General features: G+C 37.4%; 1 protein-coding gene across 6 annotated transcripts; it reads left to right on the top strand.

The window, feature by feature from the left end:
* The first annotated feature begins 1678 nt into the window (after window positions 1–1678).
* On the top strand, window positions 1679–86918 carry AHI1 (Abelson helper integration site 1). Of its 6 annotated transcripts, XM_038132537.1 has the most exons (26): window positions 2102–2486; window positions 4113–4148; window positions 5748–5819; window positions 6650–6771; window positions 12653–13263; window positions 13834–13994; window positions 14286–14499; window positions 15399–15588; window positions 17075–17170; window positions 18646–18831; window positions 19789–19929; window positions 20904–21036; window positions 22031–22154; window positions 24326–24555; window positions 25573–25676; window positions 26501–26619; window positions 29608–29738; window positions 31042–31182; window positions 33059–33261; window positions 40745–40862; window positions 62294–62352; window positions 67721–67786; window positions 70087–70249; window positions 71661–71761; window positions 82075–82154; window positions 85757–86918. In XM_038132537.1, the coding sequence occupies exons 3-26, from the start codon at window positions 5810–5812 to the stop codon at window positions 85992–85994; spliced, it is 3741 nt and encodes a 1246-aa protein (XP_037988465.1). In that variant the 5' UTR covers window positions 2102–2486; window positions 4113–4148; window positions 5748–5809; the 3' UTR covers window positions 85995–86918. The 6 variants fall into 6 exon arrangements, with proteins under 6 accessions (XP_037988461.1, XP_037988467.1, XP_037988465.1 ...); XM_038132533.1 differs by lacking the exons at window positions 2102–2486; window positions 4113–4148 and adding an exon at window positions 1679–1755; XM_038132534.1 differs by lacking the exon at window positions 4113–4148.
* Window positions 86919–107145: the final 20227 nt, after the last annotated feature.

Below are 107145 nucleotides of genomic sequence, written 5' to 3'. Positions count from 1 at the left end.
GCTTTCTGTCTGGAACATTCCTAACTCCAGAACAGTGATTTTTAACTAGTCCAAGATGAAAGGAACAAATTTAACATAGATTTATCTATTATTTATGAGTAAGAACTGCAGTATTGCCATCTGTCTCTACCCCCCAAAAACCCAACTAAACAAGACAGCTAAAGAGGTCAGATTTATTCTTCCCTGACATGGAAAATGGCCTTGACCACTACTTGCTTATAGATCTCAGATGGCACGAATACCTCATGTCTGTCAAAGATGTAATGGCCACAGAAATCTTAAAGACATTCTTTTGAAACAAGTGCTCCTGGAAACTTGGCACAAGTTTTTGGTAGTAATAGAAAATCTGTTGATGTCTCGTGCCAGGCTTATTTAGAAGGCTTTATAGCCCATCACTGCTGGTCAAATAAGACCAAATTAATTAGGTCAAATTATCAAATCTGCTTTCCATGTCAATGATTAAAAATGACTGGTCTTGAGTTTGTCATAACTGAGCCTCTCAGCTGCCAGAAAGTTAAGTTAGGAAGGAATATCTGGATTTCTGGTCCAATCTCTTGTTCAATGCAAGGCCAACCTGAAAGTGAGACCAGGCTGTTCAAGGCCATTATTTCATGGACTTTGGGGTACTACTAAGGACAGAGAGATAAAAGAATGGAGAGACACTAAGGGTAAAGGGAAGCACACAAATGCTGACGAGTTGGTTTTTGTTTGTGTTATGCCAAGGCAACCCAGGACACCTGCCTAACGCAACCAGAAACATCCCTACCTATCAGTTGAGTGCATGCAAGCATTTGAGAAAGCAGAGGACAGGTAAGTGCAAAAACAGATAGTAGTGACTGTCACTAACAACACATGAGGAACAGGGAAGCCAGGTTTCAGAAGGTACATTCTTTTGGGAGCCACTGACAGAATTTGAGGGATGCAATGCTTGGGAACGATGCCACAAATTCAGGATCACAAGCATTTGCTCACCTCTAGCTTCTGCAAATCCCTGTCAACTGAAGGCTAATTCTACCCAACTTTACATCTAAAACACACTAACCACGTTCATCGAAAACCTTGCACTGATTTCTGAAACCTTCTAGCATATGATAGACCTTTGGCATCTACAGTTTGACCAAATTTTACACAGAAGAAATGCATTTACAAGTTTTCAATGACAAATATGCTGAAGTTTATTAGGTAATTATCCCTAAGAGGAGAAAAAAAAAAAAAATCCCCCAAAACACTGCTTCAATCAACTACTTAAATCAGGCAACAAATAAAAGTTTCTCCAGTATCTGCATAGCTCGAGGTCATCCATTTGTGCTATTTGCAGAAAGCTTGTGTGCATTCCAAGCACTTGTCACTTGCCCACCCGAGCCCAGCAGAGCCCATTACCCAGGGATATGTTCTTCCTCACGCAACTTTTGTCAGTCTGAACTCTGAGCGCTAATATGTACTTTCGACACTTTTTTTCCCCAATGGACCATAAAGTACTGGTGGGAGGGCTCCCGTTTCTAATGCTTTTCACCGCATTTTTGTTTGTCTGTTGGCTCGTTTTTCTTTAGTTCCGTGCTTCTTTCCCTTTCCCCGCGCTTCCCCGCGCCCACCGTTTCCCTGGGAGCCGGGATTGTTTTGGGCGGAACCACCCGCGCGGCGCCGCGGAGGGGGGAGCGGGGCCAAGGAAGAGCCCACTGGCGGAGGGAAGGGGGGGAGGCGGGGCGGCCGCAGCCGGGCCACGTCGCGGCCGCCACGGGAGCGGACGGGCCCGGGGTGAGTGATGGCCGGGCTGAGCGCTGCCCTCGGCGGGGAGCGGGGCCGCGCCCCGAGCCGGGCCCCTCCGGCCGTGTGCCGCCGCTCGTCGCAGTGCGCGGCCCCGGGGGCGGGTAGGGCTGGTAAACGCCTCCCCGCCGCTGTTCCCTCCCCCGGCTGCGCTTCCCGCCCCGAGACGGGGGGCGCCGCCTGGGGCTGGGCAGGGCCGCCGCCGCTCGGGGGCCGCGCCGGGACCGCCGCCGTTGGCGCGCGCGGGCGGGGAGCGGGAGCGGGGCTGGTCTCGGGAGCGGGAGCAGGGGCGGGAGCAGGGGCGGGAGCGTGCTCCCGCACGGAGCGGCGGGCAGCGCGGGCCGGGGGGCGCGGGCGGGCTCGGCGCGCTCCGGCGGGGAGCGGGAGCGGCTGGCGCGCCTGGCGAGCGTGGCCGCAGCAGCCCCGCAGGGACTCTGCCGGGCAGGCGGGACCGGCGGGGCGGCCCGGGCCGACCTGCGCGCTGCCGCTGTCTGGTCCCGGCGCGGTGGCACGGGGCAGTGCCGCGGGAAGCCCTAATCCCCAGATTGTTTCGCCCCCCCTCCGCCGCTTTTCACGAGCCGTGTAGTTCACTGGGGTGACGTGCGTGGGCGGCTGCAGTGAGCGCACAGTGCTTCTCCATGCCTGGCACCTTGGGCTCCAAAGCGGGGAAGCCTCCCTCGCACGCGGAATGCCCATTGCATCCTCGTGGGATAATTCCCCCGGTTAGTCCAGTTGTGGGAATGTCCCTTTATATACTTTAAGTCTGCCACTATTCCTCCAGGCACAGCAGAATGTCACACTGGAAATTAAAATACTTAGGTTGGTCTCTTGCTGAGAGCACTTTTTCATGATTAGCATCTAAGATAAAGCAGAAACTTAAAGCTTAATAAACAATAAAAGTCTTCTATATTTCTACATAAAACTGAAGTCAGTAATTTTGCCATCAGAGTCTATTCACAACTTTCTCTTGACTAAAGGTGCCAAATTTCTGGGGTAAAAACCCCAACCTGACAGTTCCTATGAAGCAAAAACTTTCTGATACATTACTACCAGAAAACAGAGGGTTACACCAGCTTTTTAAAACACTTCTTAAAACTTTTGTGAGTATAAAGTTTTTACAGGCACATCTAAACTGGTGGAAAACTACTGTACTTCTATTAGTTTTTCCATAGGTGTTTACCTCATCTGCCAGTTTTCTGGACTTAAATACTGAATGTTCATTAATAAAACTAGGTTGTTTTTTGATGTCAGATTTGTCAGTAGTGAAGAGGAACAGATTCATTTCCGTGTAATTTCGCTGTATAATTCTGAGCTGAAGCTCTTTCACGTCTCAGAGTAATGATCCCTACATGTAGCTAAATTAGAAGCCTACTAGTAAAACCCAAGAGTTCCCTCTGTGATCTGAAAGATGAGAAATAAACAAGCCTGATCTTCTACTGGTTTTCAGCCACTGAAGCTTATGCTCACTTATTGCAATGAAAGAAAAATGAGGAGTTTAGTTCAGGAAAATCCTAAGTGTGCAATTATATTTTTTCAGCTCAGTTTCCTAAATGGTTATAATTAGGTAGGAAATTTTTCACTTCCCATTGCATAGTACAAATTCTGTATGCTTTGCTCTTTGCAGTGTGGGTTTGATTTATATCTTTCATTAGTAGTCAGTAAAAGTAGGTTTTGTTTATAGTGACCCTTGTGGCAGGTTTAGCATAAAATCCCTGTATTACACATACAGAATATAGCAACTCCATGAATATTGTAAAATACTGTGAAAAGAGCAAGAGTTTAATGTAGAATCACTTTATAAATGCAAATATAATATTGGAGAAGAGTCAACTAGGTTATTTTCAGGAATGTATGGTAATTGGAAGTGTAGGCTTTATGAATTTGTTTTGCTGTTTATTCCTGGTGGCTGGACTGTGTCACTGTTCCAGGTATGTGTTTTTGTCAGTCTTGGATTGTCTTATATTTACTAACATGGAAGAGATCCAATCTGATCAGGCAAAAATGCGTTTGATGATATTAATGATAACTGAGCTTACTCAGACTGCGGCATGGTGGTTGCTGAACTTTGATACACAATTAAATCTCTCCTATTCTAAGGTGAGATTACACTAAGTAAACAGCCTTGTTCTTATCCTTGTTGATTAATGATCTATATTTACACATCCTGATAGTTGCTTTGATGCAGCATGTCAAAGACCATGAAGCTCTAAATTGGAAATGCCTATTAAACAATAGCACTGTCATTAGAGGACTTCATCTCTTAATTTTATTGCCACAACAGGGTAGACAGTGAGTAAATAAACAGTGATGCACTCACTGGTGAATTTTGCTAATTCTTCATTTTACAGAGAGTGCTTGTAGACGCAAGGTGACCCTAGTCTTTGGTAAGGTGTTTGTTCCATTATTATCAAAAGCTATCTGTAAAATTAATATTTTAATCAACCTATAGGTTGGTTGGTTTTTTTGATGGACTGATTTATTTAACCTTTGACTAGAAACTTATTTCTGTACTTAGAATAGGTATGCACGTATTTCATTTTGCTTTTGTGTACTATATTGTCTCTCATATTTTTTGCTTTAATTTTATGAGCCCTTCATTATTTCATTTCTGGTTTCTAATTGGTTTTTGAGAGCTTGTTGAAATAATTCAGCTAACTATAAGATACTTTTCCATGTTTCTGTGGTCCTCAGTCAATGATTAAAGTGATAGAATGTGCTGTATTTTTTGAATTTACTTAGTTTTCTACTCTTATAAATTATGCGTTTTCTAGCCAATTGTGAATTGACTGCTTGAAAAGCAGCACTTAGTAACTGTAGTACTTTTAAAATGCCCATCAGGTTTAACCAGGTATAAATTGCAAAAGCAATTTTATTTTTTAATGGTGCTTCCTCTTTTATTTTATTGTGATGTGTTATTTTTAACAGTTATTGGTTTAGTTGTGACAGTAAAGATTTGCTGTAGAAGTCAGAACATATTTTAGATAGTGAAAATATTGCGGCCTCATCAGTGTCATTTCAGGCATAGTTTGGGTAGGCGTTAGGTGGCTTGGACCAAGTAGAGAATAATGCAGCCACACATCCTGGCAGTGTTTAATGCTATGTCATAATTTGTTAGGGTCAGTGTAGTCTGGGTGTGCAGTGAATGTTGAGTTACTGATAACAGGAGGTGTTACTGAGAGAGAACTTGGAGCTGTTACCTGGTGGGCTGTGAGGGACATAGGCACCAAAGTTCCTTGCATGGAAGGCTAAGGGGAGCATCACACCTTCATAGAAACTTATGTTTCATTAGTTCTGCTGTTTACAAAACAGCTCTTTGTATTAAACTTTTTTGTAAAGCAGTCTGAATTTTCTTGATGAAAAGATAAACCTGTGTGATATTTTTATTTACCTTCAAGCTTTGTTTGGATTGCGCTTGCAGGCTTTTTTCCACAACCAGGAGGGCCTAACAATTTTTTTTCTTTAGAGAAATGAGTTTCATGTAGCTGCTTGTCTGCTTTATAAAAATACAAATGCTTATATAAACATAAATATTTAGAGATTTGTAATAAAGTTAGGTTTGCTGGCAGATACTAACCTTTGTGTTGAAAACTATTCAGCCAGCTTCCTCAATGATGCTGTCAGGAGAGGAGTCTGATTAGAATGGCTTCAACATAAATGGTTTCATGGGTTATTATTATTTAAATGAACTGTTGGATTTTTTTAGAAGACTGGAGGACAACAGTCCTGAATTATTTGGCTACCACCCAGAAATAGCCAAATAGCTAATTAAATGAATGTAATGTTGTTTTTTCTTTGCCCTCAAATAATAGGTATCAGAACTGGGATTTGATAGCAGAACATTTCTAATAATTTAGGCAAATAGGGAAATACTTATTTCTAAATAAGAAGTAGTCATCCCTAATACTAATTAGCACAGATTTAATTACTAACTTGAAGTCTATGGACCACTAACGCTAATGACCGCTGTTAAATATTTTGAATAGAATGGTGAATTCTGAGGAAGAAGCAGCTGTTGTTTTGAGCCACTTCTAACTGAGGACTGAAAATGCGAGCAGGTAAGGATACTTTGTGTTTGATTTCTTGTACAGATTTTGTAGTTAGAACTAGGTGTAGATGATAGAAGTTACTTCTGTCCTATATAAATCCTTAATGCTCTGTTGTCACCTTTTTGAGTTTGTGATTATAGCTGGTTTTCAAAGTGGTGTTATTTTTTAATTTTAAATTCAGTGGCTTTTACAAAAAGTTGTAATGACAGTGGTAAATATACTGTAGCTGAAGATTCAACAGCCTTTGTCAGTGGTGTTCCAGGCTGCGTTTTGAATTCTTAGTTACAAATTAAGCATTACCTGAGGGGAACTAGAACACCTACTGCTTCAAGGGTTGAAAAGCTGCTGATGGCAGTATGATTCATAGAAAGGCAAGAGTGCCAGCTCCTGGCTCTTGCAGGTCTGTCTCATGATGGTGCTGCTCTGGCTTCCAGACCCAGAGAGAGAGCTGCTGCATCTCCTGGAAGACAGTGTGTCACCTCTGCTCATAAACAGGGAGGGCAGTAATCTGTCCTCTGCTTTGGCTAGCCCAAGTTTTGTGCTGATCCTGATGTGCGTGCTCTTCAGAATGTGCTTTCTTCAGGAGACAGGATAGATGGTGCTGATTTCAGCAACAAGTGAAAGACTGGTGTGTGTGTGTCTGTGCAAAGCTGCTGAGTTATCCTTGTATGGGTTATGTTGCCAGTGGAAATTCTTGACTTAATACAAAGTGAATTTCTTGGTAAACTTTCCTTGATAAATAATTCTCATCCTTTGCAATTTTAGAGCATGATTATTCACTTTCTTTAGCAATGGTGATTAATGAGATAGCAAATCATATTCTCAATTTCTTTTTGCAGTTGAAAGTGAGGCAAAGGCAAAAACCAAAGTCCGCTTTGAGGAAATCTTCAGACGCCATGCTGCCCTAGCAGACACAAAGAAACCAAAGAAAAAGAAGTTTGACTCTCAGGAGAGTATTGTGGTGAGTTACAACACATGCAGGCTTTGTTTGGTTGCCTTCCTTAAAGGAAAAAAAGATCAGGAAAATATATTGCAGAAAGGAGATGTAAGCATTAAATCAAAAATGAAGTGTAAAGTATGTCTCTGCATTTACCCATTGGTTTTGGTGTGGCTTTTGTTTTCTTCTTTGTGTACCAGCAAAGCATCCTTGTAACTTGGAGGTATGCCAAAATGATGCAGACTGTAATAGTGGTGAAGAGTGTCACATGCAAGCATGCAGTTGTTTAATGTCCACCAGTACTTACTTTTCCATGCCCCTTTTTCACAAAATTTTTCAAATTCAGTGCTTATTTTACTGGGAGTTAATTAGATATTTGAGGGCTAGTAGAATTACATCTGTGAAAGTATTTAATTCTGAGAGTACTACATCTGTGTAATACAGGCATATCTGTCTACTACAGCTGTGAATTGAGAACTGATGAGAAAATATAATAATATTAGAGATAATAATTAATGATTCAATTTCCTACTTTTTTTAATCTCAGTACTGAATTTCTGCATGGGCTGAGCTTTGTGTCTTGAGTGGTTCCTTGTTCACATGTCAACGTTTTTTAAAGATTTTGACCTTAGCTTGTTACTTGCATCTTAGGGAGAATTCTATCTCCCCGACTTTATAGTTAGATGACATTTTTGTTTGTGGCATATCTGTCATGAAAGGAGCCTCAGAAATCCCTCTGAGTTCAGGAAAATATGATTCATATTTTCCTGAAGAGGAGAATAAAAGTTCAATATGAACTTTTTCTATATACACCTTATTATTGACTTAAAAGATTTGAAATTTGGAAAAAATGTAAATTGTTTAGAAGACAAATGTTCTGGTTTTTTATTTTCCTCCTGATAGGTTTTATATTTTTAGTCTTTTTTCTTAGAATTGTGTTCATATTAGATTCTGGAAATGAACATTCCTTCATTAATACTCATTTAAGACAAATGGGTGGAATTTCATGTAATATCTGTCATAAATGTTACATGAAGTTATATATATTAAGTATATTCAAAATAGATACATTAAACTTAGTATTGCTAAATATTTTGTCTTAGGGACAATTTGAAGTTGGATTTTGTATAGACTTCTAAAAAATTTATATTCCTTGATGTGTATGCTGTTTAGTCAATAGCCTATACAAAGAATCAACTTGATGTCTAAAAATAGTACAGAGAGTCAGAAGGTGGGGTTTTTTTTCCTTATTTACTGTCATATATGTTCATAAAAGACTAAGTTCTTTCTCAATTAAGTTTACTTTCTATGAAATGCAATTTTTAATTCTGTAACATATAAGTATTTGTGAACACATAATTGTGTGTTCATATGCAACTACATATTACTTGTAAATATTTTAAACTTGCTTTGGTTTTAGAATTGGTTTCCATTTCAGAAGTCTCTGATGTGAAACACTAGTGTTTTGGAGTCATGTAGAAACACTTCTAATCACAGTGACCAGCATCAAAACTCAGTGGTATGCTAGCGAATTAAGAAGCATTTTTAGGTTCAGTGTGGAAGTTCAAATTTCTGGCTTTGTTGAAGATATAAATATTACAAATTAAACCACTTAAAAATTAAGGACTTGAGGAGAGCTTGTATTGAAACATACTACTGATCATTTGGAGAATTTCCTTAAAGTGTGACAAAGTTGCAGGAGCTCAGGTTGGTTGCATTCCAAGTAGAAATTTTCCGTGCTGGTTGCATTCAAGTAGAAATTTCTGTAAAAGCTTCAGCAAATAAACAGTCATTTCTCTGTAAAAAATAAATGTGTGTGGGAGTGGAAGAGTAGGTAGAGGGAGGAGGTTGGCTGGTTTTGTTCCCGTTTTCTTCAGTTCATATGATTTAACTGTACAGAGTTTCACGTATCTTGAAATAATGTGAAATTTGTCAGTGATGGTTGGCTTCATGTCATGCACTTGCCATAAATGGTCTCCCAGCTTTGATCAAAAACAGGTCATGGTTCAGAGCCTATTTCCACTTGAAGTGTTCCAGTCTGTTTCCTTCCTTTGTCTTTGCTCTAGCCTTTTTTAAAGATTAATAAGACTTTTTCCCTTATAGTCCACTGTTTCTTTGAAACCCGAGTTCTGGAGCTGCAGGGGGTTGCTCTGGTTTTAAATGACAGAAGTGAGGATAAGGAGAGTGCCTGCCTGCTTGCCTGCTCTGTTTTGTGTGCCTATTGCCTGGAGAGCCTGCCTGGACAGCAGGGAAGAAGCAGTCTTCTTGGAAGAGGAAAGGTTGATGTCTGTAGGGCAGGATGAGCTTGAAGCCAGAGCTGATAGGAATGAAGAGCTTGTAAAGGAGATAGAAATACACATCAGCTGTGGCCAGTGAAAATTCTGCTTTGCTGTTCAGTAAATAGCTACTGGTGCAGTGGGTGTGATACCTAAAGGCATTGTGGAAAAAACAAGCAATTGAGACACAGTCAGAAAGTGAATTTGCTAATGTTCCTTCTAGGGCAGCCACTGTATTTATTTTTTACCAATTGTGGCTCCTGTTACAACTTGTTAGAATGAGGCAAGCCACAGATCAGGCAATGTCTAGGTACCTTACTCTGTCTAAAGTCCTCATGAAAATGAATGAATTTATTTCATTCAATTTAAATTCTGCAGTTGAAAAGGGGATGTTTAAAAACTTTTTACCACATGAAAATGTTAGTTCACTCTATGGAGGCAAAAATGTCTTTCTTAGACTGTAATCTGATCAGATTACAATATTGGGATGGACAGGCATTGGTAACTTGGGTTTTGTGTTCAAGGCAGGGCTGCAGCAGATTTATCTGGTTTGTAGGCTGAAAGGCACTGAACAATTGTTGAGATTTTCACTGGATTTTACCCCTTTGTATCTTGTATATAAAATAGGAGAACTGATAATAGTTTATTATATAAGTGATCGACACATTTTCTCAGTGTTTTTTGTTAGAATTTGGTGGGAAAATTCCAAACCCATCATCTTATCTGTGAATTAAACTTCTAGCTTGGAGTGTCTATATTTTATAGCCTTACACAAGCAACGGCAGTAAAACTGGTTTCCTGGTACATTCAGATTTTCTCAAACATCCCACTCAACAAGCCCTCATCACAAGTACATTCAGAAACAATTCAGCTGTAGGTTAATGGTCTTTTACAACCAGTACATATCAGCGCTTCAGTGGGCTGGCAGTGTCCATCCCCAATTTCTCAAGGTGTGCCTGTGTTACTATGGGCAGAAATTCAGGTACCTCTGTAAATCAGGTTACACAAGTTCCAAACACCCATGACAAACTCACTCTCTACGGTGCCAGCTTCCACTCATGCATGTTTGAGAAGTCCTTTTGAAAAGGTGTAAGATTCGTAGGCGTTGTCCCTGCTGACAGCTCTGGACCACGAATGGCAGTGATGTGACGTGTGGTTGACTAATTGTGGTGTGAGCCCTGAGTGTCAGCCCATGTATGTGCACCTTGGCTGGTGCCCATCCCCTGCTCCTCTCAAGCCAGTAGTGCAAGCAAGGCTATTTCTAGGGGGGAGTGCTTCCTCTGCCCTGGTGTAATGTGGCCACAGAGCTGTTGTCAAACAAAGCCTTCTTATTTGTTCCACATTTTAAGCTGAGAAAGCCAGGTTCAGGTCAGCAGCCCTCTGGAGTTAATCCAGAGACAGGCCTATCTTACTGAGTTGCTTTTCCAGCCTAACTCCTTTCTCTAATTCAGTTCAGTTTTTATGTATTTATTGATGATTGCTCTTAGTTGATATCTCTGAGTCCTGTGTTTCAGAGAATCTATACCAGTATTCCCACCTCTGCCAGAATCCTAATCTGAAGGTTTTTATGAACCTCTTGGCTTTTACTTCATTGTTTTGTAACTTCTTTGCATTCTCTCCTCTCTTTTTAATTATGTCATGTAATTGTAATTACAGCATATGGGAAAGGTGGCCTGAATTGAGATCATACAGGCTATTTATCTGAGGGATTTGTTTGAATTGCTAAGGCAGCTGCTGCCTGCAGTATCTGTTAATGTTCCTGAAATTTGCTGTAGTTGGAGATTGTGGTGTGTTTTCATTATAGGGAAATGGCCTCAAGTTGCACCAGAAGAGGTTTAGATATTAGGAAAAATTTTTCCATTGAAAGGATAGTCAGACATTGGCTGCCTAAGGAAATGGTGGGGGTACCATCCCTAGAGCTGGCCAAAAGGCATGTGGATGTGGCACTTGGAGATATGGTTTAGTGGTGCCGGGTTAATGGTTGGACTTGATGATTTTAGAAGTCTTTTCCAATCTGACTGATTCTATGAATCTATGATTTTTTGTTTGTAGGCAATAATAAATAACAAGTTCTAAGTAAGTATTTCAGTCCAGCTTTTGCATCAGGTAGATTCCTTTAGGGAGATTATTCTTGAGTATCAGAGTTATTTTAGGAACTCTTGACCAGGTCATAGATGAGGGCTATTTGCTTAGGATTTCTCAAATAATACTTGCTCTTAGTGGGTTGACGTTTTATCAAATACAAAAATCAGCAAGACCTTAGATATTGGCCCCTGTTGGGTTTTAATTGTCAGTGTGTTTTAATCTTCATTTCTCATACTCTGCAGTTAAAGTTATTCACAGAAATAAAGATAAGGAAGTGAACAATCTGTTAGGAACATTATTCCGTTCTGGTATTTTTATTAGTTTATACAAAGCTTGCTCTTTAATTCTTTCATTTTCCTTACTCTGTTCTGTATTTCAAGTTATTTCTATGAAATTTTCCCCATCCTCTTGAATAATTGACTTACAAATAAATATGATGTTAGTGGTTTCTTTAAGTGCATATAAGATGAAGATGAAAGGACAATTTTTTCATACTTACTATACATATTATCCCTTTTTACAAATGTTTGAGACAAACATGATTCTGTGACTGGGAGTTGTATCCTGACTAGAAGGGAACAATGTCTGTTTTTATTGAGGAAGAAGGTCTTGGCAGATAAAACTTTGTAGGCAGATATGTGTATTTTCTCCAAACTTTTAAATTTGCTTTTGTTGTGTTTTAAAGCCCTTTCTAATGTTTCGTGTTGAAGCTCTAAGAGAGTTTTCTGTAAGACAGCAGCGTAAATGAACCTCATTGACTTTATAGTTACATCAAAGAACAGAGATCTCTGTGTTGACCTGACCGAATTAGACCTCAGTTACTTGCTGTGTTCTTTGGGATTATCATAGTATCATAGTTTGGATTGAAAGGAACTTTAAAGGTGATCTAACCCAAGTGCCCTGCCATGATCGGGAACATCTTGAACTAGATCAGGATGCTCAGAGCCCCTTCCAAACTGACCTTGAACATATCCAGGGAGGCTGGGAAGTGGCACCATAACCTTTAGTAACCAGAAATAGAAATTGAAGAAGAGAGGAAAGTTTACAATGTGTTTTTTATTAAACCAGCAAGAAGTGCTTATACAAATGCATTAGCTGAAATTTAGTTCTGACAAGTGGCTTTCAGTATCAGAGACTGCAAACAACTGAGCCTGAAATCTGTCTCTAACTTGGCTTTTCAGTGGATGAAAGTATTTGTTTTTGTGGTGCATGAAGTCTTCTCACCCTCCACAGTGTAAAACACTGGCATCTGTTTATGGAGTAGACTTGCTGATTTCTTTTTTTTACTGGATATGTGTAAAAGTCATATAAAAACGTAGTGTAACATTGAGGATGAGGTGCCCAAATACCAAATTTTTTTTTTCAGTATGAATTTTCTGTTGACTTTCAATCTGTTGCTTGTCAAATTGAAACAACGAAATAACTAGATCTTTGATTTAATTTTACTTTGAGTAATGTTGCTGAAGGAATAACATGAAGTGCAGTGTTTATTCTTGGAACATGATTTTTAGTAAAAATATGTTTTATGTTCTTTTCATTTATAGCTTGATACTTTTAGAAATAATATTGATCTGTCTAAGGAAAGTGTGAATGATGAAGCAATTATAAACAACACATATAATCCTGAAGAAGAGAGCCCAAGATTTACAAAAAATAAATTAAGAGAGAAAGCGTCAATCACAAAGAAAATAAACAATGATGTTGTTAGTGGAGAAGAGAACAAGCAGCCAAAGTCGAACAGAAAGAAAAAGAAATCACTGTTACAAGAAAAATTTAATGAGGAGGAGGATTTATATGAAGCTAAATTGGGGAGTTTTGAAGAAAAGACTAATGATTTTCCAAAGAAGAAAACAAAAAGTAAATCACAAACAGATGTACCTGATCAAGAAGGTGATAGAAGGATCAAAAATTCCTTGACTGAAGTGAGAAATGTAACTGAACTAGAAGAGGAAGAGCAGCTAATTCAAGCCTATCAGCTGCATGTGGCTGAGGAAGAGGCAAATGCAATTAAAACAAAAATGAGAAAGAAACTTAAAGAACAGATGTCTGAATCTACCTCCACTGTTCAAAGGCATGAAGTTGCATTGAATAATGAAGTTGGGAAAAAGAAGAAAAAGAAGAAAGAACGAGCAGTTTTAAGTGAAGCTGAAACAAGGTAACATGACAAACTGTACACAGTGTGTCTGTGAATCTTACACAAGATGTTTCATAGGCAGCAGCTTTCTGATAAATTGTTCATATTTTCTAAGTGATTAACTGGATGATTCTGTTATGAAAAAATAGTACTAAATCCTTTCTCAAAAGGCTGTCATGATTAATATTTAGCTCATGAATTAATTTTAACTTCTTTTTAAAATACTCTTCATTGCTATTTGATGTTTGTTTGCTGTGGAATTCACTCTTAACTAACATAAGATAGTTTTGTGCATGATTTTTTTTAGTGATAAATGATGGCTGTGATCGAGAAAAAAGGTATTTGTTTAACTCTTCGCATAAATGGTTCTGCAATTGTCTGGAAATTAGGGGGAAAGGAAGAGGGGAGAGCGCTGAAAAAGACAAGACAGTAATGGGGCTGGGGGCTGTTAGGTTTTCAACATACACAGATGATGAATTGGAGAATTTCAAATTAATTAATAATGGCAATGAGTAATTGAATCAATAACAGTAACATGTATCAATACATGCAGTGGACTGCAGCTGCTGACAGTGATCCATTACTTTGCAGTGCAATGTCCCTTTCTGAGCTGCAGCATCATCACCCAGAAGCAGGTGGCAATGAAAGTCAGTCACCTGAAAGATTATTTACATCAGAAGGACAGAAACTGGAGGGAAGCATGGATAAGCAGAAACCTAAAGCCAAGAAGGTTAAGAAGAAAAGCAGAAAAGGTCTGCCAACAAAATGTTATAATTCTGTACCTACTTAGCTGTGCTTTCTTTTGTGCTGCTAGAGAAATACTTTTCCATAGTAGTAGCACTGAAGTGATTGAGCTGTTTGAGTTACTTATATTTCTTAAGTTATTCAATTGTACCTCTGTTCTTCCAATTCTGAGGCTCATTTGTGAGGATGTTTATTTTTCTAAAATCTTGAAAATTCATTTACTGTAAGTAGTTTTGAGTTGAGACAGAAGTTACTATGTTCCACCAGTGACAGTTTGTTTACTTTGCTCCACTTTCTAGAAGAAACCACGGAAGTTGCTGCAGAAAATGATGAGGAAATGAAGAATTCAGAAATTTCAACTCAGTCTAAATTAGGTTTTGGCGATGATCTTGTTTTGGGAGTTTATATCCATCGATCGGATCAACTTAAAATTGATCACTTGGTATCTCATCCTGTGGTCAAAATCCATATTGTTGATCAGAGAAGTGGCTCATATGTGAAGAAGGATTATAGGTGACATTTAATAAACTGTTTCTATTATCGCTGATTACAGTAAATAGATAGACTCTTCCCTAAAAAATTAAAAATGAAAATGAAAACAAGGGGGTATTTTAAGCTTGTGTAGTTGTTCATTAATTTCTACATCTATGATAATGTATACATACCATAAATGAGGGTGAAATTTTTCATTTCCTTTTGGCACTTCAAAATGCTCTGTACTGCCGTATTGCTCTTGAGGCTCCCCGGGGCAGTGGTCACAGCACCAAGCCTGACAGAGTTCAAGAAGGTTTGGACAGTGCTCTCAGGCACATGGTGTGACTCTTGGGGATGGTGCTGTGCAGGGCAAGGAGTTGGACTTGATGATCCTTGTGGGTCCCGTCCAACTCAGCACGTTCTGTGAATCTGTGATATTTCCAACATAGCTCATTCTGTATTCTTCCCAGAGGCAAAATTTCTTAAGTGTCAGAAATATGTAAAAACCAAGAACATGTAAGCAAAATTCTTGTAGTATAAATAGCATCTGCCTTTTATATTAAGAACTTTTGAAATCTTTAAATGAAGTCTAGTTCTTTTTATTTTTAATTACTTCAATTGCTTGTTTCCACTGTCATTATTCATAATTTTCCTGAAACCAAGTTGTAATGGGGCTTAAGCAGTAGACTCCACCATGATGATCATGCATTAATTTGCTAACAGTAACGTAATTGTTAGGATTTTCTACTTCAGCCTGTAGTTTTTCTATACGCCTTGCAAATTTTCTTAAATTTTCTGTGGGTTTAGAAAATTTTTTCTAGAACCAGACAAATATTATCTTATGTTTCTTAGCTTTCAGTAATTGAAAATATTGTTTTGTTCAAAGTTGTTTTTTAAAATGCTCTAACAATTGTAATTCTTTGGAAATCTTCAAACAGCAAGAAGGAAGATTCATCCTATGAAAAAGGAGAAGAAGAGCACATTCTTCCTATAATGACACAACCATGTGACTTTAGAAAGTCTAAATCAACAATTCCAGAGTGGGAAGAGCAAATAATATTTAATGAGCGTTTTACTTATTTTATTCAAAACACTGAGGAAAACCCTCAGGTTATCCTGTTTTTTGAGGTAAGATGAAATATTTTGCATCTGATTTATGCACATTCTGCTTTTTGGTTTGTTTCTTCAGCAGTATCTATTTGACTGAATCGACTGGCTTATTTCAGTTAAATTGGGTTAATAGCATAGCTTTACGGTACAAGTGGAGATACCAAAAGTGGGGTTTTTTATAGGAAAGGAGCCTGTTTTAATAGTAACAAGGAGAACAAAGCTTTCTTACAAAATCAGCTCTCAAACTTCTGGAGAAGGCTGGTAAGATATGGTGGATATCACTCTTTTCACATTCTTGAAATATGAAAAGAGGTTTAAGTACAAGAAACTCAAAGGTAGAATTTGTCTGCATGTAGCAGCACCTCATTGTACCAATGAGCAAACCATTGCATTGTTTCCATTAACATTTTACACATCCACCTCTCCTGTCCCAGTTTTCATAAAGTAATTATTTATTTGTCCTCCAATACAGTTATGTTTTAAAGGAGAAATTTTAGGTCATATATTCAACATAATTTTAGCTTAGGCATTTCAATATTTGTACAGAGAGATTCTGTAGAATTAACATAAAAATGGGAACCTAATACAATAAATATTTTTTGTTCCTTGTTTTTTTTTCCTATTTCAAATAGATTGACTAAAATTTATTGCCATATGTTTCTTAATGTTTTGTAATGCTTGCAAATGAACATATTTATAGAATTAAGAATCCTTAATTGCTTAACACAAAACTAATTGCATTTGTACGTAAAGGTTCTTCATGGAAATAATGTTGGAACCAAAAGTATGATTCCACTGAAAAAGTCTGTTTGACTTCAGTGTGGTTTATGAAATACAAGTTTGAAAAAGGTATTATTCTAAGGGTTTTTTGTATACCACGTAAACTTCCAGGAGTAATGAAATATGGGAAAATTCAGGTCCCTGACAGAAAAATGAAGACTTATAGGCATTCCTGTAAGTGTTCAAGGCCAGGTTGAAATTGGCTTTGAGCAGCCTCATCTAATGAAAGATGCCCAAGCCCATGGCTCAGAACTCTGATCTTTGAAGGCTCCTTCCAACCCAAATTGTTCTATGACTGATTCAATGACAAAACTGATAAAGCTAAGAAAGAAAAACTTAACTTTTTGACTGCCACTTCCCATCTAGATTAATATGCAGCTGGTTTTAGCTGTCAGATTTGTGATCTAAGTGATTTCTGAATTATGAAGAAAATTACACATTATTGGTTTTTTATTTTATTGAGATGTAAGGGGAGCAAGAATAATTTTTTTTAAGACTAGACTTCTTTTTTAATGGAGGTTGTAAATAGTCATCAGGTAAATGCATAAGGACCTGTTATTTCTAATTTCATACTTGTGTGGAAGAAACACTGGTTTTGTAATTTCTTAAAATTTAAGTCTGTTTAATTTAATGAATTGGCCAAGCATATTTTCAGCAGTTTATTATTATTTACCATGAAGTATATTCATTAGAGATACATTGATATTCCTGCTGATACTTCTAGGTCCTTGATTCTCCAAGTATGCATGAAGTGAGAGCCAGCTCTGATGTAAAAATTCAGGAAGGTCGTTACCGAAAAATTTGTTGGGCATTTCTAAAGGTACTGTAAATATTTAAATGAAGAAAAAAAATTATAATTTTTAAAATCTGAAAATCTCTAACTGTACTAAGGAGGAAAGTGTTTTAAAATATTTTCAGCAACAGAGATGGAAGAAAAAAATCCTTGTTTGCTTGGCTGTTCTCCCCTTTTCCTCTTCCACTAATGAAAAACAGTAACAGGCTTGACATTAAAGTATGTGTCTTTTTCAAAGAAGTGTAGAATGTGTAAGATTTTTTTGTTTGTTCATAGACTATAGAAGGTTGTTTTCTTTTAGGGTTTTCTTTGCGTTTATGTGAATGTGAAGAAAATTACAAATCCGCTAATTTCTGTACCTCAGCTGTTCTGTATTCTAGTGGCGTTTTCAGTTGTCCAGTGTTTGAAAAGACTCCCTAACTTAGTTATAGAATGCTTTTAATTTTCAGTTGCAGAGTTTGAAATGCTGTGGCAATTGAGATGCAAATGTGCCAAATGTGAGATATGGGTAATTTAGCCAGTACATGTGTACCTTTCTACTCTTTTAAGAGAAGCTTGAATGTATCAATTAGTTCTTTGAGAGCTAGCAAACTTCAATTTCCCTGAGGATGGTTTATTTACACCTACCCCTGTGTGTGATAGTCATTGATAATCATTTAGGAGTCCACAACATAGAGGAAATGTGAGAAATACAGGAGAAGATAATGGACTGCAAGTATAGGTGAAGGGATGGGGGCCTCCATAGCAATTCAACACAGAGATTCCTCTGAGCTCTGCCCAAGACAAACTACTGGAATCAGGAGTCTGCTAGCAGAGCTGGTAGGAGCTGTGCATCCAGGCATTCAGTACAGCCCACTCCTGAACAGAGGGAACAACAAATTTTCAGCTCATAATTATGAATAAAATTGTTGCCTGTTCTTTGTTCTTACTGCATCTGCCTGCATTATTCTTTTATCTGTATCAGTCAGAGTAGAAATGTCTCAATTCAAGACTGACCAGTGTCAATGGCAGTAGGTACCTCTGTTATTCTTCAGTTCAGTAGAGATGACTCTGTCTCCTCTGAAGTTGGAGAGGTTACTGCACTGCTGTATCTTCTGCTCTGAACCAAAGCCTTACCCAATGCCCTTCGCTGCAGCATTTAAAGAGGACAGATTTCAAAGAAGCTGTTTGTGGATTGGCAGTCCTTTGAGATTTGGTTGATTTTAGCAAGTAGTAGTTTAAAAAAAAAAAGAAAATAAGTACTGCAGAGGTCTTCCCACTTTCAAGATATTACTGCTGTGAAGCATCTTTTGAAACTAGGCTGCCATCTAAGATTTAATATTCATTATTTGATCCTGGGGGGATTAAATACATGCTTAGTTCATTATCACTTTTAGAGTTAGTATATTTCTGCAATGGGAAGTGATTTCAGGAGTTTATACTGTTAGGTTAGATATTAGAAATTATTAATTACATTTGTGTTCATCTTTCTTCCTCTTACCTCTTTTTAATCACCCTTCCAGCTTGTAGGTGCAAATGGAGTTCTAAACATTGGTGGAAAACTTCGTCTGCAATTGTATTACCCACCTTCAAGGACCAAGTCACATTCAAATGTTGTTGAGGTTTATGACTGGTGGGCAAAATGTCCTAGAAATCGTTACCCATCAACTTTATACATAACTGTAAAAGGCCTGAAACTGCCAGATCATGTAAGTTAAATAAATAATATATAAATATATTTGCAAATATGCAGACTTTTCTGTAGGAGATAATACCTAGGTAGAGCATGTGAGTCTATGTTTGTATGTACATAAAAGCTGTGCTTGCATGCAGTATATAAAATATGTAATAAGAATGTTACATCTCAAGATAGGTGTTTCAAACTCAGCCCTTCATAGTATCTTTGAAAAATAGGCATACTTTTCTACCTACAACTTTGAATATTTTGCCAGTGGCAGTCTGAAAACTTTCAGAGTACTTTCTTGAAGATTAGTGTTTCTTCTTAGCAGAAATGCCATTCTTAAGTCACTGAACTCACGCAGGTGTAAAAATTCTTTGAGAAAAGATGCAAGTTACTTATCTTTGCTTCCCTGCACCCTCTAGCTGTAATGAGCTGTATTTTTTTTCTCAAATGAAAGCTACTTTAAAAATAGGCTTACACTGGTATGTGCTGAGATGGGCATTCAAGGTAAATATGGCGTTTTCTCTGATGCAAGTACAATATTGTTCTGTTATATAGTTTCCCATTTGTATTTAGAGCTGTAATAATACCTTCTTCTGCTCACTTTTGTACTGTGAAGGGTGGTCTGTGGAAGCCTGGTGAAATGTGCACCTTCTCAGTAGTACAATACAATACAGTAGTGGAGTAATTCTAATTTTCACTGACCTTGATAGTTACTAAAAATTGGAGATAATTGAGTATTTGAAAAAATTGTGATACCATTGGATTGACACAGCTTTGGAAGCTTTGATTACTTTCTGACTCCTAGTTTCTTTAAATGACATTTTGCAATGCAGTTTTCATGTATTAATCTTTTCCAATCTCTGTGTTCCAGATATAAAACTGCAAGACATTTAAATTAAAAGTACCTTTTAACCTTTTTAGAAATCGCATTGTTCACTTTAAAAATATTTTTTCCCTGATACTTAATTTTGTTTGCCTTAAGGTTAGTCCTTCTTTTCACTGTATGGCAGCTGTTCAACAGGAGCAAAGTAATACAGCACTGTCTGAGCTCCAGAGAGAAGGATGTGAACCTTCTTTAGAGGAGAAAAAAGAGGCATTCAAATGGTCAAGATTGCCTGGACAGGTGAAGCATTTTTCTGAATTTTAAATGAAAATAATTTAAATGTTTTAATAAGTATTATGAAGCAAGTAATTAATTTAAATAATTAACAAAGATATTAAACAAAACATAAAAAACTCTCATAGATAGTAGAGGAGGCTTAACCTTAGCAAATATGGTTGATTTAACCATTTTTTTACCAGAACTGTCAGGTATTTCTATCTGCAGAATTCGCTAAGACTTTAAAAGAGTAAGACAGGAAGCCAGTTCTCAGACTTCAGCTTGATTAGAAATATGTTTTCTTGACTTTTCTTTTTGTTTGTTGGAGACATTTTTTAAACTATGAAAAAAGAAAGAGGTTACATTGAAGAACAATGTAGTTACTGTGGGTATTGCCCTTCACCTTAAATTTTAAATTTAGTTTTGGAGAAAAAGCCATTGGGTCAAAAAGAGGTAATGTTTTGGGAGAAAGGAAAGGGATCTAAAATACCAATTCAGTTTTTTGAGGTGTTTCATCTCTGGTTCTGTCTTTTAAAGTCAGATATTTAAATACAGATGAGGATTGTTAAAATTATTTGGTAGAAGACCAAAGGTTTGAGTGCCTGTGGTTGGGTTTCTGAGTTCACACTGCAGTCATTAGGTTACTAAAAGGTGTGCTTAGGCTCCTTAACCTTAACTTACAGTCTAACTCCACAGCTTACATCACTGATGGTAGACATTGTTAAGCATTTCTTAAGATTGAAGAATTTATTTCAGTTTTATTTTTTTAGGTTTTTTAAACATGCTAGTTGTTTGCAGTAATGGGGCAGAAAGAGATACACATTCATGGGGCCTAGGTTGTGCTGCAAAACTGTCTCTGTTTACAATACATTGAATTTTACATTGGAATACCATTAAGATGTTACTAGCCTTTTAGAGCTTCTGCATGTCAGGAGCTAAGAGTGTGTTCCCTGCATTGAATAGTTAATGTTCCTCCCAACTGTTCCCTGAAAAGCCAGGCTTGCCGCATACCCAACAAGCACCTGCTTTCCCTACGAGGTGGAGATATGGGCTGCTTCTGTATCCGCTTCTCTCATGACGGGAGAACGCTGGCAGCAGCATGTGCTGGAAGGAATGGCTATCCCATTGCTTGTAAGTTTAAATACATTTTGGCTTTTTGCTTATAATCCATGTATTTGGAAATTAAAGATTAAAGGAAGTTAATTTTTAAGTTGTGCTTTTTTAGTGTTTCTGGTTTGTAGTTGTGATTAGACGATTGTTCTGTGCATTAAAGAGCATTGAGGAAAATGCTCCTTCTGTGTTGATATGGGTGGAACTGGCTTTTCCTACATGGTTACATATACACAGCTCAGTGGTGTGAAATTACGCCATTTCTGCCCAGAGGCCTAATGGAAATACTAAATCCGTTTGCAGAAGCAACAGTGTGTCTGATTATAATGTTTTAAGGGAAATAACATTTAAGCCTCCACCTCACACACTTTTCATGTAAGTTTTTCTCCTAACCTGTCTTTGAAAGTTAGATACTGGAATGTTACCATCTCCAGACAGACTACTGGAAGCTGCTGTATTCCATGGTCCAGTTCAGTTGAAGTACAACTATTCCTTGTAACTCAAATTTTTGACTGCTTCATCACGGTAGCTTCAACTGCATAGTTCTTAAACCTTGCATGAAAGTTTTGAGGTTTAGAGAGAGCAGTATTTTAAGTGTACACAAATAAGTGTTTAAATGCAAAGAACAGTAAATCTAGATTCCTTTATTACACAGCCCCATAAAATTATCTCAGTGTTAAAATATTTTAAGATTGGTCAATTCATTGTCAAAATTTAGAGAAAAACAACATAATCCTAATCTGGTTCTAATAATTTAATGCAAATAAGGTGTTTCTTAAGGGGTAAGACATTTGTGACACCCGTGAACCACTAGGTGGAAGTAGATGCTTGCTGTCTGTTCATATCTAGCAATTATTTCATCCTGTTGCCTCAAAATGAGAAGATAAAGAAAGTGAGTTGATTTATGCTAGCAGAAAATCAGCCTACGATTGGATTAAAATTTGGCTCTAGTAGGTACATCTGTTTGTCTGCAAGTTCTTACAAAACTTTTATTTTTCTGTTTCTACTTCCCTAGTATATGAAATTCCTTCTGGACAGCTCCTGAGAGAATTTTATGGTCATCTTAACATAGTATATGATCTTTGTTGGTCAAAAGACAATCAGTACCTTCTTACTGCTTCCTCTGATGGCACTGTCAGGTCAGTATGAAGAGATGTTCTGGCAGATACCATCAGAAGTTGAAAAGAAAGTGGTCCAATTCAGTGTTTTACTACAAACTGTGCTATAATGTTTTAATTAAAGATTTGGTTACTGTGTGACTAAAATAATATAAAAATTGTGATTGGGTTAATCACTTACACTGTATTTACTATTTCTAGTGTATTTGTATTTGAAACCAAATCTTTTCCAAAAACCCTGGTGTCTAAATCTACAGTGCAGTAAAAAACTAAAAGAGCTTTTATTTCAAGAAGACACTGAGACTGGAGAAATTGCCATACTATGAATGCAGTATTAAGTTTGCAAATTTGAACACTAGGCAGGAAATTGAAAGTTTAAGATTCAAGTTACGTGTGTAAATTTACCACACTGCATATATGCATGTTGGTGGTGTTCTTTTGTTTTTTTACACTTAGTAAAGTAATTCAGCTTAAATTGCTGTAAATTAATTTTGATACTGTTGTTTCTTCAATCGAATCCTCTACAATTACAGTGTACTTTCCTACAATATTAATGTTAAAATATTGATCTGCTCAGATTTAGAAACCAAAACACTCAAAGCTGTAGATACACATGGAAATGTCACTGGGACACCATACAATTTTATTATGGGCAACTTCATTTGTTTTCATAGAGCTTTTTGGGGTTTTTTAGCCCTTCAGATCCCTATCTGTTATTTCTGTTATGCAGCTCAGTAATGGTACAGGTAGTTGCATAAATGAAATGCCAGAAGAATTGTTAAATGATATGTTGTATGTGTGGAACTGTTTTAGGAACTGTTTTTTTGCTGCTTGTATGTGGGCATAAATGAGTGTGTTGAGAGTTCAGCACTTTTTTTTTTATTTGGGAGTGGATTAAGTAAGAATTTTCATCTTGAGGTAAATATCAGTTTCAGTCATTTATGTTGGCTATAAGAAGGCTGAGCTGTTCCTCAGTTCTTGAATTTGTAGCAGAAAGTTGCAGCTGTAGTGGTCTGCCTCCTTTTCTGTGTAGTATGTACAGTCACTGTATGAGTTATTAGTTCCTGTATTTGTTGTGAGTTGCCTTCAGCTCTTTAAAAAGTCTCAGCTCCCCACTGCTTTAAAGTCATTATCAGTTGATTATTTGGATTATCTCATACTGAGTTCTAAGGTAAAATGAAGGTAAACTCATGAACTTCTGTGAATTCTTCTTTATATAGTGTTCTGTGTTATCCTGAAGCCTTCCCAAGGTTTAGTCCCACATTATTTGTGGGCAATAAATTAATTTTTATTTTGTTAGATTAAAACCATTCTAAAAGATAGGTAAACTCCTTGTGGCCTTTCTGCATCAAATTGTGGATTAATTGCTGTACTCTAAAGGGTTGCAATTTTGTAATTAAGTCACCTCTGAGTAAGCTTAGAATTCTTCAACAGCCACCAGATGTGGTTGCCTCACCAGAAGTGGGTGCCAGGAAAACAATTCAATAATATTTTGTAACTGAATACTATGTGTAATGTGCTGCTCACCTGTATTTAGTGATCCAGGTACTGTTTTATTCTTTGTGGACTCATCTTTGGGGAAGGCTCACTAATATAATGCATACCATCAAATAGAAAACACTAAGAAAAATGTGATCTTACAGCTATGGTTGACAAAGGATAGGAAATATATGAATAGTAAGAAGTGAATTTAGGTGATGTAAACATCCTTGAGATCATGATCCCTGTGTGGCTGGTAATCGTTATTCTAAAATTTTCTGGGATTTTATTTATATTTATTGGCCCTAAATGTTCCTTTATGACTGTTCTTGTTCTAATATTGTTTTAAATGAATGATACACCAGAAGAGCTTAATTTATTTATAACTCCTGAAAGAAAGAAACCAATTCATTTCTTGGAATTCTTTATGAGTATTTTAAAATGAGAAATATATCCATTAAGTGAATAAGTAGTAATTAATTTGCTTTGAAGACCAAATACTGTGTAAAGTAGTAAATTTTTCTTAATTCTTGTTAGAAAGTACCATAATAAAGGATTAAAAAGAGGTGGAACAAATTGGCAGGATAAACAGGTATTGTTAAGTGTTCGCAAGCATTTGCCTCTAGAACCAATACCCCAAAATATGGGCATCGGTTATACCTGTGTGTGTGACTACTTTATACAGTAGAAATTCTAACTTTGTTTCCTTTTAGAATGTGGAAAATAGAAATGAAGGCAGCATCTGCAGTGAGAGTTTTCCCTCATCCTTCATTTGTCTACACTGCCAAGTACCACCCAGTTGCTGACTCGTTGGTTGTGACAGGATGTTACGACTCAGTGATTAGAATCTGGAATGCAAATGTGAAAGAAATCCATGGGCAACTGCTGCAGGAGCTTGATGGCCATAAAAGTTTCATCAACACACTTTGTTTTGATGCAGAAGGTATGTAGTTAATATTGCTTTTACAAATAGTTGTCTTTCCAATCGAAGGCCATCTTGAGTGTTACTAGTTTTTTTACTTCATGGAGGTAGTGTATTCTTCTTAGGAAGAAATTATTTACTGGGAGAATGCTGAGATACTGGGACAGGTTGCCCAGAGAAATTGTGGATGTCCTATCCCTGAAGGTGTTCAAGACCATGTTGGTCTGGGCTTTGTTCTAGTAGAGGGTGTCCCTCCCTATTTCAGGGAGGTCAGAACTAGATGATATTTAAGGTCCTTTTCAACTCAAATCAATTGATAAAGGAAACGAGGTGGTAGTAATAAGATTGTGAGAATTTTAGCACTAGACTGAAGAAGTGGGAAGGTGATGAACTTTTCAGTGTTGACGGAGAATGGGAATAATGGAGAGAAAATAACAGAGGTTTGACCATTGTGAGTCATGTTAACTGGTAGGTTGACAGCTGAAAGTGAATGTTGTACTGAACTAGTGGAGGAAGAGTTGAAGATGGGTGAAAGTTAAGGCTTGACTTTTTCTAGTATTAGTGATGTCATTAATAGTTAGGTGGTTCATTTTAGTCACTGGAGTAGGTACTACAAAGAGGAAGGCTGTATTTTTATAAAGAATAAATATTTGTGCTTAAAGAACAAGTGTTGGGAAACACTATTTGTTCAACTTCAAGGTTCTCTTAATGAATGTATAAGTAAGCATTGAGTTATCGTGAAGCTTGTTGAGCTGTAAATGCTCACTTTTTGCTGCTTTTAGAATATGAATAAAAATGAAAAAAAACTAAAAATATGTTCTACACCTCAGTTATTTTAGTATATGCTACATCCAGATTTATGGTATCAGGTTATGTCATGCAGTATGAGCAAAATGGATTTGCAATGAGTATATTGTAGCAAAAGAGATAGAAGAATTGGTATTTGCCTATTCACAAAAATGAGAGAACAAAAGCTTGTTTATTTTCTGTATTATTGGTTTTTGGGTGATATTTTACTCATAAGATGTTATTTCTCAGGACACCACATGTTCTCAGGAGATAGTTCAGGACTAATAATCGTTTGGGATACGCCTGTCAAAGGAAGTTCTCCACACCTTTTTCAACACTGGACGGTCAATAAGGTAAACAGGTTTCTTAACTAGCATTGTAATTTTTATGTGAACTGTTGCAAATCTAGTAATCTGATTTTAATTGAATTTTTTTAATACATTAGCTTTTGTTTAACTGCAGAGGTGTATTTTCTTTAAAAATTAGTATAGAAGAGCTAATACACTGTGCAATAATTCACTGACTTAATTTTTTAAAATTGTTTTGCAACTTAATTGGGTTGGGCGCTGGAACAGGCTCCCCAGGCAAGTGATCACACCACCAAGCCTGAGAAAATTCAAAAAGTATTTGGACTCTCAAGGTACATGGTGTGATTCTTGGGGCTGTCCTGTGTAGGACCAGGAGTTCGTCTTTGATGTTCATAGTGGGGCCCTTACAACTAAGGATATTCTAGGATTCTGTGATTCTGTTGGTTTTTTTTATTTTTAATATATGTAAAACATGAAAATACTTGAGGTTTGATAGCACTGTTTTAACAGGTAAATACTTTGTTCTCTGGAGACAAAAATAAAATAGACCACAGGCTTTAAAAAACACATTTTTTCATACCTTAGAGCCCTGATGTTCAGTCAGCATTTCTGTCATGAGCTCAGTGTTTTTAGAAATTCAGAAATTAGAAATTTGAAAATTCAATCACAACAGAATCTGCCTCTTGGTTGTAAAAAGTTGATGTCTGGGATGTAATGTCTTAATATAGGAACAAACTTTTTCCTTAACCGAATAAAATGAATTGAGCAGAAAAATAGTACTTCAAGAGAAAAATGAGCAATAATGTGTAAAAACATGAGTTTTGAACCACAAAGTTATATAATTTTCTTTATTTTCTATCCTTCTGTAGGAAATAAAAGAAAATGATATTAAAGGAACACCAGTAAATCACTTGGAAATGCATCCGAATGGAAGGCGCTTATTAATCCATGCCAAAGACAGTACCCTGAGAATTATGGATCTCAGAATGTTGGTATTTTTGGTGACAAATGTGTATTTCCTTTATGTTTTAAAATACTCATGGGGAAATAAAATACTGCAAAGGTATTAGTTGTGTAGCTGGGGAGAAAAACTATGTCCTAATAATCAAGGATAGAAATGTTAGGGTTAGGAAATTATTTCAAAACAGTGCTGTGTTACAGACCTTTTGGGTGATACTGAGTGTCTTTTAGAATAGAATATCTAAAATATCCTCGTTTACTTGGGAGCCTAAAGTGGCATGAAGGATAGATACAATGTTAGTTTTCTAAAGGTTGAAATCCCTTTTAAAATACAATCTGGGCATGAAGAGAACTCAGAAGTGGTAATATTTGTGTGTTAGTTTTGCCTTTTTAAGACTCTGGGAAGGATATTTTGATGATGAAATGAAAATGATTATCATAGTAAATGCTAAAAAATGCAGTGATGTACCTATTATGGTTTATTAAGCAGGCTGTGAGATAGTTTTGCAGTTTCTGATGATTTTCTCATTCTTAATTGCATGTCATGTATTAGCATGATTTTTTAATGACAAACAAAAATAACAAGCAAGGAGATTATAGACTCAATTGAGGTTGATGTTGGAGAACGACCAGTTCGACCCAATAATCAAATCACAACAGGATGCTACTCAGAGCTTTATAGAATTGGATTTTTAATATCTTGAAGGATGAAAAGTTTACAGCTTCTGTGAGCAACATGTTCTAGTGTTCATTCACCCTCAAAATAAAAGACTTTTTTCTTATTTTTAAACAGAATTAGCTATATTTCAGTCTATGTCCATTCGCTCTTGTCCTTTCATTTGGTGAGAGTGATCAGAGTCTCTCACCAATCACTTACATATGATATGTGATAAGATGCACATTAAACATTCTGTTCTGGAAAGCCCCATTAAAGATATAAACAACTTTTCTAAAATGTTTCATCCTTAATTTCATAGATTTCTTTCTGCCCCTCACCACACAGAAAATCCCTGGAGGTATTTAAAAGATATGTAGATGTGGCCCTTAGGTGTATGGTTTAGTAGTGGATGGGACAGTGCTGTGTTAAGAGTTGGACTTAATGATCTTGAAGTTCATTTTGAAACTAAGCAATTCTGTTATTGTGCTGGATTGAATGTTTGAACTAGCTGAGGACTCTACTGTATCATCGTGCATGTTTCTCTTTTTCTGTAAATGAGAAAATATAATGACCATGCTAGAAGCTGAACTATCCACTCAATCGAAGCATGGAATTGCTGGATTAAGAGAGGGAACCTGTGGTTTTGTAGGCAGTGTTCTTCTGTTGCTCCTCTTTCTAAAATGTGCAGAGAGTTTTAGTTTGAGAGGGAAGCATGGGCATGCTTATTAATCTTTAAGAAAGGGTTTAATAGGGGGAGCAATTTCTCAATTATTTTAAGCAAATTTATCCATAGTATGTACCATCTCCTGCAATCTCCCACACCTTTGGCTGTGTATTCCTAGCATTTCTTTTTTATCATTTCTAGAGATCTTTTGATGCGGAGTAAGTCAGATCAGTGAGCTGATCCAACTAAAAATTAGCCTACAAATACAAATCATTAATTTTCATTTTAATCAACTCTCTGATCAAAGTTATCTGATAGCTGCCCAAACACTAGAGAAGAAATGAGGGAGAGCCTGGGAAAATAAGGGTGGAGAGGACACCACCAGGACTGCTACTTTGACCACAGCCCACAGTTACATTGACTTTTAAGTCTATCAATAAACCACAGGGTCAGATACCCAGCAGTGATAATTTTACACGTCAGCATTAACTGTTCATTCCCTGCATGAGAAAAGAGGGGGTGGAGGTCACAGATGAACACAATTCACTTTGATTGACAACTGGTTGCTCTTAACTTTCCTCTTTCAACTTGCTTTTTTGATCTTTTTGGATAATGCTGGTGTCCTGTCATTTAGGTATGTGATCAGGGATTTGGTTTTAGTTCAGCTCTCTCCTTAGGGTTTAGTATGAAAGTTAGTTTTACATCTTGCAGGGCTCTTCTAATGACATCTCAGAGATACTATCTTTCTTATTCATACAGCTAAAACTCTTTATTTGGGCTAATATGGACTTGCTGTGGGATCATCTAGGGTATATTTATTTGGAATATTGTTTAAAATAATTTTCCTGTAATAGTAAATGCACTGCACTTCTCCCAGCATACTTCCATTGTTTTTGCAGTAACAAATGTGAAAAATGCTGTCTTCTGGCCTTGAGGGCTATAGTGGCCTATTGCTGTTCTTCTTGCCTTAAATTCTGCATTGTAGTACTGCTGCAGGGTTAGTCTCTGTGTTGAACTTTGATATCTTTTTCCAGGCTATGCCTCTTTCAAGCTGATTTGTCCTCTTTCCATCCTTTTACACTTTTGTGGATTCTTTCCTACTTGATGCCAACAGACACTGCCAGTAGATCATTATTACTGTGCTGACCAATAGTGTTTTACTGAAAAAAGATTAGGATACCTACATTGAAAAATAATATTGAACATATTAATAGTAAATCAGCATTTATGTCTGAAATTTATTGATTCTACTGCTGGTTTCTGACCAAGGAGACATTAGTCTGAAGAGCTGAAGAGAGCTGCTGCGTAGGTTTAATCATTCAAGCTCAAGAAGCATAATGAAAACTTTTCTAACAGAGCTTGGTGTAATAGTGCTAATTTCCCTGTTTTTTTGCAAAGCCCAGGATCAAGATAGTGCAAATTACCGCATCTCTATCTGTTGTCTAGATCTGAGGGGTTTCTTTTTCTACTGAAAGACGAGGATGTACGTTTTTATCTATACTGTCAGGTGCATTATGAAGGTTAGGAAAAAAAAAAGGGTAAATAAATACTTCACTCAGCAAAAAGTGTGTGCTTGCATATCTATTTGGGATGCAAGGTGTACTGATTTTTCTGAGAATTAGAGGGGAACTGGCATTTAAAAAGTTACATTGTCTATTCTGAATGTATCTTCTATATTTGCAAACTTTCTTTAGCTTGGCAACGAAGAAATATGTAGGTGCCACAAATTACAGAGAAAAGATTCACAGCACCTTAACACCATGTGGTACGTTCCTGTTTTCAGGAAGTGAAGATGGAAAGGCTTATGTTTGGAATCCAGAAACAGGTAACTAATTATTTTATGGGCTTAAGCCAAATTGTCAAAGCTGAGAGGGAAAGGATTTTTTAAGGTTTATTGAAACACTTTTGATATGGAATAAAACTTTGGTAAGATGTTCTTAAATCCTGAAGATTTAGCTCCACCTTCTAAATAGCTGTTATTAATCTCTGAGATTTAATTCTCTAGAGGAAATTAATAGAGGTAACATTTGTAATATCCCGCATGACTGGAGCACCTGAGGCTCAGCTTTTTGTATACTGCAGCTCTTCACATGTGGCGAGGATCTTAAGATGGAATGCACAAAAAATATTTTAGGTCAGGTAAGTTTTTCTGTCGTGTTGTTTAGATTTGAGAATCAGGCTCTTGTGCAGAACCACTTCATCTCTGTGGTGGGTGGTCAGAGACTGAATATTTTTGGTGTGTGGTATATAAGATTTCACTGTGAAATAGTCCCCAAGCCAAGGAGTTTCAAAATAGCTACCAAAATCTTTCTGAAAAAATGTGACAAAAATGTAGGGTAGAGTTTCTTGTACAGGAGGTAAAAGAGATAAAAATAAGAGCAGAAAGTAGCACAATACCATTTTGGATTTGATGATGTTATATTATATCTGTAATTGTAATTTATATAGTATTTTAAAATCAAAAAGGTAAATATTTTGACACTGGCAGATAACTAACAGTTCTGTTTTGAATTTCTTGCCATGTTTCCAACTATGTTACCTTGAATCTCTGCTGCTACATAATTTGCCTGAAAACTTTTAAAAGAATTATAAAAGTAAAAGGAAGGCGGAACTGTTATTAGTATGTTTTTATTGTATTTTGACTTATGTTTATACACTGTATTTGCATTTATAGTGCCATCAGCTGAAGAGCTGATTTTATTTATATTTTTTAATAATTCTCTCCTCAACTTTCACTCCTGTTATCAGTATTATATAGCTGAAATCCACAAGTACGATGGCTATCTTTGTACAATGCAAGCACAAACAAATACTGTGGAACGCCACCTTTCCAGAACGTGCTTATCAGAACGAGAGAACTCATCTAACCTGGTGCATCTTCCTCTGGCATTTCCTGCAGCTATTGCAACAGCACTAACTTCTCTGACTTACTGAATAACTTAAGAGCATGCAATATTTCCTTTGTCTTATGCCAAAATACAACTTTTCAATCAGGAAATTAACTGAAGAATGTTTATTTACAGTGGCAAACATTGCAGTAATACAAGATTTAACCAGCTGTTATTGTGCTGTATTGAATGTTTCAAATATTTTTCCATGGCATTAATAAACTTACTTCTCTTCTGCAGGAGATCAGGTGGCCATATATTCTGATCTCTCCTTCACATCTCCGCTTCGTGATGTTGCCTTTCATCCACACGAACACATGGTGTCTTTTTGTGCCTTTGGTCAAAACCATCCAATACTTGTATACGTTTATGATTATAAAGGTATATATAGTACAAATTTTATTGATACTCACCTGTATTTTATTTTTAGAAGTGATTTGTTAGTATTTGTGCTTCTTTTGAGAGAAAAAGAAAACAGTCATTTGATGATAATGCATAATTTTTTTTTGGGAGATGCCAAAACTGAATTGAGCATGATCCTGCTACCTGTTCTATGTGATGCTGCTTTAGGCAAGGGTTTTGGCCTAGCCAAAATCAGCAGAGGTCCCTCAATTTTTTTGTGTTTCATACTGTGTGATTTTTGCAGCACTATATCATATATAGGCAGCATTATACAAAAGCCCTTTTTGCAATATCAAGGTAGATTATGGATCCAGAAAATACAGTTATTTGGAAAACTAATTAGTAGCTTAATCGGAATCTGAGTAGTTTGTGCCAGCTATGTTACAAAATAATGTTGAGGAGCTGTATAGAAATGAATGAGAGTGTATAGACTTCTGATAAATTGCTGTTATAGCTGTGATGTCATTATGTCAGAGATATGTTTATTCCCCATGTTATATTAAAGAGAAGATAGTAATAAATGCTAACTTAGAATTTTTGGTATACAAAATAAAATTCAGATTGTCCTTCTCAGGCTTTTTTGATAGTTGTGTTCAATTAAGGACATTTCCATCTAGGGAGTTAATGTGTTAATATGAATTATGCAGTAATTTTTTGTATTAATTATGTTTTCAGGGGACATAGATCTGTAAAATTAATCCCGTCTTTATGTACTGGCTTTTTAGTAACATGTAGTAATAGGATTACTCATATAAAATCTCAGCGTAGGTTATTTGTTGAATTGGTTGGTTTTTACATTAAGTGGAACATTTGTTGGAACATTAAGTGGAATGACTTTGCAATCAATATTCAGTGCTATACTTAATGAAATAGGATGTTGGTATTTTAAAAAACAATGAAATTTTTTGAGGTGAAGGATTTTTTCAGAATTTTTTGATGAGTAGGCAGTGAGTCTTAAAAAACATAATGTAGTAGTTTGAAATATATATGTGTGCATACACATTTAGAGACCAAACAGCACAGTCGGAGTTATTTGTGTCTTCTGACTGCTTAACTGCTGGACAGGGCTTTGCATAGGTTGTGGTCTTTTTTTGTATTGTTGGTTACTATCTTTATGTTCCTTTTTTGGTTAAAAGCACTATTTTTGCTTTCAGAAAACAGTCATACTGCCACAGTATTGAAAGAGTTAAACTTATAGTAATACTAATTTTAGTCACTGACACAATTTTTAAGACTCTGACACCATGTGTTTTACATACACCAACAGTTTTATTAATGTCCTGGGCAGAACTTCCATAAAGAATTCTTTTAACCTTTGTTGGCTTGAGACGATAGTACAAAAAATTGCAAAAGTCAACCTGTCAGTCAGTGTGTCCTGTGCCTGTATAATATGTCTGTCAAGTTATGAAATATTGCTCAGGCATCATAAACTCACTTGAACTAGGCTGGAAAAAATGTGAACTGTCACCAACTTGAACTCAGTGCAGGCTTTACAACTTTATTGCCTTTGAAAAATTCCTTTCTCTTCCCACTCTTTCCCCCCCACCCAATGCCTTATTCTGCATGAGGAACACTACTGTTTATAAGCAATACAAAAATACCCGTTCTGTGTGAGAGATTACTAAACACAAATAACTGAAGTGAGATATTGTGATCAGAAGAGTTAGAGGGGAAATGGGGTAGTAAGGGGAAACTTTCATGTCACTTTCGGGTTTTCCCTGTAGCACTGTTGGTACAGATTTTGATGGTATTTGACTGAAGACATGGCTGGCAAAATGACTGTGATCCTTCAGTTTTTTTTCCCCATGGCAATGTAAGGCTTCACCTGAGACATTAATACTGGTTGTTTCTACAGTTGCTCAACAGGAAGCTGAACTCATAAGAGATTTCAGTTCATCACTTACCACAGCTACACCAAGAGGGCCGCGCTTCATTGGCAATTTTTCTGAAATTCCTGTACAAAAAAACTCAGTGATGTCTCCAGCAGATCAGTTTGTCAGTGTTGCAAGAGCATCAATGAGAATGCAGAAGGTGAAACAAAAACTTGATTCTGTTATGGTAAGTAAAATTTAATTAAATTTCAGAAGTATATAGTCTTCCCATATTCTGGAACTGGTATACTTAAAAAAACATATGTGTTGTCGTGGCATCTGGTCTTTAGAAATGCATACATCTCTCACTTATACTAATGCAGGTCTAAGTAGCTCTTAAGAAAAGAGCAATCATAAAAAACTTAATTCTGTTTTTCAAGTACTGATGACAAAGGGTTTTTTTTTTTTGTGCTAGTGCCCATTGCTGTTTGTCCATTTATGTGAAATCAGGGATCCATAGATAATTATGGTCGAGATTCCTATCCACCTTAAAAACTGTATGTGGCATAAATGCTAGAGGTTTTAGGGAGCTGCAGGGCAGGGAGGAGAGCATGCCCTGTGCTGGGTGCAGCTGTTTCAAGCCAGCTCATTGAAGGGCAGTATGGACCCACTTACAACTGGAACTGGAACCAAACAGAATATGGCACCTCTGGGAAAACAGACTTAAAAAAGGTCAGAACCTACTAGAGACAGGAAACACCACAGCAGAGGAGAAATGCAAAGGAAAATGTGTCAGGGGGCACAAGTGAAGATTCAAGAGGAGGGATGTGAGGAGTCATGTGAAATGAGGAGATGTGAAAGAAGACTCACAAGGAGGCAAGAGGGTGATGCAAGAGACACAAAACAATGCAGAAATAGAAATACTAGGGAAATAACAGAGTAGGCTTGAAGGGAAAGACAGGAGATACACGAGGACGTGCAAAAGAAAACACAGATGGTGGTTCATCTCTGAATGTGTTGCAAACAATGGAAGAATCCATGCTGGGCAGGTACAATCCCCAAGGATGTTGTCTGGTGGAGGATCCATGCTAAAGCAGTTGAAAAGAGCAAGAAAAAAGAAGAGTCAAAAAGAGCAATGTCACTATGCACTAGTCTCACTCTACTGCCCTACCCTTCCACTGCCTTCCCAAAGAGACAGGGTGTAATGTAATGTCAAAATCAAGGAGACTGGGGATTAGAAAGGAGAAAAAAGAGTTTCCTGAAGTGGAGACAGAGGGATGAAAAGTGTTTTCTTTGGTTGAGTGTATTACTATTTGTCTTGTTTCTCAATACTGAAATCAGTAATTAAAGCTTTTGTAATTGGCAATAAATTTAATTAAGTTAAATTCCCCAACTTGAGACAATTTTGCATGCAACAAGGATGCAGAATGTTCCTGAATTGCTCTGTGAAGTTGTAATTACTTTTCACAATGACATGAACACAATGCATTTGAGTTTGCATGTACTGTTTTGCATTTTGAAGTTCTTTTGAGTGCATGTAGATTTTTTTGTAATGTAGTTTTAGGTTTTGCCTGCATTAATAAGTAGTGAATCACAAAAGAAGCAGATGAGTAGATGAAAGCAGTTGTTGCTGGGGTTGCTGTAACTACTGTCATCATGCTTTAGGGGTTTTACTTTGGATTAGATTTAGTCTGGTTCCTTGGCTTTGGCAGCCCCATTAGGCCTGAACTTTGAAACTGCCTGGAAGAAAGCTATCCCGCAGACCTTCACACAGACCACACATTTCTGACCTGTGAACTCCCAGTGAACTCCTTCATGAAACACCACACAGTAGCTGTCATGGATAACAGTAGTATGCTGCTTCTACCTTTCAGTTACATGTGGCCTGACACAAGGAAGCAAACCTTGCTTCTACTTTCTGCTCATTCTGTTCTGGTCACCTACAAAGTGAGCGCTGGTGCTGTCGAGTTATTTATCAGAGAAAAGCACAGCATTGAGAGAATGGAGCATGTAGCCTTGTGTCTGGGACAAGAACTCCAGGAAGATACTCCAGGATAAATTTTTACTGTTCTAGATGTCTGGCCATATGAAGAAAAAGATAGGGTTAGAGATTTTATGAGAGCCTTTATCATTGCAACTATTTAGTCCCAGATTAACCAGGTTAATTAAGGTTCTGGACTGTGGAAGACAAATCTGGTTTAGCAGAAGCATCTACAAGTTCCATGTTACTGTGTGACTAGATGAAATAGATAAGCCTACAACTGTGTTTGAAAGAATAACTTTCAGCCACTGGAGTTTTGTAACCCTAGATTTCCATTGACTAGTTTGGGATGAGTAAGTCCCCTGTGAGCAGAGTAATGATCAGTGTTTTTGACAGTATCCTCCAAGCCCTCTACCCATGTGGGAAACGTCAAAAAGTTCATCTGAGTCTTCTCCTTATGTGAGTTTCCAAAGAGTACAGGATGATGGTTGAAAGAATGCACATCCAGTTTGATATCTGCCACATACCAGTAGAGATTATAAACACTGAGAGTGCTTCCTTACAGGACTTTATGAACCACTGAGACATAGGAGAGGAGATTTCTTTGAAAGGAGTCTTGATGCTAATCTTTTCAGTGATCCAACATGAGACTCAGGGGACAGCGGTAGATACTTCTCAAGCTTGAATAGGATAATTTTTTGCATGTGGCTGCAGTATTGCCTGCCTGATTTATCACATTTTGGACAGCCCCAGAGTAAAATATACAACATTAAAACTTAAAATTTCTACTAATTTGTAATTGAGAATTCATTTTTAATGTGTGTGCAATTCCCTTTCTCATATGAAAAATGATGCATGTACATAAGTGTTGGCTTTGCTGGAAGGCTTATTAGAATGCACACTCACATGAATGGTTTGCTAAAGTGTTTGTCAAAGTAGAACTCTTAAAAGTTGCCACTCAGCCACATGTGTGAGAATGTGCTAATATTTCTGGGAACAGACAAGTGAAAATGGAGAAAGACGGCTTTAGGAAACCACACGTAGGGTGACTTGCTGCACTGTGGTCGAGTTGGAACATTAAAAATCCAGATGAGAACACAGGTGTTACCTTGTATGTATTTCACAGAGTCATAGAATATGTTGAATTGGAAGGAACCCCCAGAGATCAAGTCCAGCTCCTGGTGCTGCACAGCACCAACCCCAAGAGTCACACCCTGTGCCTGAGACACATTGTGTCAAACACTTGCTGAACTCTGTCAGGCTGGTGCTGTGACCACTTCCCTGGAGAGCCTGTTCCAGTGCCCAACCACCCTCTGAGAGAAAAAACTTTTCCTGATATTCAACCTAAACTTCCCCTGACACAACTTGAGGCCATTCCCTTGGGCCCTGTCACTGATCACCACAGAGAAGAGATCAGTGTCTGCACCTTCTCTTCCCCTCTTGAGGAAGCTGTAACTGCACTGAGATCTCCCTTCAGTCTCCCCTTCTCAGGCTGAACAGACCAGGTGACCTCAGCCACTCCTGATACAGCTTCCCATCCCGGCCCTTCACCATCTTTGTTTCTGTCCTTAGGACACTCTCTAATAGTTTAATGTCTTTCTTACGTTGCAGCACCCGAAACTGCACAAGGCACTCGAGGTGAGGCTGCCCTTGTGCAGAGTAATCCTGGTCTTTGGGTCATGTTTGCATGCCCTTGTCACAGACATATAGGAAATACCATGTTGGGACAAGCATGGTGGCAGCATACTTTGTAGACGTGGCCTAAGGTCACACCTGGAGTCATGTTTTATGAGACAAAGGTGCTGGAACACACAAACAGCAAATCTGCCAATGTAGGGGTCTGTGGTTTTTTGGTTAGGCGAGATAGAGAATATTCTGATCCTGTATAAGCCTGCGTTCTTTGTCTTATGACCCATGCCCCCTTTCCAGGTCCCATTAGAACCAATAACTTTTTTATTTCTGTTTTTCTTCTTTTTACCTAAACATGAACCTTAACAAATGATAGATAGATTAAGTTTCTTCTTTTCTGCAGCATTGCTATTCTTAGCCCAGAAGTTAGAACCAAGAGTTGATTATTGTGCTAAAGCTTTGGCAAATCACAAAAGCTAAGACCTTTTGATACAAAAGGTAAAAATTAATTTCTGTACGAAACCAGAATGCAGAATTAGCTTCTGTACCACACAGAGAAATTACAGAGTAGTGAATCTTCACAGCAGGTATTATTTGTCTCTACTTCAAGGAACTAATACTAATGCATGATTCTATTAATGGAAGTTTTTGATAGGAAAACATTTAACTCATCTCTGGCTCTTGGAAGTGCTCATAAGAGTTTTTCATTCAATGTTACTATTTATATTTTCTTAATTTCCCTTCCATCTAGCAGTAAAAAAACCAGTTTATAACTGTCCATAACAAGGGGATGATATATGTTGTGTAGGTATGGAGAGAAGAGCTTTCTTTGAAGATGTATTCTAGCTCTGAAATTCGGCTTTTAGATGTCTGACCCCTTTGTAGCACTTAGGAATAGCATCTGTATATACTCTGTAGTACTAGTCTTGGAATTAATTACATGTTGGCTGCTTTATCTCTCAATATATGCTTTTGCCACATTGTCGAGTCTTAGAGCATTCTATTTTTTGTCTCATGCAATTCACTTGTATCGTGAAAACTAGTTTCACTGAAAGCGTGTATTTGCGTAATTTGCATAGAGCTGCCCTAACACAGAAAAGAAAATGCAAATCATCTTTCCTTAAGCCTGGAAAAAATTTTGTAGGTATCCTTATTGTGATGGAAACAATAAGAATATTTTAACTCTTAGTTTTACTCAGTTCACAGTAGTAGTAAACTGTGTCTTGGATAAAGTTGTGGTTTATGCATGAAGAAAGCAGAGCCTGTTGTGAAAAATAAGTAAATTCATGGTTGGCTGTCTTAGCCAACTTTGCTCATTGTTGTAAAGGTATTTAGCAATGATTTCCCACAGCATGCATTTAAAAAAAAAGAGTAATTTTGTTCTGTGAATAGTCTTATGTGTGCCTGTTGTAGGAGAATTAATTATTTTTCATAGAATAGTATACTTCACCTGGAAGCAGTTGTGCTTGAATCACAATTCCTCACTTGTTAGCTGAGTGCTTCCCATTTCTGTTACAATGTTGTGCCTTTTTTTCCTCCTTGGGCCTCTTAGAGATTATATAATACTTAAGAGCTAGTGGCAGAAAGGTCATTAAAACTCTGGCTTTGTCTCTGCTTTGGATGGGCAGTTTTTTATAGCTCACCTGACTTCAGCTTCACTGCCGTCAAGGGGAGGAATGAATCACTTTCTGTAAGACTACTTAAAACTTAATTTTTAATATCTCTTATTAAAAAGGTTTTCCTCTTGTTTTTAAGGCCTTGGACAGGAAGGAAGCATTCTAATGGAACTTAGGCTGCATTTTAGAACAGGTGATTTTCTTAAATCCTCAGGACTGCACATTCAGTCCTCTCTTCTGTGTTTCTTGTTGCATTTGATTTCAAAGCACGCTATTTGGCATGTATAGTGAGAGTGTTTGCATAATACAGCAGGAAGATAAAGAGGAGTGAATTAAGTGTTGTACAGGAATAATTTACATAGAGTTCCGAATCTCTTATATCATTTGTTCAAGGACCAGAATCAAGACAAGCTTAGCTTCATAATTCTTCCTTCCAGGGTGAACTGGGGAGGCATCTGTTAAGTGCTAGTTTTCAATACTTTGCTCTGTCCTGTTTAGCTTGATTTCCAAAGGCCAGTATGTTCAACCTGTCTTCATTTCCTCGTGTTATCTGAAATCTAATTTTTGATAGCAAATTTGAAAGAGATTTCCATCAAAATATTTGACTGGAAAGCCTATGTTTATCTTGTGGTGTAGTGTGCACTTAGCAAGAAATTCATGCAAAGGGGAGATCTCATTTATCTAAGGAAAAAGGCTCTCCCTAGAGTTTACAGTGGATTAAAGAAGATGAAATACTGGAAAGCTGAGATCAAAACATTTGCAGAACAGATTATTTTTTTTTTTGTGTTTGAGTAAATACGTAAGCTAATGGCTTTCCACCATTCTTTTGTATCAGAGAAAACTTTATATTAATTAAGCTTACTTGCTTGCATATGTAAATGTAAGAAAATCAGATTGATTTTACTGTTGCAGTTGTTCAGAAAAACAGGCCTCCATTCTGATAACATTTCCCAGCTACTGTTTACTAGTATTCATTTAAATTTGTACACTGTAGTAAAATTTAGCAGGTTTAATGCTTTTTTAAAATCATGTTCAATGGTTAATTTAATTTTCTGTCTTTTCTTTCTATCAGCTTTGGAGCATAGTCATTACAGTTGTGCACTTTTGCTGCAAGATTCCATGTTAGTCAAAGATAATTTTTGCTATAAAATTTCCACATTAGAATTAAATCCATATTCCTACACAAAAACCAGACACATTAAGATGAAGGTCAGGTGTAGTGGTGCAGAGCAGTTGGTGGCAGATATCCTCTGGCCCAATCAAGTAATTCAACACACATTTTTACTGCTATATTACCTGCATTTCAGTACACTTGCCAATACCCAAATATTATGCATTATTGAATTGAATAATATTTAGTGAATTACAGAAATAATAGTTATATAAAAGATGTCGTTTTTGAGATAGTTAAACCAAAGTGAATCAGTATTTGTCTCCTTTCTTTTAACAGAATTTACAAGCCAGTAGTTTGGAAATTTGCAAAATATTACTGGCCCACCACTGAAGTTTAAGGTTGTGATCTAGAGTTTACTGAGGCCAAAGGTAGTGCTCTACTGATTGGGAGATTTTAGTTGAATTAAGTGACCATATGCTTTTATTCTATATGATGAAATAGGCTTGACTTTTGAAAGGGTCAAGAATTACGTTATCTTACGTAAATAATTCTCATGAATTTTACCATATGAATATCTTGCTTGAGGAAAGTTACAAATATTTTGTTCAAGGCCTGTTTTTCTTCTGCCTTGGCTTTGGTGTATTAAGGCAGTGGAAATATATTTAACAAACAGTAAAATTCTCAATTGGATTAACCAAAAACTTAAGATCATTAAATTTTTTTTCATAGACTGTATTGGATAATATGACAAGAGTAAAATTTGGGAAGGGCTTTTGCTTTTTAGTAACTGTATATATATCAGGAAAGTCCATAGGAAACCAGATTTTAACTGCATTATCTTTGTTGCCATGGAGATTAGGACTGGAACTATATTATGTGTAATTTACAAATAGGAAGTGCCTGGGATTTTGGTGTTTATTGCTTTACAGAAGTCAGTTCTGTGCTAAGTTTGGTTTGAGATTTTTTTCCTGTAGTGCTGAGTATTTCTTTATGGATGTAGTGTAGTTTGAGTACTCAAAAATGAGAAATTATTTTAATATATTTATAATTTTAGGAGCGTATACACGTCTTCCTATTTTTATCCACGAAGGTGCAACAAAATGCTGGTTCAGACAATTCTGTTTCATTGTTTCCACTGCTTGAGTGTTGGTATCCATATATAAACACACAATTCAGTTTATTGCTGTGCCAGTAATTTTTCCAAGTCTGTATCTCCAAATACTAATAAAAAATAAATATTGAAGTTGTTAGTCATCATCGACTTGAGTTTTAATTTTTTCCTGGAATTTAATAGTTATTTACAGTAAACACATATTTCTCTTCTAGCTATTGCATCAGTAAGTGACCCAGGAAATTACACTTCACTTTCTGATTTGTCTTCCTATTACAGGCAAACTCAAATCTCTTGCTTCCTGCACCATCATCTCTGTCACCGCACTCCAAGCTAAGACTGCCGGGTGCTCTGAGTATTCCACTGAATCCTCTGTATTCTTTCACTGCTGAAAGTGGTAAGTTTCTTTATTTCTTCACTCTTTGTACAGAAGGGGTGATAACTTCTATGAGGATTTTTTTATTTTCTGCCTTTTAAAATTTTGCTGTGCAGCTCTTTCAGGGACTAACCCAGTTTTGCTATATGTGATACTGTTCTTTAAGTCCAGCGTGATACAGTCCAGTGCTGATGCATGTTTCTTTGTAAACTTTTTCTTTCTTTAAGGTGTACGCCTATTTATTAGTGCTGTAAGTTCATAGAAGAGGATGACATTGCCAGCTTTTATTAATTTAATATTTGATAATTTTTAATGCTTACTGAAGTATCTTAAACATGGGCACTCAAAAAGAATACAATTTAAAAGCATATATACTACTACAAAACCCTACTGCTTGATAGTGTATTTGCAGTTGTTTTTAATCTATTTTTAGATTTTTTTTCCCTAAAGATATTTTGTATTGAAAGTTTTGGAGAAAAAGGTAAGCAATGCAGTTGTGATGCTTACTTTGCTAATAATATCTGTTTAATTGATAATCACAGTATTTAATAATAAAGTTTATAATTTCATGACATTTTTTCTGGGCACCTGTAAAATAAGACAGAAAATTGGCACCTTAATTTCAAAGTGTTTTTGTTTTGTATCCTTGAGAAGAGTAAAAGGAATTCCAGAGGGAGGGTGGAATATATAATGAAATAAAAACACGTAATAGAGATTTAAAATGTAGATAGTAAAGATAGGAGTAATCTCTGTAATTATATAGAATTATCTCCTAAAGGCAGACAATTTTTTTCGCAAATGAAGTTATGATTACTTTTTCTGAGCAGCTGGGGAAATGGTCCTTAGCATGGTTTAAAAGATAGACCACTGGTCTCAGAATCACTCCTAGTCACTTATTCACAATGCAAATGGCCATACACCAATTAACTATAGTATTTTTGTTTTCTATCTTAACAAAAGAGCTTGGAGCCATAATAATATTCATCTGTTGCTCAAGGGATGCCTGTTATTTCCACAGTGTGTAAATCTTACAGAGGCAGTAGAGTGCATATGCTTACATATTGTAAATACTTGAAGTAAGTGGACTAACCCTTTAAAGAACATTAACATAGGCTTTTAAGTTGTTCTACATGGCTGTTCCTAGTATTGAACAAACAAAGGAATTTTATTTTCTTGAATTTTACTTTATGCAAAAGCACAGATAAAAGTGTTGATGGAGACTTCCTAAATACCATGAGCGAACCTAGGTGTAAGTTACCGCTGTGTATGAACAATCTCAGTGGTTTTGTTTCCAAAGCTGACCAGTACTTCCAAGATGATCCACAGGTACAGGAAAGTATTTATACCAGGGAAGCATAGTAAAATAGGAAATACAGTAAAGAAGAAGCCATGAGAACAGGAAGATTTTTAAGGGAAGGCAACCATAAAAATACTAATGGGCCCCAATTGAAATAGATTTTTCTGTAAGAAAATGTTTTAAAATTGTGAATTACTTCTCTGTTGTTTTGTGGGCCTCCAGGTTGTTCTATTGTGGTAGACTTGTTTTCAGTGAAACATGAAAAATACTTACTTATCTATTTCATCATTCCCCATTGATTATAAACTGTGAAGATAAGTGCTGGTGTTCATAGTGCCTAACTGCCAGATAAATTTTGCTTTTGAATAATAGAAAATCTGCACTTAAATGTTTCTATTGATTTATTGATTATGCTGTGAGGACAGAACCTTTATTTTCTGTATTGGTTTTATATACAAAATATATTTTCATTTTGTACTTATGTTAATTGGGATGTTGCATTGTTAACAATAGCCTGTACTAGAGATCCAGCAGATGGTTACATATTCCTGAAGGTTATGTTGACAGTTCAGTTCTGTCACCTTTACTGTGCATTTAGTGCTTCTTAAAGCAAAATGCAGAATTCCCATTTACATGTGTAAACCTCTGTTAGCAGTATATTTAACCATGTAACTGGTGTGTGTGCATGTTCTAATAGTTTGGTAAGGTGGTAGCTGATGTCTTGTAGTGTGGACAGTGTAGCAGCCTGAATATGTGCAGCCCTTTATTTTTAAAAGACAGTTTAATTGTCTCAGTCTTGCCTGAGGTAGGAAATAGTGGAAAAACAGTGTTGCCGTCTCTGTGCTATATGGGCAGTAGCAGTAATACAGGAGATCTTTCCTGATGTTTAAATCTTTTCATATCCAGTTACATTTGCAGAATTAGCTGTGACTTTGTAATATAATACTTCAAATAAAAGTAATATTCACTGCTATGGCTTTTAAATATGTGAGTCCATTTTGACAAATGGGTTCTGTATACCCTGACATATCGTGTGCTTTGTCTTTTCTTCAAGTACGTAATTTCACTGATTTATAGGCTTTAACAAAGCCCCAGTCTTATTCTGCTATTTCCCCACTTCCCTCAAGAATAGTTAGCTCATGGATGCCAAGGCAGGACTGCCTTTGTTTCCAACCAGTTTGCTCTAAATAAAGTAATTAATTGTTTAATTATCTGATAGAGAGCCTCACTATCTTTCTCAATGACAGAATATTCTTTATGTGAGATGAGTAAAGACAAGATGATGATATTATTGACCATGAAGCCCAACCCTCCTCCTTAAAGTGGATTCACCTAGAGCTCAGATGTGTCCATTTGGGTTTTGAATATCTCTAAGGATGGAGACTCCAAAATATCTCTGGAAAACCTATTACAATAATGGACTGTTCTCATAGGAAAGGATTTTTAATTATCTTTAAATTATATTTTGTGTATTTCAGTCTGCTTTGGTACATAGGATTATTTCTCCCCTAATTCAGGACTTGGCATTTCCCTTTGTTGAACTTCAAAAGATTCTTGTTGGCCGTTTGTATGCCTTGTCAAGGCACCTCTGAATGGCAGCATGTTCCTTTGCTGTATCAGCTCCTCCTCCCACATTTTTGTCATCTGCAAATTCATTGAGGGTGCACTCAGTCCTGTCATCCAGATGATTAATGGAGAAGTTCAAGTGTGGACACCAGTATTGACCTGTGGAGTGCACCACTGGTCTAAAAGTCTCCGGTTAGATTTCATGTGTGTGGTCACAAATCTCTAAACTCTCCAGCTCAGCCAACTTCCAGTCTGCTGCACTGTCTGTTTTACACAGTGTACACTTGAGCCGTTTGTCTGTGGGAATGCTATGGGGGACAGTGTTGAAAGTCTTGCCAAATTCAAAGTTAATAACATCTACTGCTTTCCCACTGATTCTGTGCAGTGCTGTGCAAGAGATAGTTTGGTTAAGAGCAGGGTTAGAATTACATAAGAAAAACGTAATGAATTTTGTCAAATAGTAATTAGCAAATATGTCCCACTAAGCAAGTACAATACATGGATCCACTTATTTTTATGTGTTATGTATAAATCGCTTCATTAGAGACATTTCATGAGATTTAACAGAACTAATTAAAGAAAATATATGTTGTGTGCCTTCCTCTCACAAAGATTGTTTTAAATTTGAGGGAAAGGCATGGAACTTAGGTTTTCTTACTGTCTGTCATGACAGCCTGTTTGCTGAAATTTTTCATCGGTATTGTGACTCATTTTACCTCATCAGAATAATTTTTGTGTCTGCCTGAGTATAGTTGTAGCTGTGCTCATAGCAATGTCAGTAATTTTAAAAGTTTGCTAGATGTTTGTCTTTGGAGAAAGTCATCCCCTTAGAGTTTTACATTTGTAGTTTAGATTTACGAAGTCTTATGGGCGTTCAGTACTGTAAGGAATCTGTTCCTAGAGATATGTAATATTTAAGGTTGCTGAACTTTCTAACTTTCTTTTCTTCTTCCTTTGCTTTCCTTCTTTTTTTTTTTCCCTTCTTTGGTAATACAATTTGATTAAGATCTGTCTGTATAACCCTGGCTACGCTCATGCTTAGTGCCAGTTTTATCATCCTGGCCTGTAGTGCTGTTCTGCAGCACGGCACTGTAGAGTTATCCAGAACTTTGTCTTAAATATGTCTGTCTCCTTCTTCTCATATGCTCCTCTTTCATAATTACTTCCAGGATGACCCATTTCCTAGTTGTTATTTTATTAACAAATAGGGAAGTAGCAAAAACCCCAGATTTTCAATTGCTCATTCTAGCTGACAGACATTAAAATCCCCTCTGGTTTTGTTTGCCTTTCCTCCTTAAGACTGTGAACATCTTTGGACAGTGAAATCACCTTCCTATGAGACACTGTTTTGGAGGTCTGTGGCATGCCATGAAAGAAATATCCGGCATCTTTGGGCTTTATTCAACAGTGATTCTTCAGTAACTACCATTATGTTCAGGACATAATGCTTTCTAAAATAAGTTTTAGGTTTCAAGTTATTGTAATTAACAGTGACCCTAATTGTTAATTATGTGGGAGATTGAAGCTTGACTGTAAATACTACACAGATCTGTTCACTGAAATTTGGACTTCAATAAAACCAGTTAATTAAACTTGCTCTTAAAAATTAATTACGTATGTGCTAGAAACGTGATGGTTCTTGTATCTTTAAAGAAAATCTCAAAAACAAAAAGCACAACATTTTGGCAGGGTTGAGAACAATTAGAAATTTTCTCTCCATTAACACAACTGACAGTCAAAGGTGTTTTCCACCTATATAAAGGGAAAGCTTCAAAGCACTCTTTATTGCTCGCTAAAAAATTAACAAAACTGACTCCACATTTAAGTCCTCTGTTATATTTGATAGACTATTTAAAACTGCTCAAGCAAATGGTGAAATAGATTTCTACATCAAAGACATCAGAAATATTAATGCATCAGTTAGATGTTCTTAAAATACCATTTTTGTTCTTGGGGTTTTTTTAGATTCAGAAAAAGGTACAATTATGCTGCACCAAGTAGCAGAATTCACATTGTGCAGAGGTGCTGCAGAAATACATGTCAAAAACTGCAGTCTCATATGTATGTTAAATCATTGATTCCCTCCCACCCCACCCAGTATTTCATACTTTCTCCCCAACTCTGTAACATCTATCCTTCAGTACTGCAACAGCCCTGGAGGAATTGGATGGGTTTGTTTGGGTTTTTTGGTGGGTATATGCCTTTCACATAATTTTGTGCCACTCAAGGAAGAATGTCTGCAGAAAGCTTGTTCAGTGTGGCCTTATTCTTTTTGTCTCTTACTGAGAAACTCTTAGGGGAAAGAAGACTTACACAAGCTGTAGATGAATGTGTATCAAATGAACAATTTAATTCAATTTCATTATTCTAATAACTCATTTTTTCTAATTTGAGAATAATAATCAACAAAATATTCCAAAGAGATACTAAAAAACAACATAGTATATATTAATACGAGTGCATGTATGTCTACTATATAGTTCAAGTATAAGATGAAGTACAGTATTTATAGTATCTCTTGAGAGAGGTGATTGAAAGTCATAAGATGACGAAAAGAAGCCATGTGGTACAGGTGGCAGCATTGCCATCTTCCCCACACTACTGTGCTGAAAATATGTAATTTTGACCTTGGTTGGGGAAATATTTTTGTTTAGAGGGAGTGCCAGTGCGAGTGCCCATTGGAGAAATCTGTTACTGGGATCCAATTCATGCAGGCAAATTGAGTGGCACACGGATCACTGAATACATCCTTTTTAAATCCTAGCATATTAGTGTTAATACTGTATTTTAACAAATCATATTTTAACATAGGAGTGAAATATCTTCCTATCCACTTTTTAAAATAAATATCTTGAATGTGTGTAAAAGACTTCTTGCCAAGAATATAAACATTAGAAAAGAACTCAATTTTGTTTTGAAAGGATATTGGGTATATCTGTTTCCTGTTGAATTGTAATGTATGCTGCCTCATTAGCTCACCCAGCAGCTTCATTTAGATTTGCTGTGATGGTGAAAGCAATTAAGCCAGCAGGGCTGCACAGATCAGAGCTATGGAAATGCTGTAGCAATTTGCCATAATATCTAAGTTCCATTGACATTTTTCTTTTTATCCCCACATCTTCTTAAAATTGGGGCAGAAACATGTTACGGTGAAGAGAACCAAATACACACCTAAAAATGGTTCAGAACCCACACTATTAGTTGAAAGTGGTTTGAGTGTCATACAATCTGCTATAGTTAATGATAGGAAACTAATTTTATTTTATTTATGAAAAAACTCAAAAAAGGGAAGTAGTTTATGTATAATAATTTCATAACGTTTCTTAATTTCATTAGCATTGGTGAATCTGCTGGCCTTTTTTTGTGTTATTGATTGAGAAAATAATAAAGTGATGTTATGAGGCCTGTGCAAAATAGTTTAGTAGTCTTTTCATTGTTTGCCTGATCTGTTTATCTTTTCCATTTATTCTTACTACTTCTACTCCTACAGAGGAAGAAATCCAAGTTCCCCCTTCACTAAGGGATATTTCTAATGGCCTCAATGTGATCAGGCAGTCCAGTGGGTGAAATATGTTTTGATTAGCAGTCTGCTACCCATGGAGTCTGGAACTGCACAGAAATGCAGAACACTTTCAGTATGTGCTATAGAGGTGCTGCCAGCATAGGAAGTGATGCATGAGAATAAATGCTTGCGGAGTGGTTAGCTTCCTGCACGCTGCAATCTGCTGCTAGTAGATTGTGTCATGTGTTTGAAAAAGGGGAATGTGCATCAAGATGTAAGAAATAAGTGCCGTGTACTTGTCTCTCACTTTGCAGTTATTTTTCTATGGTCTTAGGCAGTTTGCTGCCTTCCTGCTCAGTCACATATCTGAGGAACTAATTCAGCCTGACACTTTCAGAAACTTAAATTTTAAAAAATTCTCAAGAGAACTGTTCTTCTATTTTTGTGGGGATGGATTTTTTAAAAATATGATCCTTTTCATTTAATTATTCTAGTGGGACACTGATGCAAAAAATTAAAAAGTTTGCCTAGTATTTTCTTTTACATTCTTAAATGTAGAAATGCAAGTTGCTGTCTGTTATTGCAAGAAGTATCTTATTGCAGCTTTGAAGAATTCTCATGTCTTCTGTAATTTGTAGGATGTAACTGATTTTAACCCTGTGGCTGGATCAAGTATGTGTGTTTTCTTTCTTTTGGAAACTGAATTACTTAAGCATCCCCACCACCACTTGGTCTGTAGTAATAGATAGCATTAATGCAGAATACTAGCACTTTCTAAGTGAGTAAACTTGACTTATTTTAGTCCCTTGGTTTTTGAGTATATTATTCTGTTGTGGGAATTTTTCCTCTTATTAACTAAAGATAAACATACCTTTACAGTCATTACAAGCCTTTGTTTTAACTAAAGATGACTGCATAGTCACTGAGTATTTATTACAATGAATTTTTAGATCCAGTTAACAGATTTTCTCTTTATTTTTTAAAAGATGGTAGGAGAACTCAGTAGAGAGAAATCACCAGCTCAGCCCCACAGATCAGCTCTCAGCAAGCGTCAACTGATGTAATTACACTGATGTTTGCTTACAGTATTTTTACCATAAGCAGAAGAGCATTAAGTCTAAAGTGCTTTTTTATATATGTTTGTTAATTTGAATGGGAACTCCCGTGGGGAAAATGATAATTCATTTTAAGATATTCATATCTCTCACTTTGACTTAAGGGAAATTTGTAAGAGAAGGAAGAAAGAAAGAAAATAAAACTTTTTTTCATTATTATTTGCTTATAACTCTATGGAAGAACTGAAAAATACAGCTTACAGATATTTTTCTCAAAGTTAGTTTTCTTTTAAAACAATAGGAATATCTATCACAAGATGTTATTGTTATTTTTTTATACCTCCTTCTTTTATAACCTATTTGGCTATACCATTTACATTTTGAAGTAGCTGTGACTCAGTTTCTTCAGTGCAAGTAGATGACAAGGGCTCATGATGTTCCAGCTTACAGCTGACTTCAGCAGTAAATAAAAATCAAGAGTATCAGGACACACCTGTGCCTTCATCGTGGCTTGCAGGCAGCTCAGGCCATTCTGCAGGGGAAGGAATTTCCTCAGAGCTCTGTGACCCTGCTGTGCTGCCCACATCATTGGACAACATGCCAGAGTTCTGGCTCAAGGCACAAATGCAGGACCTTGTCTTACAGTACAAGAGCTGGGTGTTTACATTTAAAAAATGAATAGTAAAAATTATTTTTTAATTTGAAAATGTAAGTTGTATAGATAGATTCATCTAACCACAAAAATGTTCCAATAGAATAGTAAAGACACAGAGACATAACCATTAACATTAATGACAATCTAGTTCTTCTATTGTAAAAGGTTGCTTATCCAGTTTCTTCTATCTGATTGATAAGATGTTATAAATGTCAGAAGAGTTTGTATTTTCTAGTTAAACTTGCTAGAATTGTTTATACTGAGATCAAAGATACACGTTCCTTTTTTATATGTTCTTTCTCATATTTCTTCTAGGTAAGTTAATTAAAATATTTCTCTAAAAATTACACTAAATACAGAGCACAATAACAGCAATCTTTGAAGATTCCAAAAACTTTATCTAAAGAACACCATTTATATTTACTTGAAATTGGTGTATGTTAGGGTAATTACTGCTGAGCCTTCAGGCTAAAGGAAGTACTCTCAGCCAAATTATACAAGGGTGTGGATTAAATGAAGCATTACTCTCTGTTTGGCAGCAATGGATATAGATTGCAAAATCAGGGTGTGACGTAGTACTGTGGTAAGTCTCTGCCAAAAGAGATTTGGCCTAAGTGTGCCCTTACTTTCTCAGTTATGTGGATCCTAAAACAACTGAATCTAATTAATTCCTAAGTAGAGAGGTCCTATTAACTGTTTTCACTCTGAGCCTGTCTGTAATTTTGGGCTATTGAGCCATGAGACAACAACATGCTTGAATGAAATTACAGCTGGTCACAGAGAGGGAAACAGTCTTTCTGCCAAGGACTGTGCAGTAAAAAGTATCAGTCCTCTTGCCCAGCAGAAAGCTCACATCAGCAAGGATGCTGTCTGTACAGCAGAAAACATGAGTGAATAAAATGGGGAAATTGATCTCTGCTTGTATTGCTCCAATCCTTCTGTTCCTGTCATTTCCAGAGGAGCTGGGGAGACAGTGCAAAAACCCTGGCAGCAGCCATGGTGCACAGGAGGGAGACAGCTCCATCGCCCAAGAGGATACCAAAGTACTTTGACTTCATCGCTGGTTTTGACAAGTTAGCAAATCCTAAGTGCATTTAAAAAAGTAAAAAATCTATGTTTTAAACATACATTATTCATCCCATTTTGTTACGCATGCATACTTTTTCAACTGCTTTAAAAAGCCTTGGCTAATTTTGTTGATAGATTTTTATGTGTGAAGCAATTAAACTTCCATGGATTCATATGCACCTTGTTATTCTTGTTGCTGAAGCACCAATTTCAGGGAGAACAGACTTCCCCTGACATGGTTAATTCTATTAACATAATGCCTTTTAAGTTAACTTGGGTGTATGTGATCTGTAGTATGCTCTGCAATAGGTTGTGGTACAGATGAAATTTGGTCATTGTAGTTTGATATGGATCGTGTTGGTCCTGTAGAAACTAATGATAGAGGATGGTGGCTTGGGAAAGCATTTAGAAGGCAGAAGGCAGGTGCAGAGAAGTGAGGGTTTCTATAGGTGTGTGACTCAGACATTGCTGTTGTCACACAGTAGTTTGCGGTTGCATACAGAGCTGGCCTCAATGTGCTGCCTTGATCCAGGTGAAATGAGAGCTTCTCTGGAGCCTGCGTGCTGTTGTTAGCTTGCTTTCTTGCTCACTAGAGGTTGTAAGGAACAGTGACTCATTCCTTGTTGGCCTCAAATGAAGCACTAGAATTCTCTTAAAACTCTGCTTCTGAAAAGCAGAGTATTTGGGTGTTTGTGTTTGGGTGTTTTTTGCAACCTTATGGCATTCAGTAAAGGATTGCAGAGGATTGAGTTTCTTTCTCATGTTTTCCTCTCACAATTAAGGCTCTTTCTTCAGTTTTTATTTACTCAAAAAGAAAAAAGATTCAAGTGACAAACAGGCAAATTCAAAAAAACTTCTAATGTCTCCCCTGCTCACTTGACCCAGGGCTCTGTTTTGGCTTGCTGGACAGTCCCATTGCAGAAGGCTCTTATGCAACCGTGCAACAGATAATATTTGACACTCTGTATCTCATCTAAAGATTGACTCCATTGTACTGCATCCCCATATGATTCTAGATAGCACATCCCCTTTTCCTGTCCTGTCAATCTCTACTCCAGCTGTCTATCTATGCTAACTTCTGGTGCCTCATTGATTGGGGTTTTTTACAGATTAGCTGCAGGGTGTTGCAGTGGCATATATTGATACAGGCCTTTCTGGAATCCTTTCAGAAGCTGACTGGTCAAAGGAAGCTGCAGCTAATATGCCAAATAATAACATACAGAAAATTGGAGCTTCTTTCAAAATAAGTGTTGAGCATCTTTTGGTGTGACAGATTTCCTAGTAGCAATTTGGAATGTCGTGAAAATTCATTCTCCAAACTTCTGGTTGTCACTATGCACCTACAGAGCATATTAAGATTAACTTTGTGAGGTGTTGTATTTTCACGTGAGGACCTTGAATAGGTTTAATTTTCCTACTCCTTGCATCTTTGAGTTTTCATTAATGGATAATCACATTTAAGCAGAGTTCACCTCTGTAGTAAAAAAGGATGAGCCTGTCCTTAAAGTGGGGGGGTGGGGGGGGTTGTGACTGCCTCTATACAGAGAAGGTGTCCATGAATCCATGCGGTGTGTCACCTCTTCTGCTTGTTCAGGAGAATATTGTAACAGTTATGCATGCTGCTAGTTGAAGAACTTCTGTTGTGAGCTGGGCCCTAGCTAAAACCAAGCAGGTGTTTCTTTCCTATAAGGACTCCAAGCATGTTCTTGGAATTTTTAATTTTTGAAATAATTTAAAACACAAATTCTGAATATATATGTATTGATTAATTGGTGGCAACTTTTCACCTTTTGTGTACAGCAGTTCAATCTAATATAACGTATGTTCAGCCAAATTATATTTGCTTCTGATTTGGCTGCTTCTGCATAAAAAAAACAGCAACAGGAGAAGAAGAAATACAGTTGTTCTACTGTTACTTGCAAGATTTGGGGTGTAGTGTCCACCTAATGCACATCTATAACATACCACATCAAGTGTACCTTGATAACAGTACTTTATTGGAAACTTGTTTTCTTTCTGGTACAGAGCATAAAGAAAACCTCCATCTTTGTTTACTACTCACACATGTAGAGGATCTTCAGCAGCTGAAAATGTGGTTTCAATTAAGACTCTTCCTGCAAATCAGCTTTTCTTACCAAAACAATTTTCAGAGTAAGTTCCAGTAATCACTCAAAGAGAACAAGGTGTGTCCAGGGTTGTCTGTATCACCAGTTCTTGAGTTAATAATTGGCACATAAATGTGTGCAAAAAACAAAACCATCTAGGAAGGTTTACTGAATAAGGCTATTAAAACGTATACTTTGAGATTTCCAAACTTAAAAGTGTTACTAGACAATTTTCTGTGGTTTTTAGTTGTTTGGTCCTTTTGAAGAAGCAAATGTTTGTAGCAGTTGGCGATGAAGTCAGTTTTAAAGAAACTTATATATAATTCATAATGCATAAAAATGGGTGGTTCTTTTTAGAAAAGGCTATGGAGAAGAATTTCCTGTCCTTGAATATTCAGACCTTAATCACCTTCCTCTTACTGATGATTATGAAAACTTAGCACTTGCTGTGGATTTTGGCTTATTGGAGGTGCTGTGTGAGCATAGTCAGTAGGGATTTTAGCTGCAACTGGTTGTCAAACCAGAGAGGATGGGTCATATAGTTAGGCTTACATGTTAAAGTACTGTAGTTTTTAACAGTTTGGCACTACCTATGTGATGATGTGAAAAAGCTACTATGGTATTGAATTAGGCACTTATACTGTATTTCATGATACTGTAAAATTATTTAGTCAAACGGTATTTCTTCATTCAGAATTTAATTTTCATTATTATTTGTGTTTACATCTTTAGATTTGCTGTGCAAATAGTCTTGCTTGCAAAATTCCTATACAAAGAAGATACTAATTCACTGGATAGTACTGTTACTTCTACTTTCTCGCTTGCCACTGAGATAGTGGAATAATGCCACTGAGATAGTGGAAAGTCTTTCTGTCTTCTAATCCCAGCTGTACCATTTTGTGTTTGTGATTGAACCTTGTAGAGAATTCTGTTCCCTCCAGGATAATCCAGAGTTTTAGAAATGTGGTCTTAGCCTAGAGCTGGGCACCGCCACTCTTTGTGAATCTGCCTGTCTTGATTTGCCTTCTTTTACCTCTCCTCAGATCAGGTAGTGCTGTTGTAAATTAAAGGGAGTATTGCTGCCTAATTATGTTCAATGCAAACATTTTCCATGCTTTTTTTTTTTTTTTCATATCCCCCATCTAAGACCCAAAGATTATAAAACTCCACTGCTGTAAAAGCAGTAACAGGTTGCTGCTGCATTCTAAAATACTTTGCAGACCTTGTAGGTAGAGGAAACTGCAAAATCAATATAATTGAAATCTTTGCCCGGCTGGATCTCCAATGTGTTGCCTTATTGTTGGACCTAACATTTCAGTGCATTTTCTCTGTAACAGATGATACCAATATTAGTCTCAAGTGCTTTTTCATATGTTATTTACAAGGAACTATATTCAGATTTTTTGTTACCAAAGTGGTTGCAGGCCATTATTTTATTTTCCTATACAGCTGGATACTAAATAGAAAGGGCTTACTTATTCATACATGTTCCATTAACTGATATGTAGAAAAACCTTCTAAAAGTAGTTTATTAATAAATTTTCTGAAAACTCAAAAAGTATGCATGTGGGAAAACTCTCATGGAGTGGCTTGGTTTTACCACACACATATTTCCATGAAATATCTGACCAGTCTAATTTCTGAACTACAAAATGGAAAGTAAAGTTGTGGGTGTATTTTAAAGACATGATCTATTTCTGAATATAGAAGTATGTTTGCTTCAAACTTTTTTCCTTGCTCTTTTGATTTGAGGCAAAATTTTAACTCTTTCATAGGGGTTTCCTAGTATAGTGTCTGCCAATGGTCCTGCATTTTTCAGGTTTGATAATGTATGAATTGTTTGGCTATTTAATGGAATTTTCTGGTAATACTTTGTTAGAATTAATACTCAGTACTTGCTGAAAGTGCTAATGTCATAGAGAAAGTAGTGGCTATTCTGGTCATGATAAAGACCTGAAATATCAAGCTGACTTGTTTTTTCCAGCATATTGCACATGATGTTGGTGATACTATTTTACTTTGAATGTAAATGTTAGGAAAATGCTACATAAGCATTTACAAGATTTGAAATTTTTTTTAGATTTTTTTCCAGTCAAGATGTCATTTGACATTGTGAGGCTTACTGGGTAATATAGAAATTCAGTAGTTTATGCAGTAACTGGTTGTTTTTACTTAGCTAGCAAGACTTTGCATTCCAAAAATGTGTTAATGGCTGATTTTGAAAGATATTTGTGATATCCTAAGCATATTTTCTTACAGCTTTCCACTTGTAGAATGGCAAGCTAATTTGATTTAAGTAACTCTGAGTAACTAGCCATTGCTGAATTTCTGTTGTGCGAAAAGCTGTGTGAAAAAATTGCTTTGTTTTCCTTCCTTGCATAATTTTCATTCTTATATTTTTTTCTTATCTTTTTTTCTTATCTTTAATTTTCATTCCTATATTTTATCTGTAGTTAAGTATGTTCTTTTAAAGACACAAGTAGAGTTATGAGGTCATAAGATACTTGACTTTGAGAGTTGCAGATAGAGTTAAATTCTATTTAACTGTATTACGTAGGAATTACCTGTATTAATAAGTGAAATTTAACTGTTCTACCTCTTTTTAGAAAGCAGATAATAATAAAGCCTGCTTAAAAGCTCCATTTCCTCTGATTCAGGGAGGGTAATTTAAAGTAGAGGCAAAAATATTATTAAGACCAAAAGTGAAGGTTGCTACTTCAGTGTTGGGCATCTACAACTCCAAGGGACTGCAGTTTTTATATTTTGTGAAGTAGTTTTTGATAGGGAGCACCACAAACTACTTGTAATATAATACAAAATAAATTTCTTTTTTGTTTTAGTTTCTTTGCTTTTAAATAGTCCAGGTGAGCTTAGCAAAACTAATAATGACTTTCTCAGGGTATCTGCAGCGCTAGAAGAAAAATAACTCTTATTAATACAAAAAATGCGTCATAGTCTGCATTTTCCTTACATCTTTTTTATCTGCTATCTAAAGCTTGTAAATAATGCTGCCAATCTGATTTCAGAAAGCTGATGTTATCTCTGCAGGCTTATAGATGTTTGCTGTAGAATCACCTTCTGTTCTCCAAGTTGTAGAAAGAAACAACTGGATACTATAACTTGTGCTCACTTTCAGTGATATCTACTGCCATTGTGATGTAATGTTAGAAGTTGTCGTAAATTAGCACGTTCCTGATCAGCATGAATTCAATAAATGTTCTTTACTTCAAAAGAATGCTTGGGACACGTGCTACTACTTGCATTGTTTATATATGGTACTGTAGAAACTTAACATTTGCAAGAAAAATGTAAGATGATGGTTTGATAAGATTACTCAGAAATAATTAGGTGGGTGTGTAGGCTGCTAAATGTATTTGATTTTAATCTCTAATTAAAAAGTTGGATTTTTTAATTGTTTTTGTGATGCAATAGTTTTTACTTCATTATGCTTTTTGTAAATAGGGGCCAAATTCTGCCTCTTCATTGTGCCTAAGTACAGAATAAATGTTTTCAAATGAAACCCAAAGCAAGTGACAGACATATTATCTATAGTCCTCCATGTGGAGGATTATTCTCAGAGCAAACACATATATGTGCCCTTGTACACCTTGAACCAGGAATGAAAATGATGGCTAACCTTGAATGAATATCTCTATGCATTCTTTTGGCTGATTGGAGACATAATTATGTTGTGGGATCTGGCACTGCCAGAAGCACAGTGTTTTCATGTTAGTGCTGTCTGATTCTGAGGTCTCTTATATGAGGATTGGAATTGGTTGATGTTACAGCAAAGGTATCTCTCGGTGGATCTACAGGTGTGAATTTAAGCCTTGTTCTGTTCCACTGCTCCAGTGTTTACTTAACTCTTCTGCAAGGACAAACTACCTGGTCACTTGAGCTGTGGAATCAAACAACCATATGCATTAGCTAGAGATAACTGCATCAGTCCTTGGATAAGGAGGTTACTGTGTTAAAGCACACTAGAGCAGTTGTGTCTCTCACTTTCAGGAAAACTGTGACTTGCTCATGGTTTGGGAGCCCAGGGTTCTCCTAGTAGCTACAGCTGAGGCATCCACTGGGAAATCAGATGCTGTGTTTAAGAAGCTGCAGCACAATGTATGGAGCTGCATGGTCCTGAATTGTGTAACTCCCTGAGGTTTTTTCTACATAACTCTTTTTCATACCAATGTTTAGTAACAATTGGTTGAAAAGGTAAACATTACTTATTTTTTCATTGAAAGCGTATCCTTCGGTACAGACTTCTCTATACAGTGTACTGTTTTGAATGGCAAACAAAGCCTCATCTATTGGCATAATTTCCCAAGATTATTTTGTTCATTTACAAGTTTTCATTGTATTCATAGGGATGGAGAAGGGAAGCAAAAATAAATCATGCTTTTCCACCCATCAGCCCAGCTGTTTCAGCTGAACTTGGATAGGGTAAGGTGGGGTGGATTTGGGCTTTTTTAATGCCTGCCATCTAGATCAGTCTCCGCTAACTGGAGGACTGACGTCTGGCAGCAGTAGAGCTGCCAGGGCTTTTTTGTCTCTCATTTTACTGAAGTGTATATAGCATGTAAACAGCTCTCATATCCAATGGGCAAAATAAATAAAGTGTTTCTCTATATAACTTTTAAAAAGTGAGACAGTAAACAGAGAGGTATTCTATTTGTCCTATAGATTTTGGGTTTTGGTTTTAAGTTAATTGGTATAGTTTAGTAAATTGGAACCCCTCGTAGAAGAGGAGAATGACATTGAGGAGATAGTTTAGCATTTTCTGGATGTTTTGATAGAAGAAAAAGGTGGGGAAGAGACAAGGACAGTGCTAGTAATGGCATGGGCTGACACTGAGTAGACTTCTGTCAGTGCAGAATACTCTGCAATAATCATGGTGTTGGTAGAAGACCTTTTGCATTCAGTAATGTTGCCATCACAGCACTTTTGTATATACAGCACATGAGAACTGCCTGGTTTTAGCGTATGCATTTTAAGTGGTTTGCAAGGTCACAGAATCACTGCATTGTTTAGGTTGGAAAAGGCCTACAAGATCACTGAGTTCAAGCTTTACCAAGTCACCTTGTCAACTAGACCATGGCACTAAGTGTCACATCCAGTCGTTTCTTGAGCACTTCCAGGGATGGTGTCTCCATCACCTCCCTGGACAGCCCATTCCAATGCTTAACAACTTCCTTCCAGAACGAAATTCTTCCTGATGTCTAACCTGAACATCCCCTAATGCAGTTTGAGATCATTTTTTATTGCCCTGTCACTATGATACATATTAAACTTACTAAAACAGTTTTAAATACACTTTGGTCCTGTCAATTCTGCTGTTTAGTCTGAATATCTTCAAAATCATAGGTGCTAGACTAAGTTATGCAGAACAGAGTTGGAAGTGGGTTTTCACCTAAAGCAATGGATATTAGTGAAACATCTGCCTTGCTGATAAAAGGAGAAGTTGTACTTGTGTTAAGTAGGTGCATCCACTCCTTTCATTTTGTGTGAACTGCATCTGAAAATGTGGTGGGTTTTAAATGTGTTTGTGATCATGTGTTTAAATAGAGGAAAACAGGTTCTTACCCAATATATAAACAATCTTTTTATATAATGAATTCTGTTTGATCTATTAGAGCATAATTGGTTTGAGGATAAAGTCTTTGAGGGAAGATTAATATATATTTAGATCATTACAAAATTTTCTTCATTCCCTTACATTATACATAGCTTGAAAAATTAAATTTCAGAAATAGCTGAAATCTTTTACTTTAAAAACCTCAAAACTTTCCTTTGAAACCTTTGGAACCTAAAGTAGAGATTACATTGCATACTAAAAGATCCTTTCATCACAGAGGTCATACTTTTAGTCGTACTACACTAGGTGAGTGTACTGAAAACATGATTCTCGTTACTGGAAACAGTTTTAAAGCCACAGATGATGAGTAGGAAGAGGAATGAGCTGATCTACACATATTCATCTCATTTCTGACTTGACTTTTTTTCCAGTGTTTGTTATTTAATTGGGTTTATTTTAACTACACTGTGTTGCAAGAGACCGTGATATAATTCATAAGAATGTCTGCAATAAGAAATACCATTTCCTAGAGGCATTGTTTATTTTCATGTCTTCCAGGATTTTTTGTGGGTTTTGAGACATTAGCAATTAGTATAAACCTAAACTAAAATTCAGTTAAAAATAGAATAATGTGTGACTAGAGTAGGTAAGATTTTTTCTCTCTCTGCACGCTTTAGAGGTGTTTGTTACAGAAATGTCTGAATATTAGCATATTTCAGTTTTCTTAGATATGTATTGGTCCTTTGCTCTGTGATTTTCTGGGAATTTTCCCAGGATGAACTTTTGGATTATTTCATTAGCTATAGATTCTATGTGACTGGAAGCCTTAGAGATTTATTATGCTCAAATGCCTTTAGTAATTACAAAATTAATTTATCAAGAACATTTCAGAAAGTGAGAAAAAGCCTTCTTTTGAAAAGTTCATTAAAACAGGAGTTCTTCTGTAAGAATGTTCTCCTGGCCTTCTTTAAAACAGCATTTTTTCACAAAAACATTTCACATTGAGTGATTATATACGGTCCAGTAGGATAATAGTAGAATTGTGTGACTGCTTAGAAAGACTTCTTTCCCTCTTCTGCTTCTCATGCTATTAGTTTAAAACAAAATCACTAAAGATGCTGTTATTTTAAAGGAAGTATTGCAAGTTCTATTCAGGGGCATTTTTGCTGCTGTCAGATCAATTTCTATATAATTCAAGTCTATTTGGTAGTGAACTCATCTACTTTGTGCCTTTCAGTCCAACCACTTAGAATTTGATCACCTCATACTGATGTGAGGTGATCTAGAGCAGAGGGTAGCTTTTCAGTGAAAGCGTGCAATAAGACCGGGGACTTGGTATTACAGACACATTTTGGACAGGACAACTGCCTGGATTCTGTCTTCTTTCCTCTTAGGCTGCACTTATACTGGCAAATAATAGATTGCCAGAAGTGACCGAGGGGAGCTGAGGGTACACTTTCAGTTCTCTGTTCAAATTGTATAGGAAACTGCCATGGTTTCAGACTCCTCTCAAGGCAGACAGATACACTGTTTTTCAAACCAGTTCTTTGAGAGGCTCACAACATAATGGTAACAATAGGGTTACATGGATCCTAAAGAAGAGCTGTCCTGCTGTTAAACTGTGTTGATGTGAAAATTCTGATCCTTTGAGGTAAAGGCTTGGCAGCTGTTGTTTTGAGATGCCTGATTTGCAGCTAGACATTAGCAGTAAGTTCTCCTACAAGTAGTATGATCTTCTCATGTAAAATTCCATGTATAGGAAACCACTGAAGAATCAATGCAGAGTAATGGGAAATGCAGTTATTCAAATATTGATACTTTCATTGGGAAGATTAGCTTCTCGAGTTGTATATGATTTTGAATGTGAAGACAGCAGATTAGAAAGAAGATTGTTGGAGAGCACAAGTAAAGAATCTGCATCAGTAAAAATGCTTTTCCGTTAGTGATTCTGAGGCAACCTTAAGATAGGACAGTCCAGATTACCCTGGGTATTGGGGCTGTTTCAGGCTTGGCCTTACAAAGGATTTAATGACCTTCCTATGAGCTCAGACTAAGCGAGAGTCTCAGCAGGTCGCGGTGTCCTGTAAACTTAATTTTTAGATCAAGTGGCAATGTCCTTCTGGAATGCAGACCTCAGTGTCAATATAGTAGTTAAAAAGCGTGTACAGCGTGGATGAGAGGGAACCAAAGCAAGCACTCTGAGGCTGTTAGTCACACCTGCTTGATGTCATTTACATGCTTCATCAAGCATGGAACCATATCAAGCCCATAGCTGGGGAACATTGCTTTAAAATTCTGCAGCTTCATTTGGGGAAGAAGGGATGGATATTCACTTGCTTGCTGATTGGAGCTTGTTTTGTGAATGAGAAAGATTTGAACAGGTTTTTTTGTTGGTTTGGGTTTGTTTTGTTTGCTTGGCAGTTTTTAATATGACTGTTTTGAATGTAGGGGCTACAAAAATGGATGCTTGATAATTAAAAACAAGTAACAGATAGCCCTAAAGTCTACTTTGGCATAAGCAATAGGCAAGATCATAGAATATTTGTGCCCAGGTGTGCTGTGGTCTGTTTATACCTCAAGCAAAGTAATAAGAATTTTCTATTTGTTTTGTCTCTAGTCATGGAAAACACTGAGTCTGAACCAATGCCAGCTTCTAGAATTCCATACAGCACTCCTTATATCTTTGAGTAATGCATCTGTCTGTCCTACACTTGCAGCATAGCAGGTCTGTGCTGCCCTTTATTGGGGCTGAATTGGGAATGTCAGTCTAACTATGCAGTTTTCTCCCAATAAACAGCTGAATATGGAAGCTGCACAGGAGTACTGACGTGCATAAACATACAGTCCAGGAGCACTTGGAAGTAATGCATGTTTTCCTTAGAAATATATGAATATCAATGATGTTACAGATAAAAATGTAAATTAATGTTGTTTTTCATTAAAACTTGAATATTTTTCCAGACAACAATTGTTTATATCAAGTATTTTGTATATCTTTTATCTTAGTATGGGTTTGTGTGAGTTGGCACAACACTCCCATGCTCAAATTGGCTGTCAAAAAAAAAATTATAATTTTATTGGTTTTCAGTTTGTTTGTTTTTTCTTCAAAGACTTGATATAACGTGTGTATGTGATAGTATATCCATATGTAGTATCATCTCTGTAGCATCTGGTATTCTGACTTTGTGAGTGTGTAGATAACAATATTAATAGGAGTAATATCCCTACTGAGTTTTGGTTAGTAATGAACAAATGTTTTAGCAAATAGCTTGTTTGAAAAATGGTTGCCTTCAGGACTACAGTCTTTAAGTGTGGGTTGAATTCAGAAAATGGTTTACATTCTCATCTCTTTCTTCTTCTTAAAAGAGATGGGGAAAAGTAATAAAAGCAAAGTAAACCTTTCAAAATAAAGTATTTCAGAATTTATACAAGATTTTTTGGAATTATTAAGATCAAAATGTTTTTATTTCATACATGAAGCTGAATAATTATTGCGTGTATTTAGGATTTCTCACAAGTAGATTAGTCACATGCAGATTTGCAGGAGCATGGTTTAACTACTGTTATTTGAGCTTGCAGCTTTTATTTTAGTTAGAAATATCTAAATATCTTAATGATTAAACATTTATGAGTAAATCTCCTGTGAAATTCAAAACCACTAGGCTTTAGAAAATATACTGTAGGTGGAGTTGTGCAAGTTTCCTTGTGGAGCTCTGCCAGTACATGGGAATCTGAATCTGAAAAGTCCCTTTTATTCAGATACTAGACTCCTCAAAAGCAGGTTTTTGGTGTGGCAAAGGAAAATGAGTTTTCAGAACTTCTTTTTCTTTAAAAACAAAATTTGTTTCAAAGCTAGTGTCTCACAGAGAAAATCCAGTGAGCTTAACTCTGTGTTGCCTGGCATTTCTGTACTTGAGAAACCGTTCTCCAGTGAAGTGGTAGCATTTTTCACTGTCGTGTTCAACGATTTTCTGATTTTTTTGTATCTTTTCTTTTAAGATGTTTTCTTAAGTGTACAGCTGAGGAGACCAATAACAAAAAGATAAATCCATAGATGATGAAAGGATTTTCCTGAGCTTAGTAGTTAACATAATAGTCTGGAAAGAAAAGAATTTACAAGTACTTGTTCAAGTGTGCTATGTAGAGAGTGAATAAAATAAACAGCAAGATGTGTTGTGATAGGAACTCAGATGATCAAAGGGAACCACTGAATAGGAATAGTTATTCTTTCAGATAAAATAAGGAAGTAATTCCTTTGTGAGTTTTTGTGATCATTTCTGTTGGAAAACTTTGTATGCATTACTTGGAATTTCAATGAAGAGAAAAGCAATACAGCCTAGATAATAGTGTCAGCTTTGAGCACGAGGTGGCATGTGGACATAGCTTGAGCTACTTCTCCAAATCATTTGAATGGAAATATTGGATTAGTTAACCTTGTGTCAGGTCTGTTAGTTAAATAAACCCTCCAACTGTTTCTGACTGAAGGATGCATAGTTGTGACTGAAAGATGCTGCTGCTTTTCATTAGAATTTTGTCAAACATACCCTGCTAACATAATGATTTTAAAATAAAATGGTTTATTCGATGGAAAAGGATAACAAGCAGAAAATTCACAGCCTTTTCTTTTCACAGGGTGCTTCAGCCCAGTAGGAAATCCTCTTAGTCGAACACTATTGGGTAGACTACAGAAGGTAAGGAATTCTCTCTTTGCATTTTTTTAAAAATTGATGTTTAACTATCAAATGTCACTATTCACAAGTTCTCATTGTAGAGAGGTGTTTCTTTATCCTGTCTTTATTCAAAAAAGAGGTGTCTTCAAACCAATTGTCTACATGGCCAAATTAGCTTATGATGTGACCAGCTGGTAGTGAGATCAGATATCTGCAAATCAAAATCTTTATATTTTTTTCATGACTTAATTTCTGTTGTTTAGAAGTAAATAAATAAGATCATACTCATGTGGTTTTTGTTTTTTACTACAAAAACAGTTATTGATGAGTAGCTGAGAGAAAAGCAAAGACAATAACTTGGAATGAAATTCTCATTGGAGCACCATGTTTTCATTGTTTACTCATACTTCATCTTTTTCTAACTAGTTAAATCACAGTTATCCTCTGTTTACTTAATTGCTTATCTCTTAAATATTGATTGTAAGCTTCTCCTAATTATATTCATTATTTCATTTATTTCTGGTTTCCCGATCACCCACCAGAAATCCAACAAAAATCCAACAGAATCTGTAAATGCCATTAATTGCAACTATGCATTTGATGAATCTGTATTAAACACAAAACGTATGGAGAAACTAGGGAAAAAAGAAGCAGTGGTGCTTCTGAATACTGAGTGCATTTGTGTCGCCATGAAGCTGGGCCTGTTGTACTGGAGATGTAAATCCTCCTTCTCCCATGGACAGAATGGCTTGGTTTAATATTCTGTTGTAATTGCACTAATTTTAATTCTTGAGAGAAATGTAATAAATGGACATAAATTAACTTGGGTCATTTATATCGGTTTTACAATTTGGGGTTTGGTTTGGATTGCTTTAGGATTTTTTGGACCTACCTGTTTTAAGAGAATCTGTTAAGATAGTTGTGGAAAGCTTGTAAGATTCATAGGATTCAACCAGAAGTTTTGAAAGCATGGTTTTACATTGGTGTTGTGTTAGTTGCTAAATGATTCCTGTTTTCATATTTTCAAATATTTAGCCATCAATATGTAATTTTTTCGGGAAAAATATATGTTGTTCAACCAGTACTGTAGTGTTCTCCACCACAGCAAGCTTGATAAACATTTGCAGGACTAACTGTTTTGTGAAATGCAAGGTAGCAGCTAATTTAAAACAGGTTTTTTTGAGAGGGCTAAATTAAGATTTTGAATATATTTTTTACTTCTTCTGTTATAAATGCATTAATATATTTAAATGCAGGTTAACTGAGTAATTAATATAAAAAACTAGCATTTTTAGATACGGTGAAATAGTTGAAGAGGTTTTGAATCATTTCAGGAGTTGGAGTATTTCGCATGTTTTTGAATTGGTCTTTTTCTGTTTTTTCTTTTCTCTCTTTTTTTTGTAATCCTTGTAGGTTTTACTGCAGCAGCTGTGTTTGCATTTCTGATTTCTGTTTGTACATTGCAGGTATCAATAAAGTACAGCCTGGTGCACTTTTGGTCCTTTCTTCCTCTAGGCAAATTATAGATTCCCATGCTTATTAAATATTGAAGAGCTACAATCAAATCAGGATTGTAGTCATCTGAGGCCTAAGGAAGTAACTTTTCAGTGTCTACACACACATTAATTATGACTGAAGAAGAGTTTATCATTCTTGCCAATTGATACTTCTAGCATAGTTTTAATTTAGCTATTAATACTAGTGTTTGTATTTCTGTTTCCCGTAGACTAAATTTGTAGTTAGTTGTCCTGAGCTAGGACCAGAGAATGAGAACAAAATACAAAAGTGCTAACAGTATCCAGCTGTTTTCTTCTAAGTCTCATCTTGCATAGCATTTAATTTAAAACTTCACTGAGTAAAGAGATTGCATTGCGTTCTTAGGGGAGGAGACAATTAAGTAAATCTCTAACCTTTAGATATTAAGGAAAAAGACAATGGAGCAACAGTAAAATCTCAGATTTATTCTGTAGAATTTTCAAATGTTTTGCATATTAACTTTTAAGCCAACCAAGGGTTTTCAATCAGGCTCTAGAAGTTAATTTCTTATTCTTTCTCCTTTTTAAAAAAACTAATTGGGAAACCACCAAAAAGCAAAAGCAGCAACAAAAGAAATCTGCTAAAGGTAACAGCCTCAGAATGTTGGCTATTACACACTGAGGCACAGATTTACTGGACTCACAAGAGAAGCTGTAACACACATTCCTTGTGTCTTTTCTGGAGTGTTTGCATGAGTAGTATTCCCAGTTTCTCTTACACTGTATCAGCAAGTATGGGGGGATGGAGTGGAGGGAAGCAGTGCTACTGGGAAGCATCCAGGCAATAGATGTTTGTCCTTCTTCATGTCCCTGAGTCTGTCATGGATGGGAAAAGGAGGGAGCATGACTTTGGCCATGTGTGTATACTGGGGGTTCACCCCAGTATGTGTAGAGTCTGCCTAAAATTAATCTTAGAAAAGCTTATTTTCGATGTATTGCTATTAAGAGTTAATGTCTAATTAGAAGTGGGATTTAGTCTGTATGTTTATTCTGTTACAATAAAGAATATGTTTACGTATAAGGAAGAGGCATATGAAACTATATGAATATTTCTTTAAATTTTGATATTGTTGTAATTGAAGTATATTGGTTCAGTAGTAGAAATGAAATCCTTGCATTTTTACAGAAAAGGCATCAATAAGATATCACTTGTTCTTTCTCAGTGCTCCTCCTAAGGGAATGAGCGCTATCTAATGCCCAAATCCTATATACATGCCACTATACATCTGCATCAAAAACCAAAACCTCCATTTGAGCAATCACTGAAACTGACCCATTAAAAAGAAGCTATAAATATTTTAATTAGGGCTATTTTCAGGAATCTATAAAACTTGGTACGACAATGTATCGGGTTACTCTCTCATGCAGTGGTCTCTTTTGTATCAGCATCTTGAAACATTTTTGTTTGGTTTTGAGTTAGAAATGTCAAGGCTAGCTAAGAGGGTTAGTCATGGATAACCAGTGTGATACTCCATGGTGTAGAACTCTGCATCAACTGATGGATCTATTTATCTTCCTCTGAGGATGTTCCTTAATGCTGAAAGCTCCTAACAGCTTTGTTCAACCACAATCGGTGTGACATGGCACGCTTTTTCAGCAAGCATTTTGTTTCTGTTTCTCACAGATGGTCTGCTTCCCAAAAAGACCAACTTCTCAAGACAAAGCTATAGCCTCACATCTGTTCCAGTGCAAGAAAAGGATTAGCCAGTTTCCATCCTGCATGAAAAAAGGAGACATTAATATTGTATTAAGAATGATGTATTCATACTATTCAATATACCTATTGCTCTTTTCAAAAGCCTGAAAACATGCCTTAATCTTGTGACACAGCATTTAAAAAAATGATATTTCTAAGCTGAAAGGCCACTAGTTCTTGTTGGATGTTTCTTGTGGTGTAACTGGTACTTGGCACTATTTGAGGAATGGCTTGGCACTACTCGAGGGATGGCAGGGCACAGCAGAGGCAGCCTTGCTGTGTGTGTGGTAAGCAGCCGTGGCAATTGCCCTTGACAGCTGGAGGTAGAGGTGTGTGCAGCCAGTGACGTACTCAGAGCACCTCTTCAAGAGGCACCTCTTTGGATTGTTGTTGCCTTAAAAGTTTAAGGCAGTGTCTGAGAACATTCAGCATAGTCTCGGGGTGACTCATAGATGTTAGCTTGTTATTTCCACACAGCTTGCTCTCTTCAAGCTGTTCTCCAGTGTTTGAGAGCCACATAAATACTTTATTAAAAAATGAGAGAGAGACGGATTGAGACACAATAATGGGGCAATATGAGTACCTGAGCTAGATACCTAAATAATACTGCTAATAATTCTGATGAATCATTTTTGAGCAACAGGAGGCACTCCCATCCCACAGGCTAAGCACATTGCCTGCACAGTTCTCTTAACCTTGAAAATGGAAAATGAGAATTAGCTGGAACCTGTACGACAGTGCGGACTACCAATAGACCACTGAACAAGCAGTGTACTCTGAACTGCAGCTCCACCAGCCTTTCTTCAAAATTTGTTTATCAAATCGGGCAGTTACACTTTTTTTTTTTTCCTTCTGTGAATGTACATAATTATTCAGAACTCCTTAGGTGGTAGGCTTAGATGTTCTGGTAGATGATAAAAACTGAGTGCAACTGTTTGCTTTTGTAACTGCTGTGTGTGTCTGTAACTAGTGTGGCAGAACCAAAACAATCTGGAGACTGGATGGAGTTCAGTATAGTCTGTGATTTCTTTCCCATATGGGATAAGCCCAGCTAAATTATGGAAACCACATTGAGGGCAAGAATCCATTCTCAAGAATGGCATTTATTCTACTGAGGATTTTCAAGGATTTTCTCTGTAATTTGTAATGATGTTCCTTGGACCACCATAATAAAAAATTTTAAACAACCGCAAGCACTGAAAATAAAAAGAACAATACATTTTAGATAGATTTTTTAAAAGCAGAAGAAAAGAAGTTCATGCAAAAGGTATATATAGGAGTGGCTGTAAAATATGAAAGAGATAAAGTATGTTGGATTAAAATTTTCAGATTTAAATGGTTATAATGCAATATATCTGTTAGAGGTGGAAATATAACTTCACAAAGCACACATTTAACACTTCTAAAATATTTTAATTGCTGTGTAATATTTCTATTCTGTGTGGTAGTGTGTATCCTTTGATGCACACAAAGTCAAGGGGAAATTGGTTTCCCCTTTGTTTCGAAGACCATTGAAAAAAAAATTAAGTAACACCAGCAAAGGATTTCCACCTCTTCCTTTTTTTTTCTCCTAGTCTGTTGTTCCTCTGCTAATTTTCGTAATTTTTCTATTCTAAATCTTCTTTTAGCTTAAGCATTTGATTATTTTACAGAAATCAAATTGTTTTAAGGTACCGGCTTATCCTGATTATTGCAATATATGCCTACTATTCTTTTGAATTCATTGAAAGTCTGAAGAGCAAGTGGTAAGGATAGAACAATTAGAATTAAAGTATTGGTTATTAAGACCAACCTAAAATTTTCCATTATATGGAAGTAACATTTTTGCATACTGGTTCAGAGGTAAAGTCCACTGCAACAACTTCTTAAATATGTGCTGTAGTGTTTATAATGCAAACAAGCTTGGAGTGCACAGTCTTCAGTCCAGTTGCGTCTTTAGTGCAGTGTGCATAGTTGAAAAATTTAATATCTTTTTCTAAACATCTACCAGCCAATAGCCAATATTACTCAGCGTTGCTTAACATCACTTCTGCTTTTTCTTTTTTGAAAAAAGCATTTTGTTGCAGATAATTCTTACTGTCTTACAGGAGAAATGAAAATACAATCATAGTTTAGCAAAATGCTTCATATGAAAATTTAAAACAACTTATTCTTCTAGAATGATGACAGCCTGACTGCACTGGGAGTGGGAGGAGGAAACAGTTGTCCACCCCGGCAAGAGACAGTGAGTATTATGTAATTTTTTGCAATATCTTCTGTACCTGTTACATTGTATCTGCTTTTTTAAAAGCATGCATTTTTTTTTTAGCATGATCCCAAGGACATTTTTTTTTCTACTGTAGATTTTGTAATTCTTACAAAGATGTTCATGACTGTATAACTACATTACTTCTGGGTTTATATCAATCTTGAAAAACAATATCATAAATTTTTTTTAACATAGATTTTTTTTAATTTTTACTTGGACATTGACCAAAATAGAACTTGACAAATCTTTAAATTTTACACCAGAAGAAAGTCCACTGTTTTAGGTGTAATTGTGAGTGGTTTACATTCTTCTTTGGTTCTGAGCTGCATTTCTTAGATCCTTTTATGGTCATTTTTCTGATCATATGTTCATAGAGAATATAATGGCAATTTCCATATTTTATTTAAATTGTCAGGCTTACTAAACCAGGACACATTGGTATATGGATTTCTTATTTCTGAGAGACAGTGGGACTTGCTTGATTGGTTTGAACTGTTAGTGGCAGTTTCCATGTGACTGAATTTTTGTAACTTTTTTTTTAAAATACAACATTTTCACCAGAAATATCTTGCAAAAGACACTGCATAAAAAAAAAAAAGTAGTTCTTGCGCTGCCTTTCATTGTTTTTCATGCTGCCAAGTAATTAACGTTGCATTCCTACGTTCCTTTTTGGGTTTCGGGTTTTTATACCTTAAGTGACCTCATGGTTTTCATGAGATTATCACTTAACTGAAGTGAGCACTGTTAGAGCACCTCTTACTGGACATGGTCATGGTGCTCATTAGTGTTGTTTAGTTTGGTTCTGTTCTACAGTTCATATTTCTGTACTGCCAACATCACCTGTAATTACTGTTAGCTTTCCTAATGCAGGGAGGAGAGTTATGATAAAACACATTTCATGGTTTTATATAAAAACTTCATGTAAATTCAAGACCACTGAATGCATATTTAGGTAAATTTCCAGTCTGCTGAAAACTATGCTGATACTAATTCTTTGGTGCTGACCAGCTCACAAATTGCCACATAAAATTTACAATGGTAGAATCACTTCCATCTTTTCCCATTCATAACTGATTTAATCTGTTTAATTGGTGACATGGAATTATGGAAATACAAGTGACATTGGCTATATGTCTACACACGCAATTCACAGGTGATCCTGCTCAAAGCAGAAATACAAATACAAAAAGCACTGTGGAATTCAGCAATCTTAAAATTTAAATGCATACATGAGTAATAAAAATGAAGGGTTTTTTCCTAACCATATCATCATAACTTTGCTGTCTCATTCAATCACATTGCCCCTCCTATTGCTCATAATGATCCCTGTTTCTGACCTCTACTTAAAATTTAGTAGAGGAATATGAGGTGAAGATTGTAGGTAGGGAAGCAGCATTCTGTGTGTAAAATAGGTCATAATTTTGCTCTACACTTATGATGAGGGAAGTGAGCAATTCCGTTATTCTTTCAGTTCATTTGTTTTCCTTTCATGCTTCTCTGCTCAGAGTTCACTAGGACAGAATTTTGTTCATAGAGCATAGTAAATAAATAAGAAATTGTACTTGATATTTTCATATTCAGAGAAGAAAGCAGGCTTCTAGTAGTTTATGATATGTAGTATCCGTGGTCCTGATGACTGTTAGTACTTTTTTTCATAAAAGTATAGCTGTGCTGAATTTCACTGTCAAATAGATTTATTATGTGAAATTGAATATAAATGTATTTTTTGCAGATATTTATAAAGTTGTATATCCAAATGCTTATTGCTAAACAAAACAAATGAAAAATAGAAAAGAAAAAAGAAAAAATGGAGTGATCAAAGCAAAACTTTGCAATGTCTTTTTGTATTAAATTTTTCCTTGGATAAAGCTGTCATACTGTTGAAGTATTTATTCAAACACATATGCTTCATGAACACACAGAGAATGGGATCTGAAGGTGGTGTAACAATTCTGAGAAAGTGACTGTATGAAGTTTTTTTTTTTCCTTTTGCTTCACAAGCAAATTGCTTATAAAACTAACAGCTGCTGTTTTGAAGCTAATCTTAGTGAATTGAATGTTCTTAACCATTTCTGCAATCCCACAGTCCTTTATCTTGCCTCTCCTGCTGCTTTCCCACCACCCCTGATCCCATTAGCAAAACTTGAGGCAGCCTCAGCTTTTACCAAAGTGCAGCTTTGGTTTCAGCTGCTTTTCTGCAAGAGGAAGTGAATGTTGCGCTTTTTTCTCTGTGGCATGGTTGTGATAAAGCTGTGGTGTTCTTATCTCTCTTTTAGGTAGTGGCTCTTTATGACTACACAGCGCATCGATCAGATGAGCTAACCATCCATCGCAGTGACATTATCCAAGTGTTATACAAAGATAATGATAACTGGTGGTTTGGCAGCCTAGCAAATGGACAGCAAGGCTATTTTCCAGCTAATTATGTGGCTGGTGAAAGTAAGTTTACTGCTGTCTTCCTGGTATACCGGTGTGGGTTTAACTGATGCTCCAAGATTTTACCGTGCTGTTCTGCTTATTGTTCCGAAGATAGGAATTTATGTAGTACACACGTGGCATAATGATGACTTATTTTGTTACAAAAATTGTATTAAGTTAGCTAACCATTGCACTTTCAGCTTATGGAATAAGTCAGCTTATTACTGACAATTATCTGTCAGCTGGATTGATCCCTTCTCTCTTCTAACACAGAGCCCTATTTCAGGCCCCAGCTTGGCAATGTTTTAGGACACATCAGGGCATTTCGCAAACATCTTGGGGTTTTTTCTTAGGCAATTTCCATTAAATCTAGCTTTTGTACAAACTCTTAATTTTCTCCCTGCTTTAATGGAGAATGTTCAGTTCCCAAATATCTGGATTTCAGTTTGAAGTTTTAAAAGAACAGTAATGGTTAAATCTCACATCTGAGCATTGAAGTTGCTACCAGGTCCTTTTCATTAAAACAGTTTTGATTAAACTGATAAACAGACAAACCTAGATGAATTTGAACAAATTATATAGGAAGCATCCTACTTAGTCCAGTGCTGTAAAGATGCTTAGTGTGCTGGTGTAAATATTTAGCTTGTGGACACAGCATGTGGTTGCACACTACAAGAAATTCATTTGCCTTCCTAAACTATCAAACTATCAGTTATACTGGTATTTAGAAATCTTTTAACCCAACATTTCTCAAGATGGTTTTCCCCATTTTTTAGTTCCTCCCTATGTTTTTAAAGTGAAATCTAGTATTTAAGCCTTTTTCCTAAAAAACACTTGCACATAACACTGTGCTCACTTGGTGGGGACAATTAAAGTTAGATTTACTATGCCCTTCCCTATTGTCCTCTCCTTGTACATCCTGTGCACTTTGCCCTGCCTTTCCTCCTTGTAAGATAACCCAGAGAGAAGTCTGAAGGAAGTCTTCAGTGAGGGCCTTAAAAAAATGTTCTGAAAAACAAACAAAGACAAAACCTAAAAAAAAATTTTTGAGGCAGTTGTACAATTGCAAAAAAAAAAATCTGGTAAATAATTTGCTATTGCAATTGATGATCATCTTATTGAATCAAAAGAAATATGTAAGACACGTTTGTTAAGTATCAGCTCCTTCCTAACAGTATGGACTTCATTCTTAGGTAAATGTTTGAATGGTTTTATACAGTAACCAATATATAAATCACATTTAAATCTACACTTGCTAGTATAAATAAAGGTTTATGGGAGAAATTTTAATAAATTCTCATACAATATTTGCCTTCAAACATTTTTCACCTGTTTTCGTTCGCATCCTCATTTTGGCTTGATTGTACTGTCATGGTGGTTCACAAATTCTTTCATAGCTCTAATAATGGTGAATTATGGTTCCTCTTTTCAGAAGAATATGAAGAACAACCTTCAGGATTAATATCAGATTCGGCTCCTCTACTACCAGAAGGACCATCAGAAGCAGAGGAAGGTTTTCTGACACTAGATAAGGTAATAATTTGAGAAGGAAGGATTCTGTAAGTAGAGGTAGGTTGTCTTTTGTGTGTCACATGGACTGTATTAATTTTTGATCTTTTATCTAAAAAATTCTTATGGGTAGATATCATTCCAGGCAAGTAGGTATATTTTAAGTAGAGATTTAATATTTATCTTGTGTAGAATCAGCTGTTCCATCATGTGGCAATTAAATATCCTGCTTACTTCCACCATTCTAATGGGTGGCAAATCTCCCATTGACGCCAAGTTTACAGAAGTTATGTGTGTGTAAGCATTCCTGTTTCTGTGATTTTTGTTAGTCAGAATATACAATATGTACAGAAGAAAAAGAAACAGGACCTGGTTTTTAGTCCAGGAAAAAAATGGACGTTTGATTTTTATGGACTGTTTTTTTTTTTTCTCATGAATTTTAGAGATTTCACTCTATGCAAAGCAGACCAATTAGGTCTCTCTTCTTCAGAGGATTAGAAACTTCGCATGCTTATGTTTCCCTCATGTGAAATAAAACTAATGATTGTCTTAAAACATGGGATATCTTCTAGGGAAAAAAAAGTAATTAAAAATTACTTCAACAACTGTTAGAATTTAAGACATTTTTATTTCAAAATGTTTGTATCCTTAATAAGTGTACATTCCACAACTGTTCATTTTCATTTACTGAGATGGTACTGACACAGCTACTTTAAAAATGTTGTTCAGATTTCTTTCAAATTATTTGACTTTTCCATGTACTTTCCTAAAATTGAATCTAATATTTTGTGTCTGGTTTGCAAGACTCTAAGCATATTCTGTGTTGCTTAGTTAAAACTTCTGGGGACTTCTCAAATGATTCATCTAATCTTTGCTCCATAATGTATACAATCACAAAATTATTTAGGATAGAAAAGACACTGCAGTGTTCAAGGTTAAAACACTCAAGACTATTTCTGTTGACCTTTTTTGTGCAGCTTCTGTTTTTAGTAGGTGAATGTAGAGATAGCATTTAATAAATTATTCACTTGGCAATCTTGTTGAGGCTGGCTGTCTTCTTGAAGCCAACTGCTATAAATCGAATTACTAAGTCCTTTGTTCCTAACTATACTGAAAAATGGAATTAATCACTACACTGAGTAGTAGTAATTAATCTGAAGTATCCTTTACCTCTTTGTAGCTGAGAAATTCCTAGGCAAACCATTGTCCAGGAAATACAAGGGTGCTCTACTTCCAGATACTTCTATAAAGGCAGACTGGAATAAATATAGGAAAAATCACATTATTGGTGATTTCTTTAATTTATTGTCTACATGGCTAGAGGCAAGGAGGGTATCCCAGAGGATGTTTTTGAAATCACCCAGTTTCACTCATACCTGGATTAGAAGATAGAGAAGCACTGTTATACCTATTTTTATTAGACTTGGTCATTGTTATTCACATATTTTGTTCTGTTTTAATCTGGTAAGAATTTAGTCAATTTACTGCATCACAATACTTTTATGTACACCAGCTACTGTTACTAACATTTGCAACCCGTATTTGTTATTCAGCTTTGTGAGAAGCAACATTTGATTAGTTTTGATTGCTTAGAATTTCTCAACTGTCTATGACTGACATATTTTTCTAACACACATTTTTTTTTATTTCTGGTAGTACTTGTTTTACTGACACCGATTTTTAATATAATTTAATTTAAATGCTCTTAAATTGAATTCTGCTTGTACCTTGAGTTAAATTAACTACATATTTAATAATTAGTTGGAATTTTGTAGTAGTTTACAAGAAAGACATAATGAATAAAATGTACAGTATCAGTCCAAAACCAAGCAAATACATTGCTTTTCATCTTGCACAGCAGCCAAGGGTAGTGCAAAATCTTACAGAGTCTAGAGGGAAATTGTGAAACAGGTCCTGGAAAAAATTATATAAGGGGATATACATACAAGATTAAACTAGCAAAGAATAAACAGTGGAGAGAGTGTACAAAGTAGTACCTGAAGTGAAGTCAATGCACTCTTCTTTCTTTTACTTTTGTTTCCTTCTGCTGCTAAACAAGATCAGGGAGCATTAAGCTGGAATGGAACACATCTACTATTGGTAGAAGGAAATTTTTGTTTATGCCATGCTTAGTTACCCTGGTGAACTCAACTAGTACAAGACTCTCTTAAATGTGTGTGCTTAGGGATTAATTGCTTTAATAACACGTTTTAGGCTGAGGTGATGGCTGAGATTTCAAAAGCATTGGAATGACTGGGAAACACGATTTGGTGGATTTTTTAAAATCTCAAGTCACATCAGCACCATATAAGCCATCAAGAAGATAGTGAGTTTAACCAAATGATGAATCAAATCTCTGTAAGACTTACGATGCCTTGAAATGTAATAGGTTTACAAAAGCTGCAGAGTTCTGCATAGAAGAAACAACTTGTCATTCAGCTGTTTGCCAGATGAATGAAAGTTGTACAGGGCTTTGGCTTTAGGCAATACCAGAGACTTCAGAGACAAAACTGCTAAGATGACCACTGAGGGGGCTCATCGGTTATGGCAGTTCCTGTCTTGCAGCAGTGACACAGCAACTTTTCTTCCTATTCCTTTCACTTTTTTCAGTATAAGACCTGATGAAGGGAAATTCCAATTTCCTTTATATAGGAGATAAGAAAAACTTAGTAAAGCCCTGTGTTTTGTTGGAGTTTTGTTTGGTTTGGGTTGGGTTTTTTTTGCTTTATTAGAAAAGCTTTTATTTTTTTTAAATCCAAAAATATTTATTGAGTAATTAGGTTGTTGCTGAAGTTGTTAACACAAGCAGGAAAATATAAATTAATATTTTAATAGTCTGTTTTTTGGACACAAGAATATTTTCCCAAATACTTAGTTACACCTAGGTCTGCTATATCTGTTGTTCTTTCTGGGTTTTTTTGAGGATTACTCAAATATTTAGCACTGTTAAGACTGCAAAACAGTTACTGTGAAAATCATCCTAGCAATTACTTGTGAGATTTTGTTACTGTTCAAGACTAAATAAGGCACTTTAAATATTGACTATGACTCTGGTTTTAATTTCTGAGAATATCAGATAGTCTAATTAAGAATAGTTTTCCAACTGCAGATATTACACATGCATATCTAGCTAATCGTCAGAGCTTTATGAGTGAATAAAGTGGAATTATTAATATTAGAAGAGGGTGTAATACTTAAGATCCAATATTAAGCTTTGCAAATAATTTCTAGAAAAGCTTTAGTTCAAAGAACTTTCTTTCCAAATACTTTCTACCATCAGTTTTGCATTCATAACAATAATTTTATGCAAACCTTGTTTTCCTGCCTTAGGAGTTACTTAACTCCTGAGCCACAAAATTAGGTCATAATCATCTTTAATTACAACATGCATGTAAACTGCCAATTGAAATTTCATGGAGTGAAGTTCTCACTGCACTGATGAAGAATTCCAAGAAAGAGAGATGGACTTGTCAACTGGCTGCTCCAGTAATGTGTTGTTTTCAGGTTCCTTAAGATGAAGGTGGAAAGGACAGGAATTCAGATAGGGTTCTATTAGAAACCATAGTGTGGGTCTTGCAAAATTTTGGCCAATCAGAAACATTTCAAAGTCGATAGAGTGTCTTTTTTTTTTTTTTCCCCAGAAATTTTCTGCTGGCTATAAGATCTTTTATAATTCAATGGCCTGCCACACACTACATGAAATACATGTAATTGGATTCTGAATATTCAATATGCAATGTCATGTTACATGAGAAGAGTAAGAAGTAGTAATAGACAAAACAGTAAATTTAAAACTTCCATTAAAAGTGTAAGAAAGTGTTCTTTCTGGTATATTTATCTTTGGAAAATGATGTCAAGATGTAAATAGAAAAAAAAGAAAAGGCTTACTGGCAAGAACCACATTATTATTGCACAATTTGAATAATCTACCCAAAGGTCATCAAAACTTGATTCCATGTAGATTTAAACAAAGTTAGGGATTATCACTGTTCACATAAATGATTCATGGTCTCAATCTTCTTCCCCTAGAGGAGGTCCTTGTCAAACCTTGTGAATACTTAGCCCAGTGTGTCTGAAACTAACCTGCCAAGCAATCGATGCTTTTCCCCTGGGCTTGAGCTGTTTACATGTGGGTGATTTTGTGGGCTTAAAATTTATTTATTGAATCTAAAAATTTAAAAAGCATGGAAAGCTTGTTCCATGTTTCAAAAATAATAGCTAGAAGTTTTTCTATTAGTTTCATAAAACACTTTTATTTTATAGTTTGTACTGTTTCTGTTTTCTCCATTAATGTTACCTTTTTTTAGGTTACTGAGGAACACTTCAGAGACTGATTATCTTTTAGCAAGAGGAGGGGGAAATAGGAAGATGTGATTATGCTAATGAGGGAAATACTAAGGAATTAATACAATGAAACTCTTGTAGTGAATAGAGCTGGAAACTTTTGACACGTCATGAAGTCTGTTCATTTTCAAGGTTCAGGGAGATAGCAGAAAAAAGTAATTTTCAATTGAATTAGAATGTATTGTAGTGAAGTTCATAATTCTGGGCTTCATTCCTAGCTAATATGATTACAGATCTCTCTTTCTGAAGGTATTGACATCTCAGCTGAAAGAAACTATGCTTTTCTAGAATCAATCTGCAAAGCTACTGTGTAGTCTTCCCATATATTGTTTAGTAGCATTATAAAATAGATATTTCTTTATAAATCCTACTTTTGAAGTAGTAATTACTTCGATTATTCTTTAAGAAATCATTCATCTCAAGGAAATGTTACTGTGTCACCATTTATGACAAATGGGTCATTTTTCTTAATCTTTACCCAATATTAACATATTTTAACTTTTGAGTTCCTTAATTTCGTATTTCTTGGTACTCTGTTTTTCCTTTAAAATGCAGTTTGTACTGTTTGAAATAGAATCATAGAATGTGAAGGGGTTGGAATGAACCTTAAGGATCATCTAGTCCCAACCCCCTCTGTCATGGGCAGGGACACCTCCCACTAGACCAAGTTGCTCAAGGCTTTATCTGACCTGGCTTTGAACACTTGCAGGGTTGGGGCATCCACAACTTTCTTGGGCAACCTGTTTCAGTGTTTCTCCACCCTCAGAGTAAAAAATTTCCTCCTAATATGTAACCTAAACTTCCCCTCTCAATGTATACCCATTATTCCTTGTCCTGTCATTAAAGGCTGTTGTGGGAATGGTACTCCCCAGTTCAGTGCCCCCACTGAGGCTCTCCCAATCCACACAGTACTCTCTTGCTCCACCCCCCTCTCCACTGCACCAGAATGAAGTTGAGAATTGGAGGCACAAAAGGTGAAGATCGTGGGTTGCGATAAGAAGAATTTACTGTAAACAGCAATGAGATAAGAAAATGAACAGTAACATCAGCAATGTTAATAACAAAAGTGTACAAAAGAGAGAGTGATTCACATCCAGAGATGCTCTCTGTGGAGCCTGCTGCAATAAATTAGTGCCAGATGACTTCTCCCCACCAAGTTTTGGACTGGAAGGAGCACCCTAACACCCTTCTCCAAGAGAGTCATTTTTTCCCCACCCCTGGCAATGATGTGAGGTCCTATCACATCTGGGTCCTGTCTGTGCCCCTCCCAGCTATTGCACAGAATTTAACCCTGCCGTGGCTGAAATCAGGACACAGAAAGATTCACTCTCCACGTTCTCTGTAGGCCTTCCTCAGACACTGAAAGGTTATGAGGTCTCCACACATTCTCCACGCAACCTTGTCTTCTACAGGCTGAACAGCCCAAACTTTCTCAGCCTGTCTTCATAGGGATGGTGCTCCAGTCCTCTAATTAACTTTGTGACCCTCCTCTGGACTTGCTCCACCAGTTCCATGTCCAGAACTGGGCACAGCACTGCAGGTGGGTCTCACAAGAGCAGAGTACAGGGGCCAAATCACCTCCTATGACCTGCTGACCACACTCCTTTGGATACAGCCCAGGATTTGTTTGGCCTTCTGGGCTGTGAGCACACATGGCTGGCTCATGTTGAATTTGTCATCAGCCATCACCCCCAAATCCTTCCCCACAAGGCTGCACTCATTCACTTCCCAGCCCAGCCCATAGGTGTGTCTGGGATTGCCAGAACCCAGGTACAGGGCTTTGTACTTCGCTTTGTTGAGCTTCATGAGGTTTGCATAGACCCAGCTCTCAAGCTTTTCAAGGTCCCTCTGGATGGAATCCCTTCCCTCGTGTGTGTCAGATGCATGTGCAAGTTTAATTACTCTCTCTTAAGCATGTGTGGTGCTGCTTTATTTGTAAGCTAGTAGCTATGTGTTTTGTCTCAAAAAATATTTACACCTGTGCCTGTAGTATTCCTTGAGTCATTGAAAGAGAAGCTACCTGGTTTTTAAGCAAATGAATACCTGTTGGGGGGAAAAAGAGAAGGGGAAACTTCATGCATATAAGTTTACTGTAGGTGACCAGTCTGTTTAAAGACAGGAAGAATCAGGCTGAGCCACTGAGATGGTCAAGCAGATCCAAAAATGCTGTTAAGTGACACATATTATCTCAGGAGCAAGCTCATTTCTCCCTTTCCCATTTTTCTCTATGGGTCCTCTTAGCCTCATTCTGAAGAGAATTGAACTTTTTAATGCAAATGTTAATGCAAAGCTGCGATCCTGTATAAATTCCCAGAGGCCAAATCGTTAAGACTGAAAACAGGTGTTATAAACCATACTGCTTCAATCTGAAGTATCTTGTCTCCACTCCTCCTCTTTTTGTTATCCCTCAAAAACTCATGTAGTGGATTTGATTTCTGAGAAGCAGTATTTGCTGGTGTTAAGCCATGACTACAGTTTTCACCCAACAGATTTTTTCCTTTTATGCAAAAGAGAGAAGTTCATGCCAATGTCTGTCTTGCATACAGAGCCATGGTTCTTCTAGATCCTCACATCTAAGCTAATACTGTTAGATATAAGGGCCAGAATATAGTCAGTGTGATTTACACAGGCTTGTTCTTTAAAAACACTAAAGGTGGGGGGAAGCAATTGTAAGTAAATTGCATTTCAAATAGGAAGGTCATGGCAAAAGAAATATTTGTAATTCTGCTAGCAAAGGTCTCTGCCAGTTGTTCATTTAATGGGGAAATGTGTAGACGGGGCAGAATAGCAGGGAAGAAAATGATGAGTGAGGTGTGGTGTCACATTTCTCCTGAACTTGACTTGTTAGAACAGTTTTGACAGCAGGCATTGGCATAGTTTTGGGTGGTTAAATACATGGTTGTGAATCTTTTATCCACGAACTGCATAATAGAAAACAAGATACAGGGTTAGTACTGAGTGTAGTGTCCTAAAGGCGAGCATGAAAAGGCACAGAGACATGTTCATTCTTGCCATCTGTGATCCAATGAGTTTTTAATTAGATGAAGTTCTGTAGAAACAGCTTCTATGGGAGAGTTCCTCTGTAGGCTGGAGAGCAAATTCATTTACTGTCGTGGCTTGAGTCATCTGAATAGATTTTCTGCACCACTCTATTCTGTCCATCTACCTCCCAGTCTGCCAGAGTATCTCTGCAGACCAGTTTTAGGGACAAAAACTAGCCTCTAGGCTGCACAGCCTAGAGGAAAGCACCACCAAAAACGTAGATTTGGGATGGGATTATGTCCTTAGTATTTCCCTTAGATGCCCACTGCTTCAGGTTCTTTTGGAAAGTGTGTTCTGAAACACCTGATTGCTCCCACAAGTTGCAGAGGAAGGGTTTAGTGCTTGATTTACTGCTGTGAATTCTATAGCAGGGATCAGGAACTTGATATGCTTTTGTGTATTTTGCTTTTATTTATATTGCTTTGGTTGCTTCTTATGTGTCAGCAAGAGAGAATGTTAAGTATGAAATGAAAGAGCTGTAAAGCAAGCAAGACCTTTAGAAAAGAAAAATATGTACTTTATTACAATTTTCACTTCTATGATCATAAAGCAAAAAAACCCTTTGGAAAAGCCAAGCTTCTACAGTTGATGTGAACTAATGTTCTCTTCTTCTGGTGGGCTATATCTCTCAAACAGGGGGAGAATTAGAACATGGCAACAAAATAGAACACCATTAGTGGGACTGTACAAATAAGCTCATTTTTTGTACTGTGTTCAGCATTTGTTCTTATGAACAGAAAGATATTCAGAAGTGTCTGAAACATTAGGGTGTTTTTCTTTTAAGCAAACACTGCCCTAAGAATGCTGTATTAATATTTAAGCTCTGTGATCTGGAGGAGTGTCTGGCTCACACCATGCCTGTTCCAGCACCAGCTTTACTGCATCTTAGTACAGAGGCAGTGACAATAGTGCAGTTTGGAGCTTCCTGGGAGATCTGCCCATGCATAACAAGTGGTTGAGAGGTTTAGAAATGGACAAAGATGAGATCAACAGCCTCCTCAACTCCTCCATATTCCAGCCTTCCCTGGCTTGCTCCTGACATTGACATGTCCTTAGTGAGTTCCCAGTGTGCGTTACCACACCTCCTTTGCCAAAGATGTGCATGTTTTCCCAGCCTCCACTTCTTCCTCCTGATGCTTCATCCCCTTGTTTCACCAGCTCCTGCACTGTCTCCTTGCATCTGCCACTGACCCCCTTGTTTCTTCAGTACTGCTGCTTCTTACATCACTAGGATGGGAAAAGAAGGTCAGGGAGTAGACTGAGAGGGACACAAAGGTGTGTGGGACAGACAAACGGGGGTAGTGGCAGCGGGATCTGATTCATAAAGATCTAGTATCTAGTTCCTCCTTTGTGACATGCTTGAAAGTTTGTAGGAATTAAGAAAGAAAGCTGTCATAAACAGTACTGTGGGGTGTTGGGAGTCTGTTTCCTCAGGCCTAGGAATTCTCATGAGTTGCCATGTGAGATGAACAGCTATTTGAATGTCTCCAGTTGTGTGCTCTTCTTTCCTTGGTACTCATACTAAAAGGCTGTGCTTTTATATATGAAAGGCTATGTGATTAGTTCTTTTTAAAACAGAGCATAAGAATTTTCAGTTAAGCAGCTTAATTTACTGGATACTTTAATCTTTTAACTGTAAAACAAGGATAATTTTCTGTGTTTATGTGTCTGAAAGTATTAAATTCATAGGGTAGTCTTTATAACAGGTCAGGCTTCTGTAGCAGCACTTTAGGGAATTCTACTCTACTGTTCTTGAAATGGTTCATATTTGACTACAGTATTGACATAGTGAGAAGATTCTGTAATATATACTCAAAAATGTGGGTAAAAATGGTTCAACACCATTCACACAGGATTTTCTGAAAAATATTTTGTTTTGACTGCAAGCAGAATGAATTCATGATTGTGTATGGCAAGGAACTACAAGGTTATAAATGCTGAAGGAAGTATTAATTACTTGGAGTCATTCCCTTTACAACACTCCCTTGTATTTTTCATATCAGTGGTATTATATTTCCTTCTTTTGTGTTTACTTTTACCATTGACTTAGTCTCAAGTTTATTACTGTATTAACAAGGATTTTGTGTGTGAAATAGATGATTTTTCTTCCTAGCCCTGCCAATGCTACATGATTGTATTCTAATAGGCTGACTTTTGTCTAAACTAATCCAGCAATCTGTGTTTTTACAGCAGACTAATTCTAATGACTAATGTTTGGACATGGTTGTTGTGTGCAGTGTAAATGTATGAATTCAGTAAGTCAATGGGAGCTTGATCCTGTTTATTCTAAGTCACCAGAAAAATAATATTAAGCTGATAAAATAACCTGTCCCTGAAGACTCAGGAAGGGCATTCACATTTCCTTATGGGAATTCTTCCATTAAGTTTGAGACCTGTTAGAATTAGGTTTATTTGTAGAGCTAGCCAGTTGTACAGAGACCCTCTAATTACTTTGCAAGTGAGAGATTTGGGGAAGTTTACTTTTCCAGATTTGGGGAATCTTTTTAGCCCTGAACTACAAAGTAACCTGGAGTGATTTGAACTGCTTTTGAATGAAACTTGCAGGATTAAAAAAGACAGGTTTTTCTTGTGAAAACTATGCAATAAGAAGGCTTTATAGCATTCTGCTTTTTTACTTGTAGAAGCACAAATAATTCTTTTAAAACAATGTGTGTTTTAAGGTGGCTTCAAGCAGATTCATACCCTCTTTTTTCTACACATACCTGAAAACTGTATTTTATTTGCAAGCAGCCTTTTTTTTTTTTATAGAAGGGCACTGTTTCCTTGTTTGTAACCACATAGGAGTTAACATTTTATGGCTGATAGACATTCTTTTTCAAACGAGGTATATTCTCTCTTTATTCAGGAAGCTGGTGGGTTTTCTATGCACATGTGTTGGCCCCGTTGTCTGTTGTCTTTTTACTTTCCTGCTTTTATTGTCTTTTTTACAGATGTCACCAGTCACCAGTAAGTCAGAGAACCTGAAATTTATCTCCAAACATGACACAGATAGAGACTCACCCTCAACACAGTAAGCAAGAAATGCTTAAAACAATTTGCAGTGTTATTCCTACAACTGTTGTTTTGAAAACTGTGAGAAATGTTGGAAGGGTTGATTTTTTTTGTCAAGCAAAACAAGAAGTTAGCTTTAGGGTGATCAGTGGGAGAGTGCGTTACACCCAAAATGTGAAGGAAATAACAGTTCATATACATATGCACATCCCCAGAAGAGCAAGGACTGTAATGCACACGGCAATCAAAACTCAGGGATATGTGGTTGCTCACTGGCATCCCTTAGCCATATAGGAGGATTTATTGCTGCAGACTGAAAGATATTTTTACACCTTCTAAAAATGAATTAATGTAAATTCCAAAAGGTTTTCACATTCTAAAAAATGCCAGCCACACCTTTGATGATGACACTTGCATTTCTTAAAAATTGTAGCTCTCTGTTGCATGAAAGCTGTAAGCAGATAAGATCTCAGCATTCTGAACAGGAGCTTCCACAATAGCTTTAGCTTTTGCAACCATTTTGCTTCAAAAATTGATATCTGAAAATACTTCCCATGTTTGCCATTGTGTCTGTCACCTAAACAAAGTTATTCCATTGATCATTTTCCAGACTGGTTCCTTCCTTATATAAATGATCTACATTATGCTGTGAATGCAGATACATGCCTCATTTGAACCTGCCTTTTCAGGTATGTATCTGCATTCACAGCATAATGTAGAGTATTTAGATGGTGTAGATTATCAGTAGATACTAAATCTGAATTTTCTATCTCCAGCTGTATCTCTATTTGAACATAAATTGTGAGTGGAAAGTTTAACCCTCAAGCACAATGAGGAGTGGGCTGTACAACTACACATTGACAGAATTCAGTGTTGAATTTTGGACACAACTATTCTGGTAGTATATTCAGTATATTTAAGGAAGGAAATGCCTTAAAAGCACAGTTACTGTGACAGTTGACACAGTCTGTTAAAAGTCAGTATCAAAAATTTGGGATAACTCAACTCCATTGGTAGGACTTCAGGAAACAATTATTTTGAGTGACCTTTCCAGGGCATCCACTGAAAAATGTGGGACCACAGATTTAAAATGTGGAATCACAAATTATTTAAGAAGATCCAAGAACTTTGAGTCATACCAAATACAGATTTTCATTTTAATTGAAACTAGGGCTATCCTGAGAAGATATCACACTGAGGGAATAGAGCCCAAAAATTACTTCTGTTTTGTTTCAAAAAGGTGAGGGAAGACACCTACATGCTTGAATCACTGGAATGTGTGCTCCCTTATCCTGAACTGTAGAGAGCAGGAGCATCATGGAGATTCCAGTCTGAAATCATGCATGCTCCATGACATAGCACTTCACAGCAGTGACCACATGGACCAGTTTTTTTTCAGAAAAGACTACAAGCTGTTGCCTTATTTTGAAGCTAGAAAAGAATCCTCTGACACTGCTGATGCCACTAGTGTGAAAAAGTGTCAGTATTTCTGTTTATAGGTATCTATGCAGCACACATCAGATAATAAAACAGCTCAGAAACAGGGCTGCCTATTTTTCATGAAAACTCTCACTTTACTGTTACCAAAAACATGACCTGCCAGGACTCTAGTTTTCTTGCTCACTGCAGTCGATGCATCTTGAAATATCCTTAAAAATTTACATACATGCAATTGTTGTCATCCTAACTGGAAAAGGTTTATATTTCAGCATCTAACAGCAATATCAACATGACTTGAGATCCAGTCCAATCTGTACTTAAATAGTTGCTCCACCTAAAACATGCTGTTGTTTTCCTGTTTTCTGTGAAAATACTCTTAATATTCATGTCACATTGACATATATGATATGAGATTTATTTACTGCGTGATTCCTAAGCATCAAGTGGTTGTCAAGTACACGCTTTCAGTATGGAGAAGTGAAACTTTAATACCTGCACAACATGCAAAGACAAATTAATGTTTACTGGTTTCTTATTAGAACAGTATTGTTCACTACAGCCACAATACCTGCTGTAAAAGAACATGAATGACAAGTCCTTATGAAATGTCTGTTTATTGAGAATTTCTAGGTGAAAAATATGCTTTTGCAATAGGAAAACAAATTCTATACAAGATGACAGTGGACTTTTATCTTAGCCAAGCAGTTGACTTGTCTTCTGCAGACTCTAGAAGAAACAGAGAAATTATGCTGAGTGATTTTAATTTAAGTTCTGATACATCATCCCATCTGATGTTCAGATAATAAAAAGATGAAAACTATTTCTCAAAATTAGAGTAGCTTTATATTGGAAATAGCATAGTAACCTTACCCTTTGATTAGTAATGGTTAGCTGCTACTTGTCAGCACAGCCAGTATGTCCTTGCACGTGTTCCCATTGTATGGTTTTCTTGAGCTGCACTAGGTCGTGCTCTGCATAAATTTACATGAGACCCAGCTGAACACTGGGCTTGGTACATTGGTACTTACAACACTGAATAATTACTACTCTGTACCCTAGTTTCCTCATGCAGCAGTACTCCTCAAATTGTTCTAAGAATCCTAACACAAAGGTCCTCAGATTCCCAAACCTTTTCCTTAGGATGTTCTAGTAGTAGAGCTGCAGCAATCCACATATTCATGAGTATACAGTTTAGCTTTAAAAAAAGTTCCAACTACAGGCAGATATTCATCAGTTCATTAGCAAGGCTGATGTGTAAACATTTTCATCTATAAAACCTGATTACATTAGGACAGTATCATCAACAGTGCAGCACTTGTAACACCATTTTTGTGGAGAAGACACACATTACATTCTTCAGTCTTGATTCATCCATTTGCTTATGTGTTTCAGCAGCACTAAACAGCTCAGGACATAAACCAAGACCCTTTTGTGCTAGGTACAATACAAATTTTGAACAAAGACCTTCCTTTGAAAGGTTAAGAGTCGAAGTATGGTTAAGTATTTATAGTTAAAGTTACAACTTCTGCCAAGAGTGGGAATTCATGGTAAAAGTGGTGTAACATCTGCATAATCCCTGCCATCATGTGTAAGACCTGTCACAGGCATCAACTGGAATACAGGAGCTTGACCAATCCTTTTGGCACTGTATGAAGGCTGATAAGCAGAAATAGACATTAAAGCTATTTCTGACTCTGTCCTTGTTCAGGTATATTAAAATGGAAAAACTAATCTTAGGCACTTTGCCTGCATGTCTTATTCTTGTTGCATAAATAAACCAGGAGTCTCTCCTTAATTGTAAGCATTTTGGTGTCTGAGCTTAGGAAAGTGAAAAAAGACAAGTGCAATTGCTTTTATGAGAGGAGGAGACTGGTAATTTGTATTTTTTAATTGCATCTGTTGTCTGTTGATCAAGATGAGCTGATTTTTAAGATCATGAGCAGTTCTTTTCAAAGCAATGCTATGATAAAAAGTAGACTAGTGGAGTGGTCTCATATTTTGTCTTCATGGTTTTTCTGTCTTTGTTCTGCTGTGGAACAGTAGTTTTTGTAGTTGTTTCAGCATTGTGCTCAAGAGGACAGGCAGACAATTGCTCTAACACATCAGCTGTAGGTGGAAAAAGCTCTAAATTTGGGCTAACTTTGTGTTTCTTTTACTCTTTTTATATCCACCTTCCTCTAGAGGTACAAAGAAAAAGAAGAAAAGGATACAAAGGAATGAGAGAGAAAATCAGCACAACTTAATGAGCGTCGATACTCCTCTGTCATCAGTTACAACTAATGGTGTTGAAAACGAACCTGCATCCCGTGGGGTGGAATTGAAGAAGAAAAAGAAAAAGGCAGTGAGAGGCTCAAACTTAAGCACAAATGGAAGGACAAATATTGCCTTTGAGCTCGAGCGCCATGACGCAGAGGCGTAATTTATTTCTGAATACTGGGGCGATGTTCATTACACGCGTTGAAGGCTTCAATTAAGATCTCTCTTCTGGGATTAACAACAAACAAATAAATTAAAATACTTAAATATGCAAAATGGTACCAGTTATGACTTATCAATAGTGCAAACCTGTTTTGGATGACTTTTGCCCTGGCTTCCTTGAAATCAGCAGAACTTGAAGGTTCAGCTCCTCGCTGGACTGGAAAAGAACTGAAACTGTCAAATACAATGTTTCCTAATTTGATATCTGATTAAACTGTCACTTAGGCATTTGTGTAGGCTGTAGATCCATTGCAAGCAAAGAATCAAGTGAAAAAGTGTGATCTAGAGCAAAACATGCCCAACCACTACATAAGTTATTAAAGTAGCATTTTAAAGTGTGCTGTAAGTTAAGTAGAAGAGTGTTCAGAATGGTAAAATACCAAAGGAGTGCTGACCTTAAGGTGTACCTGAAGGCACAAGCTTTCAAAAAATATTTTCCTGACATCAAATATGGATTTGGACTGCATTTTGCAGCTCTGAAGGGAGTTGTGGAGTAACTACCTATGCAACTACACTGTCTTCAGTAGGACTACTTGTTCTTATCAAAATTAATTAGTGTTGCAAATTCCAGGCAGTTGTATTTTTCAAATGAGGTGTGCTGCACATAGTAAAGATTCTTTGCAGTTTTGTCAGAATTCCTGGCTGCTTTGGCAGCAGTCTTGCCAAATATACTTTCTTCTGTCTGAATGAAATATTTCATATCCAACTATGCTGTTTGTTTTACTTGTAGTCTTTATTCACTTCTAAGCATCATTACTCTATTTTTTTACTTGAGTATTATTTTGTGAAATTTATTAATGACTTCACTAATTATCTACGATGTTAAATAATTTATGTTTTATATTAAACAAAACACTTTCTATCAGTTAGTGTTGGTATTTTTTCTGGCTGATGATGTCCAGTTTATTTTTACTCTGCTAGGAAATTCTTTCTCCTCCCCCTCTGAAGCAATAAATAACATAAAATTAGAAAGTCCTTATTTAGTAGACAGGGCACTTGATTCCATTAAAAAAAGAAGTGAAAATAACAATGCTGGGCACTGATGTGTGAAATGCACCCAGATGCAGAGGACTTGTTGCTGTATATTGTAATATCTTCCTTGCACATGTTTTGAAGCCAGAAAGATCGGTAAACTTTTTTCTTTTGAGTAAAGCACAGCAGCAAATCCTCCCTTTTTGCCCCACTGGTAGTTGCTATTTGCCAGCAGTCCTAACTTTCCTCTGCCTGGAGCCTTGCCCTAAATGGGGCTTGCATGTGTGTACTGGAAACTTAGTAATGTTTCTTTCCCCAGTCAGAGGTGGTGTAAAATTGCCTCAGTCCTGCGGCTGCCTGGTTCTGTCCAGGCTCCCCACCTCTCATGTCCCTGCAGTGTGTTCCAGCTCATCATCCTGTGTGACATGTGGCATTTAGAGATTTTATAATGGGGAAAAATCTCGACATCTTACATTTCTTAAAATGTCCTGGGTCATATTTAAAACAAGGGCAGAGCGTGACATCAGGCTCCACATCAGGGAGAGCTGAGCAGTAGCCAAGATCTGGGAGCTCATTGGAAAGCATTGTAAAATGTTAATTTGCCATTGTCGACACTGAAGACAGAAATAACACTTCAGATAAACACCACGGAGAGATGGTAGTTCTAATCAAAGGCACAGCACCTCCTTTCATGCTTGCGAACTAGGGCTCCAATTATGTTCACTGCTCTGAAGCTGAATAGAGCTGCTTTGCCACACTTTCCAAATTGAGAGGAGAGGCAGCAGTAGAGTCTTCCAAGGCACAGTTCCAAATAACAATTAAGCAGAAGGAATCAGATAAGAGCCAAACATGAAAATGCAGGAGTTGAAAATAAACTTTTCATAATGTTTTCTTGTAATTGCAATAGCTTTTGTTTTGCTTCTATAATTTTTTTTCTTCCCTACCGCATGGTTGGTTAGAGACTTCTTTTCCTTTATACACAGTGTCACTGTGGTGCTAGTTTTCTGCATTCATTTCATATAAAAGTAACAAAAATATCTGAAATTTAAAAAGGTTTATGATCCTTCAGTATTAAAATTAGAGCCTTCACCCTAAAATTTCTTTAACAAATTATGAGCGTGGCACAATGGCAAAGAGTTTTTACCTTTTGTTCAAAAATACGGTTGATGCATTCATTTTTAGAACTGCTTTTTGGTATCAGTAGAGTTTTTATTCTTCTGACATTGCTGCTGGGGTTTTAAATTTATAAAAAAAGGATAAAACTCTCAAGCACTTCAGTGGTTTAAAAGGAAATATAAAGTTTTTAATTTAAAAACTTTATATAATGCTCCTTGTTTCTATGTTAATGCAATCTACATATTTTCTAAAATCACATTACAGTGAATATCATGTATATTTGCTGAATATTGCTTAAGTACTTAGAGGACTTAAATTTCAGTGGCAGAAAAGAATTCCACAAGGATTCGGATTGCCTACTGAAAATTTTCCTTTTTTATTAGATGAGGCATTACGGTGTCCTGCAGAATTGGTCCCTGAGCCATGATGTTTGAATTAAAATGCAAGAGTTACAAAAGTCTCTGTGAAACTTCCTTAGAGGTTGAAACAAGCTCATTGCTGGAACAAACCAGATAAAATGTTGCTTTAAAAAGTGTGTGAATATTAGATATTTATAGCTGCCTGGCAATAGCAGCGTCGTGGGTCTTTCATTGTTCTGGTGTTTGTAGGTTTTGTGTGTGTGGTTACACCGTAGAGTGGCTATTATGTTTTTATGATGGGGCAGAGATATCGAGAACTGTGTGTAAATCAGCAACGCAGAAGAAAATGCACAGCCGTGTTTTTCCTGTGTTTCCCAATAGCCATCAAATTGCATTTAGTGTTTTCCTTAAAATAATTTGAGGAACAGACATCATAAAACATAATAAGTGTATTTGTAGCATCACTTAATTCAGAAGGCAGTAGGGGATGGATCACAGTCAAACAAGGGCTAATGAGAACACAGAGGAACATGACAACCGAAAGTCTCTGTTGACTAGTGAACTAAATCTGCCGGCTGGACGCAATTGTCTGACGGAGAATTGAATGTCAGGATCATTTAGGGTTAACAATGGCCCGTTACAAGCAAAAGCAGACAGCTATGAAAAATAGCCGGCATGGTAGTCATTCTGCAGGGACCGTGGATGCAAACTTGATAATGAGGCACTTCATTCACTACATCCTTCTGCTCTAATTACTCAGGTGAATAGGAAATACTTCGTCGAAGGCGGGAACAGACTAGAGCAAAAACACTTGTTTGGTAAACACAAAGAGTGATGGGTTTTTTTAATGATCCTTTTCCAGCACGTATGAAATTAGTATGTATGCAATGCAACCTATTTTATGGATGTGGAAATTGGGAGGGGATAGAAATGTTTTCTGATTAGTGGAGGAAAGGCAGGAAGATTCATGTAAAGATTGGTACTCTGGGGTTTTTCCCTTAGCATTCTGTCCAGTGTCCATGCAGAATATTGCAAACAAATTAACTTACTTTAAGTACACCTGCACTTGTAAAAATATACTGTATTAGTTCAGTGAAGGGGGTTTATTGCTTGGAGTTTAGCATACATGCTTTAGGAACAAAACTGCTACATGTAGGGAATAGAAACAACAGGAGGTCTGAGAGGGGGAAATAAGCAACTTGAGAAAAAAGCTGCTGCTTGGGGGAGACTTGCAAAAATGTGGCAATTAGAAATTGGAACTTAAGAAGAAGGAACAGAAGATAGCATGTAGGTGTGTTATAGCAGAGCTTTGGTTGCTTCACTCATGTTTTTTAGACTTTAGAAATTCAGATATTTAACCACTTCATTTTTTAAAACATTTGTTTTGTGCCATTTACTGAAACTTTCAGGATGAGCTCTCAGAACCCACGGACAACATTCTGTGTGTCTCCAGTAACTCAGCTCTCTGGTGTTCTAACTCTGAGCTGCAGCCTACGGAGTTCCATGTAGTCTGACTTGCCGAGCTGTTAGGAGAGATGAAGCTTTCATTCCCTCATTTCTGGTACAGGTTTTCAGGAGGCACCTTTGTGGTCATTGTCTGTTGTGAAGGCACCTCTGCCTTGATTCAGTGCTCTCCAGCCTCTTCATCTGGTGCAAAACAGCTGCAGCAGAGATTGGAACTTCCAGAATCAAGCTGCTCTTTCAAACATGTAATGTCACAGGATCCCTTTCTTACATGTAGATGTGTTCTGCTCATAGTGGTTTTGACAAGAGTCTTTTGTCTTTTGTTCATCTGTTGTGTGGAGATTGCTTGCTGCCCTCCCCTTCAGAGGGGTTTGTTTACCAGCACTGGGATGTTTATGTAGAGTCCTGCAAGCTGCTCTGAGTAGATGGGCCCCTATATTCAAAGCTCCAGCAAAATCAGCAAGGAAAAGGTTTTGAGCCACAACATCATGGCTGCAACTTGTGTATACTAACTTTAAAGGCTGGGAAAACATTTTCTCTGTTGCAGTCATAGATGAAGGTGTCAGCTCGGCATTTCATATGAAACTTTGTCCACCTGATTGTGTATAAGGATCTTGTCAAACCAAATGAATTTTCACTGTGTTTGGCTGTGACAAGCAAGTTTACAAGTCCTGTGTAATGCTCAAGTGCAAACAATCAGCAGAAGCTGCAGATGCCTCTTTTAGCACAAAAAAAAATGTTTCCACACCGGTAAAGCAATATCAGTAAAATCTATGCTCTGAGCAGACTTCAAATTTTTGTTGCATTTATATCGCCTGCAAAGGCAGGGAGTATAATAAACTAGTGTGTAGCAGCTGTAAATTTTCTGAGGATTTATCTAACCACAAATACATCGAAATGGGGAAATAGGTCTATATTAAACTGTGCAAGATGCTGCTGGAACTCAGCCACTTCTGCAACATCCTGTAATTAATTTATTATGACAGGTCTGGCAAACTGAAACACCCAATACGCTTGCGACAGACTGTTATGATATAGCTGTTTGAAAACTCTGTAGTCACATAAAATGCAGGTATTGAAGGAAAAAGAAGAAAAGGTAGCCCAGTGTTACCATTATTTTTCTGTTATGTAGAAATTTTTCACCAGATTCACATTCACCAGCATCCTGGAGTGCACATGGCAGACTCAGTACCTCTGCCTGCACTAGCTGGGTAGGAAATTGTTGCAGAATATATTGGCTTAGATCCTACTGTTCTGGGATCAGAAGGAGAGTTAATGAAGTTCCGTGGACGTGTTCGACTGAGGGACCTCTTTTCACACATTTTCTGAGTCAGCGCAGGCCTAGCCATGTCATTTGGTGATGAAGTTAATAAGAGGAGCTCAGACACTCAGTGATGGTTTAATTTCTTCTTGATCACTCTATATTTGTTTTACTGCCCATTTTTAAGACTCTTGGTTTTGTTAAATAATAGTGAAAGAGCTCCAATGAAATTGTCTGTGAGTTGCCAAGAGAATTAGTACAGATTTCTCACAAATCAGTTTTTTAATGTCTCTAGTTCCTACAGAGGTGACTAGAACAGGTTGTCCTTGCATTCAGCTGCTTATCCTAAGTTCATTGCCTCAGTTCTCAGGTAAAATAAACACTGGATTTCATCTTTTTCTGGAGGTTATCTTCAATGTTGAACATCCTGCTATTAATCCACACCTAAACATATCTAATTCAGCACTGTGCAACTGCATCATTTGAAGAAAATCCTCTTTCTCTCCTCCCAAATTTTTGGTAAGTAGAATAGGCTGGTTTGCTCCCTTGCTTGCACTGCATGTTTTAAAGCACACGAGTTAAGCCTTTGCATATCCATTGCTGCAGGTGAGCCGTGCAGAGTACATGCAAGTAGCTATCATCACCAAGTGTTACTCACTTGGCAGTGCTGGGTTTTTATGGACCATAATTATTCCTTTAGTTTCACCTCAACATTTTTATTTTGCCATTGCATCATCCGGCTGCTTTTTTTTCAGTGTATGTCATCAGGATTTTGACACCTTTGTATAGACGCTGTATAAAGCAACTTCGTGTTATGTTCTGCATCCATTTGAGAGCTTGATGGGCATATACGATCATGGGTGTAGTAGTGACATCAGCCCGAGGTTCATTAAAATCAATGCCATCCAAAGCCAAGCTTTAGCAGGCTGCATAAGCCTATAATAAGCTTATAAGGGGTTGGTTAATCCCCATTGTTGTTTAGTATAATGTCATAATAAAAAAGTGACATCGGGGAAAGGGCAGAAGGGGCAGTAAATGTGCTCTGCAGTGGGGCCAAGCGCTCCTGACATCCCTGCTTCTTACGCAACAGCATGAGCAGAGCTGAGCAGTCCAGGTTGCACTGGAGGGTGACTGAAAGTGGCTCTTCTGTTAACTGAGACAGAGCTGCAGAGCCGTGAGCATCCCAGGGCGGCTTTCCTTGGTGAGGCACTGTGGGTGTGCGCAGGCACGCGGAAGGTGTGCAGCAACACGTGGCCCTGCACTGGCCTGCTTCCCAAGGACACAGCTTCATTGGACTTTGCAGGCCCTGTTCTCCATGGGAAACATCCCAGAATTAGGACTCCCAGTTTAGAGCCCAAAGGTTCTAATTTGTTGCCTGTATCCAAAGGCTTGGATGAAAAGGAGGTGGGCTGCCCTTAGGGTAAGCAAGAGCACCCTCACTCCTCAGAGCAGGGGCACCCAGGGCACCCTCCTCAGGGGCTGGTACTAAGCAGAGCCAGGGCTCGGGCTTCCTGCTCCTCAGGGATGAGTGCCAGTCACCGAGCCAGCTCTGGGAAGGAGGGCGGAGGCTCTAAGCAGCACTTTTGCCTCACACTTGGTCGCAGTTGTCTTTCCTTGCGGTTCTTTCAGTCAGGGTTAGATTTTCTCTGAAAGCAGAAAAAGCCCTCAATGGCAGCTCGTTGAGTTCAGTGTCTCTGCCATTTTGCCCTTTGTACTCTTTGTCAACACAGCAGTATGGGTTTTCAAGTCATGTTTGGGAACCTGGGCACCTGGCTCTTGCTGAGACTTACTTGAGGCAGTGTTTTTTATATCACTTTGTGGGACAAGAGTTAGAGACGTTGCTGCCTCCAGTTAGATCCCTGAGTAGCCTGAATTCACAAGGAAAAAAAATTGTCTGATAATTCTGAGGTTCTGCTCATTGGTCAGGTCCTGTGTTGGAGGAAGAGACCTGTGTAGACATGGTCTAAAATATAATTTCCTGATGGTTTCTGCTATCATCTAGCAACAGCTGGATTCAGTTTGCTTCATCAGGACAGCTGATATTTTTAACAATGCTTAGCATTGATTGTTTTTTCCTGCCAGTGAAATGGAAGGCGATACAGAACAAGCAATGCTGGCAGCCATTACCAACATCACTATCAACAAAGATTTCACCTGAGCCATGATAACTAGGAGAAGAAAGCTGTAAGACTCAAATATCATCCAGCCTAAATGTACATACAAGGCCTGCCACCAAAGGTAATAAACCTAACATTTAGCTCAGGTTGCTTGTTCTAAGGACACGTTTTGCAAGGAGAGGAAAGAGTGACTTGTTCAGCACACTGGGGCTGACATTGGTCAAACACTGTCAAGGTTTGGTCTTTTTGGAGGCTGAGGTTGCTTCATTGAGTTGTTTGAACTCCACCAGTTTCCCACACTAAGATCAGTGCTGTAACATCTGTGAATGTTTTGGGTTATCTTTTTTGGTTTGTTTTTTTTTTTTGTTTGTTTGTTTTTTGGGTTTTTTGTGGTTTTGTTACTTTTTTTTTTTTTCTTGAATGTGATGTGTGGTAAAACTTTGGAAATTTTTATAATTGAAGAAATCTATTCGTTGTTCATTTGAACCATTGGTATGTTTTTCCAGAGCGTTGCCATATTTTCCTAGAGCTAGAATTAGCTAAATTTAGATACTTGCTTTCCTAGGACGCAGCAATGGACCAGCACAGCTTCCAAATTTGAAGATGCATATGTTTGTGCCTGCAACTGTAGCTGAATGCTGGTTAACCTCACTTGCAGAGTTCTGGCGTGAATTGGAGTTTCTTGTCATGAATACATCTCACAGGGTCAGATTGAGTCCTGTAAATTGAACAAGAACTCAGCCAGAGAGAGGAAAAGAGAATTTGCTGCCATTTGAACCTGTGCAATACCAGCAGAGAAGTGTTTGGGCAGGGCACTGGCAGTCTCTCTGCACAGTGCAGCAGTGTGGAAAACAGGCCTGGCTGTCTGCAGATTTGTAAGCAGTGGCACATGTCACACGGGATTAAGGACTCCTGGAAGGACATGCAATTTGTGGTGCTGCTCCCATTCTCCCTCCCAGCCGCCCTCAGTTCCCTGCTGGCCTCCTGCCTCCTGTGTAAAACTCCAGCTGAAATGGAGAAATGGGATGGGTGGCAGTGTGCCAGCTACCCGGGCATCCCTCTCTGCAGGCACCCTGCTGTCCATCCCTGAGGTGACTCACTTTTCAGGCACTTGTGCCACCTGTGGCTCAAAGAACTTACTCACTCCTGGAAAAATCTGTGCAAATATTGATATAGCTGCCAGGTTTTACATCGGCCCTTTTGAAGGTTGGCTTTTTTGTGTAGTCAGGTTGGCTGCTGATTTGCCACTATTGTTACAACTTTTTTGACTAGAAAGGTGTGAGTAGAAGTAGTTTTTGCTTCTTCTGTCCTAAGGTGCTAAAGTGTCTGCTCTAGGAAGAAAAGCATTTGGAAATGCTTTGGAAAGTTAAATTAAAAGCTGTGGTCTGGGTTCTTAGTGCTGTCTGAAAACCAAGAAAACACCTATTCAAAAGATGTTGAAATGATTATTTGTTTCCACTTTGCTGAGTTTAATTTACAGCTGGTTTTGTGAGTTTCAACTGAAATCAGATTAGTTAACTTTAATCTGAAACTCAAAGACCTAATTCATTAGCTATATTTTATCAGTATTTACTAAAAAATACCAGCAGTGATTTTACAAATTTTGAAAAGGATAGGATTACATTGTCGTAGGAAATATTTAAAATGTTGACAGTTTTTTCACAAAATAATTCTGTGTTTATTTAAGGACCATTTTGGGGAAAACTCTTTCTATGATAAACACTGATGTTGGATATTCAAATCAACTCCCTCACTGGGCAGTAAAAGTAGTCTAAGAGAATAAGAGTGCATATTAAGTGACTTTTGATTTCAGTGAGATTTTTGATAATGTCTTATATTATGTTTTTTTATTACCAAAAAAATATATGGGGGGGGGGGCAATATATGGTCAACTATCACAAGGAGTTGATGCATAACTAATTAAAAAAGAAAAGCTGCATTCAATAAAGAGTTATCCAAGTTTAGTTATCATACCAGGGAGATATTGCAAGTGAGGTCCCTGAGGTCAGTTCTCTGTCACTTCTATTCACTATTTCCATTAATGAGCTGGATGATGTAGTTGTATTTATAAAATGTGTGCGTGACACCAGGAGTTTGCAGATTGTTTGTAGGACATGATCAGAACTAAAAATCATATTGGAAAATGGAAGTAATAGTGCAAATCAGTAAAATTGGAGCCAGTAAGATCTGTGCTAGAGGAAGGAGGAACCAAAGACAAAAATACAAAATGGCTTTCCAGTTTGATTGCAGAAATATGCGAAAGGTGACAGGTTCAAAGGCAAGCTAAGTGAATCATCAACACACTATATCTGTTTGGAAAAAAGGATCACCTGAGTGGTATTAGCAGAGGTGAAGTGTGTAAGATCAGATTATTACTTCTTCCCAAGTTTTGCTGCTGAAGCTTCAGCAGGAATAGTTTGCTTTAGTTTTGGGCACTGCATACTGGCAGATAAGCTGAATATGGTTCAGGGAACAGCAATGGGCATGACAAGAGATTTAGAAACCTACAAGAAATGTGCAAGGGATTGGAATTTTCAGTGCAGAAGAGGTAAGGAGTGGGAGACACAATAGGGATGCTTAAGGTTTGTACAGAAAGCAAGTGAGGTTGCTCTGTTTGGTACAATCTATGCCCATGTGATTTCATTACAAAGCTCATCTATTATTTTTCCTCTGTCATGGAAAAGTTTAGTTTTATCTTACAGCAGTGTGATGGAGCAAAAAAAAAAAGGTATTTCTGGATCCATTTAAATTATATGAGCATACATTTCCTTTCTTTCTCTTTGTTATGTGTACTATTATTAGTTGTCTTTTTCTTCCTCTAAAATAGCATCTGTAAGACTCACTTAGATCAGTGTTCGTGCATAACAACCATTCTTTGAGAAGAAAATTGCGGTGAAAATTTTTTATTCATTATCTCCTCTGTCATAAATCTCTAGCTGGAGCATAAATCCTGACCCTGAATCTTTCTCCAGAACTTGTGAGTCCATGGCTATTCAGTTTTTATTGTGCTTCCCCGGTGATTTATGGCAAGACCTTGGGTAAACTGAACCTCCACCTCAATTTCCCTGTCTTTAGCTGAAGATACTAATATTTCTCCCGTGGACAGCCTGAGAGTTAATCTGTGTAAGACTGTCTTGACAATGTCCAGTCCTCAAGAAGACTCTTTAAAAAGCTAGCTGTCACATACCTCTGACTCAGTGGTCGAAAGGTTGTCTGTATTTATGATGGGACTAAGTTTTGAGGGTTTGGGGATTTTTTAAGTACTTCTGTAAAATCATGTTTTTTCAGTCTTATGTCTTGGAAGGGTAATTTTGATTATTTTATTTTTGGGGCTGTGACTATCAGGCATGAGAGCAAAAAGCTCTGGAAAAGGCCTTTGTTTGTAAAGGTGGATTACTCAGCTGTAGTTGGACACTATAACATATCGCAATACACTTTGCTGGCAGCTATAATAGTAGAGCAAGCTCCACTGGAGCTCCAAAAATCTGGGATGGGACTCTGGCCAGAAAAACTGAAAGCCTTGAAGTATGTTCCATGGCAAGGAAAGAGAGGTTACTTCTCCCCTCAGGTTTCTTGCATTCAAAAATGATAATTACCATCAAAACAGAGAGGAAAGATAAATGCTGGATAAGCTGGCAAGGAAAGGACTCAAGATTCTGTCCTCTACAAACAGGAATGCCTGCCCAGCACATATAATGCCATCTTGATTTGATAACAAAACAGAAATGTATTAAAAAGTAGTTGAGAAGACCCTGCTTATTCTACAGAACATGAGATAATAATGTCCTATCCATAGACAGGAGGGTCATGCTGCAAAGACAGTATTTATCTCAATTGTAATCACTGTCTCATTAAGGAGTAGAAGTATCTTTACTTTGAAATTGGATTAATAAAAGGTGTGACCATTTAAGCTTTTGAAAAATATGCAGACTTATATGATAACAGCAGGTAGAGGTATTTCTGGTAGGTCCTCATCTCTGCACCTTCATTTTATTAATTCACTGAGCCATATGTTTAAACTAAAATAAATACTGTGGTACAGCTGGAAATGTCTCACTGTTGAAGAACTTGGCCTTTTCCCTGTCCATTTCTCTTTTTTTGTGAATCTCAAATGGTGGATGGTCTGTAATGTTCTCACATTTTTTCTTTGTGAGGTCTCTTTCTCCACAAAGCAGAATTAACAAGATTTCTGTTCTGGAAATCAGGTAGTCTGTGAATGCAACTATTTGGTGGACAGGAGGGAAATAATAGTCAGGAAATTAACAACACCCTATTACCATGTTTTGGTTTTGTTATTTCTCTTATCCTTTCCCATTCCCACAAACTCTCTGAAAGCACCAAATCTACTCCAAGTATTAGTCTGAGAAATCACTTTTTGCTTGCTAGTATAAATGTATTTTCTCCATCAGTGTTTTAGTTTCATGCTGCATAGAGTACAGGTGGATTTTATGGCACATGCATTGAATAATCCCACCAACCATTCAAATAATTTGGGGTTTGGTGTCAAATGACGGAAGCTGGACAATTTTTCTAAAGGAGTTGCTGACGCACAGCTGAGTGCACACAGTCAGTGCATTTGATTGCCCACAGTGTGCTGCATGCTTGTCCCTGAGAAGTCACCAAAGTGCTGAAGCAGCTTTAGGGCCAAGTTTCATCTCACACCCCTTACCCAGACAACTTGAAAATGTGGAAGTTCTGCAAGCAGAGATGTTTTTGAGCTTCATTGCTGGGCAAATCTTGTGGGAGTCCATGGGAGCTGCTGGGCTTCCCGGCTCTGGAATACCCTGACGAGGACTCCGATTTACCTCCTCCTGAGTTCTGGCAGCTGGACTTCAGAGGATCTAAACCAGAAGGAGCCCCAAGAGGTTGGGCCTGAGCAGTGCTGGCCCGTTGCCCAGCTGTGTGCAGGCACAGCCCTTCCAGGGTGCCCCTGGGGCACTGCCCTTGCGCTGGCACGGCCGCAGAGTTAAAGTGCAACTTCAGAGGCTCCTCTGCCACTGGTGCCTCGTGTAGTTCATGCTGGCAGCACCTATTGTTCTGGAGCATTTGAAGGGCATCCAAGTTTTGGCATCATTAGATTATTGCCATGGTGCTCAGGCTGCAGATCCTGTACAATAAAAGGGGTTTTACTTTATGTTCAATCACTATTAGCTGTTATCTGCAGCTTTCATCTAGTCTCCATTAATGAAAGAACAAATAATTCCAGAGACTTAATAGATGTTTGACCATTCAAATATATGCAAAGTGATACCATTTATAAATGGGAGGAAGTTGTTTTGCAAGCCTAGAATTTCATTTGCTGTGGAATTTCCATTTAACAGTGTGAATCAAGTTAAATCCTGAAATACTACACTTAAGGTTTTCTCATACTTCATCTCCCTTTCAGCTGAAGGCTCCTAATGGTGATATTTCTAAATCCTCTTTGATTTCATTAGAGGGTAATTATCTGTTGATACCATTAACATTGCTGCAAAGAGGAAAGCATCAAGGTATTCTCCATGATCTTGCTGACTGAAAAAGAAGGAATAGGCTGGAATTGCAGCTAGTAAGATTCAGATAAGACTCTGAGAAAACATTGTGTGAGGAACTGAGAGGTCTGAAGAAACTGGGCATCTCCATCACCAAACAGTGTTTTCTATTTTTACGGTCAACAGAATAAGCAAGAGTTGCTGTTGCAGTCTCCTGGCAAGGGAAATGTTTTCTCTTTCACTGAGTCTGCACATGGCACTCATTCTTCAAAGCGAGGGATATAGAAGGCACAACTGGCACAGCCAGGCAAGTGTTGCTGCAGCGCAGCCGATGATTGCCAAAGGATTGCATCACAGCCCGGCTTTCCAGCACTTCCAGCCCCGTGGCAGCCTTGGAGCTCTTGGGTCTGCAGGCATCGCTTTCCCCGGCGCTGCTCCTCAGGGTCAGAGTGGGCGGTTTCGCTGAGGGCCTGCAATGTGACTGCAGCTCAAATCCCCAACTCTTGGTGAGGTGTTTTGAACTGGCGTGTTTGAGGTGAATCAGGAAGGGCTCAGTAGCTCTGACACCGGCACAGAACTCCTGCTGGACCAACACAACTGAGCATTTATCCCTTGTTTTTCCCTCTTTCCTTCCAGACCTTTGCATTATTCTCTGTTTACCAAAGCTGCCTTATTTACAGCTGCAGAGGCTTTGGCAGAGCTAAGTCTGGGTTTTGTCACAGCTGAAGAGCAGCTGCAGAGCATCCTTACCAACTCTCCACCCTGAAAGCTGAAGCACCAAAGACTGAAGGTAAAAACAAGCCCAGATGTTGCCTGAGTGTTTGACTTGTCTGTCCTGCCATCACTCAGCTTTCAGTGGTGGGTAGGCAGCTGTCAGAATTTGTGACAAATCAGAGGGACAGTTAGTTCTAATTCAAGTTGCTACGGAAAAACTGATGGTGGGGGAGAAAATAACCTGGACCAAATAAACTTTCTGCGAGGCAAGAAACTGCACTGCTAGTGAGGTTAGACATGCGCTCAGCATGTGATTGGAGAAGGGAAAAAAAGAAAAGCCCAGTGCAATTTGAGAGGGGCATTTTAAGGTATCAGGTGATGGAAGCAAGAAACAAGGACCTTTCCCTCTCTGCAGCCACTGCAGTGAGCCTGGTCCTGGAGGGCTGGAGAGACCCTTCACTGACAGGTGGATTCCAGAGAGGCTGTCAGAGAAGTAAATACACCCTTGTTAATGACAGCTGCTTAGCTAGAGAGTGAAAAGGAGGCCGATATGTATAATACTCAAATGGTAACGATGGACATTTTTCTTTTTCATGGAGGGAGGTATAAATAGCAGGAATGGGATGAAAATGAGAAGCAAAACTTGGGCTACATGTAAATGGAAAAATCTTAACATTGATATTATGGGATCATCACCTCAGGGTAGCAGTGGAAGCCTGTAGTTTAGGACTTGAACAACCAGCCAGAGAAGGAGCACGAGGCACCACATTGCAGGGAACAGTCCTGCCTTTTGCACTTGAATTTGCTCATAAGGCTCCTTTGCCACTTCTCCTTGAGGATCTGAAGGAATGTTTTGTGTGGACGGCTCAGCCAAACTGCAGCTTTGGGAATTCTTATCTATCCTCAAAGTCTTATCTTTTATTTCAGTTGTTTAGATTTGCTGACTTCCCGTCTGCAGCGCTTATCCATGTTTATTGTTCAGTTTTACTATTCCTTGCTTAACAATTGCTCCTTTACTCTTGACGGTGCTTCTTGAGTGATTTCTCTGTTTATCTTTACCACCTTGTTCAGGTGTTAGAAGTAACATGCTAACCTTGGAGCTGTCTCAGCAATCCAAAGATGCAAATTTTCCCCACAGATTTGCTGGGGTTTTTTTACTTGCATAGCAGCCTTTTTATTTGTAGCATAGTTCTGAACTAGATATCTTTCTTGCATTTCTCTACTAACGTAGTTTTGCTCTAGTTCGTGTAGCTTTTGGGGTCTTTCTGATTTGTTGTTTTCTTTCTCTGATCCTTTCTAGGCAAAAAAGGGTTAATTAGCCTCAGTAAAACATTGACAGTCACTGGGGACTGCTGCAACTGAGATGAAAAACAAGACTGCACCTGTATGCTGGCAATTTCAGATAGATTCTGGTCAACTATTTTTCTCTCCTGCTTTGTTGTGCCAGCTGCCTCAATGCTTTGGATGCAGGTGAAAGGATGGACTTTGCTATCTATAAAAAAATTAAATGGTGAAGACCAACTTCCGTCTCACCTCCCCAGGGATCAAAGTGATTGCCACAGAATATGGCAAAGCAGGAAGCAGGCTGCACGTGGTCTCCATGTGAAACAGGCTGAGAAATTTTCCCCTTTTTGCCTGCTTCCTCTCTTTCTCATCTCCCCCTTTTTTTTTTTTTTTTTTTTTTTTAATTTGGAAGAGACAGTGAAATCATGGAAGGATTGACCATAACTGGGGGAATGAGCCACCACTGTGTGGTACACACCCTGCAATATCATTACTGCAGTTCCTCGATAGAGGAGCTATTGCAGCTCCTCCAATAAGCAAAAGAAAGGCAAAAGATTGCTTGAGAGCTCTGGCTGTATGTCCTGATATGTGCCTATGAAAGAAGTTCTCACAGAAACCATGTAGATTTATGTCATAATATGCCCTTGCATGATGAAAAGGAAGGAGAAGGTACCTTCTGCCTGTGAAGGTGACTTCACTGCAGAGGAGCAGAAAACACATGGACTCTTTGAAGGTGCCAGATCTATTCTTACAACAATATTTCACTATTAAATAATTCTCCTAGCAGCAAATTTTGCTTGACACAATAGGAACTTTCTGGGGTTGTGCTACGCAGTGTCTTACAGTCAGGCTCTCCTTGAACGTTTCTGATTGGTGCTGTGATAGAAACAAACAACAGGTAAAGAGCAGTAGTAAGATCTGAGATAATTAAATGTGAGTGGAACATAAGACTTGCAAGATAACAGTCTCCATGAATGGGCTTTGCGCAAGGGGAAACCCCCAAAATATCCATTGGAAAAGTTGAAGAGTTATGCACTGCTTGTGTGGGTTTTGAAAACACTGTCAAAAGGAAAAGACATCTCATTTTCCCCCTCTTTTTTCAATGGCATGAACAGATGCATAATTTAGGTTGTTTTCCTGGGTTGTTGTTTTACGTCACTTCTCTACAAACCCATGCCTTCAAAGTGCCATTAAAAAAAAAAAAGAAAAAAAAAGAAAAAAACCCAGAAGTTGCTAAATGGAGATCAGTGAGTTACAGCAGCTGAAATTAACCCACATGCATATTGCAATGAAGTGTGTGGGGACTTTGGAGGAGGTAGCTGGGTCGGGTTTTTGTAATTTTATTTTGAGCAGCCTATGACCTTCTAACGCTAATCTGTCTTTAAACAGTGTATATTTATGTGTACAACATGGGTAGCTGGCTACAAAATAACACTTGGTATTAAGAAAGATTAACAAAATCTCACATGTCAGGGCACGCAGTGCCCCAAAAAGAACGTCTTGGCCTCTTCTCCACCAGTGCAGAAAATACTGACCTGGTTTGCAGGTAGTTCTCGCCTGTCCCTACAGCAACAGGTACCACCACCTGTGGTGTGTGTGAGGCACAAGAGGATGATAGCTGCGTGGAGGATCTTACCTGCTTTGGAACACGCACAGTGTGCTCCTGTGCCTCTGTGCTGTTTGGCCTCTCTGACGTGCGGTGTCAGTGCCACCCTTGCCTTGGTGTGGGAGGTCTTGCCAGCGCTGGTTTTGCACCACCACTTCCATAAGCAGTCATGGGACAACACTTTGTCCCACGTGTGTCATGCAATTAGTGAGTGCTCCTGTACCTGTGCTTGCCCAAGGGTGCAAGTGAGGTTATGCTTTCTGCTGCAGAGAAAATCAAAGTCTGTAATATCTTTGCATTAGCTCAGCCATTGATCTAAGAAGCTCTATCAGGTAGTCTAATAAAAATATTGCTCTCCTTGTAAACCTAGTCTGATTCTGTGGTAAATGAGTTACTTTTCCTGATAGCTGATGAGAATTTGCTTGGCACTTGAATGAGTTTCTGAACTTTCTATCCACACTGTGAAGTTTTATCTTATGTGTGGCAGAATATTGGCATCATTAAGATAAATGATTCACTGCTTCTCTTTCATAGGGACAGTTACATAAAGCAGTTACAGTCCTATTCATATTCCTTGTTTTACATCCAGATGCATTAGTAATAGTTAATTTTGTCTTACAGAGGATGAATTTAAAGTTATGTTTAGAGTCTGCACTTTTTTACCAGCAGTGCTATTTGTAAATAGGCAATTTTATGCTGTTGTGAGCTCACATTTGACATAATTTTCAAGTTATTTCAAATTGTTCTCCAATGCAGACATGGTGGAGCTGAAACCTGGAAAACTCTAATCTGTCAGCAAATAGTGGTAAGAGGAAAGTGAATGCTCATTGCTTGAACAAATGACCACGTTTTTACCTCAAATGTAAATGAGCCTGAAAGGCAAGCGTGATTTCCTGAAGAGAACTTTTTTCTTCCTTTTTGGGTGCACCAACTTTGGATGGTCCCAATCAGTGGAGAAGGCCTGGGTCGGATGCTATGTTGATTTGCTGTTAGCCTTTCCCCCAGCAAAGCTTTGGGTTTAGCCCATGTTGACTGGGCTTGTATGTGGGGAGGGGCTGGGAATGGCATCTGAAGGCATGTGTTCTTGGCATGTGTTCTGCACTGTGAATGCAGATATGTTCTTGGCAGGCAGGTGGTACTGGACAAGTCTGATGATGAGGAGGTTTTGATCCTCCACCTACTGAGCACATTAATGGATTCCCTAGTTCAGCCCTTTGTGCTTTACACATTTTAGTCTCTCCTATGAAATATTGAGATTTTTTTCTAGGCAGAAATCCTGGAGCTACTAATGTCATCCTTGCCACACTGAGAAATGAAACCTGATCATTCCGTCTTGGATCCCTGCAGAAACTTACACAAGACTTTTTGTGTAATGAAATGCCTAGTTACCATACTGTAACAAAACTGTGTTCAAGTAATAACCAAATCCAAAAGGAATTTACGAATGCCACAATGCTGATTTTCAAAAGTGGAAATTACATAATGAATCATGACATTGACTTAACACAAAGGGACTGCCATAGCTTTTTGAATCCTAAAATAAGATCAAATTAAAGTGTCATGTCACTTTCCCTGCCAAAGGTTTGTTTTGACTGTCAGAAGACAGTAGTGCACAACCATTACTTTTTTTCTTTAATAGTACTCACCTCTGAGGCTTTCCTTCGTGTGGCAAAGATATGTGTGTCTAAGTGATATGAAGCTGTATTTTCTTTCAGTCTCAAAGTACTCAAGTTTCTGAAGTGCTGAAACAGTATAGAAGTGCTGAAACAGCATAGGTGTTTCTGAAGAGGTTTCAGAGATCTCATTCCTATCTATGCTCTAGCTGCAGTTCTCTTGTAATGCTATTGAACTATTCCAGTAGCCTTAATATGATCAGATATGAATATGAGGAATAAATGCTGATCTTCATGATGAAGTAATTGCCTAAAATATAAATAAGTGTGGTTAGTGAAGCTTTGCCTATATTAATATGCTTGTTCACTTAACCTGTGCTTAACACAGAAAGGCATTCTGCATATCTGTTCAGTGAAGGCATTTGCATCTTTTCAATTAATTTTCTTAAATGTAAACTATTGGTGTCAAATGTTGCCCATCTTCTGAATAATCAAACGGTAAAAATTATAATTTAAAGTATAAATTAAAAGATCATTAAGGCTTGGGAGTGCAGTACTTCAAAGTTAGGGGAGTCAGAACAGAGGTTTGACATGCAATTAATTCACCCTCCCCTCACTCCCCACTTTTCTGTATATTCATTACAATACTAATCTTAATTACACAGTCACATTTATGTGTGTGCACACATTCATGCACATATTTACATCTGGTTCCTAGCCAGTAATTCCCATTGCTCCCAGCTTGCCTTTACACCCACCTTGCCCCGCGCCCCTCTGTGTTGGTGTTGGGAAACCTCGCCCTTGCCATGCAGCAGGCTTAGCCTGGAGCAGCAGGAGGGACCAAGGCAGCTCAGCTGAGCCCAGTGTGACATTGCATCCACCCCTGCAGCACAGAGCAGGGTGGTGGAGCCCCCAAGTGCAGCCCCTTACCCTCAGAGAGGTGGCGTGTCCTGCCCAGGAGGGGAACTGCCAAAAGGAGGTGAGCCCCTGGTGCTACTGTGCTGAATGAAATGCTCAGAGGGCAAGACTTGGTCAAGTTTACATGAATCCTCATAGGAAGGATAAGAGTCACAAATTACACACCTGCCTAAAATTTTGAGTCCCTGATCCACAGTGTAAAGCCGGGAGAGTTTCTTAATTGAAACCAATATAAGAATATTTAAACTGGTTATTATGGATTGAGACCAAATGACAGTGGGGAGCCTAAATGGGTTTTTAATCACAGTATATGCAATGCAAAACAAAAAGTCAGTTAAAGTTCACAGACTCATGCTATGCTAACTAGGCCTACCAGGGCAAGGAAAAACGAGTTTTCCTCAACCTCATTCTCAGAAAGGGCTGAACTGTTTTTGCTACAACTTTTTTTTTTTTTCTTCGACATTTCTCTTTATTTGTTTTCCATTCTAGAGTGTGTGCTCCAGTCATTCTTCTACCTGTGGTTAGTGTTATTCAAAGAAGACACACTGTAACTGAAACTCTGAGTTCCCTCCAGCTAGTCCAGTACCACCTCCATTGTCTGAGAATCCTGAAAATTAAAAGTTAAAAATAAACATGTTTTTCAAAGTGGACACAGATGCCTTTCTAAAATCAGAGCAAAAAAATCTTAGCTAAGAAGAGTAGGAGTTTTCATCAGAACCATGTACATGACCAACTACCCTGAAATGTGGTGATAATGTATGTAAATCTTTTTCTACTGAAGAACATTCACCAGGTACATTTTTGGCTGAATATCAGCAATTTTGTGGTGGGGGATGATTGTGCAAGGTGTATGAAGATGCAAATGGTTACCCCAGTCTTCCCTGTATGTAGAAGAAACATCTGACTGAAGTGTCATGTCTGGAGTACAAGTTCTGATTTTTTAATAATTTTAAGCAGTAATTTGCTCAAGCCTAAAATAATCAGGGCTCAGACTATTCATGTTTTGCAATATTTTTAGCAGCCAATAAGTAATCGGTGTGTGTTTTTCCACACAACCTTGATGAACAATTCTGAAAAATAAAGCTGTGTCATAGATTACGCCAGACCCAATGAGAATGCAGCAGTTGTGCAGCCCTGAAAGCTGTGGATTCTCTGATACTCGAACCACGGTGGGAGGCCAGACATTCACAGGATGTCCTGGAGCCTGTGATTTTTTTCAGTCAAACTTTTTAAGTCCTCCTGAAGAAGATGGCTGCGACACAAGTTGACCAAGCATGTTGTCCGATCAGCATGGACAGCTGTGGCTTTAAACAATGACAGCCATTGTTAGGTCAATTTTAAAGCAGGTCCTTAAAGTTAATGTGATTATGCAAATGTTGCCCTAACTACCATGGCTGTCTTATATCCTTCACAAATGAGTGCATTGTCACTTTTCATTATGTGCATACAGTCCTGGTGGTTTGGTGGTATCATTGTATCTCTTGGAAATGGACCATGTAAAGGCCATTCACTGTTGGCACTGCATTGTGCTTTTCCCAAGCAGACCAACCTTGACCCACAAATGAGGGTGGTAGAGATTTTCAGGCCAAAACCTGCGTGTGTTATTCACATGATTACTCCCATTGACTTGGCTGGAAACTCTTGCAGCAGGCATGGAAGAATTAGGTTAAAATACAGTTGTGAAATTAAGTCCAGTCCATTCTAAACCACGATGTATCTGAACCAACCTCTGGTTTTGTATTAAATCACTTGCAGTATAAGTTGAAAAATCAACACGTTATTCACTGGGGGAAAAAAACCCCAAACATGTCAGACAACTTCTGTGTATGATTTTTTCCAGAGTGTCTCTATGATTACTATTATTAATTTGATTTTAATCATGAAATACCCTTTTACTGAAATCCGTGATCACAAATGAGGAAGCTGAGAAATCTCAGGATCTGTGTGATCTGGAAGGTGGCGGATTTCAGACGACTCATCAGTTGGGGGACATGACTGATTTCAGACTCTTGGTTGCATTGCTTTCAATGAAAACCAGTGACTTGCAGTTTCAGTTCTCATCACAGAAGATGTTCTCACAGCAATCTCTTGTTTGGATGGTTTTCTCTTTTTCTGAGTGTGGAGTCTGATGTTTGTCTGAGTTCTGTCCTTTGTGAGTTTTTGTTCTGGTGAACAAGAGTCTCCATAAAGCAAGCACATG

Source organism: Motacilla alba, chromosome 3 (genome assembly GCF_015832195.1).
Source record: "Motacilla alba alba isolate MOTALB_02 chromosome 3, Motacilla_alba_V1.0_pri, whole genome shotgun sequence".
NCBI classification, from domain to species: Eukaryota; Metazoa; Chordata; class Aves; order Passeriformes; family Motacillidae; genus Motacilla; species Motacilla alba.
The sequence above is the reverse complement of the archived record's forward strand: the minus strand, read 5'-3'. Positions and strand labels throughout refer to the sequence as shown.

Excerpts from the sequence above, each read along its gene's own strand:
- AHI1 (XM_038132533.1), top strand. Across the intron at positions 17,171-18,645 it reads TTTGTTGGGCATTTCTAAAG|CTTGTAGGTGCAAATGGAGT; the intron begins GTACTGTAAATA and ends TCACCCTTCCAG. Across the intron at positions 62,353-67,720 it reads TATTGGGTAGACTACAGAAG|AATGATGACAGCCTGACTGC; the intron begins GTAAGGAATTCT and ends TTATTCTTCTAG.